General features: G+C 42.8%; 1 protein-coding gene across 1 annotated transcript; it reads right to left on the bottom strand.

Moving 5' to 3' along the window:
* Nucleotides 1–59,008: 59,008 nt before the first annotated feature.
* Nucleotides 59,009–130,906, bottom strand: LOC115463406 (annexin A1-like). The gene is made up of 13 exons (XM_030193870.1): nt 130,804–130,906; nt 117,077–117,156; nt 114,751–114,841; nt 113,061–113,155; nt 108,169–108,282; nt 107,472–107,562; nt 90,424–90,503; nt 87,947–88,003; nt 82,719–82,812; nt 79,275–79,370; nt 65,914–65,972; nt 63,069–63,191; nt 59,009–60,279 (listed from the first exon to the last, which is right to left on the bottom strand). The coding sequence occupies exons 2-13, from the start codon at nt 117,140–117,142 to the stop codon at nt 60,217–60,219; spliced, it is 1,029 nt and encodes a 342-aa protein (XP_030049730.1). The 5' UTR covers nt 117,143–117,156; nt 130,804–130,906; the 3' UTR covers nt 59,009–60,216.
* Between the last annotated feature and the right edge of the window lie 13,273 nt (nt 130,907–144,179).

The following is a 144,179-nucleotide window of genomic DNA, read 5'->3' as shown; positions in this document are numbered from 1 at the left end:
CTGTTGATCATGATAGGCCAGAGAGAAGTAAATTGTTGAGTGAGATTCCTTGGAACTGAGCACTGGAATCAAACAGAATTCTGATCTGGTCTGGTTTCTGTGGATGATATACACCAAAGTTAAGTAAGTGCCAACACTATGCATTTTCTCTTAAAGGTAGAGCTGGCTCAGCATAGCCATTGGCCAACATGTCTTGCATGAAGTTTATGAAATGCTATTTTGTCTCTGGTTTCCTCCTTAGGGATTTTTTGCAATGGAGTGAGTTGAGACAGAGCTTAATCTCTGTTGTTAGGGAGTTGAGGGCTGGATGAGGAGCCACCCAGTTGTTTGACTCATTTTTAGAGAACTCTTTGCCCTTAATTCTCATGAACTCGCTATCTTCTATAGAGAGCATAGGTTTGTCATCATCATTTGTGACTTGGAACACTGAACTCCCAAAGTGTTCTCCAAAATCTGATGGAGATATGGTTTGTAGGATGGTTATACCAGAATTTGAATCTTCATGACTAAAAATTGCTTTTGCATGTAGATGATTGGGACATGGCTTGAATAAAGTAGTATACCCATTTTATAGGGCACTTGTGGTGTATACATTGACACTCGGTCTTCTCATTTTGTACTATCACCCATCCCAAAGCAAGTCAATAGGCATATGAAGCGTCGAGTGGACCAGCACATGATCTTTGAACTTTAACCAATGCTGGCACATCTCTCCCTAACGAAAGTAGGAGTTCAGCATTTGGGACTAAAGGTTGCAGGTGTTTGACAATAGGCTTCAGGTAAGTGTAGTTCTGTGCAACCTCTGGTTGGGAATTTCATCCCTATTATCGGATATCTGATAACACTCAATGAGAGTAGGTAACTGAGTCTTGTTATTACTTTCTATTGCTTCTGTGACATATCCACTTGCTGTTGTCCCCATTGCTCATGCAACACCTGAACAGTTCCTGAGGCTGTAAGAAAAATAATCTCCCTGGATGTTGAGCAATACACATTATTGTATTTGTGATGCTGTCCATGATTGGTTCTCAGGATTTTTGAAATCTAGGTCATACCAAGTTAAACAATTAGGCACTATCTCTTCATCTTGGCTTTCAAGTTGTGAAGCACCTCAGAGTTCTCCTATATCTCCCATTTTATTTAACATCATGATGATTCTTCTTGGTAATCTACTTGAGAGCAATACTCTTTCTACTTTTATTTATGCTGATGACATCACTATTTATGTCCCAGTTTCCAAAACTCTTTATGATATCATTAAAAAAAATCAGATTAGGTATCACATTAACTGAATCCTGAGCTTCTAATTTTAAATTGAAACTTAATACTAAGAAGACTAAATTTGTATTAATAACAAATCCTTATCATCTGACTATTTTCAAAGATTTTTCAATTGATAATATAACATATCTTCTTTTATCCTCAATGAAAATCTTAGGGGTTACAATTGATCGGTTTTTATCCTTAGAAAGTCAAGTCTCGGATGTTGTTTCTACTACTACTACTACTACTACCACTACTACTACTTAGCATTTCTATAGCGCTGCCAGGGTTACGCAGCGCTGTACAAGTTTAACATGGGGAAGGACCATCCCTGCTCAAAAGAGCTTACAATCTAAAGGTTACAAACTATGTAGTCAGTGTAGGTATCATGAGTGGGGAAGGTGGTTATGCGCCAAAAGCAAGGGAGAAGAGATGGGCTTTGAGTAAGGACTTGAAGATGGGCAGGGAGGGCGCATGACGTATGGGCTCGGGAAGGCTGTTCCAGGCATATGGTGATGCGAGGCAGAAGGGAGGAAGTCTGGAGTTAGCGGTGGTGGAGAAGGGTACAGATAGGAGTGATTTGTCCTGAGAGCGGAGGTTACGGGTGGGAACATACGGGGAGAGGAGTGTAGAGAGGTACTGGGGGGCTGCAGATTGAGTGCATTTGAAGGTTAAAAGGAAAAGCTTGAACTGTATACGGTAGTGGATCGGGAGCCAGTGAAGTGACTTGAGGAGAGGGGTGATATGAGAGTATCGGTTCACGCGGTAGATAAGACGTGCGGCAGAATTTTGGACAGATTGAAGGGGGATAGATGGTTAAGCGGGAGGCCAGTGAGAAGAAGGTTGCAATAGTGAAGACGAGAGGTGACAAGCGAGTGGACGAGGGTTCGGGTGGTCTGTTCAGAGAGGAGTGGGCGAATTTTGCTAATATTATAGAGGAAGAAGCGACAGGTCTTAGCTGTCTGCTGGATATGGGCAGAGAAGGAGAGGGAGGAGTCGAAGATGACTCCGAGATTGCGGGCTGAAGCGACGGGGAGGATGAGGGCATTGTCAACAGAGATGGAAAGTCTCTAGTTCCTTCCATATGCTTTGGAAACTAGAAAGATAATTTTTCACAAGACCAGTCTTCTGTACCTTAATCCAATCTCGTCTTCTAACAAAAATCAACCATTGTAATTCCATCTATGCTGGAATTAAATGCGGCCTTCTTAAAAAGACTACAAACTTTTCAAAACACGGCTGCCCATCTAGTTTGTAAATCACCGTGCTTTGCTAGAGCTACCCCACTCCTTCATAACCTACACTGGTTACCTATAAAGAGTAGAATTTCATTCAAGCTATGTGCATTGGTCCATCAAATTTTATTTAATATGTCACCATCCTATATGAATGAACTCATTGATTTACTTCCACACAATGCTTCCGTTTCATCCAAAGAATATCTCATTTTACACTTCCCCAGTTGCAGAAATGTATCTTACAAAACAATCCACAATGTTAACTTTTCTTATCAATGCACCAAAATCTGAATTCTCTTCCTAAAAAAATTGATTATGGGTTATTTCATAATTTATTGAAAACTTACTTTTTTAGCTCAATCTTCAACAATGTTAGAACTTAGTGCTGAATATTATTTAGTTCCTTATATTTCACTTCTTCCTGAAGCCCCACTGAATTTGCCCCATTTTTTATGATGTATTCTTTAAATGTAACTCTAATTTATTTATTTTCTTTATGTTCATATTGTAAGTCACATTGAACCTGAGTCCCTCTGGGCTAATGGGAGATAGAAATGCCATAAATAAATAAATAAACACACAAACAAACAAGTTGAAAACTTCTGACCTTTGCCAGAGAGCTGTTACTTTGTTCATCTATGACAACATACATTTTGACTGCTTTCTCAGGTTGTTTTTTTAGGATATATTTTGGCTAAGCATATTTTGGTGCATGACTTTGCACTGCAGCCTTCTCTGTAGAGTAATATCAGATGGCGTAACATCAGATGTTGACATGTCTCCTTCTCCCCACGTTGGCTGAGGTTTCTGGAGGAGCAGCTTTAACTTTGTCAGGATGCAGGATGTACAGCATGTTGGTTACTGTTGGTTACTGTCACATTTTGTACACTTGATAGTAGCTTTTGCAATCTTTATAATTAGCTGAAGAGCAACATCTGTAGAAATTCTGTACTTTTTTCCAATAGTTCTTTGTATTCTTTCAAGAGTTTCTCCTTAAACCCTCAACATTTTTTGAGAGTATGATTTTTTTTGTGTGTATAGGACACTGTCAATTTGGATCCTCTAGTTTGTCTGAAGTAGGAGGATGATCAGATTGTGTGAATATTGTGGGCAACACTTCTGTCTTACTGACAGATACAGGCTTCCTGGTGCTGCCATACTCCTTGGAAATCTTCTTCTTCAGGAAGTGGCTTGTCTTACTTGCTTCAGGTGTATGAGTTATGAAGCTGGGATCATTTCTCTTCTTTGCAAAGTCTCGTATGAACTTTGTACCAACTGATGACCATTTCTCTCTTATGTCATATGATAACTTTGCTAAGATGGACTTTGTACCTTGAGCTGTGTCCAGCTGATCAAGGCTTGGGAAGCTTTGTTCTGTCTTGGCTGCTTCTAGCTCTTGAAGGAAGTCTCTTAACTCCAGCAGCTTATGGTTGTCTTTACCAGATATTTTTGGAAAGTTGTCTATTCTTTTGAACACGTGGAGGGGCATAATCGAACGAAAACGTCTATCTCCATGGGCGTTTATCTCCGAGAACGGGTCCGTGAAGGGGCGGACCGAACCGTATTTTCGCAAAAAATAGACGTCCATGTTTTATTCGACAATTTGTGAGCTGGGCATTTTTGTTTTTCAGTGATAATGGAAAATGAAAGCGCCCAGCTCAAAAACGAATAAATCCAATGCATTTGTTTGTGGGAGGGGCCAGGATTCGTAGTGCACTGGTCCTCCTCACATGCCAGGACACTAACTGGGCACCCTAGGGGGCACTTTTACAAAAACAAAAAAAAAGGTAAAAGAGCTCCCAGGTGCATAGCACCCTTCCCTTGTATGTTGAGCCCCCCAAATCCCCCTCAAAACCCACTGCCCACAAGTCTACACCATTACTATAGCCCTAAGGGGTGAAGGGGGGCACCTACATGTGGGTACAGTGGGTTTGGGGGGGTTGAACGACTAATAAGCATTAAGCAGCACAATTGTAACAGGTAGGGGGGGATGGGCCTGGGTCCACCTGCCTGAAGTCCACTGCACCCCCTAACAACTGCTCCAGGGACCTGCATACTGCTGCCAGGGAGGTGGGTATGACATTTGATGGTGAAAATAAAAAGTTGTGAAACATCATTATTTTGTGGTGGGAGGGGGTTAGTGACCACTGGGGGAGTCAGGGGAGGTCATCCTCGATTCCCTCTGGGGGTAATCTGCTCATTTAGGGCACTTTTTGGGGCCTTATTCGTGAAAAAACAGGGTCCAGGAAAAGTGCCCTAAATTCTAGCTACAAACGCATACTTTTTTTCCATTATCGGCGAAAGGCGCCCATCTCTGTTCGGATGATAACCATGCCCCAGTCCCGCCTTCACCACGCCTCTGACATGCCCCCGTCAACTTTGTATGCTTCCGCGATGGAGTGCAGTTGAAAACATCCAAGTTCGGCTTTCGATTATACTGCGTTATTCGTTTTTGTGAGATAAACATCCATCTCCTGATTTAGGTCGGAACTTGGGCGTTTTTCTCGTTCGATTATAAGCAGGTTAGTCATCTATAGCATCAGAGCTGCCATTGTACAAAGTCTTTCCCGCATCTCTTTCATTCCCTTTGCAGGGTCATTCAGATATACATGCTTCAACCCTTCCACAAATTAAGCTGATTCCTTTCCCAGCCAATTCAGTATTATATTTATTTCTTGCTTTGGAGTAAGCTTCATATTTGCAATAGCATCCTTCAAGTCAGATTTCCAACCTCTGTAGTGCTCAGGACAGTCATTGAACTGAGTAAGCTTTGTGCCTTGTAAAAATTAGAGATGAATGCAGATCATATGGAATCAACAAAAAACCAATAAGGTCTAAGAAATCAGACAATGTAATCTGTTATACACAGACAGCAAGATCTGCTTCCATGTAAATGGGGACAGAACAGACAGAGTTAATCTACCAGTACCTTTACTTGGACTATTTCATTCTATAAGGATCCCTCCCCAGGGTGTGGGCAGCTTCTAGACAGGGATTCCTTAAATCTATATACTAGGCAAGAACATGATGAGAACTAGGATTGCTCAAGGTAAATCTTAATTTCACTATATCCCTGCACAAGCAAAGAGGTGAGGCAGGAATACCCAAGGCTGCACTACGCTGGTTTTTGCTGGGCATGTCAGGAAACAGAAACTAAGATTACCAGAAGTGCAAGACACAGCTAAGAAGGGGCTGGTTATAGATGAAATCCCAACAGGCAGATTAGCTCCTCCTGGAAAACAGGTACCCTCTAACCCAAGGGTCACTGGAACATGACTGGCAGCTTATTTTTGATACTGTAAAAAAATGGCACAAAAAATGAAATTTTAGGATTTTTCTGTCATTTTAGTTTAGAAATGGCACGACAAATGTTATTTCAAATTAATGCACATCCCTACTAATAGCAACCAGGTTCCCTATATGCCTCCAAGATTCAGATAATAGCCATGAGTTAGCAGATCCTAATATTGGCCAGTAGTTTTGTCCTGGAAAACAGCCAACTGGTGATGCTTGAGCCCTAACACCTGCAGATGTGCCCAGCATTTTTGTTATAGTGATTTATAGGGACATTCCAGGCCTCAACTAGCAATAGGAATGGAACTAGAGGACTGGGTAGATAAGAGGTTTTCTATATCTGTATAGCCCCAAAGTAAGCTCTTCCACTACTTCCTGACCATCTGTACAAGTTTTTCAGTTGCACCACTAGGATATATCAAAGACAACCTCTGTCATGGAAGCTGGGACCTTTGCTGAAGGACCTACATGAGAAGATGATTCAGAAATTCTACTTCCTATTGGGACCTCATCATCTGCCCTTCTATTTACAGTGGTGGAAATAAGTATTTGATCCCTTGCTGATTTTGTAAGTTTGCCCACTGACAAAGACATGAGCAGCCCATAATTGAAGGGTAGGTTATTGGTAACAGTGAGAGATAGCACATCACAAATTAAATCCGGAAAATCACATTGTGGAAAGTATATGAATTTATTTGCATTCTGCAGAGGGAAATAAGTATTTAATCCCTCTGGCAAACAAGACCTAATACTTGGTGGCAAAACCCTTGTTGGCAAGCACAGCGGTCAGACGTCTTCTGTAGTTGATGATGAGGTTTGCACACATGTCAGGAGGAATTTTGGTCCACTCCTCTTTGCAGATCATCTCTAAATCATTAAGAGTTCTGGGCTGTCGCTTGGCAACTCGCAGCTTCAGCTCCCTCCATAAGTTTTCAATGGGATTAAGGTCTGGTGACTGGCTAGGCCACTCCATGACCCTAATGTGCTTCTTCCTGAGCCACTCCTTTGTTGCCTTGGCTGTATGTTTTGGGTCATTGTCGTGCTGGAAGACCCAGCCACGACCCATTTTTAAGGCCCTGGCGGAGGGAAGGAGGTTGTCACTCAGAATTGTATGGTACATGGCCCCATCCATTCTCCCATTGATGCGGTGAAGTAGTCCTGTGCCCTTAGCAGAGAAACACCCCCAAAACATAACATTTCCACCTCCATGCTTGACAGTGGGGACGGTGTTCTTTGGGTCATAGGCAGCATTTCTCTTCCTCCAAACACGGCGAGTTGAGTTCATGCCAAAGAGCTCAATTTTTGTCTCATCTGACCACAGCACCTTCTCCCAATCACTCTCGGCATCATCCAGGTGTTCACTGGCAAACTTCAGACGGGCCGTCACATGTGCGTTCCGGAGCAGGGGGACCTTGCGGGCACTGCAGGATTGCAATCCGTTATGTCGTAATGTGTTACCAATGGTTTTCGTGGTGACAGTGGTCCCAGCTGCCTTGAGATCATTGACAAGTTCCCCCCTTGTAGTTGTAGGCTGATTTCTAACCTTCCTCATGATCAAGGATACCCCACGAGGTGAGATTTTGCGTGGAGCCCCAGATCTTTGTCGATTGACAGTCATTTTGTACTTCTTCCATTTTCTTACTATGGCACCAACAGTTGTCTCCTTCTCGCCCAGCGTCTTACTGATGGTTTTGTAGCCCATTCCAGCCTTGTGCAGGTGTATGATCTTGTCCCTGACATCCTTAGACAGCTCCTTGCTCTTGGCCATTTTGTAGAGGTTAGAGTCTGACTGATTCACTGAGTCTGTGGACAGGTGTCTTTCATACAGGTGACCATTGCCGACAGCTGTCTGTCATGCAGGTAACGAGTTGATTTGGAGCATCTACCTGGTCTGTAGGGGCCAGATCTCTTACTGGTTGGTGGGGGATCAAATACTTATTTCCCTCTGCAGAATGCAAATAAATTCATATACTTTCCACAATGTGATTTTCCGGATTTAATTTGTGATGTGCTATCTCTCACTGTTACCAATAACCTACCCTTCAATTATGGGCTGCTCATGTCTTTGTCAGTGGGCAAACTTACAAAATCAGCAAGGGATCAAATACTTATTTCCACCACTGTATGTGTCCTACTACTTGTTATGAAAGCCTTGGATCAAGGCTGGAGACTCCATGAATGAAAAAAGAGACATGACAGTAGTTTGTTTTTCAAACAAGAACCTCTATTTATACCAAATAATTAAAAAAAACTGAGAGAGGAATGGGTAAAGGACCCTTTAAAGGGATAAAAAAGGACTCCAGGAAGATGAGAAGGAGGAGGTCCAAGGTGGTGGAGGTAGAATTAAAGGGACAGGGTGCTGGTATAGAGTGGAGGGCCTCCTGCTCAAGAGTCGATGCAAATCAGATCCAGCATCCTTTGCTGAACATAGACTATCTACTCCATGGTTACTCTAAATTCCCTTCCCCCTTCATGATAATAACCAGGTGCCCTAACTGCTCCAGCACAGTTGTCTCTGCATTATTCCTGCAGAGCCCACTAGCCTCTGCACTATTCCTGAAGCTTAGTAGGGAATTCTATACTGGTTGTATCAAAGAGCAGCTTGTCTGGCAGTAGGACCACCTCCTGATTGCCATTTTTATTTCCTGGGTCAAAATATATGGAGATTGTATGGGGGCAGGCAGAGAGAAAGGTTGAAAACAAAAGGAGGTATCAGTGGCAGACATCTGGAGCTGCTGCCTCAGTAGCTGGTGAGAGACTGCTGCTCAACTACCTCTGCTGTTGCTGATGCTGCTGTGAGGGTCACTGGTCCAGGACTGTGGCTACATCCCTGTCATTGTCTGGAGGAGATACAGGAGGGACCTGATGCTCACTTTGGAAACGAGTAAGTAGTGAGGTTGAACACTAGGAGTGTGCAGCCAGGACACTTTTATATCATAACATTTCACATGTTGTTTATAGGAATTGTCATTCTGTTCATGTCATTTTATCTTTCAATTAGGGACGCCCGTGCCTACTTGTGAACAGGTATCCTTATTACCAAGCGATTTTTAAGATGCCAAGTACTTGGCGTCTTTAAAATCGCTTGGTAATAAGGATACCTGTTCATTGTACTTGGTGTCTTAAAAATCGCTTGGTAATAAGAAAACCTGTTCATTGTACTTGACGTCTTAAAAATCGCTTGGTAATAAGGATACCTGTTCACAAGTAGGCGTGGGCGTCCCTGAGGAAGAGTTTGAAACAGGGATCCTTGTCAGACATTGAGAGCAAGCATTGACATAGCAAGTCATCAACTTTAAAAGATAAGTCCACCGTTGCTTGCTCTATCTTCTGGTGCCTTGAACTTTTAGTGTATTTTTGAAGCTTCAGCCCTTTAAGTTTTAGGGGCTGTTTGCTCTTTATTTCAGTGATTCCTCCTCTAATTTAGATGCCTATTGAACAATTGGTCATTTTTTTATTTAAGAGAATTATTCTAAACAAAGATTGAACTAATAAAGTTTTCACAATTGCACTTATTTGTAAAAAAAAAAAGGGGAAACATTTATAGAGAGCAAACATGATGTATAGAGCCTTGTAAGTGAGCCCCTTTGCGGCTAGTCTCACTTAAAGTTAGCTCGGCTGAAGGGTCAGCCTATACTGATCTCTCTTTGTTTCCCTTTAAATTATTAAACCGGTATGGAATAAAAAAATTCTACAGAGTGCAATTGTATTCTCTAGGCATCTGTTACATTATATTTTTGGATCATACTAGGGATTGACTCTTTATTGTTTTCACTTAGGGAAACAATATCAATAAAAGTGTGCATTTTGTAAAAAGTACACACTATTTGCAAAGACAGCACACTCTTTCAGAAAGTGTGTGCATTCTTTCCCGACAGAACTTGCATGTGTGAACTATTTGCATATTCACAATGGTTCTCAAACGTGTGCTCTACAGTCCGCACTCTTTCCAAAAGAGTGTACCTTCTTCACAAATAGTACACACTCTGTAAAAGGTGCCTATTTTCTGAAAGAAAGTAGACTCCTTTAGAAGATTGTGCACTATTAATGACACATGAACAAAATAATTCCTTTTTTCCCTGTTGTTTTGGGGGAAACACAACACAAAACGACATGGGAAATGCTATTTCAAACAAATGTATATCATTATTGAGCATATAGGACAAAAGCCTTGATGTATAAGGCTCCTTTTGAGATAAATGAGTTGTTAGTGGAATGCTCTAAGGGCAGTTTGAAAACGGTAGGGGTAGAAGTGGGTTGTTGTGTCATGAGCACGAAATGCAAGACTGTACATAAATAGGCCAAGGTACTGACGTACAAGTAAAAGAGATAGCTACTGTATATGGGAGCACCCCACAGATTGGGCAATATGAAGAGGGTGTTTTGGGAAACTTGCAGTAATTCTTTGGCAATCATGGCATGTTTTGGCCAGGTTATCTTTGAGGAGTGGCAAGTGTGTGTGTTAGAAGTTGTACTCCATGGAGAAATAAGGAAGAACGAAGCCTATAGAAGTAGCCTTGAGAGTATATTAGCATATCTATGAATTAATCCTTAGTAGCTGTGCAAGCACTATTCTATGTGTGATGAGACACATTGTAAAAGAAGCATGATCACAACAGGCAAGCTTGGGCCTAGGCCTAGAGATAGGATATCTGCAGAGGTGGTGCAACAAGATAAGCAATCATGGCTGTCTTCCGCTCCGTTTTAGTTTGTACAGATAGCATAAGAGATATATGGGTAGTGAGTCTGTTTCTTCAGATCTTCTGTCTGAAATGAGTTCTAAAAAAGTTATAAATATGGAACAGTTGATTACCCTTTCAAATAGTGCTTTCACAAGGAGAAAGACCATGAAGATGATAGTGCTCTAAAACAAATCAAACAAAGGTTTCATTTTTTTTAATCAACACACAATTAACTCTGGAATTTGTTAGTGGATGGTGTGCTGAAAACAATTCACACAACTGGGTTTAAAAAGAGTTCAAATAAATTCTTCAAGAAAAGGTCCATAAACCATTATAGGCAGAACTGTGCAAGTGATTGCATATCTCTGAATGTATGCAACAAGAAAAGTCTTTATTCTTTAGGATCCTGTGGGAACCTATGACCTGGATTAGCTTCTTGGAAACAGGATGCTGGGTTTGATGAATATTTGGTCTGACCTAATATGGCATTTCTTCTGTTCTTATGATCATTTTTAGCCAGGGAAATCTTTTAAGGCATGGGTCCTATTCCCATGTTGCTTCAAGCCATGAACCGCTGCATTGTTCCTGCGTATTTCAGTGAGTCTATTAGCCATGTCTAGTGGTTGAACATCTCTACCTAGACCCCTATTACTCTTTTCCCCCATTTAGCAAGATCCTCAAATAGCTGTTTAGTACGGCAACAACTCATACTGCCCCTCCATGCTGCTGTGAGCTTATTTCAGCCATGGTAAATGTACCAAGGGGGTGACAAAAGCAGAGTGTGTCTAAATGCTAGTCCTGCCCTTGGACTTTCATTTCACCTAGGGCAGGGATGGACAATCATGGTCCTCAAGGTGCACAACCTAGTCAGGTTTGCAAGATTTCTACAATGAATATGCATGATATTAATTTACATGTACTGCTTCCATTGTATGCATATTCATCATGGAAATCTTGAAAACTCAATTGAGTTGTGGCCCTCAAGGACCGTGGTTGCACACACCTGACCTAACTTTTTAGATGTAAGCAACTTAGCCTATACACCAGTGGCCTTTTCCTTCCTATTAATCTCTGTTACTTCTAGAAGGCTATATTGTAGCTCCTGAATGCAGCCCTTTGTGGCTCTTACCTGTCTGGGGAATGGGGCTCAAGGAGGATACTTTTATAACAGGACCCCAGGGGTAGGTCCCTACAGAAGCATCTACCTAGCTGCTGTTTTATAAGTGTATGTTGGAGAGAATGTGCCAGAAATATAGGCAAAATCATACTTTACACACCTACATGCATAAATTAAGATATTTCATAATCTACTGTATATATGTATGTGCTATATCCATTCATGCTGTGCCCACACACTAACCCTGTGCATGGCCTCTAGCAAAGTACGTGCCTTCATGCTATTGAATGTACCTTTACGCAGTAGATATTTATTTATTTATCACATTTGTATCCTCCACTGAGTGGATGAACACTAAATTCCATGAGGTTATAGATACACAAAAAGAAGTGGGAAGTGGACCAATGACTTCAGGACGTCGAGATTATGATGGTGTATAAAAGGGTATACTTTATTGTAGACTCGACACAGTACTGTGTTTCAGCCATAGACCTGCCTCAGGAGTCTTGATTGAAGTACAAAGAATTTGTATACTTGTACACCTTGAACGATACACCAAAAGGTATAACCAAGAATTGTCCAATACTTTAAACCCAACTCAGGTATAGTGGAACAACAAACTATACCTGAGTTGGGTTTAAAGTATTGGACACTTCTTGGTTCTAGCTTCTAGTGTATCGTTCAAGGTGTACAAGTATACAAATTCTTTGTACTTCATTCAAGACTCCTGAGGCAGGCCTGTGGCCGAAACACAGTACTATGTCGAGTCTACAATAAAGTATACCCTTTTATACACCATCATAGTCTTGACGTCCTGAAGTCATTGGTCCACTTCCCACTTCTTTTTGTGTATCACATTTGTACCCCACATTTTCCCACCTATTTGCAGGCTCAATGTGGCTTACATAGTACCGTAAAGGCGGTTGCCAGTCCGGTAGATATACAAATACAAAATAGTGTAGCGGTCAAATGAGGATCATGTGTTTCAAGCATAAAGGGGTTAGAGGTTGGAAGGGTAAAAGTGTCCAATACGGTCCTTGGTTTTGCTGTGTTGCAGGATGTAAGCACTTAAGTTGGATCCGTGGGGTATGCCCTTCCAAATAAGTTGGTTTTTAGTGATTTCCTGAAGTTGAGATGATTGTGGATTGTTTTCACAGCTTTTGGCAGTGCATTCCATAGTTGTGTACTTATATAGGAGAAAGTGGATGCATAGGTTGATTTGTATGTGAGACCATTGCAGTTTAGGTAGTAGAGATTTAAGTATGTTCGGGATGATCTGGTTCTATTTCTGGATGGTAGATTTATTAGGTTTGTCATGTATCCTGGGACTTCGCCGTAAATAATTTTGTGGACCAGGGTGCAGATTTTGAAGGTAATACGTTCCTTGATTGGGAGCCAATGCAATTTCTCTCGGAGGGGTTTGGCACTTTCGATTCTTGATTTACCAAAAATCAATCTGGCTGCTGTGTTTTGGGCAGTCTGGAGTTTCTTTGTAAGTTGTTCTTTACATCCTGCATAGATTCCGTTGCAGTAGTCTGAATGGCTTAACACCATTGATTGTATTAGATTGCGAAATACTTCTTTCGGAAAGAAAGGTTTTATCCGTTTAAGTTTCCACATTGAGTGGAACATTTTCTTTGTGGTGGAGTTTATTTGGCTTTCAAGTGTTAAGTTGTGATCAGTTGTGACGCTGAGTATTTTAAGGCTCTCTCAGATATATTATGAAAGGTCATTTATTCATGTATGTGGTCACACATGCATGTAAATTACTAAAATACCACCAAAGTGGGCATGTACTATACCTTTTAAGATTACCACTCCCCCCACCCCCATTGATTCTAGCATCTCAGACATGCATGTCTGCATACATTTCATATACAAATGTATACATCTATTCTAAGCATGTACTTAGGGGGACTGAAGATAAAGCTATTGTATAAACTATGTGTCTCCAGCTATACAGTTGATGAAATATCTGTACACTTTTAGGCAACCCAATTTCCAGCACACATCTCTACCCTCATAAATAGTTAAAAGAAAAAAAATCCACTTCCACAGCCAACAGGAAGTAATACAATCAACCCTTGATTTAACAGTCTAATAGGGGAGAGAGGATGTCTGTAATTGTCAATTGTCTGCAGTTTCATGGGGACATGTAAATAACATTTATAAATACAAACAAAAACCAGTAAATTAGTATATAAATGATAAATTCACTGTGAGTATGTGATTTAAACATAAATGAATGTAAAATAAGTGTTAAAATGCTGTACATTTTTGGTCAGTTGTTTCCAAATTCTGTTAAATCAGAGTCCGTTGTATATCAGTAGACTAGGCAAGGAAACCCAGATGAACTAATTGTATATTTGTAAGAATGATCTCCACTAAATTGAATCCTGATGGCTTTTATATTGTAATAGTATCCTTCAGTGGGGGTAAGCACCAAGCACAGATTCTATGGATTCTGATAGTCAGATGGTTCATCATGTGTTGTAGTTGTAGTGAATCATGGGGTGAATCACTCACTGTGCAAGGCTGACCACACATCTTTGTGAATAGTAAGAGCTCATTCTTCAGCACAGACGTAGAATTTACTTAGAGAATTTTCTGGTCTTACTAGTGAGTCAAATCCCAGTAAATAAGTTCAGGCTGTATGCAATAGGTGTGGTTCTGACAATGGTCTCTTGGCTTGCAGAACAGTATTTGCACAGTCCAATCCACATGCAACTGCACAGTTAATGTTTGTGCCATCAAAACTTGTAGACAATAGTTGCCAGCTTTACTACTACTACTACTATTTAGCATTTCTATAGCGCTACAAGGCATACGCAGCGCTGCACAAACATAGAAGAAAGACAGTCCCTGCTCAAAGAGCTTACAATCTAATAGCTTTAGGGGTTTGATTCTCATTCAGTTCCCACAGCAACTATATTATTCACAGGTCTCATTTGCCAGTTTACAGCAGTGGTATCTGGAAGGCGGAGATGCCACTGATGGTTCTGAATTATTCTCCGAGGGACATAGACACAGGCCCAGCCTAGGAGTGAGATGAAGGACTAGAACCTCCTATGATGTTACAAAAGCTAAATTAAAGTTACTGTGGGTCTTATTTTCAAAGCACTTAGACTTGCAAAGTCTAAGGGGTCCTTTTACTAAGGTGTGCTGAAATATGGCCTATGGTAGTGTAGACGCGTGTTTTGGGCGTGTGCAGAATTATTTTTTAGAGCACCTACAAAAAATGCCTTTTTTTGCCGAAAATGGATGTGCGGCAAAATGAAAATTGTCGCACATTCATTTTGGGTCTGAGACCTTACTACAAGCCATTGACCTAACGCTGAGGTCTCAAGTGGTAACTGGGCGGTAATGGTCTACACGCGTCAAATATTTTTCAGATGCATGTAGCGGACATGCGCTAAAATTGAAATTACCGCAAGAACACGTGGTAACCGGATGGTAACACCAATTTGGCGCACATTGGGTGCACGTAGGCACCTACGCGGCTTAGTAAAAGGGCCCCTTTGTTAATATGCCTCCACGTAACTTTGTAAGTCTATGTGCTTTGAAAATGAGCACCTTTGCCCCTTCAGTTTCCTCCTGCATACATAAGAGACATAGGTCCAAAAATCTCTAGAAATATCTCAAGCACTACTGTACAGTTTAGCGTTAAACAAATTAACGCTAAACTGCAAAAACATATATAACACAATCCCCCTTTGATCCCCTTACCAATAAACAAAAATCATTTCCCGTCTGAGGGCACTAAGATGGATGAAAGTGTATCCATGAGGAGTTCAGAGTCAAACTGAAGGAGAGAAGGAAGGAGCTGGACATCTTGTCCTAAGTTCCTGCATTTGAGTTTAGGAGCGGGATTAAAAGCCTGTTCCCTGTATCTGCCTCACACCCAGAGGGTAGAATTTAGGAGTAAGACTTGGCATGCCAGAGAAGAGAAAAATGACCAGTAAGGATTGCTCGAAAATATGTGAAAAGAAATCCGCTGGCAGGCGGAGAACTCAAAATGCCCCACGATAAATATAACAGTACAAAGACAGTGGGAGAACGACCAAGGATACCAAAGACAGGAAGATGTTCCTTAATAAAAGAGTTTATTTGGAGGATGAAGACTCCCTTAATAAAAGGATTGCTCTACTGCTGAAGGTGTCTCAAAACAAACACCAGGTGTGGAAAACACAGGATTGGCACTTACATGCACGTTTTGTTTCCTGTGTCATTTATGGGATATCTTTTATTTTATTTTATGTTTTGTTTTGTTTCTGGGGCAATATCATTGATATTACATGATATTGCTCAAATACCCTATTGCTTAAGAATACATTCCATGGCCACTCTTTTTTTTTTAATCTCTTTCTCTGTGAAATGACTGCTACCTTTTTAGAACATACTCTGTGAATTGTGAATGTCCAGACCTGGATATCCCAATTCTTATCTATATTCTCTAAATACCACAATATAACTTACAATACTAGACTCCTCTTAAGAATTGGTTACACAGTAAGATCACAAACGGCCAACCGTGTATTGTGATCAAAGATAAGATATATTCTCTAAATACCACAATATAGCTTGCAATATTAGATTCCTCTTAAGGTAATTATTTATAGGAACTTTAGCGGTGGTATTTGGCAATCAATTGACTTTTTGTCAAGCTTCACACAAGTCAATTGATTGTCAAGTACCACCGCTGAGGTTCCTATAAATAATTACCTTAAGAGGAATCTAATATTGCAAGTTATATTGTGGTATTTACAGAATACATCTTATCTCTGATCACAATACACGTTTGGCCTGTTTGTGATCTTACTGTGTAACCAATTCCTTTCTAGACATCCTATGCATTTATTCCTCCTTTGCTACTCTCACCCAAGAGGCGAATATAAATGAATAAAATTGTAGACCTGAATGAAAATGGAGGAGCAGACCCTATATATATTCTATTGTCTATCTTATTGCATCATTACAACACACGGGTAAATAACAAATCAGTGCCTGACACAGCCATGTTTCACCCTCAAATGGGCTGCATCAGTGGCATAGAGACCAAATAGTGTATCTGGACTGATATCACCAATCTGGCAAAAACAGTTCTTTTAAAAACCAATATGGTGGCCTTAAGAGATATACTGTGATCAGTTAGAGAATCATTAGGATTTTGTGCTAGTGTTAGATATAGAATAAGCCTGATGTTGGTACCGGGCAAAATAGTGGAAACTACTATAAAGAATAAAAGCACTGAACATATAGACAAACATGGTCTAATAGGCCAGAGTCAACATGGATTCAGCCTCACCAATTTGCTTCATTTCTTTGAATGTGTGAATAAACATGTGGATGAAGGTGAGCCAGTCTATGTAGTATACATAGATTTTCAGAAAGCGTTTGACAAAGTCCCTCATGAGACTACTGAGAAAATTTAGGATTCATGGGATAGGAGGCAATGTTCTGTTGTGGATTAGGAACTGGTTGAAGGAGGGTGAATAGTGGAGTGCCATAGCATCTGTTCAGGGACTGGTGCTATTTAACATATTTATTAATGATCTGGAAATAATCGATGAGTGAGGTGATTAAATTTGCAGACAACACAAAACTATTCAAAGTTGTTAAAATGCATACAGATTGTGAAAAATTGCAGGAAGGCCTTAGGAAGTTGGAAGACTGGGCATCCAAATGGCAAATGAAATGTAATGTAGACAAATGCAAAGTGATGCACATTGGGAAGGATAATCCAAATCATAATTACTTGATGCTAAGATCCACCTTAGGAGTCAGCACTCAAGAAAAAGATCTAAGTGTCATCATACACAACATGCTGAAATCTTCCAAGTGTGAGGCAACGGCCAAAAAAGCAAACAGGATGCTTGGAATTTTTAGGATAGGGATAGAAAATAAGACCAAGAATACTATAATGCCTCTGTATCACTTCATGGTGTGACCATACCTTGAGTATTATATCCAGCAATTTCTCCTCTCTCTCTGGGCCCAGTCCTCCCATCCATGTTCATCCATGCTCCTCTCTCCCCTGCCCCCTCCATTCATCCATATCCAGCAATTCCCCTCTCTCCCTGGGCCCTGTCCTCCCATCCATGTCCATCCATGCTCCTCCTCTCTCCCCTGCCCCCTCCATTCATCCCTATCCAGCAATTCCCCTCTCTCCCTGAACCCTGCCCTCCCATCTATGTTCCTCTCTCCCCTACCCCCCTCCATTCACCCATATCCAGCACAGATGCCAGCGCTGCACAGAAACAGAGAGGTTATTGGGCACTCGCTTCGACTTGCTCCCTGTTCGATCTGCCTTCTTTGGTTGAGTCCCTCAGGCATCTGTACGCCTCCACGGCCCCAGATAGGCACAGAGCCAGCACATGGAGCACACTGCAGTGCTCTTTGAGTCTGCACCTGCCCTGGTAAAACAAATGGTTTTTTGGGTTGTTCTTTTGTAAGTATCTACAGTATAATGCTGGTTCTGGGCTTCTGGGTGGAGGTGGACTCTTCAATACCTAGGGGAAAAAGGTATATTTATTTAATCGTTAAATATACCCTTTTTTTTCTCTAGGCAGTGAAAAGCCAACTCTCACTCAGAAACCCATCAACAATAAATTTTAATGTTGGGTTTATTGGTGGGGGTAGGATCAGTACCTAGTTTAAAATGAAAAAAAAAGTTGTATTTTTGTTCATATTGCTGGGTTTTGGATGGGGATGGTCTCTGCAGTGCCTAGGTTAAAATATATATTTTTAAAACATTTAATGTAGGTGGGATGTTGGTGGAAGACTGGGATGGGCAGAGGAGATGCCAGACTATGGGAGGATCAGGGGCGTATCTGCGTGGGGCCACAGGGGCCTGGGCCCCCGCAGATTTCGTCCTCGCCCCCCTCCCCGCCGTCAACCCTCCCCCGCTGCTTACTTTTGCTGGCGGGGGGCCCCAACCCCCGCCAGCCGAGGTCCGACCCGAAGTCTTCATATTTCGTCTTCCTCTGTGGCCATGCTGCAAGGAAGTAACGCTGCAGTGCTAATTCGTTGAATCCAGTTCGGAGTCTGACGTCGCAGCACGTTGTACGCGCGTACAACATGCTGCGACGTCAGACTCCGAACTGGATTCAACGAATCAGCACTGCAGCATTACTTCCTTGCAGCATGGCCACGGAGGAGTCGGAGGAAGACGAAATATGAAGGCTGCGGGTCGGACCTCAGCTGGCGGGGGTTGGGGGCCCCCGCCAGCAAAAGTAAGCAGCGGGGGAGGGTTGACGGCGGGGAGGGGGTGGAGAGAGGCGGCGGCGGGGGGGGGGGAAGGGAGGCAAAAATGTGCCCCCCTCTCTGGCTCTGGCCCCCCCTACCGCCGGATTCCAGATATGCCCCTGGGGAGGATAGGTAGAGAGTAGGACAGATGGTAGGGAAGGGAAGGCTATGGGGATGGATGGTGAAGAAGGGAAGGGTCGGGCAGGGCTGATGCCGAGCTATGGGACAATTTCTAATTTTTGGTCCTTATTCTGTAACTGATGATGGTTGGTTTGTGTTCTGCCTGTGAACGAGCAGGTGAGAGATTCTGCTGATATGTGATTTGTGTGGGGATCTATGAGTCTGACTTGTCTAGCTTTTCCAATGGGATGCGCATTGCTGTTGTGTATATTCACTGCTGTCTTTTTAAAGGTAAAGTTATTGGTATTCGTGTTCAGAATTGGTATTAAGGTTTGCGATACAGGCTCTAAGAAGCTTCTTTTTAGGATTTACTGTTACTTCACAAAGTACTGTACCTGGCAGTGAAGGGATTTTGTGTTGCTATTATTGAGGTGCTACCAGAATTTCAATACATTTTCCCTATGGAAAGCTGTAAAAGGAAACATTCTAGCTATGTTCTTTATGCTACAGATTCCACAGCAGATGGGAAAAAAATCTTAGTGTTGACAGTAGGATTTTTCTTCTCATCAGTGAGAAATCTGGGGCTTTGCTTCATGCGGTTTTTTTGATGTGTTGAAGAATAGACAAAGATTAACATTTTTGGAAAATGTAAGGTATTTACCTGTTTTGCTTAATCAGGTGTTTACTTTTGTTTTAAAGCAAAGTTTGAAGGATATATGCCATTGCTGTAATTATATTGCAGGATCCTGTCACATGTGTTGAGATGTTTGCCATTATAGTAGACATATATCTGGTCAAGTTTAAGATATGGGATAATGTAATTATATTTATCATTTTTTCCTTTTAAGTATGTATGTGGCTTATGTTGATGCAGGGCTATTTTGTAGTATCCCACGAAACACTACTCACACCTGTATACAAAGTGTCCATCCATATTAGCTCTGGGCCCACCCAAAAATTCAGATCTGACTACGCCACTGGTCCCAGGAAATCAGTGACTCCTTCAGTGGTTGCTAAAGCCTTGTTCCCCATACTACCTCTAGTATATATCTCGGCTCTCTATCTCCAGACATACCAAATTACCCATTTCCAGGTTGCCGAGTTTTTGGTCAGCCCCAGTTTTGAAGTTACAACCCAAAGCAGTGTGTGATGTGTTGTGCCTGATCATGCCCATTGAAATAAGTGCTACAAATCCCATAATGCAACAGGATGGGGTGGACAGTATTCCAGGACTGTCCCAAAATCTTAAGCCTGGAAGTGAGTAAATTAACATCCCTGAGTCTCTCACTCTAGCTGCATCAGAGGCATCTCAGAGGTCTAGCATGTGGAAGTTAACCTGTCACTGTTGGAGGAGGAAAACTGAATCCATCCAGCAACTTCCTGTAAGTTCCACTGGCAAGATGTAAATTAATCCAATCCAAGAGAGAAAGGAAGTGAATAGCAGCAGCAATAGGGTTGGATAGTACAGAACAGCGGTGAACAGCATGGAAGTGTGGTCATGGTTGCTTCTCCAGCTAGAGAATTATGGTAAAATGAAGGCCCTGAGTATAAATGATAAGGAGGGGCAAAATGGAAAGATCGTCCAAGTACGAATTAGGGCGTTCTTACGATAACGTCCAAAAATAGACCTGTATAATGGAAAAATAGTGTGGGCGTTTTTCGACAATCGATTATCCCTGTAAGAAAACAATCAAATGACGAGCGCATAAGCGTGACTAAATTGGGCGCCCTAACACGGTCGACTATTGCAGGTGCAAACGACCAAATCACGTGGTGTGTAAAATAATGTACATAGGTGTATCGCAAGTACAGTACATGTTGTTCAGGCCATCCAGGTACGGAAATATATGAGGAACGCATATATGTGTCAACTACAGACATATCATGCTGCTCCACCCATACATTCATCATATGTGCCCATCTAAATGTGCGGATCTGCATGCACTGTACACCTACTGAACATGCAGTAAATGTATATTGTGTATATGTGAAAAGGGTCGGGTGGGGTGCGTCATACTCATCTATAGAAGGCACGTTTCACACTCCTGCAGGCATGTGCACGTCAAAGACGTCTATGCTTACGAGGGCGTCCACGTGCTGATAGGGGCCATATATGGAATGGTCATCCATATATGGAGCTGTGCATGAAACGACGTCCCTCACGCAAGGTCGTCTATATAAGGCACTTCTTTTCCAACACGTGGAAAAATGGCACAACGCAGGGAGCCAAATTTTGGACAAGAGGAGAGCCTGCTGCTTGTCCGGCTCTGCCTAAGGCACCGCCATCGCCTTTTCATCCAGCACCACCACCTGCCCCCCAGGCTGCAGGCCATGCGAGCCTGGTCCCGCATCCGGGAAAGATTAGAGAGGTAAGGTTATGGCCCAACCCCCCTCCCCTCCTGTACCTACACATATAACAGCTCCGTCATCAATGTTACCAGCAGTAACTGGAGTGTCCATGCAAGGATCATGAGTAATATAGGAACATGCACAATCACCAATAATTTGTATGTTATTGAAACGACCACCATTCCCACATCCCTACAAGAATGTATTTCGTTAGGTTAGGTATGTGACTATTCTATTAGTGTTATGTGACAATTTCGTTAGTTATGTGAAGGCCACATTTTCCAACCCCTCTTTGGAGCCTCTGAATAGTGGAAGCATGAGACCAATGAAACCTATACCATACTTTATAACATGGTCATGATAACACATATAAAGTAGTTTAACAAGCATACATTATAATGTATACAAACGGTACTGTCTGGCCTCATGGCCACCTCTCTGGCATCATCTGCATAGGAACCAACTCGGTGGCTGCTGTGGGTGCTTCACCACCCCACCCCCCAATATCAAATATGTATGGAGGGAGGGGTCATCTCCACTGGGGGTTCCACCCCCCAAAATGGAAAAAAGGTGGCTCCTATGATTCACTACCAATGGAGGTGCCCCCCCCCCCCCCCAACACTGTAGACCCTCTCTCTCTGGTATGTGAATAGCAAATGAATGTGTGCAGGGGACAAAAAGGACCAACACCCCTGACCCCTGCTCTCCAAACTTATATCTTACAGACGCTTTGGAGTCCACCGGGACCTCGAGTCCCTGCGGAGGCGGTTCCGCAGGGTGAGGCGGGAGAGGCCCGACGTCATTCGGGCGGTGCGAAGGCACCTCAGGGCTCGCCGTAAGTATTTTGAAAAACAGGACACCTGTACAGATTACTACATACATTTTATGAATAAAGCAAATGTGTTGTACAATATCACTTCCCATGTGCCTAATAGCCACCTAGTAATACCATATCTGTCCCAGATCAAGGATGCAGGTTGCAGGGGTTCTCCCATGAGCGTGCTTGCAACGTCCGACCATCCCCCCCGAGATGAATGAGATGATATGCCACACTTTACTATTCCCCTTACTGTGGTGGCTGATTAGTGTGTCCTGGTACAGTTGCCTGAGGCCCTACTTTTACTGCATGTTATGGCCTAACTCACATAAAAGAATTGTGCTCAACACCCTTCCCACTGCCCCCCCCCCCCAATAACTCCTACAACAACTGCCCATCAACCCCTCGTTGCATCTCACAATGCAAACATGCTGGTCAGCAATGAATTTGGTATGGCAACATGTCCTGCGTGGTGTGTATCAGAGGAGGGTCCAGGGTTCTGTGTCATGTCATCTGATGCAGCTCATTCCCCATGGGCATAGGCTACGCCTTACCACACCCTGCCCCATCCCCTGCCTCACGCCACCCAGCTACTGCACTATGCAAGCCATGTTGTATGCACTGATCTCAATCACACTCCTTTTACATACACAGGGCTCCACCAGCAGGAAGCCGAGCGGGAAGATGAGGAGGGCCACCACCTCCAGGAGGAGGAGGAGCAGGAGGAGGAGGAGGAGCAGGAGGAGGAGGAGGAGCAGGAGGAGGGGCACATGGAGGAGGAGGAGGAGCAGCAGCCAGGCCAGGAGGCGGCCCACCAGGGAGAAGAGGAGGAGGAGGACTCGGAGGAGGGAGTCCTCATCATAGACATTCGTGAGGACCCCTCCCCACCTGCAGCTCCTTATGAGGGCTCTCCCTCCCCACCTGCAGCGCCATCGCCTGGCCCACCTCCATCCCCTGGGCCAGCTTCTGTGTCCCCTGGCCCACCTCCATCCCCTGGGCCAGCTTCTGTGTCCCCTGGCCCACCTCCATCCCCTGGGCCATCATCCATGTCCCCTGGCCCACCTCCAGCCTTTGGGCCAGCGACTGTAGTGCGCCTCCTGCAGCAGCTGGTAGATGGCCAGCAGCAGATTATAGTTGGCCAGCACCAGCTGCTGCAGGAGGTGACAGCCCTACGGCAGGGCAATGAGCAGCTCCAGGGCCCACTAAGGGTACTGCTGGGGCTGCTCATTGCCCTGCTACAGAGGGCCTTACTAAGAGGGCGTGGCCGCCCTTAATTTAAATAGGGGGGCCTGTTGGTGTTGTGTGTGTGGGGGGAGGGAGGGAGGGAATTGTTGGGGTTGTGTGTGTGGGGGGAGGGAAATGTTGGGGGTTCTGTGGGGGGTGGGGGAGGGAATTGTTGGGGTGTGTGGGGAGTTGTGGGGGGGAGGAGGGCATTGTTGGGGTTATTTTGTAGGGGTGGGGGTGGGGATGGGGGGCAAATAAATTTTTGTTATAATATAACTATCAGGGTGTGTGTGTGTGTGTGTTTGTCTCCCTTGTGCATTACATATCACCAAATGGTGCTGTTGAGTTGAGAGGAAGGAGGCAGCAATATGCATAGCATTAAATGTGCTGTGTGAATGAGAAGGTGATGTATGTCTGAGAATGTTGGCCAGACAGAACGCCACCTGTTCATTCCAACCTGCATGGCCCATATGTGCAGGGGGGTTGGGCCGGGGAGGCTGGATGGATATTTGTGTTCATTAATAAAATGGCCAGCCAGCATCTCTCTCTCCCTTCCTCCCTCCCTCCCCTCCACCATACTGACCCACATTACAGAGTGCCATCAATAAGAGATTAATAGTGTACCACGTGTGATCTGCCAGGTACACACTTCCACATAACTCCAGGTACCACATACACAGTGTTTGCTGTCTGATGGACACATATCTTTACCCACAAGCCACATTGGTGGGGTGGGGGGGGGGGGGCCCAAGAAGGACCTACAAACAGCTGGCTCATATTTTCACATTGAATACATCAGCTATGGTATATAATGCTGAGGAGCAAAAGGGAAACAATGGGAAACCCAATAGATGGATGGTTACTTCATCACAGTTGCAATGTAATACTTGTGTTAGGGAAGGGCACAAATAACAATGGTGCTCATTATTTGCAGGTGTGATCACACTTTCTCCAGTAGTGAACCAAGGTGTGTTACATTCAAGTATTCTGGGTTTGTGTCCAACTTTGTCTCTGAAGTGACTTGCCTTAGGTGGGATTTGAACCAGCAACCTTATGATTATAAGGCTGGTGCTCTAACCACTAGGCCACAGCAGCCACCAGGCTTTATCCACCACCAGTTACTTTGGGTTGGTACCTGTACACACACCCCTTTCCCTCACCACCACGTCATAGGCCTCAGTGGCACTACCTGTAGCCACCTCGATCATTTTGTCCAGGCTACCGATTAAAAACAATGTAATGTGCATGTTCCCTACCCTACTACCTATGGAGCAATTTAGGAAGGTGTTGCATAAAGTGCTATACACATCCATTGCATTAATCATTCTCCCCTCCCCCGCCTATGGACCTTGAGAATGGGTGGCCACTTCATAAATGGGGACTGGGGTACACCACATAAACAAGGAAGATGGAAGCTACCGGGAACCAATACAGCACCTCCAACAGCTGGCCCACACCACTGAGGACCTGCCAACCCCACAGTACAGTGCACAGGAACCTGGTGAAAACAGAGCTACCTAACATCTGACTCCAGACTACATACATAGAGTGAATGCACACTCCTTGACTATGAGCACAAAGAGAAGAGGTGGCAGACAAACGAGAGCTTACCATGAACGTCTGTTTCAAGACTGTGTAGTGCGCCTTTTATCTTCTGGAACATTAGCTGCACATCTCCCTGATTGAAATGACCCTTACCGAGGGGTGCTTGATTTGGGGTGAGTGTAGCAAATTCGTGGCCCCCACACACTGCCTGCTACAACCAGGCAGAGAGAATGGGAGAAAGGAAGGGAGCATCAGGCGATGTGGAAGACAGGAAACGGAAGGCGTGGTGGCTGAGGGCCAACAATTATTCCCCCCCCCCCCCCCCCTAAATACACAGGTGTACCCAAGCATGCTAAGTGAGGGTAAAACCCTGTAAATGATTATTACGAACAACCGGCAAGGTCTCAGTGCAGGAAATGGCAGGTAAAATGGCAATGAAGAAAGGGAAGGCAGGTGGAGACGCCCATACTTATCTACTCATAATCGAAAGCATGTGTTCCTAATCGCTATCTGAGCTGGGCACGCTTAGGAATTATGTGTATAATTGAAAAAGTAGCGCCCAAATCAGAAACGCCTATTCCCCCGTCTCAATGGGCGTTCTTGGCGCCTATATAAACGCCCACTCCGTATTTTCGAAAACACCATTGGTACAATGCCACCACGCATGCCGCCGACCCGGAAGGGTAATTTTCTCGAGGCAGAGGTGGAGCTCCTGGTACAAGAAATTGTACAGCGGCACCGGAGTCTGTTTGCTCCCACAGGGCAGAGGCTGGCAGCAACAGTAAAGCAGCGGGAATGGGAGGCAGTACGGGACAGCCTGAATGCTGTCTTCCATGCTGGGAGAGACGTGGAGGACTGCAAGAGGAAGTGGCGGAAGCTGAGGAGGGATGTTCGCAGGAAGGCAGGGGCCAATCCCCCAGGCAATGACACTGCCAATCTTACACCAATGGAGCTGATGGTGTACTCCCTCCTACCCCAGGAGGGCATCCACGGGATTGGCTCCATGGACACCTCGGGCCAGGCTGAGGACTCAGGTAGGTGTTTCATTATGCAGTTGGGGTATCTGTTGTGCTGCAGTACACTTGTGTTATAGAAGTTGGGGTCAGGGGGAGGGAGGTGAGGAGTGGGGGGCAGGAGGAGGGAGGTGGGTGTGGGTGTGGGTGGGGATGGGGGGGGAGTATCTCTGGCTGTCTTTCTGTATATTAACAGGCCACCTTTATGATGCTGTTGTGACCTGGTAACCCCTACTCACTAGCTCTCTACCCTTACTCCCTATCCCTACCGTTGTCATTGGGTTTCCTCTTACTTGTCCTGTGTGCCCATATTTATAGAATTAATTGTAAGCTCTATTTGAGTAGTGGTAGTGGTCATGTGTGTTATAGGAGCAAGCAGACAGGGTGGGTGCTGTGTGTGTGTGAGAGCACCCCCAATATTGAGGAAAGATCATGTAGCTGTGCAGGGAGGAGTGTTGGTCACTGGGCTTAGCACCCCCAATACTACTTTCCAGTTGGCTCCTATGGGTGTGTGTAGGTTACTACTGTGGCAGAACTCTGGGGGCCGTCCTTCCCTACTACTCCCTCCTATTTTCCCATTACCAAACTGTGCCTAGTTCCTCCTGTGACCTCTGTGCTCTACTGAGTGTGGGCCACATGCATTCAACTGAAGGAGCCTGTAATGGGGGTCATAAAGCAGTTCTATGCAGTTTAGCAAGTCAGTAGTAACACAACACATGCTGCAATGTTGTTCAATTTAACAATTATACAACTAACAGCTTGTGCACAACGTTGTGAGTGGTGTCCTTCTCTTGGCTGCTCATCCACCACCTCTACCCAGCTGCCTGCGGGCCTCTCTCTTTCGTACCCGTGTCAATTCCATTTCTCCTCACCATCTCTTTGCTGGGTCATCAGGTTGGGGGACATACCAATGTATATGAATGCTGAAAGACAAAAGTGGGTTATTTGCACCAACACTATTCCTCACTCTTGTGCTATACAGGTGAAGACTCAGAGGAGGCTGGCCCTAGTGGCCTGCAAGGCCAACGCCCTACACCATCTGTCCAGCCTCAACCTCCACAGCCTGCAGCACCAGCAGTCCAGCCGCCACCACCTGCACCAGCTGTGCATCCTCCGCGTCCACCACCACCTGCACCAGCTGTCCAGCCTCTACCACCACCAGCTGTCCAGCCTCTGCCAGCACCACCACCACCACCTGCACCGGCTGTCCAGCCTCTGCCAGCACCACCACCACCTGCACCGGCTGTCCAGCCTCTGCCAGCACCACCACCACCACCTGCACCGGCTGTCCAGCCTCTGCCACCACCACCACCACCACCACCTGCACCAGCTGTCCAGGCTCTGCCACCACCACCACCACCACCTGCACCAGCAGAGGCCGCACCTCCAGCACCGGAGGACTTTGGTGAGGAGGAGGAGGGCCCAGCTCCCCGCCAGAGGCCATCCGCCCAAAGGAGGCAACTCCTGCGGCTGGCCACGGAACTACTCCGCCACAACGTGCGCTTGGAGGAGTACCGCCAGCAGAAACTGGAGCTGCAGCGCCAAGCACTGGAGGCACAGCAGCGAGCACACCAAGAACTCCTCCAGGCGCAACGTGAAGGCCACCAGGAGGTGCTCCAGCAACTGAGACGGCTGGAGCAGAGCATCCAACACCTGCACCCTCAGGGCACCGCGCCTACTCCAGCCCCCGTGCTGCTGGAGCAGCCCCTGCCATCAACCTCCTCCTCCACTGACCACCAGCAACCACCACCAGCTAAGAGGTGGGCATTGCGCTCCTCAGCCTCCGCACCCACTCCTGCTGCTCCCATTCTGGGTCCTGTGGCCAGACCACTACAACCAAGAAGGTGGCCCGATTTCCACGGTGCAGCCGAAGCCGCAGGCTGCCGTGGGGATAGGGAGGAGGACACTGGGAGCAGCAGCTCCGAAGAGGGGGAAGAGACTTCCCGTGCAGCACCAGCTGCAAAGGAAGGGCGTGGGAGGGGTAGGAGGGGACGGGGGAAGGGAAGGGGAAAATGATGGGACATGCTGTAGGGTGAGGGTTGGTGGGAGGGGGGTGGGTGTGGGAGGGAGGGGGGTGGTGGTGGTGGTGGTGGGGTTGACCAAACACATATGCACTGTATGTAAATAATAAATGCTCACTTACATTCACCTAAAACTTGTTTCAATGAGTCTTTGTCTTGCTCTTACACCAAGCTGGTAGGCATTGAGCTCTGCTCTGTGGGCTGGGGGTGGAGGGGGCTCCTCTTCCAGCTCATCTGGGGCCTCTTCTGGTGGTGGCTGTGGCTCCTCTGGGAGAGGCTGTCCTCTGCGCTGGGCCAAATTGTGTAACATACAGCACGCCACAAAGATCTTGGCCACCTTTTGTGGACTGTAGAGCAGCTCTCCTCCAGACCGGTCCAGACAGCGGAAGCGGTTTTTCAATAAACCAAAGGTGCGCTCAATGATCCCCCGGGTGCTGCGATGTTTCCTGTTGTAGGTTTCTTCTGGCCCTGGTTGTGGGTGGATCAGGGGGGTCATAAGCCATGTCCTCTGCGGGTAGCCTCGGTCACCTTTGCAGAAAAGCAGAATGAGATAGATGAGTGTGTATCGCTTGGAGCAGGTACAGGGGGGGCGGGGGGGATTTGGATAGTGGGTTGTGGTGGAGGAAGCCAGGGCGGAGGGTTGCCCAGTGGAGGAGGTCTAGTATGGGTGGTACATGCATGTTGCACTTACCTAGTAGCCATCCACCAGTGAACTCCCCTCGCTCGAACCTGCGGAAGATGCCCGAGTGCTGTAGGATGTAGGCATCGTGGCTGGAGCCGGGGTACCTGGCACACACGTCTAATATCTCCCCCTGGGCATCACATACAACTTGCATGTTCATAGAATGAAATGCCTTCCTATTTCTGTAGGTGGCTTCGTGTGCCCGGGGGGGTCTGAGGGCTATGTGTGTGCAGTCTATCACACCGATGACCGAGGGGAATCTAGCAACAGCATAGAAGGCGGCCATGTTGTTGTGCAGAGCCTGGGGGGTGGTGGGGAAAGTGATGTAGTGTGAGGTGTGAGTTATGAAGGCATCCAGGAACTGGGTGAGACAGTGTGAAATAGAAGCCTGGGTGAGGCCTGTGTTAGCAGCTAATACGGATTGAAAACTGCCAGTGCCCAGGACAGAGAGAGCGGAAGTGATTTTGAGGTGGGCAGGGATGGGGTTATTCCTACGTGTCTGGGGCTGAAGGAGGGGTTTCAGCTGCTCACACAGCTGACGAATGGTGGCCCTATCAAACCTGAACCTTGTTAGACACTGCTGGTCAGTGAGTTGTAGGAAGGTGGTGCGGGGCCTAAACACTCGGGGCCGTGAATACCTCCTGCGGTGGGTGGCCTCTTCGTGTAGCATGAATGCCACAAGTGCATTAAGTGCATCCATATCCCCACCACCAGTGCAAGTATTAGGACTAGTAGTCAAAAAGCAACACACACAGATCTGTCACTTCCAGCCACCACGCCCCTCTGGCCACTCACTCGCCAAACAGTACAGGCACACAGAGACAAACGGAGGTCAGGGAATACAGTATACACGTGGGAAGAGTGAATGGGGAGGGGGAGGGGGAGGGGGAGGGGAAGGGGCGATAGAGCAAAGGAGTAGGAGTAAGGAACGGTGAAAGGGTAAGACACAAAAAGAGGCAGGGCACACAGACGACCGTCACAGGTACTGAACACGCTCGGCTTTCTCTCTGCAACCACCACTTCAGCTCTTCCACCAACAATATCGCCACTCTCCAACTACACACAATCGCTAATGAGTCTAAAGACGCTTTCCCCCTTGCTCTGGTCGCTTTTATTTCGGGTCCATCATATTACGCCCATCTTCCCGCTCAACCAGAGCCATTTCGCTATTCGTTATACGTTGTACCCGTCCACGTCGTATCACCGCCCCTAACACGCCCCCGACACGCCTCTTATTTGGGCGTTTTTACGTCCACGTACGAGCGACACGGACGCACTGAAACATTGCTTTCGATTATATGGATTTACTCGTTTTTGTGAGATTAACGTCCATCTCCCGATTTAGGTCGGCTCTTGGGCGTTTTTCTCTTTCGATTATAAGCAGGATAGTATCACGTGTACTCTTTGTCTAACTAAAGCCATGGAAGATCAACTTTGAATGCTGGGTGCACTATTGAATTTGTAATTATTTGCTCAATGTGTTTGCTGTACTTTCTCTTTGCATATGCATATTTGCTCTAGGGCACACACACCCACCTATGGTGTACTTCCAGACTCCAGACATTAAAGATATTATAACAAGGGAGTCATGTTTCATACAATACAATGATCTGAGTGAACTAAACAAGTAAATCTCTATGTAATGAGAATATGAGATGTTCACTTTTGTGTTTGCTTTTTTGGGGGGATTCACCCTTTATGAGGGAAGGGCTAGAGACAGGAACGTAGAGACAAGGGCTGGAGATAGGACAGGCCAAATAAGGAAAGGCAGGCAGGGTTAGGCAAGACAAGGCAAGTCACTCCCTTCTAAATGCAGTGCATTTTTTTCAGCATAACGGCATCACTTCACATGCTATCCATACTTTTTTTCACTCACCAATGGTCTTTTTAAAGACCAGCTTATGTTTATTTTGCAAGGCATATAGCCAAGGATAGATGTGATTGTTAAATAAACACATCAAGACTCCTGAGGCAGGCACGTGTGTGCCGAAACATGGTACCATGTCAAGTCATCTTAAATAAACGTCTTTAATTTCACATTGAGAACTTATTCCGCCTAAAGTTGAACTATTTCACAGTCAAGTTCATAGCCTAGTGTTGATACAATTAATATATGTTTATAAACAATTGTAGACTTTTCATAAATTTGAGTCCTTTTATTGTATTATTTTGACCCACCGACATGGACCATGCTTTGACTCTGCATCAGTGGATCTCCTGCAGAAAAGCGATAAATAAGTAGAATCACAATATTATATTGTTTAAAAATGATATTATAAAAAAAAAACCTCAGGGAATTTCTTTTTTCATAGCTTTTATCCCAAAAGGAACCATAATCTGAAAAAGCAAAATGCAAAACACTTCAGCACCAATCAGACACTAACATGTGAGATTAAAGAAGCCCTATCAAGCTCTAAATTCAAGCTCATGGGAGCTACTGATTTTAGTGAAAAAATCCATCTCTGCTCTTTATAATTATATCTCCCGAAAGTAACCACCCCTATTTTATAAAAATTTTGAGTTTTTATTATTCACTTATAATATTGATCTATTTTTAACAATTTTCCATCACCATATCCATCTAACCTTCAACACTCATACTATGACTATTCATTCCACACTACATTTATGCATCTCATTCAACATATACAATTTTATGCAATAACAATGATACCAAATTGTGCACGATTGACAGAGATATACTTCCAACACTGTATATTATCTCTCTAGCAGTTTTTTTCAACAGTGAAGTGTTCCAATATATAAGTTCTCTAATTCCACCAATGATGCTGCACCACTGTTGTGGTGCAAACTCCAATACTATTCTTCTGTTAAACGTGCACTTGCTGCTCATGTCCATGTGATCTCATATTGATCCACAGTATTTAAGCAATAGTGCAATGTGGCTTTCCTATTTACAGCTCCTCCTGGCTGTCACGAATAGTAATTGCTGCAAAATAGTTCTTATCTTTCCTTAGATTCATCAGTCTCATGCAATTTAGGTATCCTGGGTATCTCAACCAACTTCCTTATGTTCTTAAACTCTTAGTTGGTCACCCTCTTCTTCCAGCACCGTCAAACTCTTTATAATTGAGAAGTTGTTCACAGCTGCTACCGTCCCATCACATCTCAATTTTATCTATGATTCTCCACCTCATATCTGAAATCAAATGCTTGGTTTTTTTTTTTCAATCCAATGAGACACCAGGGGCGCTGTTAAAACCTCATTCTTAATTCTTGATTTATTCTTGTTTAATCGAATCTTCATCGGACGATGCGAACGCCCGATGTATAACAATTAGTGGTGCAGATTGGCTCAATAATCAATTCAATTGTGTGTGCACCTTTAGTCGCCATTCCCCGGATTCTATTTAGCGCACCTAGAGATCCATACCAAAATCCAAGCGTATTATATAGCACGTGGAACTTAATTGGCTTAACAAATTAATCAGCATTGATAACAGCTCTTAACAAGCAATAATGAGCACTAATTGGCAAAATTTATAATTTATTTATTTATTTGCTGAATTTGTATCCCACATTTTTCCACCCATTTGCAGGCTCAATGTGGCTTACATTGTGCAGTAATGGCAATCGCCATTCCGAAATGAAAAATACATAATATTATAACATTTAAAGTACAGAAATTTAGAGTGGTGGTTAGGGTGGTGGACTTTGGTCCTGGGGAACTGAGGAACTGAGTTCAATTCCCACTTCAAGCACAGGCAGCTCCTTGTGACTCTGGGCAAGTCACTTAACCCTCCATTGCCCCAGGTACAATATGTAAGCCGCATTGAGCCTGCCATGAGTGGGAAAGCGCGGGGTACAAATGTAACAAAAATAAATAAAATAAAAATATAAAATACATTATAAGTAAGTAGATAAACAATTCATTTCAGGCATTAGAGAGCAAGGGGTAATGCATAACGTTCAATAGTGATAATATGAATAACAAAAGAGTTCAATGTTATCTTGTTCTGGTAAAGTTTAGATATCAGGTCATTTGTGAAGGATCCTTTAGATAAGTCTTTTTGAACAGGTTAGTCTTTAGCAATTTATGGAAGTCTACCAAATCATGCTTTGTTTTTATGGCTTTTGGTAGTGCATTCCACAGTTGCGTGCTGACGTAGGAGAAGCTAGATGCATATATTGATTTACACGCACAACTCCCTAAGCGCATTCTATAATGCAGTGTGCCTAACTTCTAATATGCACAGGCAAAAAGGGGCATGGTTATAGGCAGTGCTTTTTTTGTAGAAAAAAAGGTGCCGGTACTCATTATGGGCGGGGTCACCACATATGGCTCCACCCCTATGATAGCCACACCCACATTAACCACACCCCCTATACCAGCCATGGCGCATATAAACAGACATCATTGAAAATATTCTAGTACTATAGGAGAAAAAAAATAGGGTGATTTTTTTTCATGATAAATAATCTCTGTAAGCTCTTACAGCTCCAGTATACCCAGTTCAAAATAAGACAGCCAATGTAAATTCTCAAATTCGACATATTACAAACACTAAAATGAAAATAAAATGATTTTTTTCTACCTTTGTTGTCTGGTGACTGTTTTTCTTTCCATATTGGTCCCAGTCTGTGATTCTGCTTTCCTTTGTTTTCGCTTAACTCTTCTGTGCCATTTGTCATTTTTGTCTCCTTTTTCTTTGCTTTCTTCAATATTTTTCAGGCTCTCTCTCTGTCCAGATTTAATTCATTTTTACTATCCATTCTTTAATTTCCTTCATCTACCTGTGGCTTTTCATCTTTTCCTCACCCTTGTTCTCCCCATGCCCCTTCCTCTTATTCTCCAGTCTTTCTCTATTCCCCTTTTCCATCCAGCAGCTCTGCTTTCTCTCCGCATCCTTCCAGTGTCTCCCCTATTTCTTTCTGCATTCTTCCATCCAGCGTCTTCCCTCTTTCTTTCCCCATCCTTCCGTTTTCCCTCTCTCTCTCCCCATCCTTCCATCTGTTTTTCCCCCTCTCTCTCCCCATCCTTCCATCTGTTTTCCCCCTCTCTCTCCCCATCCTTCCATCTGTTTTCCCTCTCTCTCCCCATCCTTCCATCTGTTTCCCCCCTCTCTCTCCCCATCCTTCCATCTGTTTTCCCTCTCTCTCCCCATCCTTCCATCTGTTTTTCCCTCTCTCCCCAATCCTTCCATCTGTGTTTTCCCTCTCTCTCCCCATCCTTCCATCTGTTTTTCCCCTCTCTCCCCAATCCTTCCATCTGTTTTTCCCTCTCTCTCCCCATCCTTCCCTCTGTTGGTTTCCCTCTCTCTCCCCAATCCTTCCCTCTGTTGGTTTCCCTCTCTCCCCAATCCTTCCCTCTGTTGGTTTCCCTCTCTCCCCAATCCTTCCCTCTGTTGGTTTCCCTCTTTCTCTCTCTCCCCAATCCTTCCCTCTGTTGGTTTCCCTCTTTCCCTTTCTCCCCAATCCTTCCCTCTGTTGGTTTCCCTCTTTCCCCAATCCTTCCCTCTGTTGGTTTCCCTCTCTTCCCAATCCTTCCCTCTGTTGGTTTCCCTCTCTCCCCAATCCTTCCCTCTGTTGGTTTCCCTCTTTCTCTCTCTCCCCAATCCTTCCCTCTGTTGGTTTCCCTCTCTCCCCAATCCTTCCCTCTGTTGGTTTCCCTCTCTCCCCAATCCTTCCCTCTGTTGGTTTCCCTCTTTCCCTCTCTCCCCAATCCTTCCCTCTGTTGGTTGCCCTCTTTCCCCAATCCTTCCCTCTGTTGGTTTCCCTCTTTCCCTCTCTCCCCAATCCTTCCCTCTGTTGGTTTCCCTCTTTCCCTCTCTCCCCAATTCTTCCCTCTGTTGGTTTCCCTCTTTCTCTCTCTCCCCAATCCTTCCCTCTGTTGGTTTCCCTCTTTCCCTCTCTCCCCAATCCTTCCCTCTGTTGGTTTCCCTCTTTCTCTCCCCAATCCTCCCCCCCCCCCCGCGACACTCCGGGCGAGTCCTGCACTTAGTTTTTTTTTTTAAGACTCAGAACGTGCGAACGATGCAGCCGGCAGCGATTGAAAGAGGCTGTCTGGGCTGGCGTCTGCGTCGGAGCTTTCCTCACCCTCTGCGAGTCCCGCCTTCGTTGTTACAACTTCCTGTTTCGCGGGACTTGCAGAGGGTGAGGGAAGCTCCGACGCAGACGCCAGCCCAGACAGCCTCTTTCAATTGCTGCCGGCTGCATCGTTCGCGCGTTTTGAGTCTTAAAAAAAAAAAACTAAGTGCAGGACTCGCCCGGAGTGTCGCAGGGGGAGGGGGCGGGGCGGGGAAAAAAGGTGCCGGTACGCCGTACCGTTGCGTACCGGCACAAAAAAAGCACTGGTTATAGGTGGGGAAATGGAAGTTTCATGGGTGTTCTGAAATTTACGCTTGTTGTTATAGAATATGGCCCAGTGCACCTAGATCTACACACCGGGATTTACACCACGTGCTAAAAAATGCTAGCGCACCTTTGTAAAAGGCCCACTTAATGTCCAATGAAATCACTGATATAGGTTCCTCTCACCCTGAGTTTCAGCCTGACATGCCCTTACGGGTACTAGTTAAAGTAAAAGTGGGAGCAAGGTTTCAGTTGTGGTGGAAAGATATTTGTTTGAAAATTTCTCTTTCAGAGCTACTTTTCTATGCTACCATCTCTTTCTGTGCTCACTAGTACACCCTGGATATCACACTTTTAAATATTACATGTTTGTTTTCTAAAGTCATTTATCATGATAAATGGCAGTTTATCAAGGTAAATGGGATATTTGAGCATTAAACACCTTCCCTGCAGTTAAAAATATATGCTAATGGTGGTTTGAGATTGTCTGGCTGTCAGGATGTAATGTTTTGCTTCCACTGCAGCTGTTTTTCGCAGCCTCTCAGAAGTTACCACCATAGGCAATGACCTAGTTTACTTAGGGGGTCTTTTATTAAGCAGCGGTAAGCCCAATACTGCTCGCTAACCTGGAAGTACCGCAGCAGTCCGGCAGTAGTGCCCCACCTCAGTGCGTGCCATTTCCAGTGCTACAAAATATTTTTATTTTTGTAGTGCCGGTGTTTACCCAGCGGTAATTGGGAAATACCGCAAGCTGCCTGGTTATCTCTGGGTTAGCGTGAAACCCCTCCCGCCACCTCAATGGGTGGTGGTAAGGGCTTCCCCCGAAATGGCGGCACAGCAAGTGCTTCACTTACCACACCACCATTCCTTGAACCCCCCCAGCTTTTTACCTGTTGCAGTAAAAGGGGGCCTCAGCACGCTTCAAAGACACGTGCTGATGCCAGTGCAGGCCCCCTTTTGCCACAGCTTAGTAAAAGGACCCCCTAATGATTAAGCCGACTTCCCCTAGTTGTGTTGGCAGAGTCAGGGAATACTTAAAAGGCAGTGTTCATAGACACTGGGATGAGGGGAAGGGGAATCATAGTTATTGTGCATTAGTGATACCTAGAGTGTAATACAATAAATGGATGCCTAAATTTAGGCACCTTCCCCCTAATTCTATAAAAGTCACCAAAAATTGCATGCAAAATTTGGGCGCACCCCCAATTTAATAACAAGCTAATTAATGTCAATAACTGGCTTTTTAACAAGCAATTATTGACATAATTAGATTTAATTGGCATTTGTGTACATAACTTTAGGTGTAGGATCTGCGTTAAAATGTACATGTGATCTGAAAAAGGGGATGTGGAAATGGGAGGGTCATAGGTGTAAACTAATACAAAAAAACACAAACTCTAGGTCAAAAACATTCACAATAGCTCAAGTACTGACGCGGCCTCTGTTTCACTCTCAAACGGCTTCGTCAGGAACTATACTGTGTGCTGGTACATTTCCACTGTCTGGAAAACATCATCATGTCAGTATTTAACAAGCAACTAACAACTCGTACTGGCTACTACTACAACTCCTGGTGCACTTACTTTAGTCTCGGAACTGTGTTCTCAAAATGACGCCGACAACGTCAGACGCCAACAACACTAGATATATACTCTCCTCCTCTGTGGCATCTTAAAGGTATACTAACATCCAGAAAGGCATTCTAATAAAAAACATGCCAATCAATTGAACTATTAAGTCCCCAAGGTTCAACCGATTTTAATCTAAATATCCACTGTGCTTCTTTTCGTTGCAATAAAAGCTTTCTATTGCCTGCTCCTGAAAACCTGACTGGCTGGGATGCCTCCGGGACCAGGTTTGGGAACCACTGCCCTAGAGGGCATCTATGTGGAGCCTATTCTACAAAGAAAAGTAGGCACCTACTTTTCTTTATAGAATAGTAGCGTAATTGGGTATTTTTGTACAAATATGCTTACGCATAAGCAGTTATGGCAGCCATACAGCTGTGCAAATGCTTGCACCTAAATTGGGGGGATATACATGTAACATAGTAGTTTAAAAGTTAAATGTATAATGAGTCCTGCCCATGTGAACACCCACTTGTAAAATACATGCTCTCATGCATATTTCTAGATATGTGGCATTTACATGCCCATGTGAACACATATGCAAATATATACCGGTATTCTGGTCATTACATGCATATTTGTTAGCAGCATCTTTATAGAATTACCTACTACTACTACTACTACTACTATTTAGCATTTCTATAGTGCTACAGGGCATACGCAGCGCTGCACAAACATAGAAGAAAGACAGTCCATGCTCAATAGAGCTTACAATCTAATTATGACAGACAGGACAAGTAAGGGTTAAGAGTTAGGACAGACAGGACATATCAGGGATTAAATGTTACATTAAAAAATGTTACTTGTGTTGAAATATATATATGTATTTTGATTCTATATTCTATTCTCCACCAATTACCTATAAGGTAATAAGATTTACAATTGTAAGAAAAGGGGGAATTAAATATTATATTTGTGAAATTACATTAACCTGCACTACAAGGTTTAAAAACATGTGTTCGGAACATAAAAGGCCATATATTCAACTTTAAAAAGGTTTATTTACAATACAAGTAATGTAATAATGTTACAAGCGAGAGGTAGTTTTTAAGAATCTTGCTTACAGGAGAAATTTGCAACAAGATAACAGGTCTGAATCATAAATTAACTTACAAAGTCTGTTGTCCAAGATAACAGGAGTCCAAAGATCCTTTCAGCAGCCCATGGAGGGGGGGGGGGGAAGAAAAGCATCCCAAGTCTAACGTCTCTTTCCCCCTTGCAGCGTCTCTCCATCACTCCCTTCCCTCCACCACCATGTTCAATCTATCTCCCTCACCCCTCTCTCCCCTGTGCAGCATCTGTCCCTCCCTCCCAGGTCCAACATTTCTTCTTCTCTTGTCCTTCCCCCTTCTGCTCAGCATCCCTCCTTCCCTCCTCACCCTACCCTACATCCAACAATTATCCCTCTGTCTCTCCCTCATAAGCACATAAGCACTGCCACGCTGGGAGAAGACCAAAGGTCCATCAAGCCCAGCACTCTGTCTCCGACAGCGGCCAATCCAGGCCCCAAGAACCTGGCAAAAACCCAAAATTTAATAATGATCATTGGACTTTTCCATCAGGAATCTGTCCAGACCCCCTTTAAACTCAGCAAGGCCAGCTGCTGTCACTACCTTCTCTGGCAATGAGATCCAGAATCTAACTACACGCTGAGTAAAGAAAAACTTTCTTCGATTTGTTTTAAACCTACCATATTCTAATTTCATCTTGTGTCCCCTGGTTCTATTATTGTTAGAAAGTGTAAACAAATGCTTTGCAGCATTTCTCACTATCTCCCCCCATGTCCAACAATGAGCCCTCTCTTCTACTTGCCCATGCATCTATCCTCTCCTCCACTCCCATGTCCAACAATTTTCCCTCTCTCCTACACCCCTGTGCAGCATCTCTCTTTCTCTCTCTCCTCTTCACTACCATGCCCAACAATTTTCCCTCTCTCCTACATCCCCAGCAACATCTCTCCCTCCCCTCCACTCCCCTCCCATGCCCAACAATTTTCCTTCTCTTCTACACCCCCTGTGCAGCATCTCTCTTCTCTCCCTCTCTTCCACTCCTATGCCCAATAATTTTCCCTCTCTCCAACTCCCCCCCCCCCCCCACTCCCATGCCCAAGCAGCCCAACAATCCACCCTCCCCTCCTCAATGCAGCGTTGGGAGCATCAGAGCACCTTTCAAAGGATCACTGGAAGTGTGTAAGAATTGCTGCGCTTCTGCTGGCTGACCCAGAAGCCTTCCCTCTGCCATGTTTCTCATAGGAAATTACATCACATTTGGGGGGCAAGACGCGGCAGAGGGAAGGCTTCAGGATCAGCTGCCAGTGACTTTTTGAATGTGAGCAGCTGCAGAGGGAAAGGCAGATGCGAGACCTTAGCTTGCTCCAGCATTGACAAGGGTGCACCGCTGCTGGGTGGGCCTACTCAAACTGGGTGGGCCCAGGCTCAAACTGGGTGGGCCCAGGCCCACCCGTGCAAACACCCCATGAGAAAACGTTTAGTGTGGCAATGAAAAAAGCTAATGTGCATATGAAAATGCCATTTTGTGAAGCAAAAAGTTCTTACTGTGCAATTGCAATTATAGTACATGGAAGCCAGAAAACATATTGACTAAATAGCAGAACATGTTATTTTCTTCTGTGCTATTGTACTGTGTGTTACAAATGACATCTCTCTGGATCTAGTGCAGAATTCTTAATTATCTGTGGTCCCTGTAGTCCCAGCAGGGTCACATGACCTAGAACATGTAAGCAGTCACCCTAGAGAAACCATTTATTTGGCCATGTGTGTGTTGAAACAGCATGCCCAAAGAGCAGGCTGTATCTTTTGGGTTTACTCCTTGGGGGAAGCTTCTTTTAGTTGTTTCATGGACTATTCAATACAGTTTATCATGTTTGTTTCTTTCATTTTCTTTTTTAATGTTTGCTCTGTTGGTGTGCTTGATTGGTTTGTTCTTTATTGTGGAGCAGCACTGTCCTCTGATACAGGCAAACTACCTATTCTGGTCTGTTAGGGGCATAGGTCTCAGCTTGCCCAGGCATGTCTTGAACACCCCTAGCTATAGTTCCTATTCCACCTTTGCCATAGATGTTCTTGTCTGTAAGGGTATATATTAGTGAAAGAGTAGCTTAATGGCTAAAAACCAAGAGAGCTGGGTTCAATTCCCACTACAGCTCCTTGTGGCTCTGGACAAGTCACTTAACTCTCCATTGCCCCAAATGCTTTGATTGTAACCACAGAAAGGCAGTATATAAAATTGTTTCCCTTTCCAATCATTGTTATTGCATAACTTTTTTGTTGATAACGGTGTACAGATTTCATGCTTGACATAAACGTAGCTTAGAGAAGGTGAGGAAGCTTACTTGTTCTCCTGTCTTCCACCTGCATATAGTTTTCTGTGCTTGCTAAGACATGTTGGTTATGGGGGTGAGGATGGTTATAGTATAAAGAGCTTGGCTTGTAGTCCTTATGAAAGCACCCTGGTATCATAGTTCTTTAAAGCTTTTGAAAAGGCAGCTTAGACATGCTGAGTGATGTTGAAGGGAATTGTGAACTCCTGACACTGAAGGTTTCTAGGGAGTAACAGCACTATTATAATTATCGTGTGATGTTGCCTAAGCGGCAGTATTACAGTATGGTTCTCAATGCCTGGAATCCTGCCCGTTAATTGTATTCTGTTGTGTTGAGCCTTTCTATAAGAGATTCTGCCTCATTCTCTTCTGTTATACTAACAGCAGGCAAATTGGCAGTTTGTTGCTAAACTTTAAATATTTTTTTTTGAACTGAAGAAATGGGGCAACTACAAAATTGCCTACAATCTTACAAAAAAGGGGGGGGGGGGAAACAATTCAGTCGGAGTATATAAACAACATTACACCACACTAAACTCCAACTTATATATGCAAATATCTCTTTATTATAATGTCTTATACCAGCTATTACGTAACTTGGGTGAGTGGTGGTTGAAAGGTGATGAATGAGTGGTTTAATGTTTAAAGTTACTAGCTGGTATAAGGCATTATAATAAAGAGATATTTGCATATATAAGTTGGAGTTTAGTGTGGTGCAACTACAAAATACCAAGAAACAGTTCAAATTTTACATAAACTATACAGGAACACTACCCATCCTATTACCAAAACCTCCCACTTCATTTCCCCCACATTCTCTACTCCAATTCAACACAGCTGCATGCATGGGTTTTTTTTTTAAATCTCATAAGGCCTCCATGAGATAAATACATATAGTTCTAGTTATCTAACTTTCCCTCACCTCATGAAGAAAGTGGAGTGCTGCAAGGATCTGTACTGGGACCAGTGCTATTTAACGTATTTAAATTAAAATCTATGCTTACTTTGTATGATTACCATTGTGCGGTTCAAAATATGATTTTGATGCAAATGGACTACTGCAATGCCTTGTACATTGGTATGGCTGCTTCAGGAGTTAAGGCATTGCAGATAGCCCACAATGTTGCTGTGAGAACAATTGTGGGTTTATCAAGATTTTCGCATGTGACACCTGCTCTTAAAGACTACACTGGCTTCCAGTGGCAAAAAGGATTCTTTTTAAGGTGTTGACAATTGTTCATCGGGTGTTATTTGCTTCTGCTTCATTTTATATGAAGCAAGCACTGCAGGTGTATCATCCCAGACGTTTGTTAAGATCAGAATCTACTATGTGTATTTCTGTTAATGCAGTAATGCAATTGTGATGTGCTTTTGTGTCAGCTGGAATCTCGTTGCGGAATGAACTATCTGGCCAGCTTCAGCGATGTTCTGATCTTAAGCAGTTTCAAAGACTTTTGAAAGCAAAACTGTTCATTTCTGCATTTTGGTAATTATATATGAGTCTGCGTAATGTTTTTTGTATTTGTTGTTGATTGTGAATATTTTTATGGAACCCACCTTGGTTTCCATAAAAATATTCACAATCAACCACAAATACAAAAAACATTATTCAGCATAAACAGCAGACTCATATATAATTACCAAAACGCAGAAATGAACAGTTTTGCTTTCAAAAGTCTTTTAAACTGGTACATAAGTTTTTAAAATAAATAAATATATATAAATGATCTGGAAATTGGAATGACAAGTGTGGTGATTAAATTTGTAGTTGACAAAACTATTCAAAGTTGTTAAAACACATGCGGACTATGAAGTATTGCAGGAAGATCTTAGGAAATTGGAAGACGGGCATCCAAATGACAGATGAAATTTAATGCAGACAAATGCAAAGTGATGCACAATGGGAAGAATCATCCAAATGATAAGCTATTTGATGCTAGGGTCTACCTTAGGAGTCAGCACCCAAGAAAAAAGATCTATGTGTCATCATAAACAATATGCTGAAATCTTCTGCCCAGTGTGTGACGGTGGCCAAAAAAGCAAACAGGATGCTATTAATTATTAGGAAAGAGATGGAAATTAAAATGCATAGTTGATCTCAAGGCTCGATTATTGTAATGTTGTATATGATTACTAGGACTAACCTAAAGTTACAGATGCTTCTGAATATAGTGCTCCAATTTCTTGGCAGGGCAGGTAAATTTTCTCATGTTACCCATTGTTTTTGCAATACCATTGGCTTCTGGTTAGCATTAGTAGTGAATTTAAGGTTCTGGGTTTAGCTTTTAAGGCCCTTGTAGAGAAGGAACCTTTCTATTTGGCAGATTTGATTGTTCCATATGTCCCAACCTGATCTCCTCTCTCCACCTCAGAACACAGATTGATTATACTATCACTGTCATGGCTGAAATTCAGTATAATCCAAGTAGTGCCTTCTTCTAGTTGGCTCGATCCTTGTGTAATAAATGGCCAGGTCTGTTGCAGGCTGAATGTTCTTATAGGAAGTTCTGTTTGCCAATGCTTTTGGGGTGCAAGCTGTGGATTCTGCTGGGACCCAGGGAGATGCGGATTATTGAGACTTTGTTTTGCTATTAGTTTATATTTGCAGTAGATTAGGAGTCCGTTTTGTGACCTGGATTCTGCCAGGTACTTGTGACCTGGATTGGCCACTGTTGGAAGCAGGATACTAGGCTGGATGGACCATTGATTTGACTCAATATGGCTGTTCTTATGTTCTTATCATTTTGTCCTCTGCTGTTTCTATGATTGTTTTGTGTGTGTCCTTTCCTATTATTCTGAAGTTCCTTTCCTATTTCTGTTTTCAATAAGGTAATCAATAGAAATAAAATATGGAAAAGAAAATAAGATGATACCTTTTTTAAGTTATGTCCAATATAAAAGGTATCATCTTATTTTCTTTTCCATGTTTTATTTTGTTTTATTTCTATTGATTACCTTTAAAAGTGGACTAACACGTCTACCCCACCTCTCTGTTTTCAATAAGTAAACCACTGCAACCTGTGATTGCATTGGTGGGATATAAAGTTCTGAATATACAAACATACATTACATGCAGTGTCAGTGTGAGAAAATGTTAACATACTGCCACCCCATAAAACAGTTCAGCTGTGGCAGTGCCACCCCAAAGAAATATCACCTAGCGACTGTGCCTCCATAATGACTGTCGTAACCTTTCGTGGCAGCCTTGCGGTACTACCAAAGTACTGCAAGGCAACTGCTAGAGGTCATGGCAGCTATTTTGAAGTTGCAGCCTCTAGAAGCAGAAGAGAGGTGCTCCTGCCTCTGTCAACTCACTAGACCACCAGGGACTTCAGGAAGGCCTGGGGGGAGGGGCTATCCTGAATAGCGGGAGGGTTGGGGGTTCAGGCGTTGGGGGGGGCCTAGAGTTGTGGGGAGCTAGACTTGTGAGGGTTGGCACGGGGTGGATCCTCAAGAGTACAGGCCACTTTTTTTTTTACATGGGATGTGGCTGATATTCAGCTGGGGCCCATATAGCTAACTGGCCAAATTTAGGACAGCTAAATTCACCCGCATAGCTATTCAGGTGTTGGTACTGAACATTGCTGGCACTCGCATAATTGCCAGCTTTTCTCCAACACCAACTCCTGTATCGCCCCTGACCTGTTCACTTTTTTGTTGGCCGGTCAGGGCTGATATTCAGTGGCACTAGCCAGTTAAGTTCTGCTTAGTATCAGTGGTTGGATGGCCCTGAGTGATTTAAACAGGCAAGAGCCTCTCCTGCCCATTTAAATCACTTTGAATATCAGACCCTTAGCTCTAGCTCTAGCTCAAAATAGGGTAAAAATTTAGGAGTCTAAATTAAAATGTGTACATACCAGTGACAGACTGATGAAAATGTTAGGAACTAGACATTTTTTGAATATCAGGCCCTATGCTTATAAATTTCAGCCTGCCATTCATTTGCCTAGATTTATGAGCCTAGTGCTAAGCTCCTAACTTTACACAACCTTAAATCTGCCCCTGTTTTGACCTATTTTTTATGTTCTTACATTTAGGAGTTTGATATTTTGAGTACAAATTTAGGAACTCAGCCCTATTAAATGTTCAAATGCAATTTAGGAGCATAATATTCAAAGTTATGAGCACAAATCTTTGAACATCAGGCCCAGTATTTGGGTTCAGTTTCTTCTATTCCTTTTTTTGGGGTTGAGGTTGTTGTCTGATAAGAACATAAGAGCAGCCATACTGGGTCAGACCAACGGTCCGTCTAGTCCAGTATCCTGTTTCCAGCAGTGGTCAATCCAGGTCACAAGTACCTGGCAGAAACCCAAATAGCAGCAACATTCCATGCTACCAAGCCCAGGGCAAACTGTGGGTTCTCCATGTCTGTCTCAATAGCAAACTATGAACTTTTTCTCCAGGAATTTGACCAAACCTTTTTTAAACCCAGATATGCTAATTACTGTTAACACATCCTCCAGCAAAGAGTTCCAGAGATCAACTATTCGTTGAGTGAAAAAATATTTCCTCTTATTTGTTTTAAAAGTATTTCCATGCAACTTCCTTGAGTGTCCCCTAGTCTTGGTACTTTTGGGATGAGTAAAAAACCAATTCACTTCTACTTGGTTTACACCACTCAGGATTTTGTAGACTTCAGTCATTTCTCCCCTCATCCATCTCTTTTCCAAGCTGAAGAGCCCTAACCTCTTTAGCCTTCCCTTACTTATGCAGCAGGGGCGTAGCCAAACAACAGATTTTGGGTGGGCCTAGGTAAGAAGTGGGTGGGCACCAAATGTTCTCCCCCCCACCACCACCAAAAAAATATCTCCGCTGGCAGGAAAATGCTTCTTTCCACCTTGGCAGTCTGCAGCAGGCATGCGCTGAAAACTGAGCATGCGCAGGTGCCAGTATTGTGGAAAGTAGAATTTTGTTACTATCAGGGGAAAGTCTTCAGCTGGCAGAGCTTGGGATCTCCACCAGCTACCGCTAAACATGTGCTACTGTTGGGTGGGCCTGAGCCCTAAGTGGGTGGGCCCTGGCCCACCCAGGCCCACCTGTGGCTACGCCACTGTTATGCAGTTCCCTTGCTATTTTTATGTATGCATTTATGTTTGGCTTTCCTTATTGTAGTAAGAGTTTGCTCATAAAGAGATTGAATTTAAAAGAAATCACACCCTGGTGTTCCTGTCTCCAAATGTTTACTTTGTTGTGCACACTAAATACAAAATGAAGAAGGAAGTGGAGTACTTAAATATCATACAAATATAACACATATCTCCACCCAAATTTTATTAAGAGTACCAGTACCTGTAATTAACAAATCAACATTTTAACTGAGAAGAAAAACCCTCAACAAGCCCAGACTCTATTTTCAAGTCTGCTGACTGGCTTTAATCTTATCATAGGCATTAAAAGTACTATTTTTATTTACGTCTTGTAATTTTTTCAAATTTTACTTAGCTTCAAAGATTTGTGGCAGCTTTCCCAATAAACTTGAGTGACTTTTTAATTGCCCATATACAATGGTGGCCAGTGTTTCGCTGCTACCAAAGGAACAGAGCATTTCCAACTTCTCACCATAATTTGGCTCTCTCTAAGCTTGAACTGCACAGTGCAGGAAAAAAGCAGAAGAATTTACAAGCTTCCTGCCTGATTTTCAGTGGCATACATCCTTGTAGGAGCTGCTGAAACCCAAATAAGTGCCACTGAGTAGGGCCATACCTGGATTTTCAGCAACATTATCCAGATAATGCCACTGAGAATGCCTGCAGAGCTCTCTGGCATGATAGAATTTATCCAACTTCATGGTGATATTCAGCGCCAGTAACCACATAACTATTTAGGCAACTTACGATAGAAACAAAAATGGTGTCCTAAATTGCTCTAATCCAGGCAGTGGTGTAGCCAGACTTCAATGGAGGGGGGCAGAGCCCAAAGGGGGGGAACACTTTAGCCTGCTTTCCCACCACAGACATCCCCCGCCATCGCCACATCATCATATCTTGGCTGCCAGGGATCCCCAACCCCTGCCATCTGAAGCGTTGTCCCACACTGATCTCGCTTTGCCTGCCCTGCTCTTCTCAGTCACTCCATGCACGCTTGTTTTAATAAAACTGAGCATGCACTGGATAGGGATGGGTGCCGCCATTTTCAAGACGGTGCTGCTGGAAGAGGAGGGAGTGTACCTTCCTCCTCCAACAAAGGTACTGGGTGGGCAGGGAAAAGGGCCACTAGACCACCATTTTGGGGGGGTTGATTTGTAGCCCACTGGGCCACCAGGGCTTTTTGGGGGTGATGCTATGGGGGGTTAGGGGGGCTGAAAGCCCCCTCTGAATCTGTGTTGGGGTTGGGGAGACTGGAGGTGCACTAGACCTCCAACCCCCGTGTCATTGGCTGGGGGTTGGGGTTCCTGAGAGGGGGGCTTCTGCGGGAAGTTTGTATTGGGGGAATGGGGGGCCTGCTAGCATGTAAATGCATGCTGGACAGTGCTCACCATTCCTCCCCAGTGGTCTGCAAATGCTAATGCCATCTCCGAGCTGGCATAGAGTTTGCCGCAGACAGCACACCAATGTTTGGCACACTGCTTGCTGATCATTGGGGAGGAATGTGTTTTGCATGTATTTGCATGCTACTTGCACTAAGAGCCCTGTTTAGCATGCATTTGCATGCTAGTTGTGTTCAGAGCCCATGAGCACGCTGTCTCACATGCTCGGGGCTCTGATCATTGGGTGGTAGCAATCGCAGGAGCTAGTATGCCACTAATAGCCTCTAGCGCCTACGTTTGATTCTGATCATCGGTCCATCAGTTCTCTGTAACAGCTATACAGCAAAGAAACACCACCTGCTGGCCAAATAGGAGAAATACACTTCAGAACATAATCAATGCAGGAAAATATCCAATGCATTTTACAGGCTTAAAACACAGTTTCCTCACAGAGGCTGACTGCAGAATTTAAAAATTGACCTGCTCTTCTATAAGAATTTCTCCCACAGAAAAAAAAATCCTTTGAATAACTCATTTTGCATTCCCCCAATATCACACCCCATATATATTGTTTATACGGTATGGCAGTGCAAGCAGATTAGAGGGAATCAACAGCACAATGTGCAGCAAACCAAATCAACAATGAAGTGGCCCTCAGATGAAGCAACTGAGACAAAGATAGTAGAAGCCAAGATTTTATTTGAGGACCCAACATGGTAGCTCACTTGCCTGCGTCAGGGGTCAGTCAAGGTCTCACTAAAAGGCTTCCAATGGGGCTGGTCATACTATCATAATCTAAATCCTGGGGTAACCCAATCCTTGGCTGGGCCCTGCTTCTGCTCTGGTTAGGTGAAGGGTGCTGCTGCACATCCCACAGTTCTGAAGCCCAAGATTCTGAGCACCTCCCTTCACCTGACCAAAGCAGAAGCAGGGCCCAGCCAAGGATTGGCTTACCCCAGGATTTAGATTATAATAGTATGATCAGCACTGGAAGCCTTTTAGCGAGAACTTGATTGACCTCTGATGCAGGTGAGTAAGCTGAAACAGGGCCGTGTCAGGTCTTCAAGTAAAGTCTTGGCTTTGACTATCCTTGTCTCCAGTTGTTTCATCTGAGGGCCACTTCATCATTGATTTGGTTGGTCATATGATATTGTAGCCTGTATAATACAGGGATGCACCTTATATCTTGTTTAAAACCTCAGTTTCATTTGAGAGTGTTTCAAGATGTTGTATTCCTACCATAGAGAGAGAGAGTTCTTTGAACATCCTATGAAAGTAGTTGGAATACAGCCAGATCTTGTGAGCATGAATCTGCATTTTCAACACTTCATGTGACCATAAAAAATGAACCACATGTAGATTAAGCACATGCACAAAACTGGGCAGATAGTCCATTTTTCTAAATTCAGTGCTGTTATCATAGCAGAGTTATCAGAAAAATAAAACAGGAAATCAGAGAGCAAAGGGTTAATCACTACTTGATCATACTCTTCACTTACACTGTATTCTGGTTGCCTTATACACTATTGTTTTCCAAATTTTGCACACACAAGCCCCCCCCCCCCCCCCCCCCCCCCCCACATACACACTATTATCTACAGAAATAGCTGCTAAAATTCTTTATACTGCAAAACACACGGTTTCCTGCGGCTAGGAAAGCGAATAGAATGTTGGGTGTTATTAGGAAGGGTATGGAGTCCAGGTGTGCGGATGTTATAATGCCGTTGTATCGCTCCATGGTGCGACCGCACCTGGAGTATTGTGTTCAGTACTGGTCTCCGTATCTCAAAAAAGATATAGTAGAATTGGAAAAGGTACAGCGAAGGGCGACGAAAATGATAGTGGGGATGGGACGACTTTCCTATGAAGAGAGGCTGAGAAGGCTAGGGCTTTTCAGCTTGGAGAAGAGACGGCTGAGGGGAGATATGATAGAAGTGTATAAAATAATGAGTGGAATGGATCGGGTGGATGTGAAGCGACTGTTCACGCTATCCAAAAATACTAGGACTAGAGGGCATGAGTTGAAGCTACAGTGTGGTAAATTTAAAACGAATCGGAGAAAATTTTTCTTCACCCAACGTGTAATTAGACTCTGGAATTCATTGCCGGAGAACGTGGTACGGGCGGTTAGCTTGACGGAGTTTAAAAAGGGGTTAGATTGATTCCTAAAGGACAAGTCCATAGACCGCTATTAAATGGACTTGGAAAAATTCCGCATTTTTAGGTATAACTTGTCTGGAATGTTTTTACGTTTGGGGAGCGTGCCAGGTGCCCTTGACCTGGATTGGCCACTGTCGGTGACAGGATGCTGGGCTAGATGGACCTTTGGTCTTTCCCAGTATGGCACTACTTATGTACTTATGTACTTATATGATATCATTCATTTATTGTATGAGTTATATTGCTTGCTGGTACTTGACATTTCAGACATTGCACTCAGAGATAGCAAAATATCTTTATTCTTTTCTGGTTCTATACAACTCGAGACACCTACTATGGTCAGCTGGGAATATTTTGTTAACAATTCCATCACATAAGAAATTACAGTTAGATGCGTCCCGTCATTCAACTTTTACTGTAGTAACTCCAAAGCTTTGAAACTCCTTACCGAATGAATTAAGACTGGAATTAAGGCAGGATTGAAGAGGTGGCTATTTCAGGAGATTTTTGCTGATCATATTGTGAATGGGGACATGTCATAGATATTTAGACAAGCCTAAAACGTAGTTACTATGGATTTTTTTTCTTTCTTCAATGATATTTTGGGGATCCTGAGTGGGTATGTTTTCTATTTGTTATCCTCATGTTTATAATAGTTGGCGCCTCAGTGATGCTGATCCCAAAACATTTTTTCAAAGGGATTCCCTCTGCATCAACTTCTTCATTGGTACCTCTGTAGTCCTTTTTTTCACTAGGTATGTCCTCAGTCTTTGATTTCGTGGATCACTCTCTTCTCCATCGCTTACAGTCTATTGGTGACTTTGGCACTGTTTTCTGTGGTTCCAAAGGTATCTATCTGATTGCACCTGCCAGGCTGTCCATACCAAGGCTCGCTCCCTCATTTTTTCTATTGACTCGGGCATGGAGCAGGGTTCTATATTAGCCCCCACCCTATTCAATGTTTTCCTCTCCCCATTCCTTACTTTGATCCAATTCAATCATTATGTGCCTTTTTCTTATGCCGATGACATTCAGGTTCTTCATCGTGTCCCCCACTCTCAGTCTGATTTCTCTGATCTCAGCCTCTGCCTCTAAAATATTTTCTCCTGACTATCTGAACACCATCTTTTTCTTAACTCGAAGAAATATGAAGCCATATACTTTCCCATTTCTTTTAATTTTTTCAGGTCAAAAAGCTTCGGGTCATTCGTAAATATTTTGAATCATCGACTTTTCACCAAGTAATGCAGTCATTAATATTATCACTATTGGACTATTACAATTCCATTTATATTGGATATACAAAATGTTTCAGCTAGTCATCATTTCGGCAAATAAATATGACTCAATCTCTCTTTTAATGTTACAGTTATTGGCAACTTACACAGCTTGCCAATGGAGGCCAGATTACAATTTAAAGTCCTGGTTCTGACCTTTAAGGCTTTTTGTGGAGATTCCCCAGGCTATTGATTGACCATTTTGCATTTTTTAATAGGAATCATGGTAGAGCCACCAGAAATCTATTTCTGTTAGAATTTCCCTCTGTTCCTAAAGTAAAGGCTTTATGTTCTCTCCAGTCCTCACTGACTTATCAAGCAGCTTCCCGCTGGAATTCTCTCCCTTCTTTAAGGCATGTATAATTATCTGGAGTATGCTCTTTCTATTGATGTTATCCACTTAGAATTTGTTGGTATTGGGTTATAAGACCTTAATGTAATGTAATAACCTTGCTCCTCAGAGTTCTCCCTTTGCGAGCCAACCTCTTCCTGTCATCGACAAGCAGACTTTTGGGCTCATTTTCGAAAGAGATGGACGTCCAAAAAGTGACATAAATCGGCGTCTGGATGTCCATCTCACAGAGATGCCCAAATCAGTATAATCAAAACCGCATTTTGGACGTCTTTCTCAGAAGTCCATCGCAAAGACGTCCAAATCTCAAATGGGGCGTATCGGAGGCATGTTCGAGATGGGACTTGGGCGTTCCTAAGACTTGGACTTCTTTGAGCCATAACAACCTTCCGTAAATCATTAAAGACCTATCTGTTCAAGAAAGCCTACCACAACGATCCAACCCAAACACCCAAACCCTGCAACACAACAAAATTTTTACCAGAAAAAGACACTTAATTTTTCCTCATCAACTACCTAAGACACTCTGTTACTCTTGAACTTTAACACAACTACCACTATGTATTTCTGACACCGGAATTGGCACTCGCCATCACAGTACTATGTAAGCCACATTAAGCCTGCAAATAGGTGGGAAAATGTGGGATACAAATGCAACAAATAAAAAAAATAATGGAAAAAAAGCAAAATCGTCCAGGACTAAAACTTGGACTTTTCAGCTAGACCTATTTTTAATTACGAATAAGGCACAAAAAGTTGCCTGAAATGACCAGATGAGCACTGGAGGGAATCAGGGAAGTCCTCCCCTTACTCCCCCAGTGGTCACTAACCCCCTTCCACCCTCAAAAACATGAATAAAAATATTACGTGCCAGCCTCTATGCCAGCCTCAGATGTCATAGGTCCATGACAGCGCATGCAGGTCCCTGGAGTAGTTTAGTAGTGGGTGCAGTGCACTTCAGACAGGTGGACCCAGGCCCATACCCCCCCCTACCTGTTAAACTTGTGGAGGAAACAGTGAGCCCTCCAAAACCCCCAGAAACCCTCTGTACCCACATATAGATGCCCCCTTCACCTGTAAGGGTTATGGTAGTGGTGTACAGTTAGGGGTAGTGGGTTTGGGGGGAGTGTTGGGGGGGCCTTAGCACACAAGGTAAGAGAGCTGTGTACCTGGGAGCATTTTATGAAGTCCACTGCAGTGCCCCCTAGGGTGCCTGATTGCTGTCCTGGCATGTCAGGGGAACCAGTCTGCTAAAAATGCTGGCTCCTCCCACATCCAAATGGCTTGAATTTGGACATTTTAGACTTGAACGTTTTTGTTTTCAAAAATGGCCGAAAATCAAAGACGTCCAATTCGCAAAACGCCCAAATCCAAGGACGTCCATGGTATTTTTGAACACAAAATGACCTTCTCCCCACCTCTGAATTTGGATGTCTTTGTAAAACGTCCAAATTCACACTTAGACGTTTCTTTCGAAAATGCCCCTGCAAGTCATTTAAGGACTCTGTTAAACTTCTGGGTGTCCACTTTGATAGCCACCTTACCTTTAAGGTTCAGATCAATGTTGTTATTAAACCTTCTTTCTATGCATGTCATAGAATTTGCTCTGTTTGCTCTTTGATCATTGCTGCTCAGTCTTGTCATCACACATACTGGCTACTGTAACTCTCTTTACACTGACCTCCCTCTTTCCTCCCTGAAGCAGCTCCAACTAGTCCAATCCACTGTGGTTTATTTACTTCGCGTCACTTTTGATCACATCACTCCATTGCTCCATTCCGAACACTGGTTACCCCTATCTGCCTGGATTTAATATAAACTGTGTATCCTTGTCTTCAAATCTCGTCTTCCCTCTGCACCTGATTATCTTTCTCACCCCTTCACCCCATACACCCCATCTAGGTCACTCCGTTCCTCGGCTTCTGGGTTACTCTGGTTATCTCCTCCTTCTGTCATTCTTCTTGACATTACCCATTCTACCACTATCAGCTATGCAGGACCATGACTCTGGAATTCACTCCCTGTATACCTCTGCCATGAACCTTCTTATGCAAAGTTCAAAGCAGCCTTGAAAACCCACCTTTTTGAACTTGCATATCCTACCAGCTGCTAATTATGCGTTTCTCTCTCTCTCTCTCTCTCTCCTTTCTTCTTTGCAGCTTATTAAATTTTACTGTAAACTGCATATAAGCCAACTCTGGCCTTTTGACGTATATCAAGGTTTTGTAAATAAATATTGATTAATTAATTAATTAATTACATTGTTCTAGTCTCTGGTTTCTGTGTAAAAAATGTAACGAAGGATGCTATATTGGAGAAACAGGCCAGATGCTTAAGACAAGATTCAATTTTCATAGACATCACATGAACAATACTGGTGCCAGTAGGGCTCCCACCCCTGTTGGTCAGCATTTTACAGGACCAGGACACTGTACCAGTGATTTCACAGTGAGAATCCTGAAAGGTAACTTTAAAACCATACAAGAACGTAAGACCTTTGAAGTCAGAATGATTGAATATTTTAACACCCAACAGAAAGGACTTAACAAGGATCTGGGTTTTCTAGCCCATTATAAACCATAAAGCTGTATTTCATTGGATCACCCTCCCCTCACCTATCCACACCTATCCTGTTAGAATATCAATGATATGCTTTGATGTCCCCATGCATACCTCCTACCCACCCCCATCCTCCCACCCTGTCAGACTGTCATAGTAATGCTTGAATGTTTTCACTTATATACACTGTCAGCTAGCACATTTGCTTATTTCCAATCTGACGAAGAAAGGCAACCTTCGAAAGCTAATCAAGAAATGTATTAAGTTATGTCTAATAAAAAAGGTATCATCTTATTTTCTTTTCCATGTTTTATTTTGTTTGATTTCTATTGATAAGGATAAATTACATATTACTAACAATAGCTCCGCAAGCTCATTTTTCAGTTCTATCAGTACTCTGGGATAAATACCATCCCGTCCAGATTTGCTACGCTTCAGTTTGTAGAACTGCCCCATTACATCCTCCAGGTTTACAGAGAATTCATTAAGTTTCTCCGACTCATCAGCTTCAAATACCATTTCTGGCACCGGTATCCCACCCAAATCTTCCTTGGTGAAGACCGAAGCAAAGAATTCATTTCATCTCTCCACTACAGCTTTGTCTTCCCTGATCGCCACTTTTACTCCTCAGTCATCTAGCGGTCCAACCAATTCTTTTGTCGGCTTCCTGATTTTAATATACCTTAAAAATTTTTACTATGTGTTTTTGCCTCCAACGCAATCTTTTTTTCGAAGTCCCTCTTAGCCTATCAGCGCTTTGCATTTGACTTGACATTCCTTATGCTGTTTCTTATTATTTTCAGTCGGTTCCGTCTTCCATTTTCTGGATTTTCTTTTAGCTCTAATAGCCTCCTTCACCTCATTTTTTAACCACGCCCGCTGTCATTTGCTCTTCCGTTCTCCTTTTTTAATACGTGGAATATATTTGGCCTGGGCTTCCAGGATGGTATTTTTGAACAGCATCCACGCCTGATGTAAATTTTTGACCCTCGCAGCCGCTCCTCCAAGTTTTTGTTTTCACCGTTCTTCTCATTTTATCATAGTCTTCTTTTTTAAAGTTAAACGCTAATGTATTTGATTTCCTGTGTATACTTACTTCAAAGCCAATATCAAATCCAATCATATTATGATCACTGTTATCAAGCAGCCCCAGCACCATTACCTCCCACACCAGATCATGCGCTCCACTAAAGACTAGGTCTAGAATTTTTCCTTCTCTCGTCGGCTACTGTACCAGCTGCTCCATAAAGCATCCTTGATTTTGTCAAGGAATTTTACCTCCCTAGCGTGCCCCGATGTTACATTTACCCAGTTCATATCGGGGTAATTGAAATCACCCATTATTATTCTGTTGCCCAGTTTGTTTGTGTCCCTAATTTCCTTTAACATTTCTGCATCTGTCTGTTCATCCTGGCCAGGCGGACGGTCGTACACTCCTATCACTATCCTTTTCCCCTTTACACATGGAATTTCAATCCACTGTGATTCCAAGAAGTGTTTTGTTTCTAGCAGAATTTTCAGTCTATTTGATTCAAGGCTCTCAATAATATACAATGCTACCCCTCCACCAATTCAATCCACCCTATCACTATGATATAATTTGTACCCCAGTATGACAGTGTCCCACTGGTTATCCTCCTTCCACCAGATCTCAGAGATGCCTATTATATCTAATTTTTCATTTAGTGCAATATATTCTAACTCTCCCATCTTATTTCTTAGGCTCCTGGCATTCGCATATAGACATTTCAAACTATGTTTGTTGTTCCTATTTACATCATGCTTAGTAATTGACAGTATTAATTTGCAATCTTTTGTCTGACTTTTTATTTTTATTTAAGGACACCTGATCTACTACGGTCTCTTTTGCAACCGAACTATCAGGATACCCTTTCTTCCCTGTTTTGGTGATATCTTTGAAAGATACCTTTTTCCGAACCACGCTTTTGAGCGATTGTCAGCCTTCCCCGTTTCTAGTTTAAAAGCTGCTCTATCTCCTTTTTAAATGCCGATGGCAGCAGCCTGGTCCCACCCTGGTTAAGGTGGAGCCCATCCTTTCGGAATAGGCTCCCCCTTCCCCAGAATGTTGCCCAATTTCTAACAAATCTAAAACCCTCCTCCCTGCACCATCGTCTCATCCACACATTGAGACTCTGGAGCTCTGCCTGTCTCTTGGGCCCTGGACGTGGAATGTGTAGCATTTCAGAAAATGCTACCCTAGAGGATCTGGATTTGAGCTTTCTACCTAAGAGCCTAAATTTGGCTTCCAGAACCTCTTTCCCACATTTTGCTATGTCACTGGTACCCACATGTACCAAGACAGCCGGCTCCTCCCCAGCACTATCTAAAATCCTATCTAGATGACACGTGAGGTCCGCTACCTTTGCACCAGGCAGGCAAGTCACCAGGCGATCCTCACATCCACCAGCCACCCAGCTATCTATATGCCTATTGATCGAATTACCAACTACAACAGCTGTCCTAACCTTTCCCTCCCGGGAAGCACTTGGAGACATATCCTTGGTGCGAGAGGGTAGTACATCTCCTGGTGGGCAGGTTCTGGCTACAGAAGTACTTCCTACTTCACCAGGGTGATGTTCTCCTTCTAGGAGACCTCCCGCCTCCAAGGTAGCACAGGGGCTACCAGACTGGAGGTGGGACTTCTCTACATCCCTGTAGGTCTCCTCTATACAACATCCCTGTAGGTCTCCTCTTAGTGTTTACTAATTACACACTAACCTACAGGAGGAGTGGCCTAGTGGTTAGGGTGGTGGACTTTGGTCCTGAGGAACTGAGTTCAATTCCCACTTCAGGCACAAGCAGCTCCTTGTGACTCTGGGCAAGTTACTTAACCCTCCATTGCCCCATGTAAGCCACATTGAGCCTGCCATGAATGAGAAAGCACAGGGTACAAATGTAATAAAAATAAATGTGCTGTCATCAACTAGTGTATGTTAAAATGCTACACTGCATGTTAAAAATATTTCCATTACAATTAATGTGCAACAAAAAAACAGGAAAGATTCAGAAGGAAAAAAAAACCTGAATTATTTTGTTTGCACTCATCCTTATTATGTCCTTATGCTATTCCCACTACCACTTGAGGTAACATCTCCCAGATATTTCCCTGCCCCTTCAGTGGTATTCAGCAAAGCAACGATTTGTTGCCTGGCATGAAGATGCTCTAAAAGTCACTGTAGCCCTACTTCTATATCTTGAAAGAGAAAGGTCTTTTTCATTTTAATGTCTGGCTGTAACTAGGAACTGAGAACAATGGGGATAATTCTATAACTGCCTGGTAGGAGCCTATTCTATAAAGAACAGTAAGTGCCGACTTTCTTGTATACAATACTAGTGTAAGCAGGAGCAAATGCACATATGTGCTTAGGATTGAGGAGTTACGCTAGCTATAAAGCGGATATGTATGTGCCTAGTTACAGGAGATACTTGCATAACCTATAGTATTCTATAAGTTATACATGTAAATGTGGATTCCCACCCATGTGTATGTCTACCTGCAAACTACATGCTATCAAAGATATGTGCATAGTTCTAGAATAGCATACAGGTGGATATGTGCACATATATCCACATAGATGTCACTGTTCTAACCATTTGTGTATGTGATCAGCATATAAATGTTTGCCACTACTTTACAGAATTACTCATATCTGTTGAATAAACACATCTTTATCTACTTCCCACATCCTTTCCTCTTCTGGAGCTACCACCTTATTATCCTCTGCTGCCACCTCTTGTTCTGCTTTCAGAGACTAAACCATGACCCAGTCCATTTTCAAATGTGATTTAACCAGGCACGAGAGCCTCCTACCCAGTTAAATCACTTGTTCATGCCTAACCACTGATATTTAGTGCATTTAACCAGACAGTGCTGCTGAATATAAGCACTAACCTCCTCTATACTGTCCGATTAGTGATGAGTGGTCCGAGGGTGGTGCCGGTACCAGTTAGTGGTGATATTCAGACCGCTAACCAGTTACATAGGTGACTAAAGTTAGGACAGAAAAAAGGCTGTCCTAACCTTAGCCACAAGCTAACTGGTCAAAATATTGGCTGCTACCTGGTTAACTTCCAAGTAGCAGCATCAGGCTTAATGGGACACCCCTCCCTCCCCCACAACTCTGATCCCACTCTCCTTCCCACCCTCAATATCATAAAGCCCCCCTCCCACCCAAGGACCTACCCTGTAGAGTCCTGGTGGTCTAGAGGGGTTCTACGGGCAGGAGCAATCCCCAGTCGCTTCTGCTGTTGTGGCTCCTTGCACAAAATGGCCACTGAGACTTATTCCATGGGAGAACTAGTTCCAGAAACAACAGCATACATACATTTAATACAGCAGTTAGGAAACAGTACCTTCTCCCCTCTCATCTCCCAGTTACAGACACACAGAAAACCTACACAGATAGCCACACATATAGTACATGCACAATTAGCATACATACATAGATACACACCCACACATAAAAGAAAAAATCTATATATATACACACACACACACACATCCCAGATTCACTCATGCATACAGACACAAAGCACATACAAAGGCACACACAAAACACGTGCACACACATACAGAAATACACATGCAGAAGGGTTGGAAATAATTCAATAAGGCATGCTTCACATGCTTTGACCACCACATACCACCTCCCTCCTGGGCTGACTTGTGAGTGATTCAGATCTATTTCATTTTCTTTATTGTAAATTTTACTGTGAAATCTAGCAGAGAAGTTACTAAGCTGTAGTAAAAGTTGGAATTTTATGGCACCTAGTTTATGATGGGAGTTATGATGGTAACTCAGTACTGAAAATTAGTGATTTCTGTGGTAAATGTATAACACAAGTTGGGATCAACCACACAAGTGCATTATTTTGCTCCCAGGGCCACTAAGTGTGGCTTGGTGCTCCTGCCTTCTTAAAGAAGCCAGAGCTGTATAAATAGCTTTTGCTACCCCTTCCTCCTCAAAAGACCCCCAGGCTCCACTTGGTAGAAAAATCACGACAGCTTATATTTCCATCAAAAACACAGATTGTAGTGTTCAATGGAAGCTTCATTATTTGATCTGCATATTAAGATGCTTTTTATGCATTGCATCTCATTATTGTGCACACCGAGGTAACAAACTAACGTAATATAACACATGGCACTGCCATTTCACCCATGTTAGTAACTACCCATGCTTATCGACACATCACATGGCAGCATTTCAGGGGCCACAGTGTGGATGGATCTAAAGTGGAGCTGTGATGTGCGTGTGTATTATATAACATATGCTGGTACACATGCTGAGTACACCAGGGGTGGAGCCAGACTTCAGCGGGAGAGGGGTGCAAAGCCCGAGGTGAGGGGGCACATTTTAGCCCCCCCCAGCGCCGCCGAACCCCCCAGCCATTATCAACACCCCCACTGCTGCCGCCATTGCCGCTCCCCCCCTCCCCGCCAACTTTGACGACCCTCTCGACCCCCCTCCCGCCGTAAAACCTCCCTTGCCGTCGCCTACCTTTGCTGGCGGGGGACCCCAATCCCCGCCAGCCAAGGAGGTCCTCTTCGTCCCACGAAGGCTTCGTTCTGTTTCTGACGCCCAGCACGTTGTACGTGCAGGACGTCAGACTCACAGAAACAGAACGAAGCTTGGCTGATCTACAAGGCTTCGTTCTGTTTCTGTGAGTCTGACATCCTGCACGTACAACGTGCAGCACATCAGAAACGGGACGAAGAGGACCTTCTCGGTTGGTGGGATTGGGGTCCCCCGCCAGCAAAGGTAGCCCACGGCGGGGGAGGGGTGGCGGCGGGAGGGGGGTCGAGAGGGTCGTCGGCAGGGGGGTCCAGGGCCAAATCTACAGGGGCCCATGTCCCCCCAAGCTACGCCACTGGAGTACATACACACACACACACACACACACACACACACATTAGCATCTTTTTCATAGCAGGTGTAAATATGTGCTTGGATATTTATGTGCTATTGGAGCCAGTTCTGGGAACCTACATTATTATGACTCACAGGCATTTGTGTTACCTTCATAAAATAGACTTAAATTAGTACCTTTTTGTGCTTTTGAAATAATATCCTACCATAAAAATATCCCTCATCTACAACAAAAGCAAACAAAAAGCTTTTGAGTAATCTCTGACATAGCATAAAAAGATCCAAAACTTCCCCTCAATGATACAGACTAAACAAATGAATGCACATGTGAAGTAACTTTAAATGAAAAACAGTGGGGAATGTGTACATTTCACTCCCTCCAAAAACAAAGCTCAGTCCACGTAGTTCCACCATTTGTTTTACCTAGTTATGTTTATTTTCATTTAAATGAATACATTGTTTAATAAAGATATATTTAGCTAAGTACAACTCCATCTTCTTCTCAGGACAAATACACTCAGGGCCCTGAATCACTTGGACCTATCCTGACTTTGGTCCCAATATTCAAAATGATTTAAACAGCCAGTAGAGGCCCCTGTCTGGGGCCAACCGACGTTTTCAATGGCGCTCGGTTAGCACTCAAGCCGAAACCAGCTATTTTGGGGGCGTTCCAGCGGTGGAGTTGGCACTTACCCAGTTTAGGGCTGATTTTCAGCACTGAACTGGATAAGATAACCGCACAAACAGGACAGTTAACACAAGTCCCTAAGCAGTAAGCACCTGCTAATTTCTGCATTAACAAGTAATGGTAGAGGGTGTGAATGGGGGAGGACTATGTGTTAGTTTATCATGGAGATAGTTAAAACATGCTTACTCTTAACACAGCAGATAACAGTGCAGTTACCACCACCTGAAGAGGAACAGCAACTACATATAAAAACAATTTCTCTGTGTTTAATGAGAAACTGCCGGGAACACCCACAGCAGTTAACACAGGAATTTTGCAATTACCATGTGTTAATTTTGGCAGTTATTATGTGGCAACTGCAAAACCTTAAGCACGTTCCTTTTTTTTTTTCCCCCCCCATCCTGTGCCTATGAGGGAAAAAAACAGTGACTGTAAATTGGAAAGTTTCACTAAACCCCAGTTCCAGGCCAAGAGTTTGTCTGGACTCTAGGGATGTGCTGTTTCTTTAAAATAACAGGGAAACAGCAATATCTGTTATATCTGTTGTAATTTAACACCTGAAATAACATCAAACCATCAAAATATTGACACATAGAATTTCAAAGCACACTATTCACAAAAATTAGTAAATGGGTGGGGCCATGACTATGAACCACAAAGACTGGTCAGAAAGATGTGCTCCGTTGTAAAATGCATATAAATCATACATTTTTATGTCATTGAAAAACTGAGTGCACTTTGTAAAATAAATAAACAAAAGACATGGGGAAAACAAAAATAATAAAAACAAGGTAATGTTTTCCATGCACACTCCTATTAGAATCCAGGCCAAACAACTGAGATTTCGATTTTGAAGCAGTTGTACATGGTTGAGATATACATAGGTACATGCATTCATATAAAATTGGCTTAATGTGCTGCAGAATGAGAAGTTTAGTTCTCTTGTCCAACTAGAGCCATGAGAATGGTTTCGTAGTCACCCTTGACCTTTTCATCCTGTAAATCAAAGAACATGACAGATAATAGTAAAAGATTAGTTGGGTCACATCAGAAGCTCCTTAGAATTTGCTGTTACTAGGTATTCCATATTTGTTAAAATTCTACATGATAGATACAGATCTTCATATTTATTTCATTTCATTCTTAGAGGCAGGAAGGATTTACCTTTTATTGGGGAACATAATGGACTTTGACATTAGGTGGCAGCTGCAACAGCAATCAAATTAAATTAAAAACTAGTATTAAATTAATGGACATAGACATGGAGAGAACAGGGCCGCCGAGAAACTAAACTGGGCAGGCCACCACCCCCCCCCCCCCCGGACCCCCCTCAATCGCTAACAATGTCGCCTCCCTCTCCTGCTCTCAGGCCGCTGGCGCCGCAGTCCCCGGTCTCCACCCGCCCACCCCCGGCCCTGTCGACAGTCCCCCTCCGTCTGCCACCAGGCCCCCTGCAATCATATTGGCAGCACCGCCTCACCTCTGTGTGAATTGTGAAAGCGGCAGGGCCCTCCTTCACTGTGTCCCGCCCTCGCGGAAACAGGAAGTTACATCAAACGAGGGCGGGACACAGTGAGGGAGGGCCCAAAGGGAAGCGATCCCGTCTGCCGCTTTCACAATTCACTTGGAGGTGTGGTGCTGCCGATTTGAATGCAGGGGGCTCGTGGCGGATGGAGGGGAGCTGTTGACGGAGCCAAGGGTGGGCAGGTGAGACCGGGGACTGCAGCGCCGGTGGCCAGGGAGCAGGAGAAGGAGAGAGAGACCCTGGCGCTGGGCCCCCCCTTGGAGGCCTGGGCCCAGGGAATTTTGTCCCCCTTGCCCCCCCCCCCCGGCGGCCCTGGAATAGAAGGGGGTGGGGTGGTACAGGCCCCACCATATATGGCTCAAGCTCCTCCAGTGTTCCTGGAGAGAATCCTTGTGTTGGTGGGGATCTCAGGTCCTGGCGGCTGAAGGTACCTCTGTTGGAGCAACGTCTCCACTCTGGCTGCACTTACAGCCACTGTTCACTCTAAGCTGAGCGGCAGTCCTCCACCTACAGTCCTGCCAATGGGAGGTGCTGTTTCACTATCACATTTTTAATTGTGAGGGACAGGCAAGCTCTTCAGGACTCCAGAGAACCTGCCTGCCCATAGCAATGGAAAACACAATATTGAAGTACCACCCCCTACTGGCAAAAATGCAGTTGGAGGACTCCTGCTCAGTTCAGAGGGAACACTGGTTACAGCAGCAGTTATGAATGGCTGTGCTGCAATGCACAACCCACCCAGCTTTGCAGTCTCTGTAACCACAATGAAACCTCGCAGGTTGCAAGTTCCATTCATGATCTTGCGGGATCATGAACAGGACTTGTTGCCTGAGAGGTTTCAATGTAGTGCAGTAACAGGAATTATAGACCCATGAGGGTCCTGAATCAGATGCTACTGCTCTAGTTGCTGCTGTGGCTGGGGCCAGGGAGGAGAGAGCTGCTACAGGTGACAGTGCTGGAATGAGTTTTGGGAGATAGGGGAGAGACTGGTGGAAGGGAAAGAGGGAATCTAAGCGAGAGAATGTTGATGCAGGATGAGGCAGACCAGTATGCCAGCACCCCTCCAAATCATTTCTGGTCATGCTACTGATTAGATTAATATATATGTTCAACAAAACCATATATATATTCAGCAGTGTTGAATGTATGCTATACGGCCACTGATACCTATTTATAGGGCAATTCTATAAAATGAGCACATTATCCATCTGACTCTAAGTTGCCCAAAACTGTGAGCGCAAATTTAGCCATGGCCCAATTTGTACAATTTAATAGAATAACGAGGCAACTAGAGCCAATAATTGGCTTTTAACAAGCAATTATTGGCACTAATTAGATTTAATTGGGACTAAAGCATGTAAATTTAGGCGTAGGATCCATGACTAAAATTTACGCATGCACCAAAAAAAGGGGGCGCAGAAAAGGGAGGGTCATGGGCATTTTTGGGGCGGATCAGGGTTCGTGGTTTTGAGTTACGGGGGCAATTACAGAATAACGGTGCTCTGTGTGTAAATTTAAGTGTGGGCATTTGCACCACATTTTTGTTGATGCAAATGGTGCAAATTCACGCGTGACCTCTCCACTTACACGTTAGTCTATAAACTGCGCTGAACTTTAGGTGCAGCTTACAGAATACCGCTTAAGCGGGGTTTTTTGACGTAAATATTTTTAGGTGCCATTTATAGAATCTAGCCCTATGCATACAAAAGTTTAGAATACTAGCATATAAATGCATATGTATGCATAAACATGGTATATGCGAGTGATTCCCAGACCTGTCCTGTGGGAACCCCAACTGGTCAGGTTTTCAGGATATCCACAATGAATATGCATGAGACAGATTTGCATACCAAGGAGGCAGTGCGTGAAGATCTCTCATGCATATTCATTGTGGATATCCTGAAAACATCAGTGGCTGGAATTCCCCCAGGGCAGGTTTGGGAACACCTGGAATATGCTTGCTTAGCTAAGTGGCCGATTAGGACAGCTTTTGAGCTGGCACTGAATATTGGTGACACCCACATAATTGCCGGCTCCTACCCAATGTCACCCCCTTTACTGTCCTGACCTGCCCCCCCCCCCCCCTTATTTTATGGCTAGTCAGAGATGATATTCGGTGACACTGCCCGGTTAAGTGCGGCTGAATATCAGCAGTTGGGTGGTCCTGAGCAACCTCTCTTGTCCGCTAAAATCACTTTGAATATCAGCCCATTTGCGTTATTCATAAAATTATTAAGACAATATACAAAGCAGTTCATACCAAAATAGCCTGGCGAAGGGATTTGCCATACATTCGCTTGTACTGAGTTTTGATATGATTGAGGTCTTTCTCATAGTGAGACACCAGCAGCCTAATCAGTGCTTTGTGACGAGTACCAGAGCCCTGTTCAAAAGAAAACTCTGTTATACAAGAGCATTTCTGTTGTTTGGCATGTTGCTTAAAAATAAATGACAGTCATGCAAGCCTGCTTCTATTCCCATCTCTATTTGTGTTTATAACTTGCTCTTTTTCAAAAACAAATCAGAGTGGATGGCAGCAATATAAAATACGTCACGCATAGTATAACATATCAAAGTTTCATGCAATGTAAAACAGATCAAAGAAATATCAAAACATTTATACAATACAAAATACATCTCAATAATCAAACCAATATCCCTAAATCCCTCTCTATCTATAGTACGTCAGTCTGCTTTTTTAAAGGGACCCAAATAAAATTCTTCCCACACCTAACCTAAGAACTAAACCCTAAGTATCCCCAAAGTTCTATCAAAGGGGGAATGCCCCTTTGTTATGCCCCTACGATGACACACTTTTTCTTCTGTCAGATAATACAGATCCTTCTCCTCCACCGACATCATAATGGGACAGCTGAAACCTTCTCGTCTGGACTCCCAGGTCCAAATCAGGCAGTGAGGACATTAGAAAGTACTGGTTATTTTACAAGGAACCACCAGGTTTTAGGTGGCACGAATGAGTGTAAACACCGGTAGTTTAGTTATTTATACACATAAATGACCTCTTTATAAAATACCAACTAGTGTGAAAGTTCAAGGTATTTCATGGCATGAGTGGAGGACTAGCTTAATGATTAGTGCAGTGGCCTGACAACAAGGGGAACTAGGTTTGATTCCCACTGCAGCTCCTTGTGACTCTGCAAGTCACCAAATCCTCCATTGTCCCAGGTACAACCCCCCTCTCCCCACACTTAGATTGTGAGCTCATTAGGGACAGAAAAAGTATATAATATGCAAACCACTTTGATTATCAAAACCATTACTCCCTTCCCACCCCCACCTGCATTGGGGAAGTCAACAACCAATGTTAACCACATAACTTTCAGGAAATCTAGACTGCCCCAGTTTGACGACCCCTACTTGTCTGACTGTACATTTGTCCTTTAGATTGTAAGCTCTTTGAGCAGGGACTGTCCTTCTATGTTAAATTGTACAGCGCTGCGTAACCCTAGTAGCGCTTTAGAAATGTTAAATAGTAGTAGTAGTAGTAACTCATTTTGAAAACTGACCCCACTGTTTATAGAAATAAGAAGCACTGCCATAACTATAGTTCTCATGGCTCTTCTATACACCAAAACCACATTTTACTTACTCTGAGGTTTATTTGCTAAAGTCTGTGGGGTTGAGTGTGGGCCTTCACTGATAGAACCAGACAAGTGTAAACATAAAATATGTTGAAGCCTGTTATTTCACAGGTACAGTAAATTTGAAATAAAGTCTCTTGGGATTCAGGTGCAATCTTTACGTAGGCCTGTTGGTGACACTACCTGCTCAGGGATAGTACCTGACATTGTTGGTAACAATGAATTGTATTCATGTGAGTAATTGAATTTAAGTTTTGAAACTGAAGCTGTATAAATATTTAATTATATTCTAGTATAGGGTGAAAATAATGTTTAGATCATTAATGTGAATTTATGTTTGTAGTTCCCTTTCTGAGGAAGACATTCGAAACTCAGCTTGAGTTAAAGGGAAAAGTGAGATGGTGTTGAAGAGCACGAATGAACTTTTGATGAAATTTTAAATCACCTGCACGAGCACACTGGGTTCCTAAGGGAAGTTATTTTTCTTTTTTACATAATCAGGTTTTTTTTGAGTATGTATTTGTGGTATGTGTAGAATTTAGTGGTAACCACAAGCTGTATGAGATTTACAAGTGAGTGTTACTTAAAATTAGGATTCATATTATAACTGCAGTTACTTGTTGTGGGGTATAATAAGAACTAACTGCTTTATGGTTTGAATGCATAGTTGACTTAATGAGATCTGTTTTTAAAAATTTGAAACATCATTAACTGCAAGTTGCATTATAAGTAACAGTAGGTGTGTGCGCATACATTTTGAGGAGGTGGAACACAGGCTGTGCTATGATGGTTCCATCTAAACACTACCACATGCTTTCCCTGGGAACGCTATGGGTGTAATGGATATGGACTGAGCACAATCTAAAATTTAAATAATTATATTAACGATTATATGTATGAATGGTTATTTAGTTTAATTTTTCCCAAGTATGTTTTGGTAGAATATTCTTGATTTGTATCTGCCAATTTCAGAGCTCAGACCGTAGAAGTCTGCCCAGCACTAGCCCTGCCTCCCAACCACTAGCCCGCCTCCCACAGAGGAGGGGCATGGCCTGCATATGTTCACCATCTTACAGGCCTCCTGCTGACAGCCACTGCTGAACATAGATCACAGTGGAAGTCTAGAGGGAGGGGGAAATATTGTAACAAGTGTGAACTAGTTGCAACACAGAAAAATTTCCAAAATTGTCGATTTTCTCCTAGGGCAAATCCCTAGACTGCACTACTTGTAGAACTCACTGTTATCTGCCAGTCATGTTATAATCTTGATGGAGGATCTACTGATCAGTTACTGCTAGAACAACGAATGATATTGCCTGACAATGGGGGTAAGGAACAAGAAATGGGAAATAAGGGAACACACATAATGCTCCCAACCTAAACTCCTGAGTGACACTTGACATACTGCAAGCAAAGGGTAAAACATGTTAGACACATTGATAACAGCCTCCGTTCTCTATTTAAAACAAGAACAAAATGAAAGAAGTAAATATTTTGACATACCTTCATTGCTAAGAAGAATTTCTCAGCAAAGTAGCTATCTTTGCTTGAAGCACATTTTACTATAATGGAAAATGGAAAAGGCTGTCATGTGATCTATTTTTAATAAAAGCGACAATACACTTTAAAATAAAGTAACTTTTTAGTAGAACAACAAATATTTAGGATTCTGAAAAAAAATCTCTGAAACACAGGAAGAAAAGCTATCTTTTCATGTGTTTCCTTGCCAAATACTGGGAATAGAGTTGTAATAATCACCCCCCCCCCCCCCCCCCCCCCCCCCCCCCCCCCCCCCCACTCAGCTAGATTAGCCCCAGACATTGAGTGCCGGGCCATGCGCAGGCACAGACACTGAATATCCAGTGCAAATTTTATGTGGCCTTGGCGTCAGAGCTTATGTGAGTCCCAGCTGATATTCAAATGGGGCCCACATAAGACAGTTATTTGTGCCACAATTCAATATCTGCCGGGACTCGCATAACTATTTTGTACCTAACAAGACCCCCTGGTCCCCCTCCTGGCCTTAAAACTAACCCCTTCCTCCAGCTCTTGGGAAGCAAAGCCCCTCCCCTCTCCCTCAGAATGAACCCCCCACACTCCCAACCCCCTCTGTCTAGGTACCCCCCCCCCCCCTCGGCCTTCCTCTATCCCTGGTGATCTTAGTGGGCTTGCTGGGGGCAGAAGTGAATCACCCCCGAGTCTGCCTGTGTGAAATGGCTGCCATGACCTCTCAAGGCAGACTGTGGTACTACACAAAGTATCATGAACTGCTGCCAAGAGGTCACAGCAGCCATTTCACTCGGGCAACCACAAGGTGCAGGAGCCAAGGGTGCTTCTATCCTGCCCCCAATTATCCAACTGGGACTAACAGGGATAGAGGTAGGTCCCAAGGGAGGGCCTACTTAGACCTCAGGGGGGTTAGGGGTTCATTCTGAAGAAGAGGGGAGGGGCTTTGCTTCCCAAGAGCTGGAGGAAGGGGGAAGTTTTGGAGGCCAAGATGGGGATTGGTGGTAATTTTAGGTACAAAATAGTTATGCAGGTCATTCAATGCTGGGCACTCATAGCTAGGCAGATAATGTTAGGACAGCTCTTCCCCATCGCCGCCCCAAGTGCCACCCCTGACCTGCCCATTTTTTTGTTGAGTAGTCTGTGGGGATATTCAGTGGCACTGTCTGGTTGTGTCACTGAATATCACCACTTAGGTGGCAGTAAGTGATTTATGTGGGCAGGAGAGGCTCCTGGCCACTTAAATCGCTTTCAACATTGGCTGGCAGAAGTTTAGGCTTTCACTAGGCAACGAGCTGCAGAGTATTAGGCCTTTCACAAATATCTACTGCCATAAAAAGACATTATTCCTGATTTACCAATGTACTTTAATATGCTAATGCTCGTTAATACACACTAAGATGCATTACTGCACATTAAGCACTCAGTAAGGAGCTCCATTATTGGTAATGGGGCCTGGTGTTCACCTGCATTAAATCACATGCTAGTAACTCTAGCCCTGTATTTGTAAACTCATCAAAATTCATTTGGAAGGTTGTATTAGGTTTCCACATCTGGCGTTATGGTTCTTGCAACTGTCTAGATGGTACTGTGTCTTGAGTTTGCTTGACCAAAGTTTCAGCTATCAGCAAGATTGCTGAAACATTGATCTAGCAAACCTGGATGAGGCACCAGCCAGACAGCTGCAAGAACTAATATTTGGAAGGGTTCACAAAATTCAGAGCACACAGGAAATAGATCCCTCCTATATTCTCCATCCTTGGGCTTCACTGTACCTTTGGCCTCACTCATAAATGGTTATTCACGTCCCTACACATGTAGCTTTTATTTGATTCTCCAAAGCCATTACCCTTATTTATTTCACCTTAAAATAGGTGGTGGTGGTTGAGTATTTTTGAACTGGAATGCATGAAGGTAGATGCTCCTCTATTATGGTGTGACTCCTGAGAAGTAAGTGATGGGACTCTCATTCTGTTTCTGTGCCTGGGGCAATGGAGAGTTAAATGACTTGCCCATGGTCACAAGGAGCTGCAGTGGGAACCGAACCCAGTTCCCCAGGTTCTCAGCTCAATGCACTAACCATTAGGCTACTCCTCCACTCCTGTCTGGGTGACGATCTCAGAACGGACTGATTTTATCCCACCACTGGGGCTTGTTTCAATTACAGTCTTTGAGTTCCCTTATCAAATTGTTTTCTCAAGTACATAAAACTAATTGCCCGCTTGATCCTCTTCCTTCTGCTTGGCTTGGTCTTACTACTCATGGTCTCCTTCCTTTAGTTTTGGCAATGGTGAACCAGAGTCATATTGGCACAGTTTCACAGGGTTGGAAATGCACAGTTGTGTGGCCTATGTTGAAACGTACCAGTTTGAATCCCTGTTTCCAATTATAGACCTATTTCTAATTTGTCATTTCTGTCAAAATTGTTGGAAAGAGTTGTTGCCTTGCAATTATCTGCTCATGTGGATTTTGTGGGAGGTTAACATCAGAGGCAGTTGGGCTTTTGTTCTCATCACAGTACGGAGACCCTTCATCATTTACATGCATACTTGCCACCTAACTTTAGGCTGCTTCTTCTAGAGCTACCTCTTTAGTGTGGTTGAATACTGGAGTTTTTCCACTGTATGAATAAGAATCTAAGAAAATGTTTCTTCACTCAACGTGTAATTAAACTCTGGAATTCGTTGCCAGAGAATGTGGTAAGGGCAGTTAGTTTAGCGGGGTTTAAAAAGGTCTGGACATATTCCTAAAGGAAAAGTCCATAGACCATTATTAAATTGACTTGGGGAAAATCCATTGCTTATTTCTGGGATAAGCAGCAAAATAAAATGTACTGAACCTTTTCGGGATCTTGCCAGGTATTTGTGACCTGGATTGGTCACTGTTGGAAACAGGATGCAGAGCTTGATTGACCTTTGATCTGTCCCAGTATGGCAATACTTATGTACTTATCCTGGGGAAACCAAGTATGCGAGGAGCATGCTCTTAATCGATTTAGTGCCCATGACATTAAGGAGCAATAACAAATTGAATGCATGTCTCTCTCCATTGGCATGCATTCAGCTCATTAGCATGTCTTGAAAAAATTAGTGGGCACAAAATCTATTAACCTACAAATTATCAACTGGCGTCTGGAGGTGCGCACTACTTACAAGCCATTAACTGACAGGCGCCTATGCGCACTAGGCAATATTCTATAAGGCAGCACCTAAATGCCAAAGTGCCTAACTGCAAGGGAGTGTACATGTAGGTGGAGCATGGGAGGGCCATGGACATGTCTCCCAGTTATGCACTGTTTATAGAATACTATAAATTACATGTGTCATTTGGCGCACCTGAGCATACCAACTTACGCCTTCCATTGACATAGCATAAGAGCGTGTACCTAAACATAGATACACCAGTGCTGACCTTATGCTAGTATTCTATAATGGAATCTTGGCATCAAGAGGCCATTATATAATTGGTGCTAAGCACATGGCACTGGGGCGCCTAGACAGAGGAATTAATTTATAGAATTGTCCTGTATGTGTAAAGCTGATTTGCATGTGTTAAAAAGCTTTAATGTCTGCTGAAGAAAATTTATTAAAATACATGTGTTAAAGTGAAGAAAAAATGATCTGAAAAGTGGGGGAAAAAAGTAAAACAAACCAGAAATTTTAGCCCTGAGTACATCTCTAGCCATTTGTATTGCTCTTAATCAGGCTGGCTGAAAAGCATATCACCTTAATGACAGCATACAGGAAAAATAATGGTAGCCTATATGACTTCATGGCTCTTCAATAAGCATACAATTACAACAGAAGACCCAATTCTTTACCATTATGAATGTATAGGGTGCATTATATGCCAAAGTTGTTTTCAGTTATATGCATTGCTTCATTTGAGGTTCTGGAACATGCGGTGTACTGAACTTTCAAAATGGCTACCATAGACATCACTCTTCTTTATCAATCATCTTCTTTGACCAAACCTATTTTCATGTACAATTAAATAAGTAACAGCTATACAATGTGGTTAACCTAATAAGGAAACTTTCCCAATTCCTTTATTCATTTGATTTTTCCCCTCCATTTCTAAAAATGTTTCCCAGTGCACTCAGTTGTTGAGCCATTACCTTTCTCTAGCTCCCTTCCATGTTTATAATGGTTCTTCAGTCTTGTTCTTCTGCTTTCTCCCTCTATTGTCTTATTTTTCTGCCCTCACTGTAAGGTGTGGTACCATAGTACACAGTAAATCATGGCAGATAAAGAACCTTCTGACCCATCCAGTCTGCCCAATAAGGTGGCCAGAGTTGCACCTGCCGATACATGCATCTTACACCGCTCTGTGCCCTGTTGAAAGTGCTAAAGTTATTCAAGTTGTGTTTTGATTCCATCCTCTTTCTATATAGAGATCCTCTGTGTTTTTTCTATACATTTTAGAATTCTGTCACCCCCCACCCAAAAGGATATTCCAGACATCCACCACCCTATCCATGAAAAAGTATTTCCTGATGTTACTCCTAGGTCTAACATTCTATATCCTCAATCCGTGTCCTCTAAAAATACCACCCCTTGTAAATGAAGGAATCAAACCACAATTTTATGTAAATACACCCCCCCACACACACAAACAGGGTTTGAACCAAATCAGAAAGAATCAATCAATTTGATTTAAATGGAGGAAAAGACCTCAGTGAATATCAAGTGATTTTCTATAAATACTAGCCCCTTGCTTAATATGCAATATGGTTATAATTGGTCTAGGCAGGTTCCATACACTATCTTGCTTCACAGTGGTCCACACTGCATGAAATCTATGTTCCCGAACTGGATTTCTAATTTATCTTTAAATTGGATTGCTTTAATTTAGATTCCTCTTTAAGAGCTCCTATTTATTTCCTTTCAATTATATTTTTAAATCTAGTGCAAATACTGGTGAAAAGTGTCAGGTCTGGTCACAGTGTAAGTTATTTGATTGTGCACACTGTAGGGGTATTTCCCTGTGATCTAGCCTATGCTGGTCTGGGCCTATACAAGCCTATGACATCTTGGTATAATAAGATGGCTGCTGCAACATCTCTGTGTCAGCAAGATCCAGCTTCAACTTGTGGAAAATCACTGACAGGCTTGCTAAAGCCAAGGACAGTCTGTGTTCTAAACACCCCCTTCTATCACCCTGAGAACGGAGTAGGGAGGCAGACATGGCTCCAGAAGTTACCATTCTCCAAGGTCACAAAACAAAGAACTCTTCTTGCCATGTACTGAACTGGACAAGATCATGATTGGTTCCTACCGTCACCTGACCGAGAGGTACGGGGAAAGCGGGAACAGAAGTGAGTCGGAGACCCTTGGAAGAGGGGCAACTGGTAAGAGGACCTGAGAAATCCAGCAAGGCTCGGGGGGGGAGCCAGAGACTTTGTATGATACTAACATCGTGACCTGCATCCTGGTGCAAATACCTGTGGCAGAGATATTGGCTCTGATAACCAAAGGAGTGACGGGAACCTACGTGGGCTAATAAAGACCTGCACTACCTAAGACACCGACAGCTAAAATAGCGTCTGGGGAGATTCTGCTCCGGTCTTATCTGAAGCCGTCATCACGACAGCGTGGTAAGATCACAGTGATATATTTCCTGGTCTGGGGTTAGGCAGTGGTTTTATCTAAGTACGACTGGTTTATGTCAGCTCTTGGTCAGAGAAAGCAGCTAATGTGTATTTTGCATAAGGTGTGATAAGTTTCATAAGGATTATTAGGTTATCATTTGTACTGTTCTAATCATTACCGTACTTAGTCTCAGGATAATCAGAGTGTAGTTTAGACAATATATTTTCGGTAGTGCTCATATCAGTAAGGGATATTTTTATTGCATAAGCTAGCGCAGAGTATTTCTATTTTCTTATCCATAATAAAGCTAATATATATATCTATCAGCTGTGTCTTTCTTTTTTCACTCTACACACCAAAACACCTGGAGAGGTGCCAGAAGCAAGATTCCTGTATCTCACCCTAGACAGAGCTAGTGAGTCTGTTAGGCAGACTTATGCATCAGGGAATCTTGGTATAAGTAATCTGTGGGTACTTGTTGCCCTAGGTATTATTTATCTCACCCTACAAATGGGGGCTCGTCCGGGATCTCAAAGAGCTGAGGAAAGAATCCGTTTGTTTTTTCTGTAGAAAGAAAGAAATCCTAGCTGTATAGTTCTGAACTTTAAATTTCTCTCTCTCTGTGTGTGCACTGGAAAGTGTCTGTGAAGCGTGCTATAGACACTGGTAGTCGTAAATCTGCTGCTTCTGCCAGCTTTACGACCTAGCAGTGAGATAAGGTTTTTTTTTCAGTACTAGTTGTGTTACTTGCTAGCAGCTTTCAGTTCTTCAGTATGACGTCACCTAGCAATATGCTCTCCGCGCTAGAAGTCACTGTTTTTGAAGTTTTAATTAGTGCAAGACAGTCTAATAAGGCAGTACCGGAGTATTCTATAAACTCTCTGTTGAAATTGTTTAGGAAAAACTCGCCTGAAAGTCACAAGGCATATGATTTTGTATTGCATGCAGTGTTGAAGGTTAAAAATAGATTGACTGTGGCAGCACTAGTGGAGCTCGGCTGTACCCTACTAGCTAAGAACGAAAGTGCAGCTTGTAGTACCTTTGACCTCCAAACTGAACTCCAACAACTGCGTGATGAAGTTAATGCTCTGAAAACAGAACGATTGGATTTACAATTGAGGTTAGAGAGCATCACTTCTCAGGCAACGGCTGGAGGAGGGGAGGGTGCTTCAGGTCCACAGGGCAATGTTCCATGTTCCGCTTGTGCAGTGTTGAAAGAAAAGTGTGCAGCCCTAGAGAAAGATAAAGAGCATTGGAAACTGACTGCCCAGTCCTTGGAGAAGGATATGAGGCAGAAAAACGATTCCCTTGCTTCTAAATCTTATCAATTGGAGGAGATGATGCAGACTTTAAGTTTGCGAAAGAAAGAAGCTGATCACTTTCACTCCCGGCAAGAGCAAGTGAGAGAAACATATGAGGATAGGATTACGGCCTTGAGTAGGGAGTTGAAACAGGAAAAAGGGAGTGTCAGCTCTGCCCGGCAGGCTTGGCACAAGGCAGAAGAAGGACAGGTGGAGTTATGGGAGAAGAATAATATGCTTTCACTACAGTTGTCACAGGCTCGGCAGGACAGAGAGATGTGTGTAAAGGCATTAACCCAGTATAGGACAGAACTAGATACGGTCCAGCAGGAGGTATATGACTCTATGGAAGAGGCTACTGCTACACCCATGGAATCACAGAATAGTCCTATGCTAGAACAGTTCAAACTGCCTGAATGGTCCCCGAGAAATGAAGGAGAGCTGGAGTCTAAGCCTTGTCAGTTGACAGCCCCACCCCGGTACAGTAGCCTAGTTCCTGAGACCTTCGACAGCATGCAGGAGCCTAGGCTCCGCCCAGTAAGGCCACAGAACACTGTGCAAATTGATGATGTTAACAGGACAGTTGCACCTAGGCCCCGCCCAGGAAGGTCACAGCTTATTGTGACACCTGGGGAGGGCACCGGTACAATTGGGCCTATGCTCCGCCCAGGAAGGGCGCAGCTCACGGCACCTCTTGATGACATCAGCAGCACCACAGCACCACTGTTTACGTCCCCTACTGGAGAGCAGCGGAACTCCACTCAGACACACAAAGTCATTCCTTTATCTAGGGACCAGTATTCACAAGTAATGAAAACACTTCGGGCGATGATTACACCTTTTAAAGAGTCTTCTGAGGTGACAATCTACGCACATCTGGATAGCGTGCATGACCTTTTCAATTTCTTACAGGTTCAGGCCGACTCAGATAAAAGAGCTTTGCTGCAGTGGACGTTTGCGACTGAGTGCCAAACGTATTTAAAGGCAATTTTGGCTGAGAGTAATGATCTCTCCACCGTGGAACAAGCGTTGAAAAAGCGGTATGGACTGTTTGCGGACCCCACCGAGGCCAAAAGGGCAGCATATAATATGCGCTGCGGGCCGAATGAGAGTCCACATGAATGGTCCTATCGCCTGAGGCGCACATTTTTCGATGGGGGGGCGGACCCAGAGGCCAAAGAGCTTGAGTTTGGGGAATTTAGGAATCTTTTTGTGAAAGGTCTGCCCAATCAAGTGAAAATGTCTCTAGCAGGAAAGAAAAGTGAACCTTTTTCCCTTCTGCTAAAGCGGGCGGAGGAGCTTTTTGATATGTGTCGCGAGCAGCCTGATGCGGCGACCACCCAAGTAGTTCCTAAGAATCGCAGCAAAGTGGCTCCACCTAGTGTTTGTGCTGTTACATCCACGCTTTCTCTGGAAAACAAGATGTCAAGTCCTTCTACACCCGCCCGGGTTGGCAATACCCAATCTTACCAGCAAAAGGGCACCACGCCTCCGACTGCGCCGGAGGGCCAACAACAGGACCCGAAAAGGAAGCGTTTTAACAAGAGACAGTGGGCAGCGGAAAAGATCCAGACCCAACAAGCACAGATTGAGCAACTGATGGCGCAACTTCAACGAACAAATCCTGCAGCCGCACCCCACCCATCCTCGTCACCGAACAAAGGAGGCAACTTTCAGAAGCCCAAAGAGAAATCTTCCAGGCCAATTACAGGGCCTAGGCCGAGTGTCAAGTCCGTTGAATTACTGGAAGATCCGGTTTCTTGTGAGGAAGACCTGGCATGACTAGACTCGGACCCTCCTTCACCAACCATCATGTCCACAGTTCATGTGAATGCTTTGTCGTCCAACAGTGAGGAGTCCTCCATGACCGATGCTGATGCCCAGCCCTCTAACCCGAAAGGGCCTCTCTTACAGGACTCGAATGAGGAAAACAGGTATTTTCTTGGTAAACTTATTCCTAAAGGGTACAGATATACCTTAGCTCTGTTGATTCAACAGAAATTTTCCTGTCAGGGTCTACTGGATACCGCCTCAGAGGTGACGTTGATCACCCATGGCATGTTTCAGAAACTTGAGGCTTTTCTGGGGGGAGGTGGTGAGGCGCTGCGTGTCACCCCGTGTGACTTGTCACTGGTGGCCTATGGCAATCAAAGCATCGGTACTGTGGGACGGGTTTGGCTTTCCTTGCAGTTCGGCGAGTTGTTTGTCAAACACCCTGCTATCATTACTACTGGTGCTGGTGAAGAATTCTTAATTGGGAACGATCTTCTGAAGAGATTGCAGACTGATCTGGATTATCGCCATGAAGTCATCTGGGCCCAAGTCGCAAGTCCCCTCCCATATGGGAAAGTAAAGCATATGAGCAGAGTCAGTGGTTCCAGCTCCGTGGGGCTTAGGGATTCCCCAATTCTAATGAATTTCCGGAAGTCAGAAGACCCTCACACCTGGGAGCTCCAGTTGTGTGGTGCACCAGGGGGGGATGAACAGCGTGGTGAAGTTATCCGCGTCCAAACGGACCGGATAGCTGACATTGTTCTCCAGGATGACAATTTGGAAATTGTTTTGACTGACTCGACTCATACCGGTGACTCCCCAGATGCTGCTGCCGAGATAGCCCACGAGGCCTCTGTTTCCACTTCCAGTCCAGACTCACCGCATCCTCGCAAGTTGACGGACATTCAACAGAAGGATGATGCTTACACCATTCCTGTCCAGATAGCTGACATCCAAACACTTCAGTCCACGTTGCTGTTGCCTAGTGACGTTTCCTTCATCAGTGACACTCTGTTTTATTGTCTTTGCAAGTCTGTGCAACTTCACTTCAGTAAGTGTTCGCCCACTTCTGTGCAGGTACCTGGACAAGGTGCCAAGACGCTCGTGGGACTGTGTAGCCTTCCTTTGACTGTAGGACAGAAGTCGTTCACCCACCACTTCTCTGTTGTGAGAGACCTACCACAGCCCTTATATCTGGGCTCCGATTGCCTTGTGAGACTGGGAGTTTATGTGGATCTGGTGAACCTGGTCTTATGGAGTAGACTTGATGGCAGCCCAGTGGAATCTGAAGTAACGCCTGTTAGCTTGAAGTCTGGACAGACCATACCCCAGGTCTGTGAAGTAGTCTGTGATACAAATGTGACCATTCCAGCTAGAGTGAGGGACTTTTCCATCAAGCTCTGTCTTGCCCAGGGACAGCGTCTGTTGGACAAAGTGGTGTTCTTCAACACTCATGCTCATTTTCGTGACCTAGGGCTGTCCACCGGCGTTCTGCCATGGTTAGAGGTAATTGGTAAGACTTTTCACCTGTTAGTCACCAATCCACAGTTTGATGAAGTAGAAGTGTCTGCAGGAGACCCTTTTGGATTTCTAGTGGGAGACTCTTTTCCTGATGTCGAGGTAAGTTTGCCCATTGTTGGCAGGCTGCCTTCCTCTTGGAACACCTGCCAGGGGGGGGAGACACCTGAATGTCTGTTCACCTCTCCCAGAGGCCTCATCTCGCTGGAGTTTGTTTGGCCATATGATGCAACGGGTTCGCAAGTGCAGATGGAAGACGACTACTTGATTTTGTCCAGAAAGATGTCTTTACCCCAGAAGTCTAGAGTGGTGAATGCGGTTGAAACTTCATCTCTGCAGAAGGACATTGAAGAGCAGGTGGAAATTCCAACCAACCAGCCTTTCTCAGAGTTTGACGCTATGGTGAAAGACCAAGTGGAAAGAGCTAATCGGACCATCATCACCATTCTGAAGAAGTACGTGTCATCCTCAGGTAAGGATGGGGACATGAAGTTACCATTGGTCCTCATGGCCATACGTGCCACACCCCATCGGTCTACAGGAGTGTCACCTTTTGAGATGATGACAGGTAGGGAAATGATGTTACCAATTCATTTGCTTTACAGGACTAATGATGTGAACTTGTCCAGTGCTACTTCCTCTCATGAGTATGTCACTCATTTGCATCAACATTTGCAAAGTGCCTTTGCCTTTGCCCAGAAGAACTTGGAAAGTAGCGCTAGAGGTAGAAAAGCCTACTATGATCAAGGGACTACCTCCAAAGAGTACCAAATTGGCGACAAGGTATTCTATTTCAATTTTGCCAGAAACAAGGTTAAAGAAAAGAAGTTTCTACCCAGTTGGCATGGTCCTTTCCCTATAGTGGAAAAAGCTTCACCTGTGGCTTACCAAATTCGCCTCAGGAAAAATTCTCAAGGTGAAGATAACCTTAAGTGGGTCCACATCAATCAGTTGAGACCATGTCATCCCAGTCACTTGGTTCCAGATACATGCATTGTTGAAATGACACAAACTAACCATGAAGCAGAATAGCTTCGTCTTCTTTTGTTTTTCAGCTACAAAGAAAAAAACAAAACCTTGAAGATCCGGTGCAGTTGCCAAACAGATTGATCCTGTTCCTGTTCCTGATGTCGTTCTACAAGATGTTCCTGACGCCCTGCTTCCTAATCCATTGGTGGTTTTCAACATCCCTTCCCCTTGTTCCTCATGATTTCCATTGTTTAGTCATGACTGTTGGAGTTTTTCTTTGGCCAAGAATCATTCTTCTTGTTGGGGGGGAATTTGTTTGGTTTTATTTTTATTTCAACCGATCCAGTGTTCCTGACAGTGAAGTTTTGGATGTGTGTTTGTTTGTTTTTGGGACATTTCATTGACTTTCTTTTTGAACGGTGTCCAATGCTTATGTTTGAAGACTTTCTTCATCATCACCATTACGTGGACCATTTTGTTCCTGTTTGATGTCTTCTTGATGTGAGAAGTTGTCCATTCACACCTCATTATTCATCACGGTCCACCCTATTGACTATGGTTTGGACATTATGTCGTTTTACAGTCTAAAGACTCTCATATCATTGACTTTGTTAGACTTTGTGGAGGTCACCCATGAGTAATTCTCCACGATGCAACAGTTTTAGTCTACTATCATATTAAGGACTGATTTGCTTATGCTTTGCCATGCATTTTATAATAGTATGATAATTGATTTTTGATTATGTTTTCATGTGGTAGGACATAACTGCTAACACCCTATGTTTGTTCTAGTATCAGTGATTTGCTATTTAGTTTTGCTATACTTTTGAACATTGCTATGATTTCATAAAGTATTTGAATTATTTGCTTCCAGTTATCATTACCAGAGTGTTAGTTTTGAGTTACTGACATTTACAGTTCTTAATTTTTGGTCCTGACCATGAGTCTTGATGTCAACCCGTCTAGCTGTATTATTAGTTAGGTTGGAGAAGGCTTTTACTCCTTTGTAGTAAATTCCATCTCCAAGGGGGGGAATCTGTAGGGGTATTTCCCTGTGATCTAGCCTATGCTGGTCTGGGCCTATACAAGCCTATGACATCTTGGTATAATAAGATGGCTGCTGCAACATCTCTGTGTCAGCAAGATCCAGCTTCAACTTGTGGAAAATCACTGACAGGCTTGCTAAAGCCAAGGACAGTCTGTGTTCTAAACACCCCCTTCTATCACCCTGAGAACGGAGTAGGGAGGCAGACATGGCTCCAGAAGTTACCATTCTCCAAGGTCACAAAACAAAGAACTCTTCTTGCCATGTACTGAACTGGACAAGATCATGATTGGTTCCTACCGTCACCTGACCGAGAGGTACGGGGAAAGCGGGAACAGAAGTGAGTCGGAGACCCTTGGAAGAGGGGCAACTGGTAAGAGGACCTGAGAAATCCAGCAAGGCTCGGGGGGGGAGCCAGAGACTTTGTATGATACTAACATCGTGACCTGCATCCTGGTGCAAATACCTGTGGCAGAGATATTGGCTCTGATAACCAAAGGAGTGACGGGAACCTACGTGGGCTAATAAAGACCTGCACTACCTAAGACACCGACAGCTAAAATAGCGTCTGGGGAGATTCTGCTCCGGTCTTATCTGAAGCCGTCATCACGACAGCGTGGTAAGATCACAGTGATATATTTCCTGGTCTGGGGTTAGGCAGTGGTTTTATCTAAGTACGACTGGTTTATGTCAGCTCTTGGTCAGAGAAAGCAGCTAATGTGTATTTTGCATAAGGTGTGATAAGTTTCATAAGGATTATTAGGTTATCATTTGTACTGTTCTAATCATTACCGTACTTAGTCTCAGGATAATCAGAGTGTAGTTTAGACAATATATTTTCGGTAGTGCTCATATCAGTAAGGGATATTTTTATTGCATAAGCTAGCGCAGAGTATTTCTATTTTCTTATCCATAATAAAGCTAATATATATATCTATCAGCTGTGTCTTTCTTTTTTCACTCTACACACCAAAACACCTGGAGAGGTGCCAGAAGCAAGATTCCTGTATCTCACCCTAGACAGAGCTAGTGAGTCTGTTAGGCAGACTTATGCATCAGGGAATCTTGGTATAAGTAATCTGTGGGTACTTGTTGCCCTAGGTATTATTTATCTCACCCTACAACACCTAAATCACGTAAAGCAATTACATGGCTACCCACCTATAGATGTCAGGCAGTTTTCAATGTCACCCTTAAGTTCCAGATCCAGTGCCTTGTTCATGTCATGCTTGCTATATCGGCAATACTGCTGAAAAACTGAAGGGAAAATTCATGACAGTCAAATTGCAGTTGCAGTTCCTTAAATATACTACCAACCAACGAACAACTGAAGCTTCTGTGGACATGTATGAAACACAGTAACTCCTTCATGCTAAATGGCAGTGAGTGACTAAAGAAGTTCTACAGTTACCCAAGGATTATCCACAAATTCCCACTGTGACCTGCAGTATTTTAGTGGTCAGCAAACATTGATTTGTTAAGTCTTAAAGGGAAGAAGGGTTGTAATCACTTTGGGAAGTACTACTATCACCTGTACTGTGACACTAAATTTATGTATGTATAACTGGTCTCATTACATACATACACAGTCCAGGCACCAGCTAGCTCATCACTGGTCAAGCATCCAAGGCCAGGGCAACTCACAAGGAGGTTGATCTCTCTTTAGTCACTTCTGACTCACTGAGCTGGGCATGGCCTGGAGCCCGATAAAAATCTGGAAGGCCATAAGTTATTAAGCTAGGGCTTTTACTCTTTATACACTCTGACCACTTTTCTCTTAGTTTAGAAAACAATGCAAAAAAAGACTCCAGTCCAAGATTTGATGAAATAAACAGGAACTTTACTGAAACAGGCAGTTCAAATCCTTTCAGAATAAAACAAGATAATTTGTAATCCACTTGATACCCAACAACAATAAATCCAGAGCCAGACTCAGGGATATGGTGTAAATCCTCTAGTTTAATTGTAAATCCTACAAGATGTACATATTTACAGCTCCTCCTGTCCATATGCCCATCCTTTCTGGGTGAAACAACCTAAGGCTTCAGAACTGGTGCAATGAGCCATCTTCCTCTGAACTAGACTCCCTGTCTGTCCACTCTCTTCCAAACTCTAAACAGGCTCTTTCCCGTTCCTACTCCCAGGCTGGGATCTCCTACTTCCTACCTGAAGCGCTCCTCCACTTCACAATTAATGCTTTACTGGCAAAACTTTCCTCTTTGATCAGCCTTAGTTTCTTGAACCCATCCAGGACTCCCCCTCTCCTCAAGGGTCCCAGCGGGGGTAGAGGCAACCAAAGACCTCGTGCTATCCCCAATAACATTATTTGTTAACTCCTAAACTCGTCCCCTACTGTAATTCAACAACCAGGAATATTTCCCTCAGCACTTTCCCACAAACACTCTCCTTTTACAATCCACTCCCCCCCCCCCCCCCCCACCGATGACTCTAGGAAGAGGTCTCTCGTGGTTTACTAATCCCCATTATAATGGGGGATTATATATGGTCATACAATAAGCTACTTCAAAAGATTTCTCACCTTCAATTTTTTCATATTCTGACCACATAGTTCATCTGTGGCACCTTAAATCAGCCTTGAACACTCCCAGTTCCCCTCTACTCCTGAAGTTCCCCCATCCAAACATTACCCCTTGAAGACCCCCTCCCCAAAGTAGACCCCCTCACTAAGATCTTCCCACCACCCTGTAGCCCCCCCCCCCCTCAGGCCTACCTGCAGGTATCCTTGGTTACTCCTGCCCTGAACCTAATAGACACCAGGGAACATTTAAGGTATGTCCAGGGGAACCTACAGAGGGGTGGAGAGTTCTTAGAGAAAGATGTCTACTCAAGGAGAGTGCTGTGAAGCTCTTTAGGGGGCCCCAGGGAAGCGTCAGTGGAAAAGGGAATCAAGGGTCTGCTAAGGCCCCTTTTAAGGTTTGTTCCAAGAGCATTGGGCCATGGCTTTGCAGCCCAGTGCTCTCAAAATGGAAGAATCCAACCAGACTTATTATTCAACAGATGTAAACCATCAGTTTTAATGTCTATATAGTAATCTGGTAAGTATGGCAAAAGAGCATTATGAGAAGTGTATTATGAAATGCAGATCACACATAGCATTCATGAGATATGAATACTGGCAAAAAAATAAATAAAAGTGAAACCCTCAGCATCTGACCTACTTTCCCACTGATGAAAGAAAAATACTGTTATCCCATGATCACCCTCCTATTCAGCTGACATTAAAAAAGTCCACCCCAATCTCTCGTCCCATCCAGTGGTCAAAACAAAAATGCCCTCCAACACTGATCCCTTTCTCAGACCAAGGAAGTAAAATCTCCCATCATGCAATCCTCCTTCCTGCCTTGTTTAAGTTAAAAATCAGAGACCCCTAGAAATTGTGTGATAAATTTATAGATTGCTGTGTGGATTAACTGATGGAAACAATATGCATTTGAGGCTCAACTTTTAGGCCTACTTAGTTTATAGCCAATGTGAAGCCTCCTTTGAGTTTGTGCCTTGTGTGAAATCAGTGTAAAAGACGTTTTACCAACTCCTCTGCCTGCTGCTGAATTATGGAGTGGAACAGCAGCCTGATCCCTCAAAGCTGAACGGATAAAGACAGTGAAGCCTCATTCAGGAGTTGGGATACTGGAAACAGATATTGTGTACTATGTGCAAGGTAGTTCCTATATGGAGAGATCTGTGTGGAAAGGGATCCCAGAAATGAAACATTGAGACTTAACTCAGAAGGGGATAGGTCTGCCCTGTACCCATGAAACCCATGACCACCAAATGATTGGAGATTTTAAGAGGGATCACAGACAGACACAGATAAAGAAAATGTGTGGCATACTATAGTTTTTGATAAAGCTGTACAACCTCAAGACAGAAAAGCTACCTCACAGCAGTGTTTGACTTGCACATGTCTTCAGTGAAGAGAGTTGGAGCACCCCATATCTGTTTTGAGAAACCCTTATACTACTAGGGTCTTGATAGGAAATACATTCCCCTTAGAGAGAACTTGCTCCCTTGAAGAAGAATGCATGCGCACTGAGTGAAGTAGAGAGAGGACTAAGAGTAAATAAATGTTCTATTGGGTTTCTGGGGTGTGAATCTGTTGATGGACCACCAGGCAATTGGGATATTCCCTTGTACAAACGATGGAATTTTTGATTTTTCAAATTTTATACCCCAAGGAGTTCATTTACTAATACCTAGCACATGTTAATGCCACTGTCTACTACAAAGCCAATTTACATAATAGGCTTTCCAGCAAATAATGCATAATGACGGCATTAAGGTGTAAACGACTCTCTAAATCCTGGTTGCTTTCACTGATAGAAAGTTGCTCAAGCTCATTACAATCAGATCATATTTGAACTTTTGAAGGGGGAGTACCCATTAACTGACTCAGTTCTCTTTTCATTTTCCTATGATATTCTAATCTGGTTTTTTTTTTTCAGATATATCGCAATTCACTTCTGTCCACACTTGTTTTCCTTTATCATTTGTGTAGGCATCATTACAAATTTCATACATATGATGTCCAAAATTGTACAGTCTCTTTTAAAACCTGATATATAGAGGCAAATTATAGGTACCCACCTTTTTGGAGGTGTAGATAACTTCTTGAAGTAAGGATGTTGATGAAAACATCAATATCAGTTCCTTTTCTCCTTTCTCCAGCTTCATACAAGGCCTGATTGAAATTGCAATGTAACAAAATGTGTGTCATTCCAAAGTGGTATGGTATCTTGATTATACTGCAATATCTCTACACTGAATTCGTTTGTGGTCCCGTAAACCTTTTTGGATTGTATCTCTTGCAGTTAAATCGAGATGTCTCAACCTTAGTCACTGCCATTAATTAATTAATTTATTTATTTAGGGGTCCTTTTACAAAAGCATGCTGAAAAATGGCTTGCGGTGGTGTAGGCACGGGTTTTGGGCGTGCACCGATCCATTTTTTAGCATGCCTGTAAAAAACTACTACTACTACTACAAATCATTTCTATAGCGCTACCAGTCATACACAGCGCTTCACAAATTTAACATGAAGAAAAGACAGTCCCTGCTCAAAAGAGCTTACAATTTAAATCAGGACAGACAAACAGGACAAATAAGGGATAAGGGTAGGACAGACAGACAAGACACACAGGGAAAGGGACTATTGAAGGGAGGAAGACAAGATAAAGGTTACGAGCAGGTGACAAGTTAGGAGTTAAAAGCAACCTCTTTTTTTTTTATGAAAAGTGACGTGTGGCAAAATCAAAATTCCCGCGTGTCCATTTTGGGTCTGAGACCTTACCGCCAGCCATTGACCTAATGGTAAAGAATCTGAGTGGTAATGACCTATGTGTGTCAAATGCCACTTGGCATGCGTCCGTTATGTGCGCCAGAAAATAAAACACATTTTCAGACGCGTGTAGCAGATGAATGCCAAAACTGAAATTACCACAAGGGTCATGCAGTAATTGGGCGGTAATTCCAATCTGGCAGGTGTTCGGCGCCTACGTGACTTAGTAAAAGGGCCCCTTATTTCTGCATTTGTACCCTGCATTTTCCAACCAAATTTGTCAGTTCAATATGGCTGACAGTTTACATCAATTAAACATATTACATGGTTGTTGGAGGTGTCCGTGTGTCATTGGTCAATTTCTGATCATGATTTGATCTTCGTGGTATGTTTTGGTGGTTTTTTATTGTGCGTTAACATCGAATAGAGATTTGCTGAAGTGGGCTTTCAGGTATTTTTGGAAAGTTAGATAGTCAGTCATGTGTTTAGGACTTTTGGTAGCGTGTTCCATATCTTGGGACATATGTACGTGAAGCTGGTTAAGTATGAAGATTTGTATTTTAGGACTTGACATCTTGGGAAGTGTAGGGTGAGGTAGGTTCTTGCGCCTTCTATTGCGTTGCATATAGGCAGTTCTGTTGGGTTAGTCATGTATTCTAGTGCAAGGCCCAAAAGTATTCTGTGGGCCAGGGTGCAAATCTTGAAGTATATACATGCTTTGATTGGTAGCCAGTGTAGTTTTTGGAGCAGTGGTCTTGCACTTTCAAATTGATTTGTTCTGAGTATTAATCTAGCTCCTGTATTTTGTGCTGCTTGCAGTTTCTTTAGTAGCTGTTCCCTGCATCCTGCAAAAGTGCCATTGCAGTAGTCTGTATGGGCAAGGACCATTGATTGGACTAAAGTGCAGAATACATCTCTCTGGAAGTAGTTTTTTATGCACTTCAGTTTCCACATGGTTTGGAACATTTTCTTTGTAGTGGTTGAGCTTTGGTTATTGAATGATAAATAGCGGTCAATGGTGACTCCTAGGATTTTTAAGTTGTCAGATATTGGGAGGGATGTACCCATGGCGTTGTTGTTTGTGAAGCGTTCAGTGTTGTGTGATGATGCACCAGGCAGTGTGTTTTTTCCTTGTTCAATTTGAACTTGAACGGTGATGCCCAGGATTCCATTATGTCTATGCTGTCAATAATCCTGGTTGCAATTTCATGCAGATTCTTTGTGAAGGGGATGTATATTGACACATCATTGGCATATATAAGGAGGTTAAAGCCTTGATTGGATAGTGTACGGGCAAGGGGGGCCATCATCAGGTTGAAAAGCATTGGTGAGAGCAGTGATCCTTGGGGGACCACATTCTGCTTTCCATGGAGGAGAGAGAGAAAGTTGTCTTCACTTGGTAGGATCTTTTGATCAGAAAGCCTAGTATCCAATCAAGCACCTTCCCACCAATGCCAATTTTATCAAGTATTTTTTTGAGGATTTGATGGTCGACCATGTCGAACGCACTTGACATGTCAAATTGTAGTAGGATGATGCTTTTTCCAGTTGAAATTTCTTATTTTAAGTTAGCCAGTAATGTAATCAGCACCATTTCAGTACTATGATGAAGTATGAAGCCTGATTGGGATTCATGTAATATAGAGAATTTGTTAACGTAGTCAGTTGGTTGGCCACTATTCCTTCCATTATTTTAGTTGTTAAAGGCATGGAAGTAACTGGTATGTAGTTTGAGGTGTTAGTGATTTTTTTCTTGATGTCCTTTGGTACTGGTATGAGCAGTATATTGCCTTTTTTTTCTGTGGGAAATGGCCTTCCTGAAACATGTAGTTAGGTGTGAAGTAAATTGGTTAATGAATTGGTCTAGGGCTACTTTTAGTATATGTCTAGCATACAGTAGGTGGAGAAGAATTTTCTTAGCACTTGTGCTGTCTCATATGTGGGTTGTACTAAGGTGGACCATGTCCTATCTGCTGGAGCTTCTTCTTCTGGGAAGTGATATAGTTCGTCTATGAGGGTTTCAATGTTTGTGTCGTCTTGTGTTAGTTGTTTCTTAGGTTAAGGATCTTTACTTCAAAGTATCTGGCGAGGTCGTCTGCTGAAGGGGGATCATCGTTAACCGTGGTCAAGGGCTTGGTGTTTGAAAGATTATTTATGAGTTTGTATAATTTATTTGTGCCTTTGTAGCCTGAGTTACTTCTTCTTTATAGAATTTCATTTTAATCTGTCTAATTTTAACTTTATATCTGTTTTGTGTTTCTTTCCATGCCGTTTTGTTTCATTTTTGTTTTTCTCCCATGCTCATTCTAGTCTTCTGCAGAGAGTTTTAGTCATTCTTAGTTCTTCATTAAACCACGGGACTGCTTTGCGCCTCTGTCTGAATCTTGTTTTCATAGGGGCTATTGTGTTCAGTATTTGGTGCTTTTGTCATCCCATTCTGATAGGAATTCTTCTGTGTTGGTTGTTGGTGACCAATGGTCTTCATATACGGCCATCCAAAATTTGGTTGCATCAATCTTTCCTAGTGATTTGTATGGCATTCGTGATTGTGTTGGGCAGGGTTTGTGTTCTTTCCAATAGAGGGTCATGTTTAGTTTAAAGTGATCAGACCAGGGAGTTTCTGTCCATATTGGGTTCTGTATTTTGAAGTTATCATCTTGTGAGAATTTAAAGGCTAGTAGGTCTATGGCATGGCCTTTAGAATGGGTCGTGGTCATTGGAGGTTGCTAAAAGTCCCATAGTTGAAGGAATTAAATGCATTCTTTGGGGCTGTCTGCTTTCTGGTCCTCAAAATGGAGGTTAATGTCTATTAGCAAAGTGTTGGGATTGTTAACACATTTGTTTGAGATGAAGTCCATGAAGTTTGTTTTTACTGATTTCCAATTCCCTGAAGGTCTATAGAAAAGGATGCTGCATAATTGGCTGAGTAATGTCTGGTACTTGATTTTAAATGAGGCGATTTTGAGTTGCAGTGTTATAGATTCTGCTGCAGTTTCAACCATTAGAAAGGATCTGTATATCAGTGCAATTCCTCCACCTCTTTTCCCTTTTCTGGTCCAATGTAAGATTTTATAGCCTGGGGGGCATAGATCCAGAATAATAGGGTCCTCCTGGTCATGGAGTTATGGATCCATGTCTCACTGAGGAAAACCAGACCGAGGTATTTGTCTTTATTGTGTCTGCTTTGTTTACCACTGATCTGGCATTGATGTATCCCACTGGTACTGGTAGATATTCAGGCTGCAAAATCGATATGTTGTTATTTTCTCATCGAGTTAGGGTAGTCGTGGATGTAATTAGCGTTAGGACTGACAGCCCTATTAGTATTCTTGTAACAAACATTTTGATTCTAGGTGTGCTGGAGAGGTTGTTGTGTTGCTTGGGACCCTGTTTTTTTTTTTTTTTTTAAGAGGTGGAGTCTCAGGTGGAGATTGTATGAGACTTTACTTGTGGCAATATTCTGAATCCAAACAAAAAAACAGGAGAGAGAAAGGTGATAGAGAAGGCTCAGTTGAGAATTTCAGAAATAAATCTGCCCGATATACTTCTAAGCAATAGGTCACCAAAAGGCAAAGGTCTTTGCTGTCACGGACGTTATTATTATGGACAAAAAAACAGTGTAGGTGTTCAGAGGCTCGAGTCTAAACTGCCATCTGAGCTTCAAAAGCTCTTTTGTTACGGCCAATTATTTTCATTTGAGTGCAAGCTCATTTCTGTGAGCTTTGAGACCACCGCAGTCTATGTGGTACAGCAACTGAGTTGCTTGCAGTACAAAGTAGATGCTAAAGAGAGACAATCAGATGTCATTCCCGTCTTAGTCATGGTATCTATATTCTTCCCTGTCATTTCCCTGCATGCTCTCTTTTGTCCTCAACATGTTCACTGGCTTCCGATCAGGTACCGCATCCAGTTCAAGCTTCTCCTACTAACCTACAAATGCACTCATTCTGCAGCCCCTCATTACCTCTCTACCCTTATCTCCCCTTAAGCTCCTACCCGAAACCTCTGCTCACAGGATAAATCCCTCCTCTCTGCACCCTTCTCCACCACCGCCAATTCCAGGCTCCGCTCCTTCTGCTTGGAATAAACTTCCTGAGCCCATACGCCAAGCCCCCTCCCTGCCCATCTTCAAATCCTTGCTCAAAGCCCACCTTTTCAATGTCGCCTTCGGCACCTAACCATTATACCTCTATTCAGGAAATCTAGACTGCCCCAATTTGATTGTCCCTTAGATTGTAAGCTCCTTTGAGCAGGGACTGTCCTTCTTTGTTAAACTGTACAGTGCTGCGTAATCATAGTAGCGCTTTAGAAATGTTAAGTAGTAGTAGTAGTAATAGTTCTCTTACAACAGATTTTGATGAACCTTAGATTATTGTGTACATGTAAGCTATTATGTACATGGGTAAAAAAAAGAGACCAAGAGTATATCAGAACCGCATTCTGAACAGACAGCCATGCCCAGAGTTTTAATCAGTGATAACTGCATGCAAAGGAGTCAGGGGTACAGAACTTGAAGGAAATATAAAATGTTTCCTACCCTGGCATCATTATCCACAGCATCTTCATTCACACGGAGACCTTCACTACGTTCACCCTGAAAGGTAACAGTTACTGAGTATGACTTATTTGTTTTGTTCTCTATTACCAGGACTTTTTGTAACAGTATAAAAGAATGACTTCATAAAAATAACCAATGTTGGCCCAGAAGCAGCATTCAGAAAATGGTACTTCAATCACAGTTAATACCAGGGTAACAGAAATCCAGATAAACAGAAACTAGCTCACACATGTCTCTGGTAAAACTTTTAAAAAGCTATTTCTTTAATGTGGAACATTTAAAAGCAAAATTTGTATTCTTCTCACTTTTTTGCTATCACAGGCAGCACAAAGTCTCCATGAAAACCAGCCACCATATTACAGATTTTGGGACAACAAAAATAATCAGAAAACGATATACAATATGTAGAGCGTCTAGAGTCCATTAATCAGTGGTGACTGCTTTTTACTTTTATTATTTTTTTTAATATATTGTTGATGTCTAAGTCAGGGTTTTCTAACCAACATACACCATGGCATACTGGTATACCTTCAGTCCTCATGTGTGTGCCATGGAAAAACAATCACCATCGCTCAATGTTGAGGTTCAGACCAGTACCTCACAGTAACATCACTGGTAGTACTTACATGTGAAAGAGCTCCTTTCTGCCCAGATGTAGTCACAGATACCTCCCTAGTGCAACATCAGCCCCAGAGGGTGATGCCTGGATGGCCAGGACCAATTTTGTGCTGCACACAGCACCACCTCTTTTTCTCTCTCCTGAGTCTCCTTTTTTGAGTTCTGGCAGGGATTTCAGTTCTTCCTTAGTCTATCATTTGGACATCTGAGTCCTCTCCCATCTTCACACTACCTGTTCCATGGAGACTGGGGTTCCACACAACATTTTTAATAACTTAGGTGTGTCTTGGACTTTAAAGGTTGGAAACACTGGGCCCAGTCAGATTTTCAAGATTTCCACAACGAATATGCACGAGATTGATTTGCATGTGCTGTTTCCATTGTATGCAAATCAATCTCATGTATATTCATTGTGAAAATCTTGAAAAACCAACTGGGTTGTGGCCCCCCAGGACCATGGATGCCCACCTCTAGTACAGGTCATCACCAAATCATTGTCATTTATTCATGTACTGTGTTCACTTTTATTAGGGGCAACAGAACACAGTTTTGGTTGGCAGGACCAAACAAACCAATCTCTGACTCAGCCCCCACGCTCTCTAGTTGCTGAGATTTTGTTGGGTGAATACTGGTGAGGCCATGACCTCTGTGGCTCATCCCAATCCACTGCCTATGACATGCTTGTGTAAATAACCAGAATACTGAACATTTACACATGCACATTCTGGCTAACTTGAGCAACTCCATATAGAATTATCTCCATAAAGATACTGAACATACAACTTAATTGAAATGCTATGGCCTGCTTTTAAATTACAACCCTGACTTGTAAATCATACCACCACTGAAAATTACACCCTGAATATTTTTTGAGCACTGCAAAAAAAACCCCAAAGAACTATTTGCATAGTAAGAAGAGTGGATTATTACAATAATGTTGGCTATAGAGGAGAAAATTTATTTCAACCATAGCTTTGGAGTGTATTTATCAATGTGGGCTACCATTAAAAAGTTTTATTTTATCATGAATCCTACTTATTAGTAACTAGGTCTCATTGCATAAAATGGGAATTGTGCTAAAATAGGATGAGTTGTGGTAATATAACCCACATTGATAACGTTCTCCCTTACAGTTCAAATACTTTTTTTGTTGTTGTTCATGTTACTTGATACTACCAAGGTTTTGATACAAACACATGACAGTAAAATGGCTGAAGTCTGTATAGTCTTCTTTCACTAACCGACTTTTGGAATTGACAGACTCCTCCCCCCCCCCCCCCCCCCCATTAATTCAAGAGCACTTAACCGGCCAGGAAGGGCACCTGGCTGGTTAAACGGGACATAGTCGGCTATGCTCCACTGAATATTCTCAGTTAGCGGCTAGCGTCAGTTATATCACACGATATAACTGGCTATCTTCCGATTTTCAGCGCATTGCTGGCTAAGTCTGGTGGCCATATTTGGCTGCATGAATACCAGGCCTATCTTTGGTCAGTTTGAATTTAACCAGCCAGAATTGAATATCAGCTTGGCTGGTTAAAGTCAAACCAGACAAAAATAAACCAGATATTCAATGCCGGTCACTGGAAACAGTCCGGCACTGAATATTCAGGTTCAGCATCGACCGTGCGAGTTAAATGGGCTAACTCCCATGGTCTGAATATTGGACCCATAGAGTTATTTTTTTCTTCGTTTGATACCATGTACACAATTGAACATGAATAGCCCAAAATTTCTATTGTAAGCTTTTGTCAATCTAATTAACACAGCCCATAGAGACACAGCCCAGATGCGTCCACCCATAAAGCTCAGTTAGTCAAGAAAACATCACACTGTACCTTGCAAAGGGCAAGCAAGGCCTTCTGAAAAGAACCAGATGTATCAGACGCAATGTCTTTCTCCAGATCCTTTTTAAACTCTGTAATAAAGAAATCACCATTTAAACATGTTCAGGGTAATCTAGATCTAAAACAGTTTTCTATAATGTGTAAGAGTTTGGAAAAATAACATTTTCAGATGTAAAACTTGTTGGGTAACAATCAACATGATCCAGTTCAAACAATATTTGTTTCAGATATAAAAAAAAAAAAAGAAAAATCAAAAATGACAATTCCTATAAAGGACATCTAAATATGAGCACCAGGGAGGTCACGTGACGCTATGAGCGGGAGTGGGCGCTAGTTGGATCGCTCCTGCCTTCTCCTCAAACATCTAGGCAAAAAATCGCTGCAAACAAAGATTAACATCCTGCTAACTGAGAGCGAATAATAGCCGAACTCACAGTGAACGGATTGAGTGCAGAAGGTTACGGCAATGGCGACAAAAAACACAAGAAAAGAAAAAGAAAAAACTCGCCTAGTTGGAGACAAAATGGCGGCGCCGGTGAGTCCGGGAACGTCGGAGGTGGGGTCCGCCTGGGCCGCGGAAATTGTGGGAGAAGTTACACAAGCGCTAGAGGTAATATTAGATAAAAAACTGAGTTCCCTGGACAACAAGTTGGAATCCCTTAATAACAGTATAGCCCAAATACAAACGGATATGGCGCAATATCAACAGCGGGCCAGTGAAACGGAAGACCGAGTCACTGTACTAGAAGCAGAGATAAATCAACTGAAGAAAACAATTACCTCATACGACGACAAACTCGAAGACCTAGAAAATAGGTCGAGGAGGAACAACCTCCGAATTGTGGGACTAACTGAAGGGCAAGGAGATCGTGAACTCAGCAAATTTCTTGAAACGTGGTTCACAGCAGAACTGGAGTTACCTGAGATGTTGGGGCCGCTAAGAATCGAGCGTGCACATCGACTAGGGCCGAAGAACGTGGCGGAGGGAAGACCACGTGTAGTCATCTGCAAAATTCTCAATTTCAGTCACAAAAACGCCATACTGCAAGCCCTGCGCAACGGCAAAGAACTATACAGCGGGAACCGCAAAGTTCTTTGCTTTCAAGATTATTCATCGGCGGTGGCGGCGCAAAGAAAAAAGTTTTCATCGATATGCTCAGCGTTGGTGAATAAAAAGATTAAGTTTGCGCTATTATACCCTGCAAAGTTGAGAATCATTCATTCTTCGGGCACAAAGTTGTTTACCACTATGGAAGAAGCAAAACTATTTGTGCAACAGATGGAAGAGAGGCCGGAAACTTGAGAGCTAAGGATGGCACTGCTGAAAAAAAGACATTTTCTAACTGACTTCGCTAAATGCTTGAGAAAAAAGTATAAAGAAGAGACCTATAATTGAAATGAGAATTATAAACAGAGGATGTTGGGGCAGATGATACATAAAAGAGACTATCAATGGACACACTGAACAGCGACACAAATTGGATTTAAGGTGGACATAATGCACACTGAAACCATTAGAGGGCCAATTGAAACACAAACAGGATAACAGGAAAGGACGATTTAAGCATGAAAAGTGGCCAAGAATCTTGGATATTAGGAAAGTATGTTATAATAGATATAGTATAAGGATATTAAGATATTACTTTTGTTGTTAGATATTTGATACTGCAGATAATGTAAGCTGCAAGGCCTGAAATCAGTTAAATCAGATTTGAAAGTATTACAATCCAGGTTTGAAAGAATCTGACAACACTAAGATCTCATAAGACTAATACTACTCTTGATTAACAATTGTAGAGACTGGCAAATTTAAAAGTCAAATGAGATGGGGGACTGAATGATAAAGAGGTAATACATACTCACACAATCATAAAAATATGTTATAATAGATATAGTATAATAAGGTTAAGATACTACTGTTGTTGATAACAAGTTGACACTGCAGGTCATATAAGTCGTAGAGCCTGAAATCAGTTACATTAGATTTAAAAGTATAACAAGCTTAGTTTGAAAGAATCTGATAATCATAAGATTATTTATGACTAATAATACTGCTTTTGCTTAATAATTGTAGAGAATGGCAAATCTAAATGTCAAATGTGATGGGGGACTGAATGTTAAAGAGGTAATACTTACTCACACATACATGTATCATTAATGGAAGAACGAGCAGAAAAGGGACGGATACAAATAATGGGAGGAGGAGCGTTGAAAGTGACCTGCTTCCTACGGGAAGGAGAGGGCTAATGGGGGGGAATGGGGAGAGGGGGGAGGTTAGGGAACAGATAACTACAAGACAATGTAAGGGGGGGAAGGGGAAAAGAGTAACTCAATGTAACCTACAGACGCAAATAAATATGAAAATGAGAACATGGGGTATGAACAGGAGTGGTTGGAGGCTGGGCTGGCTACTCTTGATAGTAAAAGGTAATCAGATGATGGAAAATCGCTATATGAATGATAACTACTTAAGGTAGCATCCTGGAATGTGGGGGGAATACATTCCCCCATCAAGAGATCAAAAATATTGCGCCATCTTAAACATATAAGAGCAGATATTGCAATGCTCCAAGAAACACATTTGTCAGCAGAGGAGCATGCCAAATTAGCCAAATGGTGGGTGGCAGATTGTGTGGCAGCTGCGGCAATGGGTCGAAAAGGGGGAGTAGCCATACTTTTTCGGAAAGGGCTAGCAATCAAGATACATAAAACTATTTCAGACCCAGAGGGTAGATTTGTGCTAAGCATAGTAACCATTAATAAAAAAACTATAATTTTGGGAAATGTCTATGCTCCTAATGTGTTAGACTTAAAATTCTATAAGAAATTGCTTTCCCAAATCACTCAACTGGAAAACTTGCCCCTAGTGATGGGAGGAGATTTCAATATGACTTGGGACCCGAATATGGATAGATCGCATCCGCCTAAGGAGATAAGAAAAATAGATACTAGGGGTCTACCGGATTTATGTGAAATATTAGATTTAATAGATGTCTGGCGCACCTTGCATCCTATGGAGAAAGAATACACACACCAATCTAGAGCACATGGGTCAGCATCAAGAATTGATTACTTGCTGGTATCACGAACTATAATAACAGACATTACTGAGGTACACATAGATCCCTGTGTCATATCGGATCATTCAGTGGTCGGAATGACATGGAAGGGAGGAGAGGATGAAGACTTGCTAAAAAGCTGGACGTTTCCAACATACTTAATTAAAGATGCAAGATTTGGGGAGCTTTTACATGCTAAATGGGCAGAATTTAAGCATTTTAATGAAGGCTCAGTGGATGAGATCAGCACTTACTGGGAAGCAGCGAAAGCGGTGCTGCGGGGGGAAATAATTAGCTATGTCACGCACTATAAACGAATGAGAGACAGAGAAATAATGAGACTAGAACAACTTTTAGGTAAATTACACCGCCAATACGGTATGAACCCTAGTAATGATATCAGACAAGAGATTCTGACCATACAAGCAACTTTAAATGCCAAACTACATGAGAGAGAAGTGAAATCTCAGGCCTACTATCGCTTTCAACTTTACAAGCACGGGAATAAAGGGGGCAAATATTTAGCTCGACTTATAGCATCTAAGGTTAATTCCCGAAATATAACAACTATTAAACAAAAAAATGGGAAACTCATACACTCTAATAAAGAAATTCGACAAGCTTTTCAAAATTTTTATCAAGAACTTTATAAGAGGGCAGATCAAGACGAGCTACAGGGGGAGTCTTACTTAGAGGGTGTTCACATTCCGAGGCTGCAAAGTAGAGACAGAAAGCGGCTAAATGCTAGGATTAGTGAAGACGAGGTAGGATGGGCAATCAAACAAAGTAAATCAGGCAAGGCATCAGGTCCAGACGGTTTTAAAGCAGAATTTTATAAGATGATGGGGGACTCGATTCTCCCTACCTTGACTGAAATGTTCAATGACTGGATAGAGAAGGGGGCCTTGTCTGATAATATGAATTTAGCTAGGATAGTAGTATTTCCTAAACCAAAACGAGATGAACAGTTGGTTACATCATATAGACCCATTTCCCTAATTAATCAAGAGGCAAAATTATTTGCAAAAATATTGGCCAAAAGATTAGGAGGGATATTGCCTCATCTAATTCATCCAGCACAGGTGGGTTTTGTCCAAGGGCGAACAAGTACAAAAAACTTGCGGAATATTTTGGCGTCATTGGAAGGACTAGGTCACTCCAAAGAACAAGCTGTGATGATCAGCTTCGACGCAGAAAAAGCATTCGACAGAGTGGAATGGCCCTTTCTATACTCGGTGCTACAGAAATATGGATTTAATGGCACCTTTGTGCAGGCAATTAGAGCACTATATCATAACCCAAGGGCACAAGTGCTGGTAAATGGAAATATATCGGGGGAAATTCAGATCACTAGGGGAACTAGACAAGGTTGTCCTTTGTCGCCTCTGTTATTTGCACTTCAATTAGACCCATTAATTAGAGACATACATGATTGTGCAGCGATAACAGGGGTACATATTAAAAATCAGGAATTTAAGATAGCTGCATTTGCGGATGACTTGTTAATGATTATTACGAAGCCAAAAGATACTCTAGAGAATCTTTTACAAATTTTCAGAGAATATGGAGATTATTCGGGTTTCAAACTGAATATAGACAAGTCAGAAGCGCTTCAAATTAATGTGGACATACACGAGTTATGGGGGGGAGATTTCCCTTTGAAGCAGGCACATAAATCTTTTGTATATTTGGGTATACAGTTGCCGGCCAGACCAAAAGAGCTATATCATTTAAATGTTGAAAAATTACTGGAACAGACAGCACAGCAGTTGGCATCATGGGGCACGCTAACACTCTCGCTCATAGGGAGGATCAACCTTCTTAAAATGGTGATCTTACCGAGATGGTTATATATGTTGCAGATCTTACCAATAGCCCTGTTGCAGAAAGATATAAAGCGCTTATACCGAATGCTGCTCAGATTCTGTTGGGCTAAGAAAAAAGCTAAAATACAACAAAAATACATGTTGGGAGGATGGAGACAGGGGGGTTTGGGAATTCCCAATCTTAAATATTATAATATGGCATGTTTATTGCGACTGGTGAGAGATAGATTATTTCATGCTTCCGACTATACACCTATAGAGATGGAAGATGCATTATTTAACCCATATCACTTTACTACCCTAATGCATTTGCGGAGCGGGGAAACTCCTCCTAGAATTAGGCACAATATTTTACTTAAACCCATGAGAGAGGTATGGAAATTTATAGGCAAACTATTAGGCGGAGACTCGAGAATAACGGAGTTAATAAGTATTAGAGGGAATCCGGCCTTCCAACCAGGAATGGAGAACAAAATCTTTGATGACTGGGGAAAGATAAGTGTGGAAACCCTGGCAGACGTACTAGGAGAGAATGGGGATATTAAGCCACTGCCGCAGCTGCTTCATCAAGAGGAACCTGGATGGCAAGATACTTATGCGCACTATCAGCTTAAACATTACATACAAAATTTAAATAAAGAAGCACTTATAATTAGGTTAGGTAATAAAATTATTACCTTCTTTGAGGAAATTACAGAAAATGCCCCTTCTATATCGCAATTATATCAGAGACTATGGAGCCTAACTCCTGCGAAGGAGATGACTTTGTTGAAACAGAAATGGGAAAAAGATATGGGAAGGAACTTGCAATCCTGGGATATAATGGCACAAATCAAAAGTATTCCATGCCTGATAGGGGGAAATGATTATAGGGAATGTGCATTTAGAATGATACACAGGGCATACTTTACACAGGTTCAATTGTATAAAGCAGGGGGTATAGAAACAGCTCTTTGTGTAAAATGTCATAATGCCGAGAACTCCATTTATCATGCGATGTGGAAATGTGTATTAATACAACGATATTGGAGACAAATAACTAACTATCTTACAGGTATGTTATGTAGTAGAGTAGATATGAATCCATTACATCTCATATTGGATATGAAGGAGGTACAATCGAGTTTAAATGCAGATAAAGTATTGCTAAAGCGCAAATTATGTTTGATAGCAAGGAAATGTATTATGCAGCACTGGACTACACACAACCCGCCAAATTTCTGGCATTGGCGTAATCAGGTACATCAATTGTTGGTTTGGGAAGCAAAAGAGGCTAAAGGAAATGATAAAAGAAAAACGAGATTTCTTAAAATCTGGGGATGCTACTTGGAAAAAATGACGCAGAAAGGGCGAAGTCTGATTATTAATACCTTATGAGTGGACTTTATGCGATACTGGAAGTATGGGGAATTTTATAGGTTACAGGGGGAACCATGAAGAATAAGAGGGCAGGGAGGGTGGGAAGGGGGAAAGGGAAATAGTAGGTATAAGGATGGAAGAATGCAACATTATACTATGGTGGGAACTAATAATGGATTTGTTGTACTAATATCGGATAATGAAGGTGGCACAATATTTGGTTATGTTAGATGTTGACAATAATGCAATGTTCTGTTGAATTCATGGATAATACAAATTAATGAAACACACAGAGAAAGAAAAAGAAACACACTATCCTTGTGTAAGATAATTAATGTTTTATTATGCTGTTACAAGATAATGGAGGAACAAAAAATACTTGTATTAGTTCTATAATGTCTATAAGATGTGGATATGTTGATTTCTTTCATAATAAAAAACAGTTGAAACATAAATATGAGCACCAAGGGGAGAAGTCTATAAATGGTGTCTGAAAAAAAAATTGGCGCCAACCTCCCCCCCCCCCCCCTCCATTTAAGTGTCATTCTATAAGTCACGCCTAAAGCTTGGTGCAGTTTATAGAATAATGCTCAAGCAGAGAGGTTGCACATAAATTTACGAGAAAAAGGATGGAACATTATATACTGCCTTTCTGTGGTTACAATCAAAGCGGTTCACATATTATATACAGGTACTTATTTTGTACCTGAGGCAATGGAGGGTTAAGTGACTTGCCCAGAGTCACAAGGAACTGCAGTGGAAATCAAAACCAGTTCCCCAGGCTCAAAATCCACTGCACTATCCACTAGGCTACTCCTTCACTCTGCTCCAATGAAAACATGGTGGAAATGCCCATGCCTAAATCTATGGTAGAATACCGTTAACCTGTAGTTATGCGTGTAACTCAGTCATGCTCCTGATCCACCCCAAAATGTGCATGACTCACCATTTCCATGCCCCCTTTTTGGGCCGTGTGTAAATTTCAGGTGCGTTAAGACCCAATCAAATCTAATTAGTGCCAATAATTGCTTGTTAACAAGGTAATTATTGGCACTAATTGACTAATTATTCTATTAAATTGAGCATGCAAATCAGGGCACGTCTAACTTTGCGGGCAATTTTTGGCAACAGTTATAATCAGGGGACCATCTGGCACATTAATTTATAGAACAGGTGACTTATGCAAGTGAATGGTGTCACAAATGAGCATCTATGCATGTATGTGCTCGGCACTATTCTAGCATATAACAGCAAACAGGCTGTACAAGTGGGCAAAAACATGGGCATGTCATGGGCATTCCACCTAGCACTGGGCTCCTTTTACTAAGTGGCGGTAAGCCCAATGTGGGCTTACTGCTCACTATATAGGAAGTACCGCTGGGCTACCCTATTTTTGTATCACCGAAGTGTACCTGGTGGTAATCGGGCAGTGCCGCACACTGCCCGGTTACCGCCACGTTAACATGGGAGCCCTTGTAAGGACTCTCCCCTGAAATGGCCACATGGCAAGGCTTTACTCACCACACGGCCATTTCCTGCAAGAAGGCGAGACTTCCTTTTTACCAGCTGCGGTAAAAGGGGCTTCAGCAAGCATGTAAAACATGTACCGATGTGAGCGCTGACCCCATTTTGCCACAGCTTGGTAAAAGGTGCCCAATGTGCGCACTGCAAGATGCAGTTAGGCACACCACTTTATGCCTGCCATCGATCTAGAGTAAGCTTATGTGCCTAAGCTTTGTGTTACGATCCTAGAACAGGTTAGGTGCCTCAACGCCACTACAATATTGGTGCTAAGCATGTTTCTTTGTCATGCCTACATGTACATGCCTCTTTATAGAATTATCACCAAAGGTTTGAAAGCTAACTAATAATACAAATTGCAGCTATGTTTTGTGCCAAATCAGACAATTCCTTTACCTTTCTAGTCAAACATTAGGTTAATTTATTAGGTTAATTTATTCCTCTTGACATTCTGATATTTTGAGATAGCTTCAGATCAGGAGGATATGGCTGGTACACATAAAAAACATGGCTATTTTAGAAGGAAAAGTACAGTCAGGGCTTTTTTTTGAGAGGGTACTTGGGGGTACTGAGTACTGACACCTTTTCCATTTTGTGCTAAAATTGACCCATGGACCCCAAGTTTTAATGATAGAGCTGAGGTTCTATACACCAATTCTGTCTTGTAATAGATTCTGTGACTGGTTGCTGGGGGCCTGGTATTATGGGGTGGGTCCCTCAGTAATCACCCCACTCCTGAAGTGTGGCCTAGCATTTGAGAATGGCACCTTTTTTTGCTAGGCATGGCTGATCAGATGTGAAATAAGTGGAAGAGCAGACAGAGATACAGACATGTATGTCTGCTGGGTTATGCATGTTTACTTTGTATTTTGCTAAGTATGAAAGGAAAGCCCAAACTCTGCCCAGTTTCACACCCAGGAATGGCTATTTTATGTATATTTGCAATAGGACAGCACATTTTCCATAACTCACACTCTATATTACAGGGGCGTAGCCAAACAGCAGATTTTGGTGGGCCTAGTCAAGAAGTGGGTGGGCACAAAGTGTTCTCCTCCCCCCTCCCCAATGCGATGAGGCCAGTATCAACAGCTTAGGAAGTGGAAAGCAGTGCTTTCAGCAGCATCAGGGGGAGGTCTTCAGCTGGCGGAGCTTGGGATCCCCGCTAGCTAGCACTAAATATGTGCTGCTGTTGGGTGGACCTCAGCCCTAAGTGGATGGGCCCCGGCCCACCCAGGCCCACCTGTGGCTACGCCACTGCTATATTAAAAAGAACTGTTGTGCATCTAAAACCCTTTCTAAAATTGTCCTCCAACTGTGCCACATCTTGTGGTTTAATTAATTAAAAAAATTCATAAACCAGTTTTCCTGACTAGAAGACATACTTTCTTTACAACATCCGTAAAATCCGCCCCTTTCTTTCCGAGCACTCTACCAAAACCCTCATCCACACCCTTGTCACCTCTCGTTTAGACTACTGCAATCTGCTTCTTGCTGGCCTCCCACTTAGTCACCTCTCCCCTCTCCAGTCGGTTCAAAACTCTGCTGCCCGTCTCGTCTTCCGCCAGGGTCGCTTTACTCATACTACCCCTCTCCTCAAGACCCTTCACTGGCTCCCTATCCGTTTTCGCATCCTGTTCAAACTTCTTCTACTAACCTATAAATGTACTCACTCTGCTGCTCCCCAGTATCTCTCCACACTCGTCCATCCCTACACCCCTTCCCGTGCACTCCGCTCCATGGATAAATCCTTCTTATCTGTTCCCTTCTCCACTACTGCCAACTCCAGACTTCGCGCCTTCTGTCTCGCTGCACCCTACGCCTGGAATAAACTTCCTGAGCCCCTACGTCTTGCCCCATCCTTGGCCACCTTTAAATCTAGACTGAAAGCCCACCTCTTTAACATTGCTTTTGACTCTTAACCACTTGTAACCACTCGCCTCCACCTACCCTCCTCTCTTCCTTCCCGTTCACATTATTTGATTTGATTACTTTATTTATTTTTTGTCTATTAGATTGTAAGCTCTTTGAGCAGGGACTGTCTTTCTTCTATGTTTGTGCAGTGCTGCGTATGCTTTGTAGCGCTATAGAAATGCTAAATAGTAGTAGTAGTAGTAGTAGTATAACATCGGTAACATTACGGAAAACAAACAATAAGTCATTCTTATAAACACAGAATAAATATATACAAAATTCAGTAAAACTGTCAAATTCAAGGCAAGAATTGAAAAAAAAGTCAGTACACTATATTATATATATATATATATTTTTTTTTTTTAACATTTTCAGGTCTTTCCTAGAAGAAACATATTTGGGCTCAAGCCAAAAGAATAGGTTTTGAAAGAAAGTTCAATATCTAATTCTATCATGACTTATAGAAAAAGAGAGGGAATAATCAGAGAAGCCTCCTGGCTGTATCTCAATTAGTGTGCAGACACAAAATCAAATAGACTCCCTTAAAGAAGGAAGGAGGTCCCTTGCTTCTCAAAGTTTAACATGTTATTAGCATAAATTGTAATTCCGCTATATCTTTTATGAAATACGGCGACCGCAATTGAATGCAATACTCAAGGTGAGGTCACACCATGGAGCAATACAGAGGCTCTCAATTCTGCAACAGTTTGTAATCACAGAAATGACTGAATACCAGCTAATGGAAAACAATAATATTAACCTCTCTCACAATATGCTAATATATCAACCTAAGCATTTATTGTACTTCTGTATTATGTACTAGACTTCTACGAATCTAAATTTTGTAACCGCCTTTTTAGCAATATGTAAGCCACACTGAACCTGCCATACGGTGGGAAAATGTGGGATACAAATCCAATAATTAAATAAATAACTATTTGTTGAGTGATATTTCCTCCTATTTTGTTTTAAAAGTATTTCCATGTAATTTCATTGAGTGCCCCCCTAGTCTTTGAACTTTTGAAAGAGTAAAAAAATCGATAAACTTCTACCTGTTCTACACCACTCAGAATTTTATACACCTCAATCATATCTCCCCTCAGCCATATCTTTTCCAAGCTGAAGAGCCCTAACCTCTTTAGCCTTTCCTCATATGAGTTCCAGCCCCTTTATCATTTTGGTAGCCCTTCTTTGAACATTTTCTAATTCTGCTATATCTTTTATGAAATACGGTGACCAGAATTGAATGCAATACTCAAGGTGAGGTCACACCATGGAGCAATACAGAGGCTCTCAATTCTGCAACAGTTTGTAATCACAGAAATGACTGAATACCAGCTAATATTCAGAGTGTGCAATTTTGTTTTTCATCCTCTACAAACATGTTCAAGGATCACATTTCTTCTGTAAGATGTTCCCATTGCATAATTTTTTTTGACTATATATCCTAATTTCACAACATCAGGGCTGCAGGGAACTTTCTTTTTCAGGTCTTGGTTACTTGAGCTAGACAGACCACTGCAATCTCACTAGACCACTGCAGTATCATGACGAGATTACAGTCAACCTTTTTCACTACTATACATTTCAGAATCTTTCAAAGGTGGAAACCAATATGCACTGTTTAAAGAAAATGTATTTATTTTAAACCCCTTTTGCTGGAGTGTATGATTATCGTTTCTTAGTGCTGCAGGGAAATAAGGTCATAAAAGAAAGCAAGTGAATCTTTGAAAGATTACACTGATATTGTCAAACAAGTGGGCAAAGTGTTGTTATAAACAAAAGAGTCCATGTTGGGAAGATCTACAGACGGGTTCAAGAAGTCAGATTTTACAGAGTTTTTCAGAATGATCTAACACCTTAAAAAAGGAAATAGATTCTCTTTTAGAGACGGGCAGATAGGCAGAATAATTGACGACAAGGGAGTATATCTTTTTGCAAGTTCCATTTCCAAGGATCCTTGTAATATACATAATACTCAAAGTTCATAAATCACTGGTTAATCCTCTGGGTAGGCCTCTTGTTTTCACAATTGATTCAGTATTAGAACCACTGTTCAAAACTGCTGACACATTTCTCTGCCCTCTAGTCCCTCAGATTCCACCTTACACGTGTGACTCTATGCATGTTATCAACATTTTGCAGAACACTGTATTGACAGAGATTCTTCAAGTGACTTTAGATATTGAATCGCTTTACACTAACATTCCTCAAACAGAGGCACTGGAGATTTTTAGAGATGCACTGAGTGACAGGACCACAAATTTATGAATACACATTGAATATATACTAGAATTGGCAATGCAAGCATTAAAGGAAAGCTATTTTTACTTTGAAAGCCATTTCTGTGAACAGACTAAAGGTACAGCTATGCGGCCTACTAGGGCCCCCTCCATAGCCAATTGGTATGTTTGCCAATTTTGAAAAAAATATTTTTGGCTGATAACCACATATAGGTGACACCTACAGACATAAGGGCTATTGTAATGGTGTATAGTTGGATACAGTAAGGTTTTGGTGGGCTCACCATACAATATAAGGGGGTAAGGGTGAGATGTGTACCTGGGAGCTTTTATGTGAAGTCCACTGCAGTGCTGGGATGCCTGTGTCGCCAGTCTACTAAGAATGCTGGCTCCTCCTTGTTGGGCAGACTGGATGGACCGTACAGGTCTTTATCTGCCGTCATCTACAACATTACTATGCTAGTCTGCTTCATATTGTTTGTTGCAATCACAGAAATGACTGTATACCAGCTAATATTTACTGTGTGCAAGGTTCAGTTTTCTTTTGTAAGATGTTTCCTATTGCATAATTTTTTGCCTATATCCTAATTGCACAACGTTAGGGCTGCAGGGAACTACTGTTTTCAGGTCCTGGTAACTGGAGCTAGACCACTGCAATCTTATGACTAAGAGGGGCATAATCGAAAGGGACGCCCAAGTTTTGCTGAGGACATCCTTGCAAAACGTCCTAGTGGAGGGGCAGGGAAACCCGTATTATCGAAACACAATGGACGTCCATCTTTTGTTTTGATAATACGGCCGGGGATGCACAAATCCTGAAATTTAGGTCATCCTTAGAGATGGTCGTCCCTAGACTTGGTTGTTTCTGACTTTTGGCGATAATGGAAACCAAGGACGCCCATCTCAGAAACGACCAAATGCAAGTCCTTTGGTCGTGGGAGGAGCCAGCATTCGTAGTGCACTGGTCCCCCTGACATGCCAGGACACCAACCGGGCACCCTAGGGGGCACTGCAGTGGACTTCAGAAATTGCTCCCAGGTACATAGCTCCCTTACTTTGTGTGCTGAGCCCCCCACCCCCCCCCCCAAAAAAACCCCCCCACTACCCACAACTGTACACCACTACCATAGCCCTTACGGGTGAAGGGGGGCCCTAGATGTGGGTACATTGGGTTTCTGGTGGGTTTTGGAGGGCTCACATTTACCACCACAAGTGTAACATGGGGGGGGGGGGATGGACCTGGGTCCGCCTGCCTGAAGTGCACTGCACCCACTAAAACTCCTCCAGGGACCTGCATACTGCTGCCATGGAGCTGAGTATGACATTTGAGGCTGGCATAGAGGCTGGCACAAAATATTTTTAAACATGTTTTTTGAGGGTGGGAGGGGGTTAACGACCACTGGGGGAGCAAGGGGAAGTGATCCCCGATTCTCTCCGGTGGTCATCTGGTCAGTTCAGGCACCTTTTTGTGGCTTGGTCGTAAGAAAAACAGGACCAGGTAAAGTCGCCCAAGTGTTCGTCAGGAACGCCCTTTTTTTTCCATTATGGGTCGAGGACACCCATGTGTTAGGCACGCCCAAGTCCCGCCTTCGCTATGCCTCTGACACGCCCCTGGGAACTTTGGTCATCCCCGCGATGGAAAGCAGTTGGGGACACCCAAAATCGGCTTTCGATTATGCCAATTTGGGCGACCCTGTGAGAAGGACACCCATCTTTCAATCTGTGTCGAAAGAAGGGCGTCCTTCTCTTTCGAAAATGAGCTCGTGTCACAATGAGATTAGTCAACCTTTTTCACTACTATACATTTCAGCATCTTTCAAAGGTGTTAACTAATATGCACCAATCAGAAAGAAAACTTTATTTTTTAACCACAATGCTTAATTAATCACTGCTAGCCAGCTGGCTTCCTTTGCTGGAGTGTCTGATTATTGTTTCTTAGTGCTGCTGGGAAATAAGGTCATAAAATCTGCAGCTTTCACACTGACATCTGGAGGTCACTTTCATATTCCCATTCACTTCTCAATCTGTCCTTTAATTCTGCTATTCTAAAATCTGCTAGTGGAAGTATCAAAAAAAAGTTTTAGGTGTATTTCACTTAACATAGTAACGTTGTAGATCACGGCAGATAAAGACCTGTGTAGTCCATCCAGTCTGCCCGAGTACATAAAGATATGAGGTGATACAACATATGTATACCTGATCTTGATTTGTCCATGCTATTTTCAGGGCATAATCCGTAGATGTCTGACTGACACTGTTCTTGTTCTAAAACTTCTGAAGTTGTCATCAAAGCCCATGAAAAGGTCCAGTCCAGCCCATCCATATCTATCCAGCTACGATCAGGGCACAGACCGATAGCACCTTTTGGGGACAGTCTATCCATCTCCCTGTCCACTATGTGCATCTGTTTATCGCACATGCACAAACAGATGCATAATGCTTCACTACCTCTCAAAGAGCAGGGTAAAGCAGTGGCATGAACAGACAGTCAGTTCCACCAGCAAGGATAGAAGGAAACACCATAAAAGAGCCAGCAGAATTCCCTGGCAAGGAGGAGCAGGAGTAGTGGTGAACTGGTTTCACAGAAGGGAAGGGGTGGATGAGGGGCAGGGTTAGAGGAGGAACAGACAAGAGAGGGAGAGAGTGCAACAAGGGAAAGCAAAAGGAAGGGAAGGACTAAAGGCAGATGGCAGGGAATGGAGAGTGTTCAACACTGGGCAGCAGGGAAAGGAGAGAAAGAGTGGATGGGTAGGTGGAAGTGAAGGAAGAGTGCAAGAGGTAGAGCAGTGGAGAGTAGGGAGATGGAATAGAGAAAGGGTGGGAGGGACAGGAAGACAGAGGAAACATGCAGAGGGGATAGAAGACTAATTGTCTACAGTGCTACACAGAAGTACACACAACCCCCCCCCCCTCCCCTGCCACACACAGCTAACAGGCACATACCCCCAACGCATACATGCACATTTACCCACACCTCTATGACACTCACAGATCCTCCCACTCTGCCATCCCAGCCTCACATCCCCACAGATAAACAGGCTGAACTCTCCCTTCACAGATACTTCACACCTCACATTCACCACCCACTCTATGCCCATCCACACATCCCCTGCTATCTTCCTGGAGCACACTTTACCACAGCTGTTTCAACCGAATCCCCCACACAAATATGCCTTAATCTGTGAACTGAGAAAAAGGAACTGTGCCATGGTGCCACACTGTGAGTGCACTTTTCAACTTGTTTCTGTTAAATTTAACTTTGACTCCTAAAATGCACAAAAAAATGTTTCACATTGTATGGAAAACTGGTAAACAATTGCACAGCACTGCTTTGTAGAAAACCCCCAAATTCAATATATTGTGCTCAAAATTGTGCATGAAAATTTGGGCACGTGCCCAATTTGCACATAACATTTAACTGAATGAGCCAATCAGCGCCACTAATTGGGTGCTATCAATTATTGGTGCTAATTGGCAACAATTTGAATTTACACATGCATCTTCTTAGTCGGTATTCTATCAAGATGCACACAGAAATTTTTAAGCACGGATCTGAAAAGGTGGCGTGGCCATGGAAGGGGCATAGGCAGGTCGGGGGCATTCCTAGCATTTGTGCGCAGTCTTACAGAATACTGCAGATCTGTGCCTAATTTAGGTGCAAGGATTTATATCAGGTTTCAGTTGGTGTAAATCCTCATGCCCAAAATTGGGTGCAAATCCCAGCGCAAACTGCTATTCTATAAATGGCGTCCAACTCGGAGTGCTGTTTACAGAATAGTGTTTAATGCTCCTTTTTTTTTTTTTTTTTTTTTTTTTGCACCATTTACTGAATTTAGCCCCATATGGCTCTGGTTGTTAAAGAAAAATAAGGTGACTGGAAACTGAGCAAAGTCAACATCCAGTTCTCTTGTAGGATACTGAATTGCCAGGTCTAATAGAGGGGGCCCTTTTACAAAAAAGTTGTTAAGCTTGTAACAAGCAATTAGCGCATCAAGCAAGCTACAGCAGAAATGCGTCTATTTATTTATTTATTAGGATTTATTTGCCGCCTTTTTGAAGGAATTTACTCAAGGTGGTGTACAGTAATAGACAATTACAGCAGTAAAAATATTCAAATAACAACACAAAGTATGACACAGAGGGGCATTATTGATATGACGTCTAAGTCCGACTTTGGATGTTTTGCACAAAACATACAAAATCCAAACAGGAAAGAAGGTCATTTTTGAAATATTGTTTTCGAACAAGGGTTTGTACTTTGGACGTTTTGTTTTTTTGGTCTATTTTTGAAAAAAAAACAAAAAACGAATAACTGCAAAACGTAGAAAATCTAGCCATTGGGAATATAGGAGGAGTCAGAAATTTTTAGCAGACTGGTCCCCCTGGACAGCAATGGGACACCCTAGGGGACACTTCTATGCACTTCATAAAAATGCTCCCAGGTACACATTTCACCTTTGCTCCCTTATCTTGTCCACCTGAGCCCTCCAAAACCCACCCAAAAACTACTGTTGCCCTCTGTACACCACTACAATAGCCCTTATGGGTGAAGGGGGCGCCTATATGTGGGTACAGAAGGGCTTTGATAACTTTGGGAGGGGTCACAGTTTCTACCACAAGTGTGATAGGTACAGAGAAATAGGGACCCAAGTCCCCCACTCCATAGTGCACTGCACTGACCACTACACTCCAGGGATCTGTATGCTGATCTAATAGACCTGGCTATAACATCTGAGGCTGTCATAGAGGCTGGTAAGTCATATTTTTACTAAAACTTGTGCTAAATTGTCATTGTGTCAAACAAACTGAAAAAATGCTCTGAAACGGGGAAACATTTCTATGATTTAGGTCAGTGGTTAATTACCTGTGAGATATATATAGCCAATGTAGTTTTTCTCATGCTGAGAGAATAACAACGAAATGTAGGCTTGCTCTGGTCATAAGTTTTTGTAAATGTCCCTGTTTCATGGAATTGAAGCCCATCTAGTTGATTAATAAAAATGCTGACGTATGTTTTTTTTTCCCTAACATCCTCCCAGAAGAGAACATGCTTTGTTTTTCCTAGGTGATTTAACATTTTCAACTTTAAACAGAGTATGTTGGGTCAAGCACTAGCTTACCTTCCTTATAAACCTTCTTAATCTCTTTGATCTCGCTATTAGTCCTTGACACCAGAATCTCAATCAGAGTATCTTCGTCAGTTCCAAGACCCTGTGAAAAGAGATACAGTTACAGTGGCGTATCTGCACAATGTGCATCTGTTGCGTACGCACCCCCTGTCTTCTTGGTGTGAATGCCAGAGTAAGGCTTGGAACGCACTGAAAGCACCAGAATGAGGTTTGGAAAACACCAAGAGCGCCTATTGGAGCACCAGAATGAGGCTTGAATTTCCCTGAGACAGGCACTGGAGTACCAGAATCAGGCTTAGAATACACAGAGAGGCAGCCGGAAGGCTCACTATTAAAGATCTTACTGTCGCACCCCCTGTCAAAAATTCCTAGCTACGCCACTGTAGTTAACCTGTTCTATAATCTAATATCCTATAACTAAAACATGTGATGGTAAAAAATGGAAAAACAACAAAGATATCTGAAGAAAAAAGTATGTGTCACTTGTGCATGACCTGATAGTTTATCACTTGTCATAATTAAGCCTAACACACTCACTTCTATGCCGTAACACTGTAAACAGGGACCAGGCCCAATTGAAGAACCACAATGATGAGAACAGGAAAGAAAGTTGTGAAACTGAATTCAAATCAAGGTCTCAATTTTTCTTTTTTTTAATTGTACAATTCCATCTGGAAGAATTGTATACCTTTGTGGCACACTTGAGCTCATGTGCATCAAACTGGGCTGGTGTCATCATCAAACCCAAGACGACTTCTTCCAGGTGGCTGGAGAGGGCTTTTTTCAGAGCATCAACCAGAGACTGTAACAAAATAGAACATGAGGAACACACAGTTCAAGTTAAAGGTAGGGCAGTGGCATCAGAAACAATTTTAGGTGGAGTCGGAGTTGGTAAAAATGTACCGATTCAGATTCCAGCTTCAAAATAAAAAAAAAAAAACATTACCATATATGATACATTTATCATTATGTATACATAATTATAACTTGATATACTGACATTACTAATACAAAGATCACAGTGGTTTATGTTTCAACACTTTTATTAAGATCCAACTGACACAGTGCAAACATTACACCATTCACAAGAAATACAAACATAGGCTTGCAGTAAGTTCACACCCTCCAATACTATTCCATATTCTATGGGATTTTTTTACATGTATAGGACACTCAAGAGTAATTCAATGTAAATTTATGTTTTGGGTGTCATCCCCTTTTTTCCCTATCCCCCTCCCCCCACCCCCCTTCCCAAGAATCCATCCCCCACCCACATCGATGCAACTAAAGATTCTCCAGAATAAGGCACATTTACATCCAAATAATACATTCTATACCTTCCCCCCTCCGTTAAATTCTCCCTCCCCCCCCCCAAAAAAAAAAAAATTTATATCATTTATATAATTAAAACCAATAAAATAAGGTTAAATTGAAAAGGAACGCCATAGGGTGACAGGAAAGAAAGCATTCAGATTATTTACTAGACTGAAGGAGAGAGAGATGGAAAAAACAGTAGTCAGTCATCACAGACTGTGTCCATGTGAGGCAGACATCCCCTCTCAGATCAACCCAAAAAAGCAAAACTCTCTTCTATACAATATGTCTTATGGTAGCAATTAAGGTGAATAGTAAAGCATCAAAAAAACCAGTCAGACTTATCTGAATTGTCCGAGTCTGTTATCAGCCAACGGGTCAAAAAATTGAAAAAATTGAATTTGATAGGAGGGGGTTCAGTCGATGATTATACAAGGACACCACTGGGCAATACCCTTATATAAAATGAATGGAAGCCCGGGTGATTATATGAGACTCGTTTTCTCCCCCTCAGATCAAATTTAAGATTGTATTGTGACACATGGTTGTGAACTTCTGACTATCATAGTTTTCAAGCAATTGCTTTTTGGCGATAGATCAGCATCTTGTTTCCTACAGATTGAAGGTATTTCTAGGATAAACAGCATAAAATCTGTTTTACTATTCTGGGATCTTGCCAGAATAGTGACCTGGATTGGACACTGTTGGAAAAAGGATACTTGGCTTCATGGACCTTCGGCTGTTCCAGAATGGCAATGCTTATGTTCTTATGTACTTTGCTAGTAGGTATCAACAGGGGCAGAGTTTGGGTGGAGCTCACAGATATGTGGTGTAGATTATAAAATATTCTAATCTATGCACATACATGAGTAATCTAGTCATGGACACTTACACCTGCTCAAAAGCTGGTGTGAACAGTCCATGCCTGCAACAAAGGTACTATTTCTGCTATATATGCTAGTACTTTATATTGGCACACAAGTACCCATGCAACTTTCTACAACAGCCTTAAGTAGGCAGCTGCTTGCTCTCTTAAATCAGATGCCCTGTTTTAAAATTACCCTCAGAGTGCCACAAAAATCCAAGGATAGGGGACATACCCTTTCAATATCTGGCCCAGAATTCCCAGCTTATTAATATACAAATCACAATGAAATGTATTCTTAATATTAATAATTGGCCCTTTCCCTATACAATATCTTCTGTCCTCCTCACTATATCAATGGTACTCAGTCTTATATTTTATTCCCTGAATCAATTGAATGAGTCTCGGTCAAAATGCTCTTCCAGCAATTTGTATTCTTAGTGCTTGAATGAACTCACTTCAATTTTCTGCCGTTACCACTTTGTAAGCAACTGTGTGTCTTAGGTACAAGGAAATAAGGTCACCTCGACTCATCAGAATAAAGTCAACAACATCACAATGAACAACGGCATCTGGCACTGAACTTAAGGACAAGGAGTGTTCCTGCTATTGTATAATGCCACGGGATAACAAGCTGTTATCAGACAAGCTTTAAAGCCCCGGAGCCTGAATTACTGGGATTTCTTTTCCACTGATACAGAATGGGGAAAAAAAAACTCTGAAAATCTAGCCTTTAAACATAGCTAAGGGCTCAAAGAAAATATAAGGAAACTCTTGGTCGTTAATGCGGTCTTTATGTACTTGTTGATATTTACCTTTTGGACTTTACTTTCAAAGCAAGTTAAAAAAAGAAACACAAGCAAACTATCATTTAGTTAAATCTCCCTAAAGTCTGCTGCATATTCAGCAACTATGACTGAATCACAGTGGCACGACTGGACAGTTACACAATCATTTGCAGTTTCAGCACTGCAATAGCAAAAATATAATTTCTTACACTGTGTATCTAAGAAGGCTGAAAGACCTTGTTTAAACATGGACTTATCTACATAGATATATCAATTTCTGGTCTCACAAATGAATTTGGCACACATTCCATCCATGTTTCATACAGATATGAGGAAATCTATTTGAAATTTGAAGCAGAATACACTTCGGGCTCATTTGAGAGGAAGCTATGGGTAGAGAGACACTCAGCACCATTACCAGTGTAGCACTTAATATTTAGAACCGGTACCCAGATAACTAACCAGTTAAGTTAGGACAGCCTTTTGGCATACTAAATTAACTGTATAGTTATCCAAGAACCAGACCTGAATATCACCAATATCTGGATGAAATCTGGCTCTGTTCCAGCTCTGCACCCAGACTACCCCGGCACTATACAGACTGTGCAGAGGGAAGATTCAGAAACTGTGGTCACTGTCAAAATAGGGGTTCTGATGTCAGGATCTCTTTCAGAAGGAGGGATAGGACTGTGTGTGGAGGAGAGAGGGAAGTGCCACCACCGCATTTTCTTTTTCTGGGCCCACAGCGCATTACATGTAGTGACAGAGTTGATGCTACCATGTTACCTGACACTGCATGTAACGTAGTGCTGTGTGGTACAATTAGCATCTGCGCTTTGTGGAAACTCAGGGCAGATGCTAAACATGCCCCCTGAATTTAATGCAAAAGGCTTTGCAGTAACCACATGTTAACTTTTGCATTAAAAATGCAGTCACTGCAAAACCTACCACACTTTACTAAAAAGGCCCCTGAGTGTCTATTTACAGGGTTGTCAGACAGTGGAGGGAATTTGTTTTGATGGCACTAATGTGACACCAGAATTTGAATAGTATTTGCTTTTTTATGTTGAGTTGTAAAGTGGACAAAATAGGAAAGAAGTGTAACCAGCACAGCTCTTCCAAGGAAAAACAGAAGGACGAGGTAGATAAAATAGGAGATTTTATTCCTAAAAGGAACCAACTTGGCACCATGTTTCGGCCAAGCGCCTGCCTCAGGGGTCTTTTCAAAAAGTGTCAATGAAGCCTTGCTCTGTATAAATCAAAAATGATACACACAGTCTTTACAAAGACATGGTAACAAAAACAAAGAAGTCCAAATCAAAAGACAGAAGCGTGAAGCAAAATTGGTTTTGAAAAGACCCCCTGAGACAGGCACTTGGCTGAAAAACGGTTTTGTGTTGGGTCATTTTAGGAATAAAGTCTCCTGTTTTACCTGTGTCGTCCTCCTGTTTTTCCTTGGAAGAGCTGTGCTGGCTACACTACTTTCTTTTTTTGTCCTCATGCTCGTAGTGTCTCACGGTCCCCCACTTATATGGTTTTCCTCCTGGTTGTAAAGTGGAACATCCTATTTCTGCTGTGTGCCCTCTCTGAAAAGAGTTTTATTGGTCAATCTGGGAATGCTCTAAATGAATAAATAATTATACTTTTTTCAGACTGATATTCATAGGCAATTATGCATTCACTGGCAAACATATATGGATAATTTCTGGGTCATTTAAATTGCTAAATGGCCTGATGTTATCAACACAACTACCCAGATAACGTTATACAACTACTTTAGGCTTCCCAAATAGAAGGCCGAAACTAAACAGTTAGTGCCAGTGCAGTCACTGCATAATTTGCATTTTCAGCACTGCTACCTATATGGATAGTGGTTCTAAATAGTGGAAAGTGGCCCACCTCTCACTTTTTCTTCACTGTTCTTTTCTTTGTGGGATTTTGGCATTCTTCCGCCTCGGCGGACTTTTTTTTTTTTTTTTGTTACATTTGTACCCTGCGCTTTCCCACTCATGGCAGGCTCAATGCGGCTTACATATTGTATACAGGTACTTATTTGTACCTGGGGCAATGGAGGGTTAAGTGACTTTCCCAGAGTCACAAGAAGCTGCCTGTGCCTGAAGTGGGAATCAAACTCACTTCCTCAGTTCCCCTGGACCAAAGTCCACCACCCTAACCACTAGGCCACTCCTCCACTCCAACTTTCACTAGTGGTTCTAAATATACAGGGTAAGTTAAGCAGCAGCGCTGCTGTTTAACTGCAGTTGGTGACCACAATGGCTGAAAAGTTACTGTATGAATGACCCAAAAATGGGGACACAAAAAAGTCTGCTCAGGGCACTATAAGCCCTGGAGCAGGCCCTGGTAGATTGTGAGTAGAGGTCGGATGGGAAGTGGGTAGTTGTTCCTCAGACATTTACCAAATATGCCATACTTTAATTGCATCAATACACTTCAATGCACACTTACTTTAACCTTGGCTCTTCTTCAGATTTTTGGAACCCAAATAAGAACTCTCTCCAGCACTGTTGCCCTTACGTTGTATAGGGCTACAGCCTGAGTGGATGGCAGCTGCTGAAACACTAATATCAGATGTTGAAGGGGTTCAGTGCTTACCTTCCCAGTGGCCTGCTGGTAGGCTGTCTTTATGTACTGACGTTGCTCACAGTTTCTTTTTGTCACAATATCTATGATGGTGCCTTCATCCACACCTGAAAGTTCCAGAACACAGATGTCCATAACCATATTGCTTATTTCTATGGCTAGAAATACCTTGATGTGAGGAGACCCATAATTTAGAAAGAGCTCTTCTCAGCAGGAAATATGTAATGTGCAACAGAGCAGTAGTTGTTTCATTTATCTTGGATGTTTGAACCATGAAGAGAAAGGCTCTAGGCATGACCCTATTATGTTGTGATGCACTAGAAAACTAATAAAACATTTTCAAATAAAAAATGAAGGGACCCTTTTACAAAGGTGAGTAAGGGCCTACGCACGTCCAGCACATGCCACATTGGCATTACCGCCTGGCTACCGTGTACGTTTGGGGAGCGTTTTTACGTTTGGGGAGCGTGCCAGGTGCCCTTGACCTGGATTGGCCACTGTCGGTGACAGGATGCTGGGCTAGATGGACCTTTGGTCTTTCCCAGTATGGCACTACTTATGTACTTATGTACTTATGCCCTAGGTGATAATTCTGAATTTGTTGTACGCTGAAAAGATGCAATAGAAAACATTTTCTATTTTCTACCGCGTGGCACTTACCCAGCGGTAGATGGCACTGTGCACTCGCTGTATGCCTATCGCCCGGGTAGTGCGTGAGACCTTACCCCTAAGCCAATGGGTGGCGGTAAGGACTCAGGCCAAAAATGGATGCACACTGGTTTTTATTTTGCTACACATCCGGCCCCTTAAAAAAGGCCCTTTTTCCAGGACACGGTAAAATCTGGTCTGATGTGTGCACAAAAGACGTCCTCACACTGCCATAGGCAACTTTTGCCGCGGCTTAGTAAAAGGGCCCCAAAGTAATTTGAACCCTTCTTATAAAACTACAAGCAGGTGGGGGTGCTGGAACCACTTCGTGTCAAAGATGAAGAAATTCTTCATAGCTATCTCACTCAATTTTACCATGATACAGACATTCAAATATTTGTAAGATGTTAATCTGCAAACAAACCTTTTTCAGAGACGGGAAGGCAGTAGAACTAGAGGACATGAATTGAGGTTGAAGGGGGGCAGACTCAGGACTAATGTCAGGAAGTATTTTTTCACAGAGAGGATGGTGGATATGTGGAATTCCCTCCCGCAGGAGGTGGTGGAGATGAAAATGGTAATGGAATTCAAACATGCGTGGGATAAACACAAAGGAATCCTGTTTAAAAGGATGAATCCATGGAATCTTAGCGAAGATTAGGTGGCGACACCAGTAATTGGGAAGCAAAACCAGTGTTGGAGTCTATGTCCTGATTGTGACTGAATAGATATGGATGGGCTAGAGTGTAAATTTTCGACGTTACCTTCAGAACTTAGTACAAGAACAGTGATGGGCAGACTTCTACAGTCTGTGCCCTGAGAATGGCAAACTCGAATATAAAGTATCACATACCATGTTAAATGAGTTTATCTTGTTGGGCAGACTGGATGGACCATATATGTCTTTATCTGCCATCATTTCATTTACTATGTTTTTCATCCTACTTTTCAATCTAATCTGATTGAAAATGCCTGTAGAAAACTGTGTTTTTACAGTCAGTTGTGCTTGGCCCTTTTGCTCCAAAGTACATGATAACGGTGCCATGCTTCTCACCTTTAGCTTTAATTGCTTTATCCAGGTTTGCAGCATCAGCAGCAGGATCAAAACCAGGATAAGCCTGAAGAGAGGGCCCGACATCCCGTGCCTGTGGAAGCAAGAATTACAAAGTCTAGCCAACAGCATACATTATATGAAGCATTTTGTTCACTCTTCAGATGTGTTACAAGATAAACGGCTTTTCAGACACAGAGCGCTAAGGGGGGAGGGAGGAATGCTTAGCGTGATTCTATAAGGGGTATGTGTCCTTTATAAAATTAAGCTTGGCACCTAACTGTAGGCGCCTGCTATGAACACAGTTAGTTGCAATTCTACATGTACACGTGTAAAATTTGGGAACACCCCAAAAACACACCTAGCCACACCCTCAAACTGTTACACACACAGATTGCTATGCATCACGATATGCGTGTAAATCTGTAAATCCTAATTAGGCCCAAATAGTGCTGAAAACAGGTGATCCCAAAACAGTATCCTATGTATAAGCAGCAGATTTTCCCAAGTCCACCTTAATAATGATTTATGGACTTTAATTTTAGAAACTTGTTCAATCCTTTTTAAAAACACTGCTACATTTTATCAATGAATTCTAGAGCTTAATTACATATTGAATGAAAAAAATATTTTCTTCGATTTATTCTCAAGTGTATTATTTAGTAACTTAATTATGTGCCCCCTAGTCCTTGTACTTTAGGGTAAAAAGCAATTCACGTCTACTTGTTCCACTCCACTCATTATTTTATTTTAAACAATTTTTTATTGATAAATCAGCATGTTAAACCATAACAATACATCTCACTTAGCAGACTTCACAAGCAAAGCATGTTGTATAAATCCCACACAATACTGAACAGCATCCAAAACTTTTTAACATTTTCTCCCCTATCCCCGAACTTCCCCTTTGTTCCCCACATATGTTATTTCAACATTTTTTCTATTGAGGGCATATCAAATCAAAATATATAATTACCACAAAGTACATAACAGTCAAATGTAAACTGTATTCAGTAACAGCCCAATATTCTATCTACCTCAACATCAAAAACTTGTCTGAACCCAGGCCAACCCCCCCCCAACTTCCCTTCCCCCATCCTCTCCCCCACCCCCATTACCCCCCTAACATCTCCCCACCCTCCCAAGATCCACTCATTATTTTATAGACCTCTATCATACCTCCCCTCAGCCATCTCTTCTCTAAGCTGAAGAGCCCTAGCCTCATTAGCCTATTCTCATAGGGTAGTCATTCCTTCCTCTTTATCAGTCTGGTTGCCCTTCTCTGTACCTTTTCTAATTCCACTATATCCTTTTTCAAATGGGGCGGGATGTGGGACATTCCAGCAGCAGCAGCTTCAGTCTCCCTTAATATCCCCTCCTTAGCTCCTGGGACCAGCACACTGTGCCCTCTAGGCTAACCTGAGATTTGGGTTTCAACTCTCTTTTTCTTTCCAAATATCCTCTTTTGGCAAAACAGGCCTCATATGGGCAGGAAGCCCACTAATTCTCCGACTACATCTTTACTGCACTCCGAGTGCCTCACTACACTCACTTTTATACTTCCTTTGAAATTCTGAAGAGCATCTACTCTCAGTTTCCAGCAGAGGGACTGTCTCTTCATGTTCAAGTGTACAGCTCTGCGTACGTCTACTTTCATGTATATATTACCCTCCTCCACCTCAGGGAAATTTTATAAACACCTGCTTGAACATATAAAGCACTGTTCTACATGCTCTAGGCATTCATAAAATTATTCCCTAATGGGTCCTTTTATGAAGCTGCACTAAAAAATGGCCTGCACTGTTGTAGGAGAATGTATTGGATGCACGCAGGTCCTTTTTTCAGCGCGCCTGCAAAAAAGGCCTCTTTTTTTTACCGAAAATGGATGTGCGGCAAAATAAACATTGGCGCGTGTCCACTTTGAGGCTGAGACCTTACCGCCAGCCTGAGACTTTACTGCCACCCATTAACTTAGCAGTAAGGTCTCACATGTTAACTGGGTGGTAATTATCAACGTGCATACACTGCCAATTACCACTTGGTTACCACCACGCAGTAGAAAATAAAATATATTTTCTGCCGCGCGTATTGGACGCGCATAAATAATGGAATTACTGCCGGGGGCACGCGGTAGCTCCAAACTGACGTGCGTTGGATGTGCGTAAGCGCCTAAGCGCCTTAGTTAAAGGGGCCTTTAATCGCTAAAAAAACAGTTGTAAAATTTATTCTCACAATGTTAAAGACTTTTTAGAAGGTAAACTTTGACCTGATAAAGTTCTCAATGTTTCTTTATTAGACCTGCCAGTGTTGGTTGTGGTGTGATACTTACAACACATTCTTGGCTAAATTCCTGAAGGAACTGGGCCTGCTTTAGGAATTCCTGCACGAAAGACATGATGAAGCAAGTTTCTGAAATACAAACAAATGCCGTACAGGTAAGCTTCGCTTTACAAGTTGCTTAACATATACAGTCACGTGTCAAAATCAGTGATATTCAGCGCTAAACCCGCTAAGTTGAGCGGTTAAGACAGGCTGCTTAAATAGCAGGCCTATCTTTAACCACTAATAACTTAACCGGCTAATGCTAAATACAAACATAGCCAGTTAAGTTGCCGCGGCCAAACCTGACACCAGATATTCAATGCTGGTCACTGGATACGGCCCAGTATTGAATATCCAGGGTCACCAGCTAAATATCGGAGGGTCTCTATTTAATGATACAGAATTTTCTCCTTGTCCCTATTAGCAAAGAAAGGAAGAAAAAGTGCATCAAACATACACTAAGATAGAAGGTCAGAAACTGTAGGGCAGGACTTGATTTACTACAAATAGTTTAACCTAGTTTAAGAGGTTAACACCCGTTTACTAAGTTGTGCAACAATGCCGACACAGCCCATTCAATGTCTAGGGTTACCATATTTGGTCCCCCCAAAAAGAGGACACATGCCCCGCCCCCCACACCCCCGCACCGCCTCCACCACACCCCCACGCCGTCCCCTTTCACACGCACCGCCCCCTTTCACACCCTCGCACCGCCCCCTGTCACATATTCCCCTCCCCACAGAGCCTGTCACCCCCCCTCCACTCCACTCCCTGTCACCCCCTTCCCTTCCCTTACTCTACTGCCCTGGTGGTCTAGTGACCTCTTTTGGGGCAGGAAAGAGCCCCCTCTTTGCTGCCCGGAGCACTGCCCTGCATCCTGTTGCTGATCTCGGTGCCAATTCAAAATGGCAGGCGAGAGTCTTTTTTCTTTCCTCCCCTCCATCCATGTACAGCACTTGTCCTCTCTCCTCCCCTCCATCCATGTCCAGAAATTCTCCTCTCTTCTCTCCCCTGTATCCATCCATGTCCAGCAATTCTCCTCTCCCCTCTCCTCCATCCAAGTCCAGCATTTCTCCTCTCTCCCCGCCAACCCCTCCATCCATCCATGTCCAGCAATTCTCTATCTCCTGCTCTCCTCTCCATCCATTTCCAGCATTTCTCCTCTCTTCCCTGCCCTCCCATCCATGTGCATCTCCTTCCTCTCTTCCCTCCCCTGTATCCATCTATGTCCAGCATGTCTCCTCTCTCCCCTGCCCTCCCCTCCCAAGTCCAGTGATTCTCCTCTGTCCCCTGTCCAGCGATTCTCCTCTCTCCCATTCCCTCCTCTCTCATCCATGTCCAACGATTCTCCTCTCTCCCCTGCCCTCCCCATCCATCCATCTCTCTTCCCTGACCTCCTCTCCCATCCATGTAATTATGATAATGGAATAAAATTATTATTTTATTATTTTATTTTCATTTGCTTTTATACTTGTTTTAATTGTTATATGATTGTTTGCTTTGTAACCCCTGATGCAGCCCAGTGGGGCGAAACACAGCCTGTGTCGGGCTTGCCAATTTTATTGACTTGTATCCATTAAATATTGTTTCCCACATATATATCTGCTTCGTTTGGTTTCCATTCCATAGTGCTGTGATGGAGCTGGGTATGACATTTGAGGCTGGCATAGAGGCTGGCAAAAAAAATGTATTTCAATTTTTTTTAGGGGGGTGATCCCCAGTTCCCTACAGTGGGCATCTGTTCAGTTTGGGCACCTTTTCAAAGCTTGGTCGTGAATAAAAAGGGACCACGTAAAGCCGGCCAAATGCTCATCAGGGACGGCCTTCTTTTTTCCATTATCGGCTGAGGTCAGCCAACTCTTAACCATGCCCCTGTCCCGCCTTCGGTACACTGCCGACACACCCCCTTGAACTTTGGCTGGCCCTGCGATGGAAAGCAGTTGAAGCCGGCCAAAATCAGCTTTCGATTATACCGATTTGGCCGGCTTTAGAAGGCCGGCCATCTCCCAACTTATGTCGGAAGATGGCCGCCCTTCTCCTTCGAAAATAAGCAGGATATTCATAACTTTTTACCTGACCCAGCAGTAAAGTTGCTGAATTCTGTAATGTTTGCAACTCACGCAAAAATGAGTCAGAATCTAAATACCCTTACTACTCATAGCTTCCACAATACCGTATATAACCTCGATGGGCCATTGCATTAACCTGATCAGAAAATGATAAATTTGCAACTATAAAACCCCTCAAATTCTTAAATACTGAAACAACTGGCAATTCTCTACTCAATTACCCAGGAGTCATACAGTGTGATAGCATGAGCAGGTGTAGGGTATGGACCCCCTACAGACACAGCCAAACAGCAATGTCCAGATAAAACAAAACTCTTGTATTAGGTTGCTCATAAAACATGCACCCAGGCTTGTTCCCACCACAGGCCAGTTAACTCAGGAATAAGCAGAATCCTCTTGTAACTCTGTTCAAATACAAAGTGTGTGGTTCCAGCTGGGCTACCCTTAGTCACAGCATGCACAGGAATATCACTACAAGTCAGCATTCAACAAACAAGGAAGGGCCTGGTTTCTGTCAGGCTATGAGATTACTAGTTTAACTAGCAAATTAGGATTGCTATTTAAGAGGTCCTATTTGCTCAGGCAGGCACTGAATATTGTCAGTGGATGTATAACATCCAATTCTACTCAGACTCCAGCCCCGGACTGCCCCTAGCTAGGACAGTGCCACAGCAATCAGGGAAGATATTCAGCAGCATTGTTGCCGAATATACCCTTCAAGCCCATTCAGTGTAGTTTAACTAGGCAGAAGTGAAGAACATTTACCTTACCAACTGAAAAGGGAACCACTCACTCCTGAAAAGACGGTGCCCAGTAAAAGTGATGCAATGCCAGATTTCTACTATAGTGGCAGAATTACAATGACTGAGAGAATTTTTATGGTCCAACCTTCAAGCTACCAGCTAAATTAAAGTGGAATTAGCATCAATGAAGTTTCAGTGATTTAACTCTGAATGCAAACTAGACATGGCAGATCACCATTTTGAAAATCTGGAGAGGAAACTGTAAAAAATGGACATAGTAAGTTCTGATCTTGAATATTTGGTGAAATCAAAATAGGCGCAACATCCATATTTTGGGGCTACCAGAGGTAAGAACGGCCTGGACGTGTTTTCATTTTTGGAGAAAATTTTAACACGAACGACTACATATTCCATTTCGTAGACAGCTTAAAATCAAAAGGGCTTTTTGCACCTCCTCACACTCTCTCCAATGCACAAATTCTCCATACCCTATTGTAGCTAAGGTCCTTCAGTTCCACGACTCACTCCAAATTCTTATAACAATGAGAGAGAAAGCCCCATTAGTGGTAGATAGCAAAAACAAGTCTAATAGTTCCCGATCTAGTGGTGTCTACAGCACAACAGAAGAAACAGTTCTTTCTAATGAGACCAAAGCTAAAGTCACTGGGAGTGCATGTTGGTCTACTGTATCTGGCCAGGATGAGGATTACAAGATAGAATATAACTGAAAACTTGACTGCCCTAGCACTTTGCAGCAATATGTAGACAACATCTCTGCAGCGACTGCCATGTGTCATGATTTTGGATATTCGACATTTGGACATGAAGTTCTCATCTCAGCCCTTTTAGGGTTCTTTACATGGCAGCATCTTTACTGATGCCTTGAAAGAGTGTATCGGTATTAATAATGTGCATCTTGGTTGATGGTGCAGTTTCCGCAGATGTTCTCCATTGGCTCCTCTGGACCTCTGAGCCCCCAGAGTAGTTTGTTGGTGTGACTATGTTTCTTTTGCTTTTGGGTTAGTATTTATTTATTTATTTATGCTTATATCCCACATAATCCAAATTTTGCTCAGGTCTAAGTATAGGGCCTTGTTATCAAGCCACGCTGCAGGCGTGCAAACATTTTAGCGTGCGCTAATGCTAGAGACACCTATAGGAATATCATGGGTGTCTCTATCGTTAGTGCATGCTAAAAGTTAGCACGTCTACAGGGTGGCTTAGTAAACAGGGCCCATAGTGAGGTATGAGCAAATGTGAGAGAACAAAGCATGTTCAATGTTTCCACAAAAGTATAGGTTTCATATGGACTGCCTTGGGCAATAAGGGGGATTTGAAGGTTGTTACTCAACGTGTAAGGCTTAAATCACCCCATCAAGCTCCAAAAGGTCCTTGCAAGCCTTAAAATTCTTCGGACAGTCACTTTTACAAGAGACCCACCAAGGGAGTAGGGAGGTACAAAAACTCCAGAGTGCATGGGTAGAGCAAAGTATTTTTCCCTCAGCTCACAGCAAGAAAATGGGGTAGTTATATTGATACAAAAGAGTCTTAATATAGTAATTCTTAGTGTAGGTACTGGCAATGTAGGTCACTGGGTCAAAGCGCATATATGGACTAGATGAAATGATTTTGTATGCCCTCAATGCTAGTGGCCCTGCCTTCTTTACCACCTTAGCTAATGAAGAATTGGGGACCTAAAATATTCCCTTGATTATTGGAGGTGACTAATTTATATCTGGACCTAATTTTAGATAGATCCTCAAACACTAGCATCTCTTGTGTAAAAGCTCACACCTTTTCATTAGCATAATGTCTAAGACTTGGTAGATCTATGGAGGCTGTTGCACCCTTCCCATAAGAAGTGTACTTTCTTCCCCATGTAACACCAAGCTTCTTCACGAAGAAATATTGTACTTATTTCCCAACAATTACTACTCTTAGTACTTTCTACAGAGATACTCAACCAAGCTAGTTATCAAATAACGATGCAGTATCTCTGCTTTTTCATTGGCACGATGGGGCTAATCACAAACCCTTATGGAGATTAAACTCATCTTTATTCAACACTGCTGATTTTCTGTCACTCCTTGAGTCAGTTATAACTGGCCTTTTTTACTAGTAAATAAGAAAACCACCTGGCAAATAAATCTCATAGCTCTGGCACATTTATGGACATTTGAAAACCTTTAGAGCAATATTCTGAAAATGAATTTTCTTACAAGATCATTCTATGGACCACTTTCTTTTTTATATACTGTCTGTGCTTTTATCTTCCCTTGTTATTAGATTGTTTTATATTTGTTTTAATTGGTCTTCAATAGCTCAATAAATACAAGACTAAAACAACTGGCACCCATGCCTGGGCCTCACAAAAACCCTTCAGCCAGCAAGTTCTTAGTAGAGAACAGCAGAACTCTGTGCTATGTGAAACTTCCTTTGAGTGGAGCAGGTTTTCCTGCACTCCCTGCAAGGACACTCCCAGCTATTGAGAGGCTCCCTGAAGGTATGGAAAGCTGAGAAATAATAGCCTTTAGGAAAAGACTGCAAAACAAACTTAAAAGAGCAAAAATATACAGATAAAAGGAGATAACCCAACTGCAAACAAAACAGGGAGCAGCCTGACCATACATCTTGACCTGAGGTCATCCTGGATCCCTCCCACCCCCACAAAAGGTGATTTCAATTTTTTTTTATTACAACTAAAACAAACAAAAAATATATGCTCTTTCCTTGGCTCTACCATTGAAGATGGCATACTCTATCCACTTCCCCAAACTGGCCAGCAACTCCCCTTCTCCTTCTATTACCTCCTACCAAGATAGATATAGAAGAGAAGGGATGATGGTGGCTATCCCCAAGGTGGCCAGCATCTCCTTTCCCCCTCCCTATGCCCCCTAAGTAGCCAGTATCTCCCCTTCCCTTCTCTACTCCCATTTCCAAGGTGGCCAGCATTTCCCCTCACCCCCCCCCTCCAAGATGGCCAATATCTTTTTTAACCCTGACCCCCAGGTGGTCAACATCTCATCTCCCCATCTCTAACCCCATCCCACATCCCGCAATTATCCTTCTACCTCATTCTGCGATGGCCCCACACTTAAAGAAGTGAGCACTGTATGGGCCCTGCATACATGTCTGTGCTGAAGCACTGCCATGACCCGCCACTCTCTGACAGGAAGTCTGCCTTGGGGGTGAGGGTGGAATAAGGCAGAACTGAACAGGGTTTAAGCAGCACTCATTCTTCTTTAAGCTCGGGGCTGCTACAGAAGGAGGAAAGGGGAGGGTCGCAGTGTCAGGGGGAAGTCTATCACACCACTGCTACCATCATCCAAAGTCTTGCTGTCTGAGACAGACACCTACGCCACCTAGTGGCAGGGCCAGCCCCTGGTGATTAATCATGCTTCCATAGTTTCCTAAACATTATGTGGGGAATGCAACAAAAATGTTCTTTATTTGCAAGACATCACCTGAATATCTACTTTTAAAGTATAAATTGATGATTCTTTGAATTTATGTGGCTGTCAGGCTCTATTGTTTGACTGCAGCTGCTCCTTGCTGCCCCCAAAAGCTGCTGCCCTAGGCTTTCACTGATCTTGCCCAATAGTTTATTTCAATTTGTTATACTGCTAGATCTGAGCACAGATCACAGCATGATACATATTTTATAAAAAAGAACTAGAAAAGAACTCCACTGTTTGATAAGAAATACATTAAAAAATACAAAACGTTTTCTATCATTTATAACATGCCTATTAACTAGGCAAGAAACAAAAAACACATATATATGCGAGGCCTATCATTCTCTCACACTCTCGCATTGTACATTCATTCGAGCTAGGTGTAAAAGGAGATGGCTAAAATTAACAGGTATGTTATGTCTACATAATATTGCCCTTCTCAGGGAAAATCCCTCTGATAGCCAGGGCAACCTTAAGAAAGATCCTTCCAAACTAACCAGGGCCACCTTAAGAGAACAGGTCTCGCCATGGGAGGAAGTGAGCCGGACGGGGCGGAGCTGAGAGCGGAAAGTTTAAAGGGAAGGACCAGAGGCAGAGAGAGCCTAGAGGAGAAAGAGTAGAAGCCCCAACATACAACTTGACAGAAGACTGGGCTGAGGTAAGCCCTTGCAGCTAACTGAACTTTGTAAGGTTGCTGGAGGTCTGGCCGGAGTCAGACCTGACAAGTGAAACAGAACTGAAAAGCTGTGTTTGGGGCGTGGCAACCCTCTAGCCGCAGACTGTGTTTGAGACTACCGCTAGAGGCATCTTATTGCCTTTCTGAGAAGTTACAATGAGAAGAGAACATTTCTCTGGTAAGTGAACACTATTTTGCTTTGTGCTTTGGGAACTTAAAGATTGGTGTTTAATGGAGGAATTGTAGGTTAATGATAGGCAAAATAAAAATATAAAAAGCAAATTTATCAACTAATCTCCATAGTCTTTTCCACTTAGTTTTAAAAACTTTGTACCACAGCATTAACAGATAGAATCTAGCAGGCACTGCAGGATTGCAAATTAATACTGTCAAGTACTAAGCATGATGTAAATAGGAACAACAAACATAGTTTGAAATGTCTATATGTGAATGCCAAAAGCCTAAGAAATAAGATGGGAAAGTTAGAATATATTGCACTGAATGAAAAATTAGATATAATAGGCATCTCTGAGACCTGGTGGAAGGAAGATAACCAGTGGGACACCGTCATACCGGGGTGCAAATTATATCGTAGTGATAGGGTGGATCGAATTGGTGGAGGGGTAGCATTGTATATTATTGAGAGCCTTGAATCAAATAGACTGAAAATTCTGCAGGAAACAAAACACTTCTTGGAATCACTGTGGATTGAAATTCCATGTGTAAAGGGGAAAAGGATAGTGATAGGAGTGTACTACCATCCACCTGGCCAGGATGAACAGACAGATGCAGAAATGTTAAAGGAAATTAGGGACGCAAACAAAAGTGGGCAACACAACAATAATAATGGGTGATTTCAATTACCTCAATATTGACTGGGTAAATGTAACATCGGGGCAAGCTAGGGAGGTAAAATTCCTTGAAGAAATCAAGGACAGCTTTATGGAGCAGCTGGTACAGGAGCCGACGAGAGAAGGAAAACTTCTAGACCTAGTCCTTAGTGGAGTGTATGATCTGGTGCGGGAGGTAATGGTGCTGGGGCCGCTTGATAACAGTAATCATAATATGGTCAGATTTGATGTTAGCTTTGAAGTAAGTATACATAGCAAATCAAATACATTAGTGTTTAACTTTAAAAAAGGAGACTATAATAAAATGAGAAGAACAGTGAAAAAAAAACTTAGAGGAGCAGCTGCAAGGGTCAAAAATTTACATCAGGCGTGGATGCTGTTCAAAACCACCATCCTGGAAGCCCAGACCAAATATATTCCGCATATTAAAAAAGGAGGATGGAAGACCAAACAACAGCCGGCGTGGTTAAAAAGTGAGGTGAAGGAAGCTATTAGAGCTAAAAGAAAATCCTTCGGAAAATGGAAGAAGGAACCGACTGAAAATAATAAGAAACAGCATAAGGAATGTCAAGTCAAATGCAAAGGGCTGATAAGGAAGGCTAAGAGGGACTTCGAAAAAAAGATTGCGTTGGAGGCCAAAACACATAGTAAAAGATTTTTTAGGTATATTAAAAGCAGGAAGCCGGCAAAAGAATCAGTTGGACCACTAGATGATCGAGGTGTAAAAGGGGCGATCAGGGAAGTCAAAGCCGTAGCAGAGAGATTAAATGAATTCTTTGCTTCTGTCTTCACCGAGGACGATTCGGGTGGGATACCGATGCCAGAAATGGTATTCGAAGCTGACGAGTTGGAGAAACTTAATGAATTCTCTGTAAACCTGGAGGATGTAATGGGGCAGTTCTACAAACTGAAGGGTAGCAAATCTCCTGGACCGGATGGTATTCATCCCAGAGTACTGACAGAATTGAAAAATGAGCTTGGAGAGCTATTGTTAGTAATATGTAATTTATCCTTAACGTTGAGCGTGGTACGGAAGATTCGAGGGTGGCCAATGTAACGCCAATTTTTTAAAAAGGTTCCAGAGGAGATCAGGGAAATTATAGACCGGTGAGTCTGACGTTGGTGCCGGGCAAAATGGTACAGACTATTATTAAGAACAACATTACAGAGCATATTCAAAAGCACGTATTAATGAGACAAAGTCAACATGGATTTAGTGAAGGGAAATCTTGCCTCACCAATCTACTACATTTCTTTGAAGGGGTGAACAAACATGTGGATAAAGGTGAGCCAGTTGATATTGTGTATCTGGATTTTCAGAAGGTGTTTGACAAAGTACCTCATGAAAGACTCCAGAGGAAATTGGAGAGTCGTGGGATAGGAGGTAGTGTTCTATTGTGGATTAAAAACTGGTTAAAAGATAGAAAACAGAGAGTAGGGTTAAATGGTCAGTATTCTCAATGGAGAAGGTTAGTTAGTGGGGTTCCCCAGGGGTCTGTGCTGGGACCGTTGCTTTTTAACATATTTATAAATGACCTAGAGATGGGAGTACCTAGTGAGGTAATTAAATTTGCTGATGACACAAAGTTATTCAAAGTCAGGAGGACTGTGAAAAATTACAAGAGGACCTTACGAGACTGGGAGACTGGGCGTCTAAATGGCAGATGACGTTTAATGTGAGCAAGTGCAAAGTGATGCATGTGGGAAAGAGGAACCCGAATTATAGCTACGTCATGAAAGGTTCCACGTTAGGAGTCACAGACCAAGAAAGGGATCTAGGTGTCGTCGTTGATGTCACGTTGAAACATTTTCCTCAGTGTGCTGCTGTGGCTAAGAAAGCAAATAGAATGTTAGGTATTATTAGGAAAGGAATGGAAAACAAAAATGAGGATGTTATAATGCCTTTGTATCGCTCCATGGTGTGACCACACCTGGCCTAGTGGTTAGAGTGGTGGACTTTGGTCCTGGGGAACTGGGTTCGATTCCCACTGCAGGCACAGGCAGCTCCTTGTGACTCTGGGCAAGTCACTTAACCCTCCATTGCCCCAGGTACAAATAAGTACCTGTATATAATATGTAAGCCGCATTGAACTTGCTATGAGTGGGAAAGCGCAGGGTACAAATGTAAGGAAAATAAAATATTGTGTTCAATTCTGGTCGCCGCATCTCAAAAAAGATATAGTGGAATTAGAAAAGGTGTAGAGAAGGGTGACGAAAATGATAAAGGGGATGGGATGACTTCCCTATAAGGAAAGGCTAAAGTGGCTAGGGCTCTTCAGTTTGGAGAAAAGGTGGCTGAGGGGAGATATGATGGAGTTCTATAAAATAATGAGTGGAGTGGAATGGGTAGATGTGAAGCGTCTGTTTACGCTTTCCAAAAATACTAGGACTAGGGGGCATGCGATGAAGCTACAATGTAGTAAATTTGAAACAAATCAGAGAAAATGTTTCTTCACTCAACGTGTAATTAAACTCTGAATTCGTTGCCACAGAATGTGGTAAAGGCGGTTAGCTTAGCGGAGTTTAAAAAAGGTTTGGACGGCTTCCTAAAGGAAAAGTCCATAGACCATTATTAAATGGACTTGGGGAAAATCCACTATTTCTGAGATAAGCAGTATAAAACATTTTGTACTTTTTTGGGATCTTGCCAGGTATTTGTGACCTGGATTGGCCACTGTTGGAAACAGGATGCTGGGCTTGATGGACCTTTGGTCTTTCCCAGTATGGCAATACTTATGTACTTAACCACTGGGGTTTCCCCCTTCTTAGGGGTACCATACTTGCCCTTAGGAAAAAGAGGACACATGCCTTGCCCCGTCACACCCCGCCCTGCCCCCTGCCACACCACATGCAGCTCTGTTACTCCGCTCCCTATCACACCCCGCCCCAGCCCCTGTCAATTTGATCCCCCCCAAAGAAGGCCAGATTTTCTCTCTCTCCCCCCATGTATATCCCCTCTCCAATTTTCCAGCCTCCCTCCACCCACATGACTCAATTCACTACCCCTCCCCTCCTGTACCTTATTGTAGTGCCCTGGTTGTCTAGTGGCCAGTTCAGGGTAAGAAAGAACCCCCTCTTTCCTTCTCTGTGCGGCTGTAGTCCTCTCTTGCTCCCGGTGCCGATTCAAAATGGCTGCCGAGAGTTCAAGCAGTAACCTTGCAAGATTTCTGTGGAAGTCTTGTGAGGCTAATGCTTGAATCTCGGCAGCCATTTTGAAGCAGCGCCGGGAGCAAGACAGTCTGTAGACCAACAGGGCACCACACTAAGGTAAAGGAGGGGTGGGGAAGATAGGACACCTGCCTGCCCACCAGCCTGCCCGTTTGTCCACAAATCCAGACAAATGGGCAGGCTGGCAAAACCTGCCCAGATGCCTGGCTGTGTCCTCAAAAAGTGGACATATCCGGGTAAAACCAGACATATGGTAACCTTACTCCTTCTATGCCCCAGGCTCTATGAAGAAACAGGCCTGGGAATTTCTGTTCTTGTAAATAAATACTTATTTCTGGCATTCTATCTATGGTCTGGCTGTATTATTTTCTCTGGCCATGCCCAATCCCACATTGGGTCTCACAAGGTAATAGCAGCCTAGACATATTTTCCTTGGTTGCAGCCTGAAGCTATGGTCTGGTCTCCAAACCTGCAGATGAACTGATGAGATTTTAGGAGCACTCTCAATCTTTTATAGGACTGTTCTGCTCAGGTAAAAGAGAAGCTTGTTCTAGAGTGCTGGAGCTTGTTGGAAAAATTGACTTCTTCCTGTTGAATCTAATTTATCTCTAGAGGAAGTGGGTACAGATGGAATGTAGGGATCATGTTGCTGACAGTGTAGCTAGGTAAGGTGGTTTGTTTTCATAGAGCAAATGCTATTAATGCTAATGTCATTTAAAAGTTTACTTAAAGCCCACTTCTTAAGATTTCTGTTCAGCTAATATGAAAAGAAATTGCTGTACTCTTGTATTAATACTTCTTCTTAATTTGTTATGTAAACCACATTGAACCTGAGCTTTCTTGGGAAAATGCGGTGTAGAAATGTGATGATAAATAAATAAATAAATACCTTAAATTCAATTCTAAATTGAACTGGAAGCTATTGTATGGTTAAAGTTATAGACTTTTGTAAGAAAACGTATTGCAGCGTTCCATAATGTTTCTAGCCGCTTTCCCACGGATTCTATATAGCTTGCCTAGAGATCCGCCCTGAAATCCAGGAGGATGCTATAACAATGCGCATAACTTGTCTTAAAGAAGCTAATTAGCATTGATAACAGCACTTAACAAGCAATAATAAACACTAATTGGCAATAATTAGAATTTACGCAAACTCACTAAACGTATCCTGTAATGCACTGCGCCTAACTTCTAATACACGTAGGAAAAAAGGGGCATGGAAATAGGTGTTTCATGGGTGTTCTGAAATTTACACACATAGTTATAGAATATGGCCCTCTGCACCTAAATCCACGGGCCTGAATTTACGCCATGTTTTCGTTGGTGTAAATGGAGGCACACAGTTTTAGGCGCTGGGATATCAACTAAGTGTATCCTACATACCGTGCCTAAATCTAGGTATCATTTACAGAATACGCTTAGATGCAAATGTTTTCTGTGTGGATTTTTTAAGCCTTTTTGGGGCCCTTTTTACCAAGCTGTAGTAAGCAATAAGGCATGCTTACTGCAGCCAAAAAAAAAAAAAAAACACTTTACCACGGGGCGTGCTCAAGTGTCATGCGCCAATTTCAAAATTACCACGGGCTACCCATGAGCTAAAAAATTTAATTTACTTTTTAGCAGTGGGGGCGGGTCTAGGGTAGAGTGGGCGTGTTCTATGCTAATTGATTAGCGTGTGCTTAGCATGTGAGCTCTTACTACCTAGAAAGAAGTGACGATAGGGGCTGCGGTAAAAATGGCCACAGCGGATGGGAATAACCCACATGAGGGCACACTAAGGCCACTTTCTACCGCAGTTTAGTAAACGGGCCCCTTACACTTGATTTAGTAATACCTGTATAGACAATGTGCGATCAGAAGAGCATGAAGAGAATGGATTAGTTACACGGGTGAGCCAGAGTTGACAGCTGTTGCTGTTAGTTTTCATTCCTTGTGGTTTATTAATCAGTTTTTCAGTTGTTTACCCCTGGCCCTTCCTGATCTTTTTTGGAAAACAAAATCCAGAATTCTGATCGAAACTGCATCATCTTCGCTATTTAGCAGCTTCAATGGCAGTTGTGTATAAAAATGCAATGTCTTCCAAAATCCTTCCACACCTACGATCATTGCCTGACAACACCCAAATAGGACTTGTCTTTACTTGTACTTTCAAAGTGCAACAACCTGCCAGACTTGTTCATACTGAACAAGCCTATGGTTATGCCATTCTGTTATAAGAACTGGAAAGCAATATGGAGTGTAAAACTGCAAAACTAAGCCCTGCTCACATCGAGATTCATGATTCCATAGCCAACATAGGAAAAGCAGACAAATATGAAATGGCACAGCCCTCTAAAAATCTGCAGTTTTTAAAAACAGGAATTATCCAAAATTTCCAAACATGGAGATGTGGCATACTGCCCTATGACTCATAGTTTTAGCTGTAACAATTTCTTTCCACTGTTACACATATTAAAAAAAAAAAAAAAAGAAAGAAAAACAATTAAAGATAAGATTTAAATCAATTTTCTTTTGAAGCATGTTCTACTGTAGCTTCTTCCTCAATTAAGATTTCGTGAAACTTTAATCTGAATAGCTTATTTCAGAGATTTTCTAGCAAGATATAATGTAAAGGTCCCACCCTTTTTTCTTCCGGCCCTTGGAAGGAGACCAATGCGGGGAATTACATCCCATCCCAGGCAAGCAGTGAAACAACAGTATCTTAAAAGTAACAAAAGCAGGCTGCAGTGCAAGAAAAAGAAAGTTAATAAAAAATAAATAAATAACGCTTACCACTGCTCTAAAACTACACAGGAAACACTTCTCAGAAAGCTGCCGAGTCAACAGAGAGAGCTATGCCTTAGGCTTGTGATTTTTTATAAAGTGCTTCGGAAACCACACCTAGTAACTGAAGTAAGGCTCTGCAGTCCCAGCCATTGGCTGTTTTTTGTCAGAGGACTGGAATCTGCAGCTTGCCCTAGAAAACGCCTTCGTTCTGAACGAGCCTCTTAACTAGTAGCTGGGTTTTGATCTGTTTCCAATGCTTCTTCTGTTTTTTTACCACCTCTTAAAAAAAATAATAAGATAAAGTACAGAATCACAAGAACTGATTTATAGTGAGGAGTAAAGTGAGCAAGAAAATCAAACTGAATACTCTTAACTCCTGAATCTTTGCATGTATACATATTTCTGGTGTTTATTCAAAACATGGAGAGCAGATGCTTCTTGATGGGAGGATGCCCTTGGGTGACCCTTGGAATTCAGTGCACTAGAACTGGGAAAAAAAGAAGTTTAAAGTTACACCCTGACAAGTTCCAATGTATTTAGTTTACATATGGGTCAGAAAATCATGATTACCCCCAAACTGCAAACCTGAACCCCAACCCATAACTATTTCAGTAGGCTGTGTTAAGTGGATCACAATCCAAGACTGAATTGAAGTAATCCAATAATATTAGGGCATAGGCGCTGACTCTGTGGGTGCTGTGAATACTCGAGCACCCCTAATATTTCACCCACCAGAAGTTCGTTCCCTCCCTCCCTCCTCCCTTTGAGTTCCAGGCCCCCTCCCTCCAAATTTTAAAAGTAATCTTGACTTACCTTGTTGTGGTTACGGCGGCAGCAGCGGTAAAAAGCATGCAGGCTCGGCGCTTAGTTCAGTTTTCCCTTCTCTCTCTCAGCTCTGGTCCCGCCCTTGCGGAAACAGGAAATGAGGGCGGGACCAGAGCTGAGAGAGAGAAGGGAAAACTGAACTAAGCGCCGAGCCTGCACGCTTTTTACCACTGCTGCTGCCGTAACCCCGACGAGGTAAGCCAAGATTACTTTTAAAATTTGGAGGGAGGGGGCCTGGAACTCAAAGCGAGGAGGGAGGGAGGAAGAAAGGGAGGGACGACGACCCTGGAACTGGGAGGTATGGACGACGACCCTGGAACTGGGAGGGAGGGAGGGAGGGAGGGAGGGAAGGGGGCCCCTGGAACTGGGAGGGAGGGAGGGAGGATCCTGGAACTCGGAGGGAGGGAGGGAGGACCCTGGAACTTGGAGGGAGGGAGGGAGGAGGGAAAGGAGAAAGAGAGGGAGGAGGCCTGGATATGGGAGGGAGGGACTGGAACTGGGAGGGAGGTGGAGGGGGGATGAGGGAGGGGGACAGGGGGAGGGGGAATGCACCACCTGTAAAAAAATAAATTTCAGCACCCCCAATCATTTTGAAAAGTTGGATCCTATGTATTAGGGTACAAGAGCCTGATATTAAAACGGGACAGGCTCCTGCCCGGTTAAAAACTCTGAGTGAACTGAGAGGGGATATTCAGTATCACTAAACTGAGCACTGCCAATGAATATCTCTTTGGACCACCGCTGAACTGCTGGAGTGGTCGATGAGCAGATTCAGGGTGCAGCCAGGATTTACCCGTCTGGCAGCAATATTGAGTTCACTAACCGGATAGGTAAGTGGATAAATATAGGACAGTGTTTTTGCTGTCCTACCTTTCTCCACCGAGCTCCCCAGGCACCAGTCTGAATATCAGCCAGTACCCAAGTAAATTCTGGGTCAGTGGCATAGCCAAGGATGGGCCCAAGTGGGCAGGGGCCCACCCAGTTTTAGTTCAGGCACACCCAATGGCAGTGCTCATTGTCAGTGTAGCTGGTGGGGATCTCCAAGCCCCACCAGCTAAAGAGTACTTTCCAGAGCATCCCTGAGCTGTCTTAACCTTGGAGCATTCGGCAGCATACTTCCATTCACCATTGCTGTGAAGCCATTGCACATGTTCAGTTCATGCAAAAAGATGTAAGAGAGCACCATTTCTGCACCAGAAATGGTTTTTAAGGGTGATGATGTGGAGGAACTGAAAGAAATCTTGGTGAACCTGGAAGATATACTGAGCCAAATCGACAAATTAAAGAGTGATAAATCACCTGGACCAGATGGCATGCATCCTAGAGAAGTGGGAGAACTCAAACATGTAATTGCTGATCTGCTATTAGTGTCATTAAAATCATCCATAGTACCTGAAGATTGGAGGATGGCCAATGCAATGCCAATTTTAAAAAGATGTTCTAGGGGTGATCTGGGAAATTACAGACCAGTAAGCCTCACTTCAGTGATGGGCAAAATAGTGAAAAATATTATAAAGAATAAAATTATGGACCAAACAGACAAACATGGTTTAATGGGACAGAGTCAACATGGATTCAGCCAAGGGAAGCCTCACCTCACCAATTTGCTGCATTTCTTTGAAGGCATGAATAAATATATGGATACATATAACACAGTTTATTCGTATAGCCCACAATGCCTCATGGTTCAATGCAGGTTACAAACAATAAATCTGTACAATCCAGAAATACAAAGTTACATGTTACAAAAGCTAACAGTCATTTCCTATTAAAATTCAAAAATGAGTTTGTCTTAAGCAAACATCTAAAATGTCCATAGCTTGATGCCTGTGCTATTAAAGAAGAAATATCTTTATCCAGTTTGGCAGCCTGGTAAGATATTAAAGAATTTACAATTTTCTTCTGTATTTTTCCCTTTAAAAATAGAAAAGAAACCAGATTAGGTGATCGGGTCTCATGCAAAAAAATGGACAAAGCAAAACAATTTCTTAGATATGAAGGAGCTAAACCATGAGATACTTTCCAGCTTATTTTCAAAGGAGATCGCCAGCCATCTTCCGACACAAATCGGGAGATGGCCGGCCATCTCATGAAGCGGCCAAATCGGTATAATCGAAAGCCAGTTTTGGCCGTCTCCAACTGCTTTCCGTCGTAGAGCCGGCCAAAGTTCCCAGGGGTCTGTCGGAAGGGTAGCGAAGGCGGGACAGGGGCGTGCTGGGGCATGCTTAAGAGATGGGCACCCTCAACCGATAATGGAAAAAGAAGGGCGTCCATGGCGAGAATTTGGTCCCTTTTTTTTCAGGTCCAAGTCCAAAAAATGTGCCCGAACTGACCAGATGACCACCGAAGGGAATCGGGGATGACCTTTCCTGACTCCCCCAGTTGTCATTAACTCCCTCCCACCCTCAAAAAAACAACTTTAAAAACTTCTTTTGCCAGCCTCTATGCCAGCCTCAAATGTCATACTCAGCTCCCTGACAGCAGTATGCAGGTCCCTGGAGCAGTTTTTAGTGGGTGCAGTGCACTTCAGGCAGGTGGACCCAGGCCCCCCCCCCCCCCCACCTGTTACACTTGTGGTGGTAAATGGGAGCCCTCCAAACCCCCCCCCCCAAACCCACTGTACCCACATGTAGGTGCCCCCCTTCACCCATAAGGGCTATGGTAATGATGTAGAGTTGTGGGGAATGGGTTTTGGGGGGGATTTGGGGGGCTCAGCACCCAAGGTAAGGGAGCTATGCACCTGGCAGCTATTTTTTTTTTATTTTTAGAAGTGCCCCCTAGGGTGCCCGGTTAGTGTCCTGGTATGTGAGGGGGACCAGTGCACTACAAATGCTGGCCCCTCCCATGACCAAATGCCTTGGATTTGGCCGGGGTTGAGATGGCCGGCCTCGGTTTCTATTATGGGCAGAAACCGAAGCCAGCCATCTCAAACCCAGCCATCTCTGACATTTGGGCAGCCCCAACCGTATTATCGAAATGAAAGATGGCCGGCCATCTCATTTTGAAAATACAGTCAGCCCCGCCCCTTCGCGGCACCATCTTCGGAGATGGGTGCCCTTAGAGATGGGCGTCCACGATCGAAAATGCCCCTCATAGTACATCAAACAGGCTAATTTAAAAACAACACGAGCTGCCTCAGACAACCAATGAACTTTGGAACAGTACATTGTTAAATGATCAGAGCGTTTTAAAGAATAAATTTACTTTTATTTGTTACATTTGTACCCCGTGCTTTCCCACTCATGGCAGGCTCAATGTGGCTTACATGGGGCAATGGAGGGTTAAGTGACTTGCCCAGAGTCACAAGGAGCTGCCTGTGCTGGGAATCAAACTCAGTTCCTCAGTTCCCCAGGACCAAAGTCCACCACCCTAACCACTAGGCCACTCCTCCACTCAGTCGCAGTGTGGTATTCTGAATAGTCTGTAATTTCTGAATTAATGTTTGAGAACATCCTAAATAGACTATATTACAGTAATCCAAAGGGCCCTGTTTACTAAGGTGTGTTATTGTTTTTAGCGCACCTACACTTAGCGTGCGCACTAACCATGTAGGTGCCTATAGGATATTGTAGGCACGTACATGGTTAGCGCGCATTAAAAATGTTAATGCACCTGTAACGCTGCTTAGCAAACAGGGCTCTAAGTGCTTGAACCAGCAACCAAAATTGATGAACTTCAAAATATTTACGAACACAATGCAAATTGTGCTTAAGGAGAAAAGTCTTATGTACTACCTTATTGACATGAAGTTCCATGGTACCTGTTGAATCCAAATACACTCCCAAAATCCTTACAGCGGGGGAAAATGTAATTCCGATGATTAATAATATTGAATTTGCAGGACCTCCTGAGCCTGTAATCAATAACAACTTTGTTTTTTTCAGTATTCAGTTTCAATCTATGGGCCATCATATAACATTTAACAATACACCATCTACAAAACTGGCAATTCCTTGGAAATTTCTGAGTAAATTGGGAAAAGAACAGTTATATCATCTGCATAACTGAAAGACATAATCCCAAGACTCCAATGCAAATCTCAAAAAATGTATATATAAATTGAACAATAAAGGGGAAAATAGAGAACCTTGAGGAACACCACAAACATTACTCCAACTATCTGACAAATTATTTGACATTTTAACTGTAGCGCCTATGTTTACTAAGCGGCGCTATGGGCGCATTAGCATTTTTAATGCGTGTAAATGGTTTATGCACGTTAAACGCTAATGCGCCTATAGAAATGTATAGGTGCATTAGTGTTTAACGCGCCTTAAATTTAAAGGCATATTAGAAATGCTAACGCACCTTAGTAAACATACCCCTACATCTCCTATGAAGAAGAAAACCTTGGAATCAAGATTTAACAGTTCCTGTAATTCCCACTATATCTAGTATTTGTAGAAGAACTTAAAAATCTACCAAGTCAAATGCACTAGTTAGTGTTATTTTTAGTCTTTTTACCACCACCCCAAATTATTATGTACTAGCCACCCACAATTTGGAGTGATAAAAGACCAAGGCCACGTATGAGAAAAGCAATTTTTATTACTTACCAAATATAGATACAATTAATAGTTTCTCATGGGAGAACGGCTCTGCTATACATAAGTACTATCTGAAGCTGTCTCTCCAAAATAATGCTCTGATACAGCTACTTATATATCTTTTTTCAAAACAATGTTTAACATGGCTTTAACAAGTTATCTTCCTCAGAGATCATCCTGTTCTCTTTTCTCACCATCTGTTTCCCCTATGTTGCTAAACTACATTTTCCTGTTTCTTTTCATACTTCCTCCTTTCTCATGCCTGCTTGCACGCAAGGATGTCTTATCAGATCATGAGTTTGAGTCACACAGTTAGCCTTTGCCCTTTAGGCCTTGACCCAAGGCTCATGGCCGTGCCCATATTCTACATTAGGTCAAATTGGAGGAGCAAAATTTTCTTTCCCTCACTTAACCATACTCAAACCTTATCAAGTAATGCACCCATAATGGTTTCAGTACTAAAATTTGAATGGAATCCTGACTGAGGCGAATGAAGGATATAGTGCTGTTCCAAAATATGAGCTAATTGAGTAGAAACAACCCTCTCCATTAATTTGATAAATAGTGGTATTGAAGCAATAGGCCTATAATTTGAAACTGACCCCACTGGGTCCTTGATGTTTTTCAAAATAGGAGTTATAATTATATCCCCTAAGTCTGAGGGAAATTTGCCTATTATTAGACAGTGTTCCATTCAACCAAAAAGTTGTTGATTAAATTTTAGTGAAGCTGATTGCTTCAATTTTGGAGGACAGCTGTCTAAACAGCAATGTGATTTTACATATTTCTTATAAAGTACATCTAGCAATTTTCCCTCTAAAGGAAAAAAACTGAGACCAGATTCTATCAAGTGGGATCCCATCACGTCTGACAAGTTTAAAATCTGCTACAACTATTTCTAACGGTCCTACTAAGGACTGTCTGCAAGATAACAATTTTTGATGAACAAAATGTGCCAACTGTTCAACAGATGGCCTATCCTTCTGATAGTGACCCAGACAATTACTTGTGTCTGTAAGGTTACATATCAAAGTAAATAAAGCTTTCACGTTGGAAACATCTTCCCCAATTAACTTAGAATAATCCTTTCTCTTATTTCTTAGTGCCAGTTTATAAACTCACATTGCTGATCTCCATTCATCACGTATCACGTCTGATCTATCTTTATTCTAGCGTCTCTCTATCCGGCGACAACACCATTTAAATTCTAGTACTTCCCCATCAAACCACTTGTCTGATGTACAAAATCACTTTGATCTGTTACAGACCGGCGGATTTTGATCCAGAATTTCAACACTTACCCTCTGCCAATGATCTAAAAATTTTGGAGAATCAACAGAAGGTTCCCGATGACCATAACTGGACCAAAAAGCCACATTACCTATCTGTCTTCTAGTATAATAGGACTACTGAATTTGAGTAGTATGCTTCTGAGATTTTCTCCAGTTAATAGTAAAATTGTATAAGAAATGATCTGACCTTAGAGACTCTGCTAAACCCCATCTGTGAGATAGATACTCAAATCCTCACATGAAGCACTTGAGAACACAACCACATCCAACTGGTGTCCATACTTATGCGTAGGTTGAGGATCATGTAATTAAAAGGTTAATGCCTGTAAAAAGGAATTAAAGTCTCTAACTGCCTGAGCAACCCGATCATCTAAATGAAGGTTTATATCCCCTACTAGCAAAGCATAAGGAGAGTTAAAACAATAACGAGCTGTAAAATCATAAAAAGCAACTTTAGCTTTTGCCCAGCTTCCTGGGGGAGAATAAAAAATTAAACAAGTTAAAATATCTACCAGAGTAGAACCCCTAATCTGTACTGCCGTTATTTCTATATCTGTTGACACTGATTGATCCAATATCACAATCTCAAAAAACTGCTTCAGGAGAATAGCAATTCCACCCCACCCCCACTTCCTTTCTCTACATAAAACCTCCATCTTATATCCTGGAGAACATAATTCTTTAATCTATGGGTCCTGTTATGTTAACAACCATGTTTGAGTTAGAAACTCTGGCTGACTAAGTTCTACCCAGTCTCTAACTGTCTGAAACTTAGGGAAGGGAAATGGGACTTGATATACCGCCTTTCTGAGGTTTTTGCAACTACATTCAAAGCAGTTCACATATATTCAAGTACTTATTTTGTACCAGGGGCAATGTAGGGTTAAGGAGCTGCAGTGGGAATCGAACTCAGTTCCCCAGGATCAAAATCCACTGCACTAACCACTAGGCTACTCCTTAGAGCCAATAGATCTTATATTAATATAAGCACATGGAATAAAGACATGAGCACCTAGGGTAATATCAGGCAGTGGGCAAGATGTTAAAGAAACCAAATTGTTTGAAGGGTTTAAACCATTAGATCGCACATTAGAACCCCGGCAGGCATAGTGACGCCCAAGTTGAACATCAATTGTATGCACAGAAGCACAATCAATTAAAATTCTTGGCCTCTGCCAATCTAAATGAGTCTTAATTCGACGAGTCACAGTATAAAAGGTGAGCCAGTTGATATAATGTATCTAGATTTTCAAAAAGCTTTTGACAAAGCTCATGAGATACTCCTGAGAAATTTAAATAGTCATGGGATAGAAGGCAATGTTCTGTTGTGGACAAGGAATTGGTTATTGGACAGAAATGAGAGGATAGGGCTACATGGCAATTTTTCTCAATGGAAGAGGGTGAATAGTGGAGTGCCACAGGGATCTGTACTGAGACCAGTGCTATTTAACATATTTATAAATGGTCTGGAAATCAGAACTACAAATGAGGTGATTAAATTTGCAGATGATGCAAAACTATTCAAAGTTGTTACAACACGTGCAGACTGTGGAAAATTGCAGGAAGACCTTAGGAAATTGGGAGATTGGGCATCCAAATGGCAGATGAAATTTAATTAGCACAAATGGAAAGTGATACACATTGGGAAGAATAATTTGAATCATAGTTACCTGATGCTAGGGTCTAACTTGGGTGTCAGCACCCACGAAAATGATCTAGGTGTCATTGTAAATACGCTGAAATGTTCTGCCTAGTTTGCGGTGGTGGCCAAAAAGGCCAACAGGATGCTAGGAATTATTAGGAAAGGGATGGTAAATAAGACCATGAATACTTTAGTGCCTTTGTATCACTTCCTGGTGCAACTTCACCTTGAGTACTGCATTCAATTCTTGTCACCATATTTCAAAAAAGATAAAGCAGAATTAGAAAAGGTCCAAAGAAGACCAACCAAAATTATAAAGAGGATGGAACTCCTCTCATATGAGGAAAGGCTAAGGAGGTTTGAGCTTTTCAGTTTTGAAAAGAGATCGTTGAAGGAAGATATAATTGAGGTCTAAAAAATCCAGAATGTTGTAGGACGAGTAGAAGTGAATCAATGTTTTACTTGTTCCAAAAGTACAAAGACTAGGGGTCACTTAAGGAAGTTACATAGAAATACTTTTAAAACAAATAGGAGGAAATATTTTTTCACTCAACAAGTAGTTAAGCTCTGAAACTTGATGTAGGAGGATGCAGTAACAGCAGTTGGAACAAAGCAAAACAGCAAAAGTAGAGGCTGACAAATGTGCAAACCAATAGGGAGATAATATCAAAAACCAGTTTATTCAGAATATTCATATCAATATCAAGGACCCGACACGGTCCGTGTTTCGGCGCCAAAGAATATTCTGAATAAACTGGTTTTTGATATTATCTCCCTATTGGTTTGCACATTTGTCAGCCTCTACTTTTGCTGTTTTGCTTTGACTCTCTGTGGAGGCTCCTCCTGTCCTCTTGTAACAGCGGTTGGCACATTTTTAATATTCATCAACAGTGGTTGGCATATCTGGGTTTAAAAAAAGGCTTGGACAAGTTCCTGGAGGAAAAGTCTATAGTTTGCTATTTAGGTAGACATGGGGAAGCAACTGCTTGCCCTGAGTTTGGTAGCTTAGACTGTTGCTACTATTTGGGTTTCTCCCAGGTATTTGTGACCTGGCTTCGCCATTGTTGGAAACAGGATACTGGGCTATATGGACCATTTTTCTGACCCAGTATGGCAATTCTTATGGGTTAAGAAAAGCTCGGGGAGCCTCCATTGAAGACTCTTTAGCTAGCAGGGCTTGGGCATCCCTGCCAGCCAAGGAATTAATTTTTACTGCTTCTGGGGAGAGGGGAGAGGGGAGGGGGTAATGGGCAGAGAAGAAATGTGTGGGCCATGCCTACCCAGAACATCCCCAAACCCAACCAGAAATTGAGGTTTGGCTATGAAACTGTTCTGGGTATCCATGCTGACTAAGAATTTCAAAGTTTGTGCCAGGAAATGACCCAGCATTGAATATCTGGGCTTAGTTCAGCCCACGGCTGTCAGCGGCTTAAAGACAACTGACTGCTGTGGATTGAAAGTCAGCTGGTAAGTAGCCTATATATTAAGATACTTTAACTTATCATTCTGTACCTTTAGTGTACAAATTTAAATACCAAGTGCATTCTGAAATTCTTCAGAATTATGACTGTTTAGCTTTATTCGATAAATGACACATGCAACTTGCTTGGGGGCATTCACAGGGGAAAAGTATGGGCGGGGTGTGAGAGGGACCACCATTTACACATGTAACTTACACAAGTATGTTATACTGTAAGTATCACATTTAGATGTGCACATTTATGTTTTCTATTACCATGGTGTAAGTAGGCGTGCCAAAATCTAGTTGGGAAATCAAGAGGTTAGCACTGATTTTCAGCAGTAGGCTCATAAATCTAGGTAACTGAACAGCAGTTGAATATCCAGGCATGACCAGTTAAGCCGGGAACAACACAAGGGGATCTGTCAGGTCTCCCAACTTTCTGACCCCCCCCCCCCCCCCCCCCGCTGGTTATGATTGCCCCCATGGCCTTCAAGGAGGTGTACCTAGGTGGGTCGCCAGGGTAGCGGCCACTCCCCCAAATGGACTTTCACATGATCTGTTGTGTTTAAAATATGTGCCAGTGCTGTCAACAGTCTGCTCTCTGCTCCCCCATGCCCTCAACCTGGCTACGCTACTGGGCCTTCATTTCTAATTCCCCCATATCTTCCTGATTGTCCCAATCCCTCCTCCCACCCGTTACCGCCCCCCACCCCACCAGACTCCTCATTGCCCCTGAACTTACTTGGATGTGATCACTGGTAGTCTAGTGGGATGGAGCAGGATCAGTCCCCTTATGCTCCTGCCCCATCTGGCTATGGCTTCAAAGGAAAACTCATGTTACTACTGCAAAAGGTTCAAAGAAGAGCGCTCAGAATGATAAAGTGGATGGAACTCCTCTCATATGAGGAAAGGCTACAGAATGAGTAGAAGTGAATTGATACTTTTCTCTTTCAAAAAATAGAAAGACCAGTAGACACGCTATGATGTTACATGTAAATACTTTTAAAAGAAATAGGAGGAAATATGTTTTCACTGAACAAATAATTAAGCTCTGGAACTCTTTGCCAGAAGATGTGGTAACAGCAGATACTGTATCTGGGTTTAAGAAAGGCTTGGACAAGTTTCTGGAGAAAAAGTCCTTAGTCTGCTATTGAGATAGACATGGGGAAGTCATTGCTTGCCCTGGGATTGGAAGCAAGGAATGTTCCTACTATTTGGGTTTCTGCCAGATACTTATTTTTTTTTTGTTACATTTGTACCCCACGCTTTCCCACTCATGGCAGCTCAATGTGCCTTACATGGGACAATGGAGGGTTAAGTGACTTCTTGCCTAGAGTCACAAGGAGCTGCCTGTGCCTGAAGTGGGAATTGAACTCAGGACCAAAGTCCACCACCCTAACCACTAGGCCACTCCACACCTTATGACCTCGTTTGGCCATTGTTGGACACAGGATACTGGACTAGATGGACCATTAGTCTGACCCAGTATAAATATTCTTACATTCTTAATATAAAAATAGAGGAAACTTGTTATGGATTAATACTAGGGATTTGAACAGAAAATAGTGTTTTTCATTTTGGGGCAATTTTTGACTTTCCCCAATTTTCAGACTTTTTTCAGTTCATATCATATATTTGATTTTATAAATAATGTTATTTATTTATTTACTTCAACATTTATATCCCACATTTTCCAATTGACATTGTTTCAGTGTGGCTTACAAACCAAATAGCGTAGTTACATTTAATGGGATGATCTGTGTCGGTGATAGGAAAGACAGATGGAGTACAGATTAGAGATGAGAATCAAGTTAACAAGGATTTATCTAAGTAACAGGTCTGTTTTGGAGTTTCCCTGAGTCTTTGTAGAAGAACTTTTTGAGATGTTTTCAGAAGTTCAAATAGTCCATAAAAATTATGAACAAGTAGTTGTTCATAATTTTTATGGATTTCAGGAGTGTGTTCCAATTCTGTGTGCATAGATATGTTGGGCAAGCTGATTTGTATCTTAGACCATTGCAGTTGGTGAAGTGGAGTGTAAGGTAATTTCTTGATTTTGTGTTTATATTGGGTTATTAGGTCCACCGCACCGTGTATTTTGGAGCTAGACCGAATCTGATTTTGTAGACCAGTATACATAGCTTGAAGGTTATTTTTGCCTTGACGGGAAGCCAGTATAAGGCCTGAAGTAGTGGTGTGGCTCTGTCATAGCGAGATTTTCCGTGAATTAGCTATGCAGCAGTGTTTTGTGCCATTTGTAATTTTCTTAAGATCTGACATTTGCACCCAGCATAGATTCCATTGCAATAGTCTGCACTAAATTGGAAGCACACTAAATGTTAGAGACACCAATGCATTCCTATGGGCGTCTCTAAGGTTTAGCGCATGCCCAATTTTAGCGCACGCTAAAAACATAAGTGTGCCTTAGTAAAAGATGCCCTTGGAGCCCTGTTTACTCAGCAGCACTAAGATTGCATCAGCGTTTTTAGAATGCACTAATGATTAGCATGCACTAAACGCTGTCACCCATAAGAACATATGTGTGACTCAAGAGTTTAACATGCACTAATTTTAGCATGCGCTAAAAACGCTAGTGTGGCTTAGTAAACATGGTCCTAGGTGTGCTAAGGTTAGTGTTTGCACAAGCATGCAGAAGACTGTTCTTGGGAAGTAGCTTCATATGTGTCTTAGTTTCCACATTTTTCGGAACACTTTCATTATAACATTTGTTGTCTGTTGTTCAAAGGTCAGGTTTCTGTCTAGTGCTATCCCTAGGACTTTCAGACTGTCTGTTACTGAGTGGGAATATCCATTTAAAATGAAGTTGGGGAAGGAGTTCTTGCAGTACATGGATGTGAGGATTAGGAATTGTGTTTTCTCCTTGTTCAGTTTTAATTTGAATGCAGTTGCCCAGGATTCTAGGATATTCACTCCTTGGGTTATTTTGGTTGTGATTTCTGTCGGTTTCTTGTCAAATGGTAAGTAGATTGACACATCATCTGCATAGATGAACAGGTTAAAGCCATGTTTCATCAGTATGTTGGCCACTGGGGTCATTAGTATGTTGAAAAGTATAGGTGATATCGGCGATCCTTACCGGACTCAGCATTTTGCAGTCCACGTGGAGGACAGTGTGTTACCCATCTTGACTTGGTAGGATCTGGATGTCAAGAATCCCTTCTAGTACTTCTCCACCTATGCCAATTTTGTCTGTTAGTGGTCGACCATGTCAAAGGCACTTGACATGTCAAATTGTAGGAGAAGGATTTTTTTCCCTTGCTGATTTCTCTTTTGAAATTGGATAGTAGCATTATTAGTACTGTTTCTGTACTGCATTGTGGCCGGAATACCAATTGTGAGTCATGGAGAATGGAAATGTTGAGGTATTCCATAAGCTGTTTGGCTACCAGGCCTTCCATGACCTTGGCCATGAGAGATATGGAGGCCGCTGGTCTGTAGTTGGGTGATGTTGCATTTGCTCTTTTGTGTTTTCTTTGGTATTGGTGCTAGAGCTATGCTGCCTTTTTCTGTTAGGAAATAAGCCTTTGGATAGCATGTATGATATGTGAGATCGGATTTCTTCTATGAAATGTGTTGGAGCTTTGTGGATCAGG

This window comes from Microcaecilia unicolor, chromosome 2 (assembly GCF_901765095.1).
Source record: "Microcaecilia unicolor chromosome 2, aMicUni1.1, whole genome shotgun sequence".
NCBI classification, from domain to species: Eukaryota; Metazoa; Chordata; class Amphibia; order Gymnophiona; family Siphonopidae; genus Microcaecilia; species Microcaecilia unicolor.
Note: the sequence above shows the minus strand (reverse complement) of the source record. Positions and strands in the feature narration are given on the sequence as shown.

Coding starts and splice junctions, on each gene's coding strand:
- LOC115463406 (XM_030193870.1), bottom strand. CDS start 117,142: ATGTCTTTCGTGCAGGAATTCCTAAAGCAGGCCCAGTTCCTTCAGGAA. Junction 114,842..117,076: donor AATTTAGCCAAGAATGTGTT/GTAAGTATCACA, acceptor TTGCTTCCACAG/GCACGGGATGTCGGGCCCTC. Junction 63,192..65,913: donor AATTCTTCTTAGCAATGAAG/GTATGTCAAAAT, acceptor TCTTTTGAACAG/GGCTCTGGTACTCGTCACAA.